Below are 121,896 nucleotides of genomic sequence, written 5' to 3' on the forward strand. Positions count from 1 at the left end.
TCACTATTTGTAATGACATCAATAGGAACCCTCAATTCTGGTTCCCTTCCCTGCTACTATTCCTACAGCCCACATGTCATTTACACCAGCACTACCAAATCACTTCAAAAAGGAATGTGGGAATGGCTGTACAAACCACCTGAGTACCAAACCCATTTGTTTGTAATGAGGCAATGCAAGATGTCAGGTATTATATAATAAGTATAGCCATTCTTTTCTTTTGCACAGTGGTCACTGGTAGCTACTATTCCCTTTAACACTTCATAGAAAGTGTTAAACTGTTACATTTAGTATAGGAATATAAACAAATACCGCAACATGCTCTAGTGCTGATCTTTTGTGTGCACTGCTCCCCTTACAAGCTGCGGGAATGTTCCGTGTGAAAGGACTTCAAAGTCAGGCGACTGGGTAGCTAAAGCTTATTCAAAACCGGCTTTATCTGAGGACTTCAAGTGTCATAAATTGACAGAGCCTTGCAGTGTGCTCCATGCTTCTTTTTAGCATGCACACATTAATTTTTCTCCCACATTCTGAAAAATCCAAACATTTTTTAGCTTTGAATACACTTGAAAATATAATTTAAAGATGAAGATTAAATACCTGCCTTTTTTTTTTTTTTTTTCCTAAATAAAGTGAAACTGTACCTTATTTTTATCTTAAATTACCTTTAAATCTCCTTGGATTTACCACTTACATTGAGGTAAGTCTTAACCAAAAGAGTCTCGCTATCTCAAATTTCTCTAACATACAGCAAAAGTATGTTCAATATGAACAAGATCAGAATCAGGGTGTGATATGCAAGTAATCCTTGCAAAATGACTGAATGAAACCCCCCCAACAGTATAAATCACCTTTTCTGCCTGCTAAGAACTGCAGTACCCTCTGGTTTTGGATCTCTTACAAATCTACTAAAAATACTGCAAGACTCAAGTGGTCCTGCAAAATGCTGCTTTAGTATGTGAAGCAAATAACAGCTAAAATAATAATTTGTAAAGTCTTCTTAAGATGATTACAATGTATATTTCAAAAGCATTAGATCTTTTCTGGATCAGTGTGAATACATATTAGTCAATGGCTTGTTAGAGTGGCTGAAGTTTTGTTGCTTAGATTTTTAATAGCATATTATTTTTAAGGAAGGAAGAAGGCTTTTTTTTCCAGTATTGCCAAAGATGCCTGATTGCAAAATTCAATCAATCCTAAAATTAAAATTAGGAGGCCAGATCAGCATGAAAGCAATTGTGTTATAAGTCAGCGTTAAGATGTTATTGATAGAAAAGCTAATGCAATACATTTTCCTCTGTCACACATTTCTGGCCCAAAGCAATTTGCCAACTAGCTAACCACCTCAGCATAAACACTGGGGAGCCCCTGCTGGGTCCTGGAAATCCCGCTTGTCTGCAAGTGCACAATATACAAGGCAAATCTCCATAAAGCCCAGTGCCACAGTTGAATACAAACACTCCTCAGGTCCTGCTGTGACTTGGCATACCCTGCTGGACAGCTGGAAACTGAGAGGAAAAGAGCTGCTGCCAATAATGGGTTACAAGGGATTGTCAGTGCAAAGTTTCCTGGAAACAGGCAGCAACTGACATAATTATTTTGCTGGAGGATATTGATGTGATATATCAGATGACACATGGTTGCATTTGATACATATTTGACAGGATATATGGTAAAACGTAGTGCCTTTTTGATACGATCATCTGTGTGGTTGGGCAAAGAATTCAACCCTGAAAAACCAAACAGAATTTGTCCCAACCTTACATTTTGCCTAACATAATTCTGGAAATCAGATATTGCCTTAAATGTCATTTTATTGCGTCTATCAAAAAGATTTAGCATACTGAGGCTCATGAATGTGTATCTAACACCTTTACAGCTGCAGTTTACTGTAGATAGATTGCATACAGTCACTTTAATTATTATTAATTTTTATTTTTTTTCATGGAACCACTTACAATGAAGTGCTACCGGTAATGATTTTAAAAGAAACCAAAACCCACAAAACTTGCTCTTTTTATGTATCTTGAATATGCAGCATGGTTCTTATTGGCATTGCAGTGTAAAGAATGCTTGAAAGACAATTCAGAGATACAAATGAAACAGCTAAATTAGAGATTGGCATACTCAATCATCCTTAGTCTGATGTAATATGATTTTTAACGTAAAGAGGCTACATTTTCTAACCCTGAACGAAAGCCCGACGTTCTCCATGTGCTAGGAGAAATTAATGCAGTAAAAACAGGTACGCTTATCCTGTAAAGAAGCTTATTAATCAGGCTGCTAGTGCTGCAAAATTTGGCATACGGTAAACAATACCTTTTTTGTTGTTGTTGTTGTTAGAATAATGATGTACAGTTTACTCTTTTATAATGTGCAGCACTTGGGGACCTCATCCATTTACCAAAATAATACCAAATTAGTACTGCAAATATTGAAATCAGACCTTTAAGACTAACCAGTGGCCTAATTTTCTCTTCAATCTGCTCTTAATCTCGATTCATCAATAACACTGCCTTATTATAGGTCTTTGACAGCGAGCTACGGCTTTTGATAAATTATACATCTCAAGCCAGATTTAAAATTTGAAGCTCAAGTGCTAATTATCTGTACAGGCCTAGTTAATAACGAGATTTCTTGTTAAGTATCTGATCACAGCATGGGCATCATTTGTCAAGAACCTCAAGTCTACCTTGGAGACTAGCTCTTCGAATTCTCCCTTGCCTACCATATGTAAAATTGGGATCTTTGTTTCTATAATAACCTTTTATTAGGAAGCTGACATAATGATTAAGTTCGCTATAGACACATACAATGAGTTAGACAATTACCCTTGCTGCTTTAAACTACTCAGGCTCCTAGCAAGACAAAATAATTAATACTGAATTTTAATTTGATGTGTTCCACATTTAAACCTCAATTTGCAAAGTACACCTGGAAGGCTGCCGCTGTTTCCTTGCAGTTTGTGCTGATGAAATAAAGGCTCCTGCAGTTTGAATGTAAAAGCACAGAAGGCATGATGCACCACAATCACTTCTCAGTGGAGCAAAGAATTTTCAAGCATTAATGGGAAAGGTAATTACCTAGGTCTAACTTTATAGCCTTTTCTCTAATGAAACTATAATCTCCCAGGCCTACATGGTTTAAGCATTTACATGATTTTAACGATTTCACTGCCATAACAGTTGTCACACGTGGTAATTTAAAAACTCAGTGCCTTAAAACAAAGATGCTAATTATATTTCTATATTTTTATTATTGAAATAAAACTGGACTGTACGAAGTGACAGAACCATAATAAAAACAACCATGCACTGCATTGCCTAGGTGGAAGGAGTGGAGGGGCATATTTGTTTGCAGGAAAAAAGGTGCCCGAGAGCTTTCACAACTGTACTTGTTAATGACACAGAGCAGTTTAATTCCCCTGAGCTTTGGCTTTAGTCACTCCTACTTCAGTCAAAACTCCCACTGTGCCAACTTGTGTAGTCATTCCCTTATTAAAATAAAAATGGTTCTCAACCATAATCACCAAGATGTATCGCATGCATACAGTATTGCCATTGTAAACTGGAGTCCTGGAGCCCTTCCAGTGGTCTCCCATAACTGCTACCACAGTCCTGACAGCAAAACCTCTGCCATAGCTGGCAAACACTTTGTCCCACGTACAGATGAATTTGAGCCTTAAACGTGGGCAAATGGGCTTATTGCCTCAAGAACTGGACAGACCAGCCATTTGCAGGGTGTATCCATGCAGCACGGTTCCAGCTTTTCAGAGCAGTGCCTCACATGTCTGCTGGGGTGTGATGGGGCTCCCACCCAGCTCACATCATCTACTATTCCCAACTTTTACAGCATCCTCACTGCATTTCTCTACTAGCCTCTGCTTTCACCATACTAGGTAGCTTGGCTACCACCTCACCACTCTGTCATACTTGCAGGCTGCCAGTGGTGTAACACCATTAGTAAAATTGACTTTCCTAATGACCTCAGCTCCAGGGCTGGGACTCCAGCAAGCACTCTGGCCTCTACTCAGCTCTAGAAGGGCCGAATGTTTTCCTCCGGCTTTGGCTTTTGTCTATACTTGAGAACCTCACATGTCTAAATGATCTGAAGTAATTGCTGCTACAGTTTCCAGGATAATCTAATTTGATGTTCAACATCATGGCACAACTTTTTTTTTTCCCAAAACATGCTTACATCCACTAGCTGTAAGCCTCAGATGCAAAGTTTGGATCCATACCAAAATGTGAACTTTCCAAAAAGGCAGGTGTGCTCATGCCTAATGCATATACCTTCTGATAATCATCCGCTTATAAGTGACTCAAAATGATGCATTTAAGCAGCATAATCAGAAGCCACTTTACTGATAGGAAGATGAGCCTCAGTCTCATTTAAAGTGTCAGCAGGGATCCAGAATTTCAGTTTGGTGGAAAATTCAGACATCTCAGGGTTTTTTTTTTAATTCTTTACAAGAATGAAAAGCTAGGAAATTGATAATAAAGAAATAATTTTTAAAAAATTATTATTATTTTTTCTGTCAGAGTCACTCCTACCGGTCAATAAAAGTCAAGAATGTAGATAGTAGCTTTTGTGTCAAAATCCAGTGAAAGACATTGTAAAAGGACATCTGGTAGAACAGCCTTAGAGAGGTAAACTCTGAAAATTTCCTGGGGAGCAATGTGCCTGAAGGATAAAGCCATGGACAGCTTAATATGGTGACCAAACATGGATTTCTACTTTGTTCCCTGTAACTGGTGTTTCTTTCTGCACTGTGTGAAGAGTTACAGCTGGCTACTAAATGAGTGACAGACACTCTATTATTAACACCTCTCCCCACTCAAAGGGGAAAAGGAATAAAGGAGAGCATCTTACCAAATTAGAGGAGAAAAGTAAAATGAATGAAATAATAAATAATATGTACCAGTGTATACAAAACTGATATTGAATCCAACCCTGCTGTTAGCAGTTAGTCACCATCACTGCTGATGGCTGTGGCAGAAGTGCCAGACTGGACTCAGCAGCAAGTGGGAACCAGGTTCAAGACTGGGATTAAAGGAAGACTGTACAGAGCCCTCTTTAGGTGCTGGCCATTGAAGAAGAAAAGGAGAATCTCATTCTTGTGATCCCTCAGCTTTATACCAAATATGGGAATGGAATGGAATGGAATGGAATGGAATGGAATGGAATGGAATGGAATGGAATGGAATGGAATGGGAAACCTCGTTGGTCAGTTTAGGGTCACGTATCCTGTCCCCACAGGCATGGCCTTTTACTCTGCACCACCAGTGTGGAACACAAGATTTAGCAGTGACCTTGGCCTGCACACCAACCTGTGGTGCTAACTAAAACCATTGAGCATTATCACTACCAGAAGCAGAAACTGTCTGTGAAAACATGCTTTTAATTTCAGAAAATGCAGTTACTTAGAAGAGGCTGATCTGAAAAGTAAAATCACTGGACAGAATTAGTTCTGTTCTCAGATCAGGACACATTGATATGAGAAAGACCTGACAGGACCATTGGATGAAACCATATCAGTCCTTTTATCCTGGGGAAGAACATACTTTCAGTCAGCCTTACATCAAAGCAAGAAGCTAAGGAGCTATCAGGCTGAGTTGGGGCAATACTGGGAGTTTGTGGGTTGGTTGATTTGTTTTGTTGTTTGTTGGTGGGGTTTTTGGTGTTTGTTGGTTTGGGGTTTTTTGGTGTATTTTGTTTTGTTTTCTTTAGGAAAAGTAAGGATTAAAGTCACCTTCTCTGCCTCAGCTGAAGGAGGGCATTGCAGACCAGAGGGACATCATGGGACACAACAACATGTGATGATGACAGGTAAAATCTTTTATCAAAACGCTATCAAAACTTTTCAGTGTCTGTAGGTGAGCATTTACCATTGCATATAGATTCAGAAAGTTAATTTCCCAATATTTGAGAATTATTTAAAAAAAAAAAAAGGGATTTAAAATCTAAAGTTCCTCTCCAATCCACTGACAAGGAAAAACCCTTTTGTAACAGTTCCATGATGGCTTTTCCAGCATACCCTACACCTGCTTTTGCTTTGTGTGCTTCAGCAACAGGTTAGACAGACTAACAAGAGATATGGTCTGGGTAAGGATGTCAGTTGCCTGTGTTTTTGTTGGCACTCTTCCATTAAGGAAGATTATTTGCTCTTCTTTGACTGGTGAGCAAGATACTTGTGGTTACCTTGCATTTACAAGAGGAAAAGGATACATTGAGAAAGGTGGGGTAAATGAAGATGTGATGTCTTGTTGCCAGTGAAATTCTGTGGTGTCCCGGTACAAGTTCCAAGGCAGCCAGGAGGTACTTTATTACTGCAAGAAAGCATATGTGGATCTGCTCCAAAGCAGCCATGTCCCTGTGCTACAGGCTGTAGCAGCATGCCCTCCACTGTTTTAGCAGGCATGTATGCAGACAGACATATTTAACTAACTTACCCACTGCTATGCACTCTACTCTCATACCCCACTTCAGGTGTGTCCAGCAAGACCTGGAGAAAGATTGCTGTGTCCACAGAGCTTCCCAAAACACAGTACACCACCACTCTGCATTTTGTGTCACTTGGTCTGTTAATAGCACAAAGTAGGTGTCTCTGGAAAGCAAGATAATTGAAAGACTCTCACATGGTGCAAGAGTAAGAGCAACAAACTCCTACATTTTCCTAACTAACTTCTTCAAACCAGAAAGCAATCATGAGCCAAGCTGGTCACCAGAAGACAAGTCTTCCAGCTCCTAAACTGGTCTATAATCTTTCAAGGGGGAAGACCTGTTAGTCTCATCTCTCTGTGAATGATTACACTAGGATGCTGGATAGGGAGGGAGAAGCCTTGGCCCCCAGCACTGGAAAGTAAGATGCTTTATTGGTTTCATCAGATGAGATTTTATATTGTTGAGGGCTGCTGCTTTTTTTCTTTTCTTTATTTTTTTTTTTCCATTTGAAACCTAGTAATGGGCAGATGTTAGAAAAGAGGAAATACGAAGTTGCATTATTAAGATGGTAAGCAGTGACAGGAATCTTCCTTAGCTATTCCAGTATAACCATTTACTAACAACGTTGCCTAATTAGCAGCCGCCACTTACCCCAGGGAGGGGAAGCTCTGAAAGCTGCTGCTCTCCCGCTCCTCCTCTTCAGGATGACAAACAAAAGCAGCCAAAGCATCTGCTCTGAGCCACTGGTTTCTTTAAAGCAGTGAAGCTTACTAATTCCTAGTTTATGTATAATATAATCGGTGTTATACAATAGAGATGTATATAATTTCCTCCCTAGTCTGTAGAACATCTTGAATATCATTTCTACTGAATACCTGAAGTAGGAGATTCCTGCCTTTTGGAGATACTTTGGAAAACTTACGCATCATGGTATAAAAAATATGAATATTTGTTAGTAGATTCCTGACTGTGTTTTTTCTATAGGTTTTATAGAAAGAAAAAATATATCACTCTATTAATATTGGAGTTGAGAATGGGTTATTCAGATAAGGACATTTCTAATGAAAGTTTCTTGTTAGTTTTAGAAGGGGCTTCTTTCAGGTTTCCCTTTACATTTAAAAATGAACAAATTTCTTCTCAGCAACAGATCTTGGTGAACTGAAAGTCAAATCCAGCATTTTCTGGTTTGTATAAATGATGTGATACTCAGGGTCAAGATGTTAGATGTAAACCAATACTGGGATAAAGCAAACTTTAACTATATATATTAAAAAAAAAAATTCCAACACCATACATCAATATATAAAATTCACAAATGTTCACTAATGCACACAAGCAACACAAATCAAACATCCTTTTTTTTTTTTTTTTTCTTTAGACATGCATTGGGTTTTTCAAGACATAATATTACTGTGCAATAAAAAAGCCCAAATAACTTATCAAAAATACTGCCAATGGGAAAAAAAAAAAAAGCCACGATTGCCACTTTGCTGGTGGTCTTAGCAGATAAAGGAGAATTGCCACTATACATCATCCTTAAAAGAAAGACAATACTAAAGGGGAAGCTGCCAGAAGGTGCCATTTTCAGATGTCAAGATAAGGGATGGACGTCTGAATTAATGCAAGACTTGTTGCATGTTGTCTGTAAGGGGCAACCTGGTGCCCTGCTAACACAGACAACAATGTTTGTGCTTGGACACATTGATAGGGTGCGTAAAAGAAATTTAATAAAACAAATGATAGTCTTCAGAGTATTTTTGGAAGCGACTGCTATGAGCTCTTGATGGTTCTTTAAGCAGTCGTTTAGAAGCTGTATAGAGAAACAATGCAGAGATTGGATGCTGGAGGGGGAAGTCCACTGGACAAATCCCTTAACCCCAAGGGCATAAATTGAAAGGCCACCTTTGACCTTCCTGGGACAAGCGCTTCTACGAAAGAATCACTCGTGTCAGTGTTGTGAAAAGACTGTGTAAGGACCTGTATTTCAGATACTGAGGATGGGAATGTTGATGCCATTATGCAGGACAAGATTAGTGGGCACTGCAGGAAGCAGTGACATTAGCAGTAATGCTAAGAACTACAGTGATTGCAGGGATGGGTTAAGTGTTTCACTGGCAAAACAAGTGCTAACCAGGGCTGGGACAGGTTCTGGCACATAAGAAAGAACAGTTTTTTGTTGTTGTTGTTGGGTTTTGTTGGGTTTTTTTGGTGATTTGGTTTTTTTTTGTGTGTTTCACATAATTGTGATAAACATCAAGATTACAAGAAATGGTTGTCTACAAAGCTAGATGTACTTTGGGGAGCAATAAAAGGACCATTGGGGAAGCTGTGATGCAGACTCAGGTTTGCCTAGCATGTTATGACTTTCTGAACCTTTCTGTGTGTGGCTTGGGCTTGCTGGAATTAAATACATCAGCCAAGCATGTCATCTGTGCCTAAAGGTAGATTTGCACCTCTTATGGACTCCTGAAGGTGGATGGAAATTAATTTATTTCATTTTGACAGAAAATATGCTTGGCTGAGTGTCTGAGAAATTGGAATTAGCATTTTTCTGGACACTGACTTGTCAAAAAATTACTTTCCAGCAACCTAAAGATTCTTAAATGCATCATTCTTAAGCTGAATAGTGTGTCTCTATTGCTTTGCTTTCCTATGTCTCTACCTCTTTACATTTTCAAGCTGTTGGGCATTCTTTCACTGCCGGAGTTGTATTTTTGGCACAATCATGAACTTGCTGCCAAATCATCATCTTGTGCTGGAGCCTTCTCATGACAGAGCTACCAGAACATGAAGACTCATTAAGTTCTCTGTGTATCTCTTCTCAGACAGGTGAAGAGTCCAGAGCAGAGGCATCTTTGAACAGGATGCCTTGGTACCCTGTAGCTGCGAGCTGCTAAATTTTCACCAGTCTTGTACAAAGTCAGAGTAATACCTGAGTTACATTCCTACTGACTTACACTCTTCACCAATGAAAGAAGGTGAGATGTCTTGCTAACTGCTGCTGTAATTAATCTTCAAGAGGGTAGAAGGTACAGCATTAAATTGGAGCTCAGGTTAGAGATTAAGTCAGATGAACAAGTTCAATGTCTTTACTATCTTACCACTTATTCCACAAGCTGTCTAAGTACATCAAGAGATTTAATTAATTCTGAGGTTTCCTGATCAGTTGCAGAAAAAAAGACAAAACACAATGTATGGCAAAAGAGCTCTACTCAAACTGACCTGCTATGTGGTATCAGAATTATCAGTGCACTCTGTGTGCACACTGCAGATGACAAACTGTGTCTGCATCAGCCTGTGCTGAAATTCAGACCTATATTGAAAGTTCTGTATTCAGAAGGGCATTTGGAAGAAGCCGAGAAGACCTTAGCTGATGAATTTGTCAAAGAAAAAATTGTCACTGTTAAATTTTAAATACAATAGGAGTCACAAAATTACTCTCCCAGCATGTACAAGCTCTCTTTACAGATTAGCAAAGATTTCTGTGCTGACCACTGACCTCCCCTGTATAAACTCTGCTCAGGACAAGACCTACAGCTCAAGGCCCTGTGAAAGAATGAGTGTGGCAGTTTAGTGAAGCCTGAAACTCCCACGGTGGGAAAGGAGAACCTTGTCCCCTCCATGGCATCTAACTAGAGAGATTGTCTTGCCCCGTTCCAAGCCAAGAGCTTAGCAGAGAGCAGTGCCACACAGGGTCTGTATCCATCCTGCCCCAGATGCAGCTGCTTGAACACCACAAGAGTGGCTGGATCAGGCCTGGTATGGGGGAGCAGGTTCAGGTTCTGGTTTAATTACCTGCACTTTTGACTTCTGCTAAAGAATGGAAACATGTTTTTGAAAGGTGTCACATTTATAGAGAAATCATGGTGTGCTAGGGAGTTCAAGTGAGGTATTGTTTATTTATTTTTTTTCCTCTTCATAGCAGCTTGGCTTTGTATCTCAACTAATTTAGGTAGGAAACTTGTTTTTATTCCATTAGCTTGCAGCATGAATGTCACCAGCCATAGCTGATAGCAGTGACCGCTGCCAGAAAGCCATCAACACTTTTATGTTTGTAGATTCACAGTGCTCCTTATTATGCCTGCAAAACACATAGCAGCAGATCTGAACAATTTATTCTAGAGCAGAAGCTACTTAATGCTCCACTATGTTGCAAATACAAAAGTGGGGGGAAAAAAACAACAAACTAGTCTCAGACCTGTGATGGTGTTTTCACCAGTGGAAGTGTTTTCTGATGAGCGATTGGCACATTAGAGACATACCATGTTCACCTGGGGAGGAGCACACCTGTTCACTCAACCTGTGTGCGTGATAAGGCATGATAATCATGCATCAGTTCTTCTGGGGAACTCCATCTTTGCACCCAGACTGCTGAGAGATCATGCCATCCATAATGCTTACATGAGTAAGCAGGACCCTGTGTGTTGAATACTGTTGGAGCTCGTTACTTTTTTCACATGCTCAGTTTGGCAAGGAGAAGTTGACAAGACTGTGACCTAAATTTTCATTGATTTTTTTAATTTTTTTTTTTTTTTTTAATTTCAGAAGAGCTTTAACAATATGCAGTAGCTGAGAATTTGGCCACTTTGCTACATCGTGTTTGTTTTTTTAAGACCAGGCAGGCTATTGTTTTTTCTTTAGAGGTTGATAACTTCAGTCCTCTGAAGAAGCTGTTGACTACCATTAGTACTGGGTTCATTTGTTCTCTGCTGGACACTGTCAGCCAGCAGGGGTTTAGGCTGTTGTGCAGCTCCCAGCTCAATTATTTCTCAGGGCTCTTTGTTTAATATAATGGGGTCAAATTCAGACTGTAGGTGGCTGATGATTTCTGGTCCAATTTACAATAGCCTGTCTGCAAGCCCACCTTGAATCCAGTTAATCTCTTTTGTGAAATAAAATGAAAACTCTGCAAAGTGTTCAGTGTTTTGGTCAATTATTTAGTTTTTAAAATCTGAGCTGATTAGTAAATTTTCCTATTTAGAGTTCCTCTGACATATTTATGCAGCTGAGCTGATGGAGGACTTATTTTTATTTCCAATATTATAATGAACTGCAGTAGGAAGTCTTTCTGCTGGAAGATGAAATGAAGGAATGAAAGTTTACAACTAATCAAACATTTCTGACCACTTTAAGACCGTGATTTGGTCTTTAGGAGGCCACAGTACTCTGGTTTGTTGGTGTATAGGCACTGTAGACAACCAGTTAGATTTTTAGAGCAGATATTAAGTTGCCACCTTGGTGGGCTTACAGAAACTGCTCCAGCTCAGACCAAGTCTTTTGGGCTAAAGGACACAACTACTGGAATATCATGGTGAGGAACAGCCAAGATGCTTACTCTGGGAATCATGTAGAAAGCTCCAGGGATTTGAGGACCTTTGTAGACTGAACTGCTCAATTTATTTTCATGTTTTATTGGATGGTTGAAACAAAAGGCATTTATCTCACACTATCTAAACAAAGTAGCAATGAGGCTACTTCTGAGAATCATGGAATCATAGAAGGGTTTGGTTTGGAAGGGACCTAAATGTAGTCTAGTTACAACCCTCCCGCCACAGGCAGGGACACCTCTTTTTAGACTTCTGGATTAAGGCTCTAATCCATACCATAACTCAGTGCAAAGAAGTCGGGGGAACAGTTGACATTTTGTGATTTTGACAATGAGCCAAACAGATGGGACATTAGGAAAGCCTTAGCAATGGTGATCCAGATTATGGGGTACACTCCCATATCAGGCTATTTCTACTAGGAGATAAAGCAATTCAGTTGGACCTGATATAATGTGTTACAAATTGTAGTTTACCTGAAACAACACCATCTAAACACAGAGATAATTTACGACATACTTAGTGATAGGCATAACTACCTGCTTGCAAAGGAGGAGCAGGAAGGCTTTGTGTTTTTATGGCATGTAGCATCTTTTCTTCTTAAACAAGTGGTTTTTTTTCCTAAGGCAGTCAAAGCAGTATAGACAACATTGGACCACAGCAGCATCTTTGTTTAATCTGAATTGTGTAACATAGTACTCTTTAGATTGCATTCACTTCAATCCATGTATGTTTCTATGATGCATATCCAGACCTGAGCACTTGCTATTTATCGTGGGTGAGGAGAAAGGGACTGACATTTTGCTTATGTTGCAGTTATCTGGGTTTACTTGCTTACAAATAGAGTAGCTTCATTTTAGCAATTTTATCAGAAACTTCCCCACTTAGAGATGCTTTTCAAATATTTCAAACAAACAAAACAGAACAACACAAAAAAAACATTTACCAGAGCAAGGGACTTAAACTTGAAGTATAGAATTCTAAATATGTTTGATTTTGTGATAAAGTAAGGTCATTCCACAGTTGGTGGAAAAGGACAGAAAAAAAATTCTTTTACTTCCCTTTGCAAGTAAAGACATGAGTGTTAATTCTTTTCTTGGGAGATAAACCTTCTTTGTGGCAGTAATGGATGCAGCTTGCAAACAGGAAGGGAGGTAAATAGAAAAAACAAAAACAAAGCATGAAGTGTACTATTCAGAAGGAAAACTAAAATAAATATTTTTATCTTTGAAAGTTATCTCACTATTAAGTAAGATACCAAAAATTATCTGTAGTCCTGGGACATTTTATCTTCAGTTCTTTCTCACAAAAATGGAACAAACAGTTGAAACTGACTAAAAGACTGTAAAGATGTGAACAGATTCTTTAAGCTGCCAGAGGGCAGCAAGCTTGTGAAAACACTAGAGAGTTTTCTAGGCATTTATATCTTACATGTCTTCATTTCTTGTCTTTATTCTTATGCCTTATTTTTAGTTCTGCTTTGAGCATTTGTATTTGAGTTAAACTCCAAAAGCTTTCAGAACTTTGGGGGAAAAAAAAAACCACAAAACAAAACAATAAATATTTCTGTTTGTTTTCTCCTTTTTTTTTCCTTCTTTTTTTTTTCAGATGAGCATGATGTGGTTGTCCTTTCATGATCCTGCATGCCCTATTGCCAATACAAAAGAATACAGTTTTAAGAAAAGAACTGAGAATTGTGAAGGTAAAAATCCTGAAAAGTCAAATGTGGGACTATCAGTTCGCTTAAAGTTTTGATGAAGTGTCTCTCATAACTGTTAGTTATGAGAGCATTGGCAGAAGAATAAGATGAAGAAACTGGATAAAATATAGAAATTTAGCTGAGCTAGACAGAAAAGTTATTGGAAAGCTGGTATTGGTTCAATGGCTGATCAAATCTAAAGAGTTGAAAATTTTTTTTCATAGTTAGCTTGACATAGAAGAGATGTCTTAATGAACTCTGCAGCTGATGCAAATTTGGAAGGCACTGGTGGCTTGGAACAGATCGGGAATATTATATAGGAAGAACTTAGGGGGAAAAAGTTTGAAATGTAACAAAACTAAATGCAGCATTAGAAAGAACTCTATCTGTAATCTGAAATGTTATTTGAAACAGGCAAAGTGAAAGTCACCCTTTAATCAGACAGCACCTACAACTCCAAGCCATCAATACAATAGACCTGGTGAAGATCTGGGGCTCCCTCTAGGTTTCTGCATGCTATTGCATTTCAGAGCATACATGTGCTCCAAGGTGTACAATGCTTGTCTAGCCTAGTAATAGTAAAGCTGAGAAGCATATATGGTACTGGCTTTGCATATAGCAAAAAAATAAAAATAGAGAGAAAAAATATTCCATTTAAAATGCCGTTAAAAATTACCACTTTTGGTAATTTAGGGGCTTTTTGCCTTCTATTTTTATTTTACCTCTTTTTTTTTTTTTTTAAACAATATAGAATAAGGGCCATCTAACTCACCAGAAATCTGGTTTTAAATAACATTCCACCAAAAGAAAGCATTGGGGAACACATATGCTTTTAGAGTGGGTCATTTACAGTGACATAATTATTTGTGATAACAGGTATCTGGCTTCAAAGCCCTCTCCAGTGATGTTTTCGCCATTTAACAGTTTGTCTAAATTGCAATAGCAGCTTTTCCTTGAATTCATCTTCATCTCCTATCAGAAATCTATATTCCAGGGCACTTGTGGAGGTGGTAGACTGCACAAGGTGCAGCTTAGTAAAACCCTCATGCCACTTAACTGCTGGGTATCCCCTCAGAGGATAAGCTTAAAAAGCTTAGAAAGATGATATATCTGTTGTTTGTTTTTTTAATTGCCAGTCACTAAAAACAAAAGCTGCTGTCCATCTAAAGTACTTTGTATTCGTGAGATACCCTTCAGGTACTTGGTGGAGATAAACTTCTCAGCTGTCAGAAAGTCAAAAAAACTGCGGCACCTTTTGGCACAAAAGATCATCCTCTTAAGGATACTTAATGGCTGGGTACTAGTCCCTTGTGTGAATGTATCCAAGTAATTATAGCTTAAAGTTATATTAATCACGCCTAATACAGAGGGACTGTTCCTCCTGCTGTGTCCCTCACTGCTCCCAGATGAGAACTATCCCAACAATTTGGGATTAGCAAAAACTTGTTATACTATTAGCTTCGTGACTTTATTAACATCTTCGATTATAGAACAGATGGGTGAATTTTAATCATTCTACAATGGAAGATTAAATAGCTTAAATTTTATCAATCATACTTAAGACTTTGCTTAATAAAATAACAATTTGTGTTGGGTCATCAGTAGGTTTGAACCCAGGGCTTTCAGATTAGTAGCCAAGACTTTTAAAAGACCATTAAAAGAGTAAACCCATTAGCTGCTTGCAATTGTACACTTTTATCTATGTATGCTGGGCATTAAAATATATGATTCACGCTGTGCCAGTGGATTACACATTGAATTTTGAGATTAAGAATTCCTAGGTGCCTTTTGTGTCTCTTAGAAGGTGTTGTAGGCAATGAAAAATGGGTCAGCTGGTGACAGTGTACAGTTGTATTTTTACATGACGCTTGTGTAAGAGTTTAAGTATCAAACGACTTTATAAAAAGGTCAATTTGGTTAACTTTGATTCAGAGGCATAAGAGCCAAACATGAATATTTGGTGCAGTGAGATCCAGAGGAAAAAATAGTTATTGAATCCAAATCTTGTCATTATGAGCAGAAATTAATTGTAAGAATAAAGTAAAAACCATTGGGATTTCTTGCAGTATATTTTTTGTCATCTATTTCAGGTAAACTGGTTCACTGTAAACAAAAGTTTGTGGAGGAATTTTTTTCCTCTACATAATTTTTGCTGTGCTTCCTAAAACTTAGGTGATCTCAGATACTCTCTATGACTTCCCCTGGTGTCAACAGTGCTTTGTACTGACACAGAACGCTAACTGCAGCTTATTAAGACCCTTCATCTGCCACTTTATTAGTCACCTTATCAGAGGCAATGCACCAAACTTTACTGAAAGTGGCAAATGGCACCACTGACTGGAGATAAGACACATTATTCTCTGCATATGTAATGAAAGATCTACTAGAGAGTGGCTCAACAAATCTCATGTGAAAACTGGGTCTTTGATCTTAACTGTAAATTTGAAAGCAGTATGTTTGCAATGCCAAGCTTCAGCAAGCTTTGATTTCATGACTGCCTGCAGAGAAGTGATTTGTTCGCTTTGGTAAATAATGTTGGACTAAAAGAAAATGCATGACTGTTGCTTGACACAGCACAGACCTGCAATTCCATGACTGAAGGTGAAACATGGTAAATGAAAGATCAGCCACTGATGCAGATTTTGAGACTATCACCTCCAAAAGCAAAAAATCCAAGAACACACTGATGAATGTGATTCGCTCCACTTTGCTGGCAAAAGAAACTACTAATTCCACATCAAAAAATTCTTCCTGTGGTGTCATTTGGCTTCCTTGGGGGAGTCTAGAAGCAGGTCGAGCTCTAGACAGCTTGGGAAAACTCTCAATAAAAGGTACAACTGCACAGTAGCTCTATACTGGTACACTGAGTGCTGGAATTCAGCAAAGTTTGCAAGTTTGCACATCAGTCTTCCTCAAAATTTTGCATACATACCTACGATTAAAGTTTTATTTGGAGATGTCATTTCACTTTACTGCAAATCAATACATCAGCTCTTCTGTAAGTGCTCTCAGTTGCTCCCTGAAGAGAGAGAAACTTAGCAGTAGTATATATATTTCCTACTCACTACACTGTTAAAATCCTCGGAGAACTGATACATTGATTAGCACAATTCAGAAGTGCATCTTTGACTTGATCAATATATTTGTGTGTTGCAGACTGGCTAATGGCAAGTGTCAGAGTGCCCACCTGTTCAAAATAATTGCAGGATACAAACATTAACCTATTGAAAGAGTGTATTTATTGGGCACAGAGAAAAATTTATGATCTACAACTCTACAGCCTGTGCAATAACACTGACTGCCAAGTTAGAGAAGAGATAGTTCAGCTACATTAAAACAGCAGGTAAATCTGGTGTCTGGGGTTTGCTCCAGGTATTTAAAGAACTGAGCAGAGCATAATGACAGAACAGATGTACCACTTCAAGCCAGTATGGTACATGAGTAGCCTCGGAGGAGCATTGGAACACAAAATGAAAAAAAGATACAACTCTGATCAAAAATATATATCCAAAGATTTGGAAAATACACATGCCTGTTTATAGAGAGCCTTCAAAGTTTGCTATTAATGTGCCATAACTGTAATTCACATCACTCCCTCAGGACAGGGTACTTTTTATGCTCCTGTAAATTATTTTATTTCTTAAAACAGCTTTTCCAGGAGAACTGAAACACTTTGCCTGTTGCTTTTAAGTCCTCTGATACTTCTGAATGGCCATGTTTTTCTTTTTAATCTCATTAAATGGAGGAGGAGCTCACCTTTTTTGTGTGAAACCAGTAGATGTGGTCTCTCTTGAGATTGTTAGGTTGCTTGTTGACATGCAGTTATTAAATATTTCCCAGTAAAGCACCTAACTGCCACAGCAAGGTTATTTTAAGATGAGCTGCTTTTTTTCCATTCCCCCTAGTCCTGTCACTACCTGACACCCTAAAAAGTCCCTCCCCAGCTTTCTTGTAGGCCCACTTAAGATACTGGAAGGCACAATTAGGTCTCCTCAGAGCCTTTTCTTCTCCAGACTGAATAGCCCCAACTCCCTCAGTCTGTCTTCATAGGAGAGGTGCTCCAGCCCTCTAATCATCCCTGTGGCCCTCCTCTGGACACACTCCAGGACCTCCAGATCCTTCCTGTAATGGGGGCTCCAGAATTGGATGCAGTATTCCAGGTAGGGTCTCACCAGAGCGGAGTAGAGTGGGAGAATTATCTCCTGTGACCTGCTGGCTATGCTTCTCTTGATGCAGCCCAGGATGTGATTGGCTTTCTGGGCTGCAAGTGCACACTGGTGGCTCACGTTGAGATTCTCATCCTTTTCTTCAGGGCTGTTCTCAAGCCAGTCCCTGCCCAGCCTGTATTGGTTCCTGGGATTGCCCTGACCCAGATGCAGGACCTTGCACTAGTTCTTGTTGAACCTCATGAGGCTGTCATGGGCTCACCTCTCCAGCCTGTCAAGGTCCCTCTGGATGGCTTCCCTTCCCTCCAACATGTCTGCTGTACCACACAGCTTGGTGTCGTCACCAAACTTGCTGAGGGTGCACTCAATGTCACTGTCCATGTTGCCAACAAAGATGTTAAACAAGACTGGTCCCACTACTAATCCCTGAGGGACTCCACTTGTCACTGGCCTCCACTTGGACATGGACCCATTGACAGCCACTCTTTGGGTGTGGCCATAAAGCCAGTTCTTTATCCATGGAATGGTCCATCCATCAGACCCATTCTGCACCAGCCTGGAGACCAGGTGCAGGACAGTGCCAAAGGCTTTGCTCAGGTCCAGGTAAATTACGTCAGTTGCTTGTGCTTCATCTATTAATGTTGTGACCTTGTCATAGAAGGCCTCCAGGTTTGTCAAGCAGGATTTGCCCTTGATGAAGCCATGCTGATTGTGCCCAGTCACCTCTTTGTTATTCTTCTGCCTCAGTAGTGCCTCCAGGAGGATCTGCCCCATTACCAGGCACAGAGGTGAGATTGACTGGCCTATAGTTCCCTGGGTCATCCCTCTTTCCCTTCTTGAAAATGGGGGTTATATTTTCCCTTTTCCAGTCAGTGGGGACCTCCCTGGACTGCCATGACTTTTGGAATATGACGGAGAGTGGCCTAGGAACCTCATCTGCCAGTTCCCTCAGCACCCATGGGTGTATCCTATTGGGTCGCATGGACTTGAACACTTTCAGGTTTTTCAGATGGTCACGAACCTGATCTTCACTGGCAATGGGCAATTCTTTCTTCCAGTCCCTGCCATTATCTTCCATTATTATGGGGGTGTGGCTGGAGCCCTTGCCAGTGAAGACCAAGGTAAAGAAGTCATTGAGAACCTCAGCCTTCTCCACATCACTTGCCAGCAGCTCACCTGTTTCCTTTTTGAGGGGGCCCACACCTTCCCTAGTCTTCTTTTTACCATTAATAGACCTATAGAAGTTTTTACTGTTCCCCTGGATCTCCTTGGTTAGATTTAATTCTAACTGAGCTTTAGCTGTTCTAACCAGGCCTCTTGCTGCTCGGGCAGCTTCCTTTTATGCCCCCATTCTAGCTGTCCTTTATTTCACTCCTTGTAGAGTTTATTTTTGTGTGCCAGCATGTCCAGGAGCTCCTTGCTCATCCACGCAGGTCTGTTAACATTCTTTCCTGCTTTCCTCCTTGTGGGTAGAGAAGGTGATCCTTGAACACTGACCAGCTGTCCTGAGCCCCTCTTCCCTCTAGGGCTTTGTCCCATGATACTTTGGCCAGCAGATCCCTGAAGCGATCAAAATCTGCATGCTTAAAATCCAGGGTTGCAAGCTTGGGATACACCCTCCTAGTTGCCCTGGGGCTATTAAATTCTATTGCTTCATGGTCACTGCAGCCAAGGTTATCCCTGAGCCTCACACTGGTGACCAGCCCTTCCCTATTGGTGAGAACAAAGTCCAGCATAACACCTTTTCTCGTTGGTTCCTCTACCATTTGGAGGAGGAAGTTGTCATCTGTGCATTCCAGGAACATCCTGGAATCCTGGTACCTAGCTGTGGTACCTTGCCTTACTTGGAAGAGACAAGAGATGGCCAAACATGTCCTGTTGTATGGAGATGGAAAAGAAGTAACTTCTAGCAAGAGAAAGCCTGTGTGGGATCAATCTACCCTAGATATTTTGTACAGTTTTAGAGTTGAGTCATGAAACTGCAGCTACCAAAGGTGAATCACTATGGCCAGGGAAACACAAATTGCAGAGAAAAATCACCTGAAGGAAGTGATGGATCAGGTGCTGGTGCCCTGAGTGAGTGTCCTAACTTCCCTCAAAAGGATCTTAACTCTGAAATGTAAAGCTGTTTACATTTGCCAGCTTAATTTGTGTTGCTGCGAGAGGATCTCTTTCCTTGATGGAGCGGGTAAACTAGTATCTTTTTCCAGTTTAAGACAAAGTGTTTCTGTAAGCCTGTCTCAGAGATCATAATGTTGTGGCTTTCTCCTGGCCCAGTCAGATAGATCACCTTATCAGTGTAGAGCAGGAAGACTAGGACTTGCATATCAATCTTTGGTTTTAGTGTGATTAGGAGTTAGGGGCTGTAATGAGCTTGTCACATACTTTTGTACACATGCCAAATACGAGTATTTGAGAACATTCTCTGAAACCTCATGCACAAAGGTTTTGTACTAGTTCCATGAAGATGGAGGTAAAACCATTTGAAGGAACCCTCTTAGTTATAGGTTAAGAGCTGCCACCTGAATTCAGACCCAGCACCTTGATTTGTTCCTTTATATAATACCAAATGGGTAACAATAGCCCTAAAAGCTCCTGTAAGAGAAGTTAGTGAGGTGGCTGTTGCTTCTATTAAAGTCTGAAAACAGTAATTAAGAAGTGTAATACTGGGGCTTTTCTTGCTCAGTTTCTGCAGTGCTGAGTTTGCAGAAGAGAGAGTGCACTTCTCAGGTATCTGGTAAGTGTTTTTAGGTGTTTCTAACACATCTGGTAGAGTCTGAAAATGCTTTCATTATTAAGGGCTGGAGCTTTTGGGGTTTTTACTGTCTACTAGTAATCTGATACTCTATTATTTTTGTTTCCTATGGTCACACTGAGGTTAGCTGTATAAACAAAACTTTCCTCACCCTCATGTGTCATTTAAGAGAATGCCAAAGCATGAGCTACTGTTGCTGTAGCGTAAGAAATAAATCATAATTGTAGGGCTACTGTTAACAGTGCTCCTGCAATCCATAAATGTATGGAAGAGTAAGATAAATTTTGAACAGTGGTTAAAGAGGAACACTGAACTGATAAAGGAGCAAAGTGATTTCCTTACCCTGTAGTTTTGGTTTTTACTTGAGAAATATTTTAATTACTAGTGTTAATCTATCTCTGTTTCTGCTAGCTGTAGGCCAATGTATTCATTATTAAGCAAGAGCCATCCTTTTTGGAGTGCTGTGGCAAGAGACCATGCATCAAGAACCCTTTGGGACTTGGTCTCAGTGCAACACCTGTCTCTCTCAGTAAAAAGGAGAGCTCCAGGTTTTGAGGCAGCCTTTAATTAAGTGTAAAAATTTTTCAGGTGGTGATAAGTATTCTGGACTTTACTGCTGAGCTAGATCAACCCTCTCATATGTGCTGAAAAGACTTGTGAAATGTTCAGCTTTTGGCTTCAGGCTGTCCATAGTAGCACATCTAATACAGAAACTGTAATACTGACTTTAGTATACGATTGTTCACATGAAATTCAATGCTTGTGTTTGGTTGCTTTGCTTTGCAGTAACAAATACAATTTCAGATTGGAACTGTGCTGTCCAGGTGGATGTAGAATCTGTCATGCATCTTCTATATCTTAATGGTTGTTATAAACTTATAAAGACCCCCCTTTAATTACGGAGGCTCTGAGGTGAGAAGGTGGACTTTAGGCATGACCTTTAATTAGAATAGGCCACCTTTTTATCAGCTAGGAGGAGATGTCTGTTCAGTTTATGGCATGCACTCCCTTCCTTTGATTGCTGTTCTCTGGTTCCTTCTACAGTGTAGTCTGTGCAAACAGGCATCTGCTAGTGCTTGATGAAGACACTGGCAGGGCTGGCTTGGTAGGCAGTGAAGTACCCTGGGACATCCAGCTTAGAATCCAGGCTTGAACAAAGCAAGATGCCAAACACCAATACACCCATTCTGTTGGTGTCTATAGGCGATACTTGGCCAAGGAGAATGTAGTCCAGAGGCACTGCCTCTGTAGCCTGAGGGAAGAAAGTGTACTTGCAACCTCCTTTGAAGTGCACAGGTAGGTATATCCTGCTTGGTGTGCACTGGGCAAAGAGCCTATAATATTTGATGAAACTCTTATGCAAGCCTCTATATTCTTCATGTTTAGAGATTGTGTTGCAGTACCTAGCTGCTTATAAATACCTGAAGTTAGTGTTTATGAAATTGGAAGTGGATGATGTACTCTAAATCTGACCCTTTTCCAGCCTGTACCATGTAACAGAATCATCCATTATATTACATGGCACTGCCTTTTCTTACATGCCTTTCACACAACCCCCAGATTTGATTGCATAGATGGTTCCTGAGAACAAAACAACTATCAGGTGTGGGTTTTATTCTGCTCACTGTGTGAATTCATCCCAGTCTGCTTGAGGTCCACCTCCCAAACTGAGTAAGGAAATCATTGCCACAGGGATTTTATAGAGTTAGAAACATATTACTGGCAACTTATTCATATTCAAATCGGACCCTTTTGGAACATGCCCTATGTAACAGATTCTTTTGTTACATTATCTTACATTATTTTTACACAGAACCCCCACACACAGGATGAGTGTATCCCAAGAACTGGGACAAGTGCTTTAAGGAAGAAATCATTGCAACAGGGGTTTTACAGAGTTACAACTTTCTCTTAATGTATTCAGTGTGGAAATTGCTTTTATGCTGTGCACACAGGCAAGCTGAAAATGAACAAGTAAATCTCAATTTTGGACACTTCTGAAACATTTTTTTTTCTTGGGAATGCAGAGCACTCTAAGCAAACTTTTGGAAAGACTGAGACTGTGCTTAAAGCACTGTTTAAGCTGCAGGATACCTCTGAAGCACAGGTTCATAAGCTTTATTTTCATCCATTTATACATGGAAGTACAAAGAAAACAAAGTGATTTCCTGAGAATGCACTACATATATAGCAAAAAAAGGCACTCACTTTTAAACTTGAGGAGGTGTTCAAGAGGGGAATGGATGTGGCACTTGATGCCATGGTTTAGTAGTCATGAGGTGTTGGGTGACAGGTGGGACTTGATGATCTTTGAGGTCTTTTCCAACCTTATTGATTCTATGATTCTGCCCTTTGACAGATCTTTTGACTCCAACTGCATGTGTATCTAACACATTTGGAATCTGCATGGTTGCCAAATTGGAAAATATGAGAAATTATGATCAGCAATTTGTGTTTTCTTGTGGAATTTTTTTTCCTGAATGAGTTACTCAACACTTACACTGTTCAAACTGAGATATGCAATATGCCATATGCAACTGTCTTAATTGTGAGACCATTCTCTTCAACATATGTTTAGAAAATTGAATTCAGACTTCGTAGTGAGCAAGATACCCTCTGAATGTTGTCTACTGTGCAGTTCTGCCCTATGCCAAGATAAATATGTATGTACAAGATTAAAATTATTTTCTTTGTTTTTAAGATAAATTCAAAAGGTGTTTCATAGCTTCTCTCTGTAATGTTACCCTCCAAAATGCTCTGGGTGGGAGCTGAAGGAAAACAGAAATACAGGAACTGCAAAATGTCCGATTCAGTAACCTATATCTGACAGTAGCCAATAATAGATGCTCAAGTGAAAATTGAAAGAAAAAGGACAGAAGTAATTCTATCTAACAAATTAAGCAGCATAGGGACTGCTGTTTGTGCCAGATGTTTCTCTGATTAAAACATCAAACACTGTAAGATTCAAAAGAAAAATTTGGTGCAGTCAATGAGACTCTCTCTCTAATGTGCACAGAAATAGATACATCATGTACAAATAGTTTCTCTCTCCTGATTTCCAGATTTTTAGCTTGAGCCCACAACTGACACACACCCAGACTAAATAGGAGGCATGTGGTCTCAGTCAGGCTTCTAGACCTGAAGGGAACCACAATGGTTAAAAGTTCAGTGTGCCAAGGTGTCATAAAGCAGGAAGGACTCTTTCCCCTTTCCACTCAACAGCATTTACGGGACACAAGGGCTGATGCTCTCTGGGCCCAGCCAGGTCTGGAAATGCTGGAAACTTAAAATCAAGGGGGCTACTGAAGGTCTGTGCCCTCGCTCACCAATCACCTACTCTGCCAGGGCTAATAGGAACTTTTAACATGGATACTCTTTTTCAAAGATGTAGAACAAAGGAAGCATGAGGATTCTGTTTCACAGATGAGAGCTGATTTGTTAAAAAGATCTTAATGGTTAAATCGTGTTTAGAAAACTTCCATCCCCATTCCCACTTCATCTGCTGGCTTTCTTTCCATCTGCCTTTGCTATTTCCTTTATTTATAGCCATGACAAACTGCAATCATGTCCACAAGCAGTGGGCAGAGGATGTTGAGAAGTCCAGAGAAGGGCAACAAAGTTGGTAAGGGGTTTGGAATACAAGCCCTATGAGGAGAGACTGAGGGAGCTGGGGTTGCTTAGCCTGGAGAAGAGGAGACTCAGGGGTGACCTTATTGCTCTCTACAACTACCTGAAGGGAAGTTGTAGACAGGCAGATGTTGGTCTCTTCTCCCAGGCAGCCAGTACCAGAACAAGAGGACACAGTCTCAGGCTGCGCCAGGGGAGGTTTAGGTTGGATGTTAGGAAAAAGTTCTATACAGAGAGAGTGATTACCCATTGGAATGGGCTGCCCAGGGAGGTGGTGGAGTCACTATCATTGGAGGTGTTCAGGAGGAGACTTGATGGGGTGCTTGGTGCCATGGTTTAGTTGTTTGGGTAGGTTGGATTGGTTGATGGGTTGGACACGATGATCTTGAAGGTCTCTTCTAACCTGTATTATTATTATTATTATATTCCAGCATAGAGAAAAGTCACTTTGAGGAAACCATTCACTCAAAGGAATACCACCCTATAGAGAAGCTGGGTCAGATGCTGCTGTCAATGAGCACCTGGAGGAGCCATGAGACAGTGGTGAGTCCAGGCTCTGCAGATGCTTTTTTGTTTAGTCACACAGCCTTGATGGAAGGGCTTGATTCTGTCCTCAGTGATTTGCCAAAGGGTGATTACATTCCATGGGGAATCTTATTTTTTTCAGACAAAGATCCTTTTTAGGTCTGCTCCCTATTTTATTTTTTTAATATTTTTTTTCACGAGGCCATTCTCGGTCTAAACTGTACAAGTGTAAAGTAAAACTGTTTAGCACATGCCTGATAGGAAATGTCCTCTTGGATAACATTGGTCAGAAATACTAGGTGGCAGTGCTGTTCATGCAGGCAAGATTCCAGGCTGGTGCTAGCTGTTGCTGGGAATTTTCCTCTCTGCTGTATTTCAAAGTTACATTTCATGCAGTGGAACAGTTTGGTTGCAACACCACTACGATTTCTCCCTAGCATGAGAGAAACAACTAGAATTCTGGCTTGCAATCTGTCTCACTAATGTTTAAGCTGGTGTTCACAGCCCTAAGGGCTTGTAGGCAATTTAATTACATTCATTTCATAATTTCAAGTGATGGTATTTTGTAAACATTTTTAATGTATCATCATTAATATGCTAAGGAAAGAAATCTATTTCTGGGAGAAAGAAGGAAATAAATCTTCACTATCGCTTTGGTCCACTAGTTTACATTTAGAATAGAACACCTTCTCTGAAAAGCTGCTGGAGACATATGCTCCCATTATTATCTCACAGTGATTTATCACTAACTCTAAAATAAACATTATATCCAAGTTATCTGCTTGCTACTGCCCTTACTCTACCATTTCAGAATATCTTAAAGCAGCAGCATAGGAACATTGATACAGGTGTGTTGAGTTTGGGCACTTTTTTGCCTGCACTCAATTTTTATATTGTTGCTACACTTACTTTTTTTTTTTTTTATTTTTAATTTTATTAACTAAGAGAGGGGGGAAAAAGATCAAAACCAAAACAAAACCAAAACTGCCAGCTGAAATCTGAGGTAGAGAAGGCAAAATCCCCCAAATAAACTAACACTGAAATATCTGTATTAGAAATATGAGTCAAAAAAATTTCATGTTCTAGCTGAAAGGGAAAACTCACTGAAGCATAAGGTATGCTATACCCTTACAGATGAAAGGATATTTTCACCTACGTGTTTGTGGCTGGGTAAGTGCAGCCCTCAGCAGCTTGAAACAGGGACTGACCATGATCTAAGCTGTAATTCTTCTGCCAGCTGCCCAGAATCTCTCTGTGAAATAGGACATCTGTTCTCCACTTTCCAAGGTACTTTTGCAAATAACAAGTAGTACCATTTCCATCAGAGTTGAGAAGAAAGTGTTTTATTCTAGCTGGAAGGTCAAGGTGACCCAAGGCATAAGACAAGTGGAACCTGTAGTCTTCTGCCATAGCACATGGTACCGGCCTCTTGGTTAACAAATCACAGGCTGCACCTGCTTCAGAGGAACAACTGCATAAATTGTGGGTATTTACTTATATTTGAGATGAGTTCACTGTCCTTCTCAGTACCAGGGATCCTATTATGTCAGACCTGTGTAAACAAATTAAAATTAACAGTTCCAAAACAACTTGCTTTGAGCTCTGGTTAAGAGAGTATAACAAAGAATAGGCTGAGGTTGGGGCAGGTTACACAATCACGTGACTACATTTTAAGCTCCAAAGATGATTAGAATCCACTTCCTTACTTCCTGAAGGCTGGCCTTATTTATTTTGATTTTTGAATGTTTGAGCTATGTTGCAGATCTTCTAGTTCTCGAACTCTATACTGAATTAGAGCTCAGTTAAGGAGTTTGGCCCCAAGATGCATCATTGCCCTAGCTTGAAAGATGAAGAGGAGGAAAGAGGCCACTACTCCGCTTGTCATTACTGTACTATTTCCTTTTTTTCCTGTTGCTACTGCTGCAGTAAAATTTGTTTATAGCTATGTGAAGGAAGCAGAAGTATTTCTTCTTTCTCACTAAGAATTTCACCCAGTAATTTTCCATTTAAGCCTTGTAGTTAAATGTCTTGGATGGTGGATTAATCCTGAACAGTGAAGATACTTGTCTCCCTTTTGGAAAGGCTGTTTTAGACTCAGAAATATTTGTCATTGCAGGAAAATACTAAATCCTGCTCCTGTTTCATTCTGTGCTTCCTGTTCATTCTGAGGTTGTGCAGTGGCAAAGCTGTGCAGAATTGCTGGGCCAATTAATTACAAGAATAATAAATAAAGAAGCCCTTTAATTGAACACTTGTTTCAGGATTATTAGAATAGCACATCTTGGTTTTAAAGCATTGAGAAAAATTGCTTTTTTACACTGTGTTTATAAACTTGAGAGATGCAAATTCAAAACCTGAAGAATTGCCTATAGATATTTGCCAAATACTGTATAACTAATGCTATGTGGTCCTAGAGCAATGCTGTGTTTTACTCTGTGGAAGTGAGCATTCATTGCATATTTATTTGCCTAAAATGTTTTATATTTTTCAACATAATCTCTCTACTTACTTTATCTGGTAGATTTTTATTAAAACATATAGCTTTGCAGCACAGAATACCACAGCAGGTTTTCCTGGCAAAAATGCATGTAGACTACTAGAAGACAGGAGGTGAGGTTAAAAATAGTTAGCATGTGGCAGTGCAAGATGAGGATCTGAGACTTAAGGATCCACTCTAATTATTCTCTAGACTAGTGTGCTTCTGTCATCTTCACCAATTCAAAATAACACTTGGAAAAAAACAAGTGACCCTCACTATCATACATAATGTGGCAGCTTAATTGGCAAGAAGAGGGTGAAAAGTAGGCTAGGAAAACCCTTTGAGACTGATGGAGCATATTTCAGTGGCTTCATCAAGGTAATGTTCCCCAGGTGATTGGAGGCAGCAAATATTTCATCAGGAGAAATATAAAGGTGCTTCAACTGGAGAACTCCGAACAAATTATTACAAACACTTTTTTTTTTTTTTTTTTCAAAGAGCCCCCATAGACTACATATCTGGAGGAAAAGTAGTAAAATATGATTAATTTTTAGTACCCATAAATTATTATGTTAGTACCCCTAAAAATAACTTGCATTTGCAGTGAGGTTTATCTCAAATAGGTTTTCAGTTGTAATACATTTGCTTTCATCAAAGGAGGTGAGCAGCCAATATGTATTCTGGTGCAGTTTGGCACCAGAACAGGAATAATAGAGAGGGTACCCTTAATTTTATGGTCCACAAGGCCTATCTAGATCCATCAGGCTCGTAAAAGCACGCATTGATTCAATATGCAATTTAAAGTTAGATTTTATAAAGACCTCTTTAAGTGGAAGCAATGTAACTACTGTAAGAAGAAATTCAGATAAAAATACTGTAAATGAGAGGGGTTTGGTGTTTTGGGTTTTTTTTTTTGGTATGACTTTCTATGTAGCATAGTAAACTACAAAGGAAGGACAAGTATCCTGATTCTGTTAATTTTAAACAGAATTTAAATATTTAGCAAATTTAAATAAATAGTCAAAACTTTAAATAGCTATTTTAAATAAAATTCATAGCCCCATTATTGGAAGAGGTGTGTGTCCCCACCTCAATATGTTTATGTTTTCTTATTAACCTTTTCTGTCAAAAAGATGACATTATATAGTTCTGCTTTTTTAGCATTGGTAACATGAATCAGGGCAACGAGCACAAGCTAGTGTTCTGACCTAACCAAATGCACAGGGAGAATGGAAAGCAGTTTCTCCTCTTGTTACCTGTGCACGTAATGAAGCTTGTTACCACCAAGGGCCCTGTGCTTATATAAGCAGTCTAGGTCTAAATTAACTTGGGTACAGCTTTAAATGACTTAATCATATTTGAATGGTAATGTGCTAGACAGTTGTTAATTCCCAGTTAAAATAAATCCTGATCAACAGTAACTAAAAATATTTGAGGTTAATGATGCTAGGTCCAGTCTTTTGGACTGTGTATTCTCATCCTGAGATCAAACATCCTCATTTACACCTTAAGCAGAGGGAATTGATTAGCTAAGTGGGTATGGTCAGAATATTATTTTTGTTTTAAACCAGGTCTACAGTAGATGTGAGCATGCATATTGTCTTTGCTGCTGGGAAATGAAGAATTTGATTTCACATCCAGGAAAGAAATTAAATGGGAGTTTTGTCTGATAGTGAAGTACAGATATTTATGATCACTGTGCTTAGTACTGAGATACAATGAAGGGTATCATATTTATACTTTACTGTTACTTTCTTCAATGCCTACAGCTTTGAACTGAAAGAAAAGCACAAAGGGATATTTCAATTACACAAGTCTGTCAGCCTACACAGAGAACACAACAGTTCTTAAACTGACTGCTGTGCTCTATGTTAATTAGTTATCACCAGAGAATGAAGGGCTCCATTTGCAGGCAGGTGCATATGAGGTGATGTTGAAGGAATAGATACACACGGATTCTCAAATCTAACCATCTTATTGGCAATCTGTTACTGACCTGGAATTTAGTTAAACATCTTGAAGACGTACAGCATAGCTTGTAGAGGAGGCACTGGCTCTTAGGTAATTGGCAGCAGTGCTAGCTCATTAGAATAGCCTCTCATCCGACATGCCAAATGTGCCTTGTGTTGAGCTGTTCAATAATCAACAACCAATCGTTCCTCTTTTCACATCACTCAGCATGACAAATCAGTGATATTAACCACATGGGTTAAGGCCAGTGCCAGTCATTGTTTACATCTCAGGTTAGCCAATTCTCTTCCAGTCAATACAATGTCTCTAAAAATACAATACAAATAGACTGGTGGTATAGTCTTCATAAAAATCACATGACTTCCTCACATTTTAAAAAAGAAAGCAATAAATTATGGATGTGCAATACAAGTGGTGGTATGAAACTGGCTATATTTAACTTGGAAAGTATAGAGACAGCATTGCTGAAAGGAACTGCTTGCTGTACTTGTGGGAGATACCAAGAGGTTCAGAGGAACATGTGATACCAAGCCCACACTGAGCAAGTCCTTTAGCTTTTCTCATGCTGAATCAGGTTGTCAGTAGTGCATTCATGCTGATAATGCCCAAGCCCTTCTTCTAAGTGGAGGGAGTTAAATGAGAAGCCTGGGGTAGCCTTTTTTGCATCCATTACTTCCCATTGGTCAGCGCTGGATTACAGCTGCTGTTGCACATCTGTTATTCAGTTTAGTTATTTTTTTCTCAACCTTGCAGCCTTCCCTAGTTTTTACCAAGGTGAATAATGTAGTTGTATGTTCATTTTCTCAGCTCAGTGCTGACCTGTGCTCAAAGACAAATAAGGAAAGCAATGTAATACAATCTTCAGATAGTGTGATTTGCTGCCTTACTGTGCCACCATTAACCATGAGAGCAAGCACCTGCCCACTCTTATCCACAGCATATTCCTGGTCATCCCTCAGTTCTGACATAGGACAGCACTGTGCTTTTCACTCCTTCATATTTTCATCAAAAGCATCTCACAGAAATGCGGCAATGAAACAGTCTAATATTTACTTGAGGACAATGAAATCCCATGCCCTTGTTATCACTAGTTTTGTAAGCAATAGTGATGAGAATCCACAAAGTACTGCAACTGGCACAAATTTAAAAGCTGATAATATGCCTGTATATGTTAAGCATACCAAATCCTGCTGATTCTGACAGTTTGGAAAGAGATGCAGGCTAAGTGGAGCAGAGTGATGGGCTGTGAAGGTAGCTGAAAGAGTATGAATCATAATTTTAAAGAGGGAAGCTGGAGAAAAGCATAAGTAGCCAGTAGTATTAATTTCTTGAGTTCACTGTTCCTAAACAACATGTAAGATCTGACAAAGACATCTTTCTCTTGTTCTGCACATAATGTTTGTTTGTCACATAACGTGATCTGCCAAGCTGCAAATCTTGTCCCTGAAGCTAAGGACATAGGGATTGAAGCTGAAAGGTTACTAGCTTTCCACTTTCAGCGAAAGTACTGAGCTGGTTACCTCCCAAAATGAGCACCTGCCATATTTTTATTTTTTTTCTCCAGCTTTGCTTTTACTGATAAAGGAGGAACACATGAGCAATGGAGGGCTCCTCCTCTTGTGCTTACACATGAGGTCTGTCTGCATGTTGAGCAGTAGCATGGGTTACCTAGTGGGTATTTCTCACTGCAGCTCTTTCTCTCTCCCTATTTCTCCTTCCCCTCCCTTCTCCCCCTCATATATAAACATAGTCCTTTGACTTCAAATGTTTTAATAACATTGTGTTTGGTCTGAATTTTCACTTCATTTCATCTTTCATTGCTGATACCCAGCGGTTTTATTACACTGCTATTGGTTACTCTCTGTTGTATAGAAGGGGGTAAAAATCAATATACCACATTTAAGCATACATTTCTGTAGTACAGCTACTAGAGAAATTAAAAGGCAGAACAAGGGATACTCAAAAGATTCAGTAAATATGCATAGTGGTGGTTATTAAAAGAGTTATTTATCCACACTCACACCGGCCTATCCAGGCATAGCTGGGCACCCTTGTGCAGTACACACTGCACCACTGGGGGAAAATACAATGTAGAGGAAAGCTATTTGCTTATGATGGGAATCACATAATAAATACATGGTCAGGGTAGCTATTACTGTGCCTTGGTGAGCCTGGGCATTTAAATGTCTAGCCATTTTTCTTTTTTTAATGGCTCATTTTATATACAGTATATCATTGCACCACTGACCTTTTCTCTTCTGACTTGTGCTGATGACATCATGAAAATGACAAGATTACCAGGAGCGATGGAAATAGGTGCTTATCATTGTACAAATTAGCAAAGAGCTGGCAGCAACAGGAACAACATGATAGGCTACTACGCCTGCTGTGGTGCAGATGAGTAGACCGCATCCCAGCCATCTAAAATCACCAATGAGAATTCAGTGGCAGACAAAATCTTCTGTTTGCCCAGGAACTTTCCTCAGTATGGGAGCACCCAGATGAAAATGTGTGATTACCAACTATTAAAACATGTAGTTAAAGATGTTTAAACCTCAATATTTAGCATTTTTGATAAATATATATATAGCATGCTTGCTATAAATATCTCCTATTTCAAATTTAAAGCTTAGTCATATTTTCTGGGCTGCCTTTCAGTAATTCATTACAGCCTCTCCACTAATTTTAATTCCTGTATTCACTTTTGCAATTATAGTAAGGACTGACATGCTTTAACTATATTTCATGGTGTTTTTCAATTTCTCATAAGAATATAGTATTCTTGTACTATCATTTGAGATGCATTGATATTCCTGAAATTATGATCTTGAGTCCATAAAGCAATATTATCAGCCTGCAGCAAAGCTACAGTAGTCACACTTATGCTTAAAGTAAGCATGGACTTAGAATCTTACTGAACTGAGGTCTTGGAAATATAAATTATGCATGCTGATTTACTAGGATAACCCTGCAGAGTGAGTAAAAGAGTTAAGTGGATATCAGCTAGGTAAGAGATATGGAAGATCACATAGACATTAGTATTTATGTAATCACACTCTGACTATGATGGGAATGAAAAGGATATTTTGTGCTATTACTTAGGTGATCTGTCAGCCCAACACACCTCCTGGCACTACCTTCCCCCTCCTGGCCCAGCCCAAATAAGAAAAACAAAACTGCATGCTGTTTTCTGTTTACAAGTTTGGTTTTGTGTGCATTATCAGAAGTTGCAGATCATGCTGAAATAGACTGCAGTGAGTCATTGCAGGGCCACTCAGGTGCAGCAGGTATTGGCACATATTTTCATTGTAGGTGAAAAGGGCGACTTCACTTTTCTTAATAATGTTGTGATGTTTTTTTGTGGTGGTTTTCTTGTACCTGCTGAGAATGTTGGCTTTCTTATCATTCATCAATAGGTAAATGTTTCTGCAAGAAAAGTATTTGCTTTTATGATCAAGAATATAATAGTTTTTGTTACCTTGAGACCTAGCTTGAGGGAGGTAGTGAAGGCACAGTTCAGTAGTGGGGGGTGGGTGGGGAATAGCCCTAGGAATGTGCTTCAATAATCATCATGACTTTAAGGGGAATAAATTATTTAGAATCATATTGTGCTTTGTCAGGATTTCCTGTAGCATTCTTTTGTCCTGTGTTCCCATCACTCATGTGGTGTTAGACTGAATGAGCTGTACTGGATATCCTGGTGCTCTATACCTTTATCATCAGAAAAACATGGCATCTGTTTCCCTAACTGCAGGCATTCTGGTGTTTTATCTATATGTGCATAACTGGAAGCTGTACTAGATCCTTTTGCTCCTGTGGTTTGTTAACTCCAGTAGCAGGTAGCTTTGGCAGGAATTCACATCTATAATGGTATCTGTGACCGTCTCTCAGTGAAGCGGATGTGCTCGTTTCTATCGATGATTCTTTTACCCTAATTGAATTTCTGGAGCACACTAATGTCAAAATTGACTCCAACTACAAACGTGGTGATGGCCTTCATACCACTGTGCCATGTCATGGTTTTCCTACTGCTTTTAGATCTCCCTGCTGATAGCAAAAGAAACCTATAGGCTCCCTGCCTGGGTTGGCACCTCCCTAGGAAGTGGCTCCATGGAGCTGCTTATGTTAATTGGCATATACAAGGAGGGACAGAGCAAGGGATTTTTGGAGAGGCACCAGCTTTAATATAGGCAGGCTCATCTTTCTGTGCAGTCAGTGAAAAGGAAAAGGTCTCCTCCATATTCAGTTTCTGTTTCTCAGACTATTAAGCCTGGAGCCTCAATTCCTCATGATTTTTCAATTTTAGCTGGCAGCTAAAAATTAGCTAGCTACACCTATGAAAACAACCATGAATATCAGCAGTCTTATTGAAAACAGGACTAGTAAGACCAAATAGGGAAATTCCAAGAATCATTGGAATGCTGTTTTTAAATGCAAGGTAACCCCCAAATTCCCCAATATCAGTAACTTTCAGAAAGTATGTCCAAATCCCTAGTTCAGTCCCAGCTTTCTGAACTCAGTCAAAATTTTAATGCAGATTGCCCCTTCATTCTATATCTGACAGGATATGATTCAGTTTCAGGTCTTCATCTGTCTGCAGAAAAGTGAGGGTGTGAGTCTCTCCCCATGACACCCTGTACAGGCAAGGATAGCACTAGGCTTTTGGGAATCCCTCACAAGCAGGACCTTGTAAAGAACCTATAGCATTGTCAGCACTTAACACCAGATAATAATCCTGGAGCCAGACACTCCCATCACAGGCCACAACTCACTTCTGTTGATTTCAAATACAATGCTGCTTTTACCTCCACTCCATTTAGGAAAGAGTGTGGTTGGGTCACCCTCACTATGTGCATCATTTGAATAATACAAGGAAAGTAACATACTGGAGGAAACTCTTGTAGAGTGGCAGTGCTGTTTTATACTAATTCCTAGAATGGTGCACATAAAAGAAAAAAAAAAATCCCTCTTTTTGAAAATGAGAAAATAATCCCAATTAAATGATGGGGGCATTGTTGCTGCCTTAATTATGGGTGGGATATAATAAACTTTCCTCTTACTAGCTTTCATTAACAGCAAGTAACCAACAGTTAAGTCTTAACCTCATTAAATGTATTTAAAATAAACACTTTCAGTGAAGATGATTGTCTCTAGGAAATCTAGTTTGATCAGGTTCCTTCACCACATTCAGAGGAAGGAGAAAAATGTATATGGAGTTAGCAACAGATACCAGGCCACCACAGAAGTCAGTGAAGCTATTGAGGAAAGTAGATTTTAGGACTTTGCGCTTGTCTTACTCTTGGAGTAATCTGAACTACTTGAGACTGAGGAGAAGAAAGGATTAGAAGAGACTTGTATATATTTTACATATATGCTAAAAAAAACCCAACTTTTCCTTTCCTTTTTTTTCATTAATCCAGCAGCTGAACCTCGGGTTACAGACAGACATTAGGTATGGCTGCTTGTAGCAGGACCCAGATGCCAAACTAGCAAAGGTAAGTAATGTTTCCCATAGCAGCATCTGGCTTTTTGGCAGAGTCAAAACACTTGGGTACTGATGACTCTGATTTACTTCATAGTCTTTCAAACCAATGAATTGTAGTAGCCCTGGATAAAACTTTTCTTCCTTAGCATATTATTTCATATAGCATTTTTCACCACCAGATAATCAAAAATTTAACTGCTGAGGCCTTTAATACCAAAAAATCTTTTAATGTTGGAAAAAAGCAGGACCTTAAATGCTCAATTTCATGTTTTCTTGTTTGGATTTTTGTTTGTTTTGTTTTGTTTGGGTTGCAGATCATCCACTGATCATGACTGTATAGAAAGGCTTGGGAAATATGTGATGCAAGCATGCCCTGCCTGCAAATGAGAGTAGAGCTCAAAGTGCATGCATACTCTTGCATGTCCTTAATGGATTTAAACTACTAGTATGTCAAAGTAAAATGCATTATACTGGTGTATAATGAAGCTATCTCTTAAAGCAAGTTACAGTAAAGAAGGGAATCACTATGTTTTCATTCCACACCTTTCACGAAAGGCTTTTACAATGATATTAAATATTAACTCTGTATAGGTTTAATCCCAAGATGCAGCAGCAGCCTTAAGGTTAATAGTCCTTTTAATTAAAGGATAAGTCAGTTATTGAACACAGAAGCTAATCACAAAAGGATTACCACTGAAAATGAACATAGTCTGTGCAATTAGTCTGATAATTAAGACTTAAGTACTGGACAGAGATCAAAGTGCTTGTAATCTGCAATAAAGTTCCTAGAGTTGTAAGGATTTTCAAAATGTTAGTTTGTGCTTTATTGCACCTTCCATTTATTGTGTACCCATGATAGCAGCAAACACATTTTCCCAATGGATATCAGCATGTATAACTGCAACAGCTGTTACTACATAAGCCTGGTGTTTCTCACAATATGATTACTCTGTCAACGACTACCATAAAAGGTGGCATCTGTATTCATCAAAAAGAGTTATCAATAAATGTAAAGCTGTACAACAATTAGAGATCTCCAAGGAAGAACAAATCCAACCAAAAGAATGTCATCTACACTATTTAATTACTAAGATTGTTAATCAATAACATGCTTTCATAACTTTTAATTAATTTTTTATTTCAACTGGATGTTTAGAGAATCTAATTCTTTATTTTTGTTTCATTTAACAGTTTTACTACTAAAGTACTGGTGACATCTGTGAACAACAATCCTCAGGAGGACACTTCATGTCTGTAATTGCATTTTGTCACCTACAGAGGGTGTTAAGAATCTTGTTACAAATAAAGGAAATAGTTAGGAGCTGTCTCATTGTAGCCATTATTATAGTGCAAATTACCAGGTAGAGCAATCCAGAAGCTGTCAGGAAAGGTTAGTAAGAAAGAGTGTCAGGAAATCAACCATTCAGCAATTCATCATGGCCTAAGACTAGCTCTAAAATGAAAGCTTTTAAAAAACATTGTTTTATGAAGTAAGGGACATTATCTTCTTTTTTTGCAGCAGTGAATAAAGATAACAAGGAGAGTGGTTCCCTTATGAAATCTATAAAGATATAATGATGAAAAATGTCGATTATTTTATTGCAGAAATTTGCAGGCAAGGTAAAAATGAGAGAGAGGTTGTAGCACTTGAAGGAGGCCATTGCTGTATATTACCTTTGTTTTTAATTTTTGAACATGCAGTCTGACTTTTGTAGTCCTTATTCAAGTAAAACATGACAGCCTTTCAAGGTCACTAGCCTGATCCATAAATGTCATGAAACGTAAAAGTTGCTTTTCAATGAATTTTTTATAAATGCACTCTTGATACTGATTGCAATGCAGATTACCTTTGCTCTGTTAAGAGATATTGGAAGAGTTTGTTGTCATTTCCCTCAGTAGCAAATGAACATTACCTGCTACTCCCTTTGATTTTTCAAATTTGGCTAGTCAGTAAGGACCTTCTGATGCTGACTATTGATTATGATTCTCCACTACTATAATGCCAATGATGTGTTCATGGTTACAGACTGCTGTTGTTATGAGGCACTGTCTGAGGAATGCCATAGTTGTTTTGGGTTTTATGGGATCACATTCATAATTATGAAGAACTAGACACAAAACTGGGTTTTCCATAAAGCAGTTAAAATTACACTCTCAAGGAGAGAGTTAAAAACAAAACCCCCAAAAAACCCACCCAAAAAAACAACCTGAAAAAAACCCTCCTCCAAATCACCAAACAACTGAAGAATTGAAATGTCAAGAAAGAAAGGTTTTTACAGGCCAGTAGCATTTTCCTGGCTGAGTGAAGTGGAAGAGGGAGTTACATCATGGGAGAGGAGAGTTACCATAGCACATGCAAAGAAGAAATTGATTATACAACCCTTCTCCTACATACATGTACTACATATTCAAATTACTAGGCAAGCCTGTCAGCATCAGAGGTATAATAAAGGTGGGGTTTATTTCATTATGTTGCTAAAGAGTCTGAGAAAGAAAATAGATGTAGTCAAGAAATCCCTGTGCATGTGTAGTTGTCTTTTGGTTCCAGGAACAGATAGTCATCAAACCACTCATCCTGCTACAGAACCTAAGTAAGACTGAAGGGGGAAAAGAGAGAATTCTGGATCATGTGATGATCCTTATGATTACATAGGAAAAAATCATATTTACCTAATTCAATCAATGATAATAAAGACAAAATAAAGTATGAGGGAAGCAGCTACAGATAAGAGTCATATGAAAATACTGAAGAGAGAAGTCTTTAGCTGAATTGGGGGAGAAAGAAATTAAAAGTCAATGATCAGTGAAATATTTTAATATTAATTACTGTTTATGCTCTCTCTCTTCTAATTCTGTTGGTGTTGTAACCATGATAACTTTATGCCTAGTGTAAAGTATAAACATAAAAATCTGAATTTTCAATGACTAGAATTTTCTAAACAAATTTTATAAACAACTGAATTATTTTTTCTCAACCCCTACATACCGCCACCAAAGGTGAATAAGATACTTAAAGCATGAAGACAGCAATCTTTCATAATTTAACTATCATGTGTTCTTGTATTTGAGAATCTATTTGCTTATATTTGGTACTGTATAAAAAAACTAGCAGCTGCTTGGCAGTTTGTTAGTACTCCTAAAAAATAATAATAAAAAAGAATCCCAGCATCTAGCTATTTTTTAAAAACATCTGTAAAGCTATATAAACCTTAAAAAGTCTTTGTTTCACAATTAGTAGAAAAATTAATCAAATCCCCAAAGCAAAAGATGAGATCGACCACCTGAATTGCATAAGTTAAATGAATTTGTTATTTATCTAAATGAATTTGTTATTTATCTGCTGATAAATGATTTAAAAGTACTCCTAAACTAATATATGCATAAAGACACATGTATCTTGATACTCTGGAATATCTGTAGGCTGCTTTCTGGAGTTTTCTGAATTTACAGTCATGTGTTAAAAAAGCATTATTTTATACTTTGTTTATAATCTTGTCTTATCCTTTCTGTGAAACAAGAAGGGTATCAACTTGGAGATGTTAGACATCAATCCACTTTCTACTGACACAAATTGCAACATTGTCCCTTAATTCAGTGGTGGAGGACTGGGCTCTTTTGATATTTGGGCCAAATCTTAGTGTCACTAAAGTTGATGGCAACACATATGTTGACAGCTATGGGAGTGGAAGTTTAGACAAAATACTAGTATTTATTTATTAGCCACACTTAACTTTTCCTTTTATTGAGAGAGAGAAAAGAGACAAAGGCACAGTGTAAAGTTGCTGTTCAAAGGCCTGGTTACTTGCCAGCATCCACACATCTCTAAATTAGCTTTGCAATGCATTACTTAAGCAGAAATCCTGGCAGTAAAGAAGGTGACCAAGAAATCTGTCCTTGTGTTCCATATGAAAATGTCACAAGAACTACCAGTAGCAAAGAACTGAATTTGAGTTAATAAATAAATGTTAAAAACAGTTGTCTCAGATTAAGGGCATCCCATAAATTTAAGTGGAAAATCTGTGAAGATAATAAATAGAAATAGTAACATGCAGAAGACTGTGTAAGATGGCAAGTGGAAGCATACTGTTCTTTACTCAAATCTCTGAAAGCTCTTGGTGCCCTGTGTAAAATCATGTAATAGAATAATGCAATAATCGATTTTTATTTTAATTAAGTGGCAGAAAGTTTAATTGCAATCACAAACTCACATCAAGTTTGTATTGATGAGAAAGGGCTGTGTTAACGTTACTGAGAGCTAGTCCTCATTTGCTATGTTTGTGATATTTTCTGAAGACTTGTCAGAATGAAGATTCACTTCTCAGACATAAAAATACTTTTATGAACAGATAATAGCATCAATCACTTTTAGTATTTGGATGTCAGACATGCTGCTAACTATTCCTTCAATAAGGAATTTTTAAAATTACTCCTCAGAATATATATACATGTATTTTAATTCACAGGAGAACAGATTAAGAGAATGCTCCTTCTATGACATGTTGGAGAAGAATCTTTCTTGTTGCAATGCTAAACATTCTCAATTCATCAGTTAAATGCAGATTCAGGGCGCCGTCTCATATTTCCTTGTCAAATAAATTATGTCTTACATCAAAGACCACACAGATTCCTGCTTAACAAAACAGGGGTATATCGGAACCTATCATAAATGTGAAATATGAAAGAGAACAAAATGAGACAGCCAATAAAATGTAAGATTTGTTAGTCAGATAGTATATACCTTAGAAACAGTGTTACCAGTACTCAGAATTTGTGATTAAAGAAATATTAATGTCACTGATTTTTCCCCACAGATTGAAGCTTTCTTATAACACAAACCAGGAAATGAAGAGAGGAAAGTAGCAGATTACATGGTGTTGAAAAGTATACATTTGTATTTTTGCAGACACACACATATTTTACATATATGTGTGTGTGTGTGTATATGTAAAGATATTTCTCTTTTTCTATTAAACACTAAACTGGAAGAAGTATGTATATTGTCAAAGGACAAAGTTTGGAAATATGAAATTATCGAGGGTAGTCAAATGTAAAACCCTGTGTAGAAATGGCCTATGACTTTCATAATAACTTCCTGGGCAATAAAAGGGTAGCTGAAATACATGTCAATAAGGTAAAAATAACATGGTAAAATGAAGTGTATGGAGATACCATCTCTGCCACCTAAGAAGGAGATCTCAGATTGGATTAGTTTACAAAACCATGAACTTGATTTTCTTTCACAAGGCGAACATTGATAAGAATAATCCTGAAAGAGAATTCAAAGAAAACAAAGAAGTGATTAGACCTCTGATATGCCCTTCTCTTGGATACTGCTTATTGTTTTGGTCAAATAGAAAGTTACAGCAGAACTAGGAAAAATTCAAGGAAGTACAACAGGATGATCAGACACAGAAAATAATAACTAAATGGATTTGGATTTCTTACATTTTTAAAAGCTGCCTTAAAAGATGGCTGAAAGAGATGCAATAGTAATCAGTGATATTGTGAAGAAAGGAAAGCTTGTTCATATTGCTCATAATGGGAAGCCTAGGCAGCATGCACTGAAATACAGAGGTGATGCATTTTAAACAGACAATTAGACAATTTTACAAAGTATAAATTCACTGCTGACTAGGAAATACAACAACCCAGATGCAATCTCCTGGGACAAACCACATGACAAATCACACAATGCATGCCAGGCATCTGCTGCAAACAACTGTCAGAGACAGACCAGTCAGATGGGTGAACCTTTGGTCTGACCCAGGATGGAAACATAAGTTTTACTGACAATCTTGATCTCCAAGGAAATGACTGCTCAGGGAATACAGCCTGGAGCTCTAATCAACATAAAAATACATTAATAATGTGCACTTTCCTTCCAGAATGAATGTTCCTCATTTTGTTTCCATTTATTAGGAGCTCAGCATACTGAAACAGCTTTTGCAGATGCAGACTCAAATTCTGACTGAACAAGAGAATGAGCTAGGAGGTAAGAATTCTAAGGTACATAACTAATCAGTTAATTCTTTCATACTGCCTTTAAACACATTAGCATATGCCTTGTTTTCTGATCCAAAATGAAGTTTTATGGTTCACTCAGACAAGCTAGTAGACATCCTGAAAAATTCTTTTAGTCTTGGTATGGATAGACACTCACCAACTCATTCTCTAGGAGCTCAATTTTATCAGCAATGATCATAAGCTGCTATTCATTCTGCAGCAACCCTCCATTGATCTGTTATCACCTGGCCTCCTGGATAAAACAGGCAGTAGAAATCCACCTCACGATCCAGCCCTCTTCATTCTTGGTGAGGTAAACTTTTTCTTCAGACTGACATTAAGCTTGATATTAAATCTTCAGATGAAGATGAATCTGTCATGTGGAAATAGTTCCAGTGTTTAAGTACCCTTTATTTGCAATCTATGCTACTTTCTCTTTTCCCAGTAATTTGATCTTTCTATGCTTGTGTCACTAGCTTAACCATTTTATGAGACATCTCCATCTGTAAATAATTATGAACCATCATCAAACTATCTCTCTTAGTGGTTATGGACTAAATAGATTGAGTGTATTCCAACTAGCTATAGAAATGTAGGTTCTCACTTCTCACAGTTTCTTTTTTTTTCTCATAGGTTTTCTGAAATGTCAACATACTTTCAAAGGCTAGGTACAACCCACAGTCAACATCCTACCTCAAAAGTAGACTTGATTACACATGTATCGCTATTATTACTGTCGTCCACATTTTCCTCATATTTCCATCTAAATCTAGGTTACTTTGATATTCTGAGGCATCTTTTCCAGCTGCATTTCAGCCATGACATCCAAATCTTTATAGCACTTACTTTCCAAGACATAGTTCTATGTCCTTCTAATATCTGGTGAGTTACCCACAGCTCTTTATTATTTGTTTAATTTCCTGTTACTCCTTATACCCAAGTAAATATTTATATGAAAAAAACCAAACCACAACTTCCTGCAAATTACAATAAACCAGTATGTGAATATATCTCATATTTGCCCTTAATTGTTGAAATTTAGTCACAATTTCTGCCTTCACCGCTACAACAGTATATTCCAGTTGAGAAGGAGGTTTGATACAAGGAATATATGATGAAATGGAAATAATACTTCATTTCTTAATTATGCTGTGAACTTTTTCTTCATTTGACAGTTTTCCTCCCAAAAGGAATATTCATCATATGGCATACTATGGCTAGGTAGATGAGCAAACACCATATACTTTGTTTGTTTGTGAATATATGTATATGGATTGTAATAATGATAATGGAGGTGGGAATATAATGGAGATGGGCATTCTTTACATTAATCAAAACTGTTTGGGCTCATGTGCATGCAATTTTGCAGACTGTAGGACTCTTGGCAACCTGAGTTTACTATAAGGTTCAGGTAAGAAATAGGTGTTAAATTCCCCCCCCCCCAACCCCCCGATATCAGATCAAGCATCAGTGATAATGATTTTACTACCTTTGCATAATGCCATTAAATTAATAGCAATAACATCATGCCTCATATTCACAAGAATGAATGAATGAATGAAATTGGCTAAATTGTTCAGCAGTGTGGTACATCAGCCAGGTATTTTTAGTCATATCAAAGTAGAAAATTTTTGCTCAAAAAGGCAGCAATGCATGCTGCTACATGGTGGAGATGAAAGTCTTGGGTATATGGGTATGTAACTTCCAATTTAGTTTATGGTATAATGCACATGTACAATTTTAGGAGCTGTCTGCTGTTCAGTCAGCTGCATCTGGTTATGGGGAGAGGGGAGACACCATGCTCTTTCACAGAGGCTTCATTTCTGTCCTTTTGCTTTATCTTTGATCTGGAGTTACAATCTTTCTGCTAGGAGCAAGAAATGTTTTTCTTCTTTGGGGAAAAACATGACTGAAATCATAACAACCTTATTGTGACTTAGTGAAAGATCATCTCATCAGTTCCAAGTGAGGTTAAACTGATGAAGCAGAATATACATAAAAAGAACTTTTCTCCAGCTGTATAAAACATTACCTCTTATAATATCATCTCCCATATTCAGCAGCTACCAGTAAAGTTCTGAAAGCATTTTACAAGAGGAAGCTATTTTATATGCTCACAATTGGTCAGGAAAGATGAAAAGCTGAAAGCCATGGCAAGACTCTCGCCCATGCTGACAGCACTGCATTTTGCCTATCACTCCTGTGAAGATGAACATCCCCTATCTACGAGGCTGCTTGAGACTTTAGAGGTAGTACACAGTGTCACGGGGGAGACTAACACTTGGGAGGAAAATTTTCTTTATTTTTAAACCAGACTGGTAATTCCTAGCTAGCTTTTATCAATACTTATTTCTGAAGCAGCACAAACCCCTCTGCTAACAGTGGGGTGGTTAAGCAGGCATGCACTGTCCCAGGAGCAGCAGCTGGAGCAGCTGCCGCCTGTGTGGCGCAGGGCCAGGCCTGGGACAAGGGCATGGTATGCTAAGGCCAGGCCCAGGCTTCGAGACTCTCACATAGCTTTAACAAGGGGAATGTACTGGAGACACACCTACCCGTAACGGCCACAATTTTCACTGTCCCATAGCCTCACACAAAATGATCTTCTTGAAGGAGGAATCTCAGTCTCCACTGATCTTTCCCTATATAAACTCTCACAAATCCTGTACTTTGATATCCTCTAAAAAAGTTAAATTATCATCCAAATCAAAGTAGACCCTTAACATGTTTTTGAGTGATCCTGATACCAACATAAATACAGATGCTTTTAAAATCTGTTTTGTATTTGGGGTCTGTCCTGAGGAAAAAAAAGGGTACGGCTGCTGCACTGGCTCTTTTGGTTTTGCTCTAAGGTCAGTAAGCCCCTCTTTCTACCTATCATCTAATTGCAAAAAACTCAGCATTTTAAGCAGTATGAAATCTGTGACATTTTATCTGTGGTAACCAGAGATGTTAATATGTTCAAGAAACTCTGTCACCTGTGGATTCACTGTAGATCACTACCTGCAAAGTCTGAGAGGACAGCAAGCCACAAAACTAATAATAATTAGGACTCCTAGCTGAGGTGAAAAGCTATTGCCTCATGGAACTATTTTCCAATCATCCTCTTTCCAGCTGAGCTGGACTAGTGACACTATAAACTGGCAATTAAAAGGCTCGAGTTTAAAAATACCTTCAGTTTCCCAGGTTCCACAATGGCAAAGGTTAAGTGGATTATGTGGAGATAATTCACTCAGCTCCAGGGGGAGGGTGCTGATTGCCTGGGCTGTAACCCCCCTCTCCTCTCCTCACTTGCTCAAGCAATGATTGTTACAGTAGTGTCAACTTTGCCAATATGAAACAAGGGGGTGAGAAAAGGCCTGGAAAACTTTCCCAAGGGACATTAATGGGCATGGACTGATACTTGCAAATTTTCCTCTGATATAGCCTTGAAAACTGAGCCTAGAAATGATCACTACTCCTTGGCCTAACACCTTGATGCTGCTAAATATTGATTATTTAAGCAAGTCTTCCAATAAATACACCCTGTTTGTTAAAGGGAAAAGAAATATGAATAAGATTTCTGGCCTTGCATAAACATTTACTCTCTGATGTGCTCCAAATGAATTAAAATCACCAGTTACACTTCTAGTTGTGTGGCAACACCTACACAGTGTTTCCAATTAACTTTGTACGTTTTTAATCAGTGACAAATGCATTTTTGTAAATTAAATTTGCCTTTTATTGCAGCACCTATAAAATGTCTTGCAGCATTCCGGAACTTTGTGAAGGTTTTACTTGCTACTGACATAATGCAGCTGTCGGACCTACAACAAAGGCTAAGGTTTATGAGCAACTTGAATTAGGATGTAGGTTAAGCAATTAAAGTTCAAGGAGGGGGAGGGGAAGATAGCTTTCCAAAATTTGCACTTGCCAAAGTGAAAAAAGCACAGCAAAAATGTGCTGCATACTGGGACCAACAAAGTGGCTAAAAAGGCTGTAGTAAGTTTTAAAGTCACTATTCTGAGAGAGTTATCTATGTGAAAAGGTCATGCAGATTTCACTAATAGATCTGCACTGCTATTTGTTTTCTTTCTTAATCAAACTCAAATGCATCTTGTTAAAGGGCTGAGTGATTAGATCATAAATCTGGATGTCCTTGAAGATGATGAAGAAAATGCTTATCTGCAAAGCAATCATCTTACTGCCAGTTCTATCATTTGCACGTTTTTACAGGTGCTGGAAAAATGGTTTAATTTTAAATCATTTGCGTGAATTCCAAAGGACGATAAAAATGCTCATAGGATTTACAGTTAAAAGAGCAAATTGGTTACTGGTGAAAGGGAAAAAAACAAACCACCACTACATCTAATCTTTTGTATCTCAATTCAGGATATTAAACCAACATGCAGAATAAACAAAAAAAATAATATTTCATCTTATTGAAACTCAGCACTTGGTACATTCACGTCTGCTTCCTCTTACATGATACAATGCTCCTAAATGTAACATATCTGAAATAGGCTGTTTTAATGGAACTTGAGTATAGATTTGCCCCTACAGAAAACAGAGACAGTCCAAATAAGGTTATTAACTCTAGTTTTGGTATATTAACGTATGGGAATCCTCACTCTGTGGGATCCGGACCAATACATTTTGTCTTTCTTGTTTATTCTGTTTTGGTTTGGTTTGGTTGGGTTTGGGTTTGGGTTTGTTTTTGGGGGGGTTTTGGTTGGCTGTGTTTGGTTTGGTTTTTGTTTTGTCTTGTTTTTCCTTATACCTAGATTTTTTTTGTTGTCAAATATTTATTCAATACTTTGGAAGCGTTGTAATCTTGATTAGGATACTGCTGCTTCTTTGTGCGTTTGGGTCTTGCAGCTGATTTGTTACTATGTCTGAACCCAAATTGTGGACATGACTATGGCTAACACCAGCAGTATATGTTGCTATTGCAGTGCTAGAAGGAAGTTGGGAAATGAATGCCTCTGGAATTTTATTAAAATAATGGATGCGGAAAATAAGTATCTTTGATTTATAGACTTTCTTACAAAACAAATGAGATACGGAGCAATATCCTGAAGTGGGTAAACATATTTTGCAATTTCTTAGCTGACTGCATGACCTGTTTCCACTTTAACTTAAATCCCATCTAGTTTGATTCAACTGAGCTATTTTGATTTCTGGAAACTTTCGATCCATAGAAGTTAAGAGTTACAAGAAATGCCTATCTGGCAGTGATGCTAGTGCCAAAAATCTCTTTCATGAAAGTTAGCTCAGTGTGTGCTATCTGATGACAGTGGAAGTGTTGCATTATTTACTGCATAGAATGTCTGACCTGCAAAGATTTATGTGTTTGTTTAACTTTGTTCTGTTTGGTTAATTTCTTCTAGTCACTGAAGATCCTCATATGTATAGAGTGAAACATCAATCAGTTTTATTTTCAACATATTTTTAGAATTACTTGCTAGATTGTTCATTAGTTGAATAGACATCATGGTAGAAGCTTGTACTTTTCATAGGTCTAGGTCTTCCAAGTTGTATTCTTCCCACAGTTCATGGTGAGCAGAAGGAGTAACAGCATCATTGAATTACACACATCTAACTTTACTTCACACCATTTTCTTTAACTGACATTTATAAACATTATTTTTATTTGTTTTGTTGTAGATCCTGCAAGCTTTTGCTCATAAATGTAAACACTAACTTAAAATTGAGTTCAGCAAGCCAGTTTTGAACTCCATGCCGAGATGATTAAAAGAAATAGTACAAAATCTTCTCCTGGGAAAGATCAAATGGTTACTAACATGAAAGCAGCATAAAACTGTAGTGTTTAGCCCAGAGCAGAGGAGGGGAATTGGGTGTTTAGCTACAATTAACACCTTCTACTTACATTCTCCAATATTTCAAATGGATTGTTTTCTATTATGGTAGTTGTTCTGAAATCTGAAACCACTTTGATTAAAAAAAAAAAAAAAAAAAAAAAAAAGAAAAGAAAAAAAAATTATCAACTAATAAGGCTAAATTCAAGGCTTCACTTTTCAGACAACTGTTCTGTAATCTTCAGATGTCTGCAGTCAGCCATAAAACCATCAAATGTTAACTACATACATAAATACATTATTTCTGTGGGCATATGCGATTGCAAAGAAAATCAAACATCTCCCACTTTCTAAGGAACTCGTATTGAACTTTTGCTTGGCCAAGCACTCTATTAGCTTATCTGTTGCTTGACATGATTAGCAGCTTTACCCAGAATAAATGTCTTAAAGATTCTTGGTGCTATTTCTTCATTTCTCCGTTATTTCAGTCAATGTTGCTTAAAAATATCTCAGGTGGCTAGCTGGAACATTTTAAATGAAGCTATTGTAGCTATTGCTTTTTTCAGTGTGTCTTGATAGATGAAGTGCCCAAAGAAACAGAAAAGCTGACAAGCTTCCTCACCTTTCAGAGGCATTGCTCACTACTTTTGGTGTGTGGCATCCTTCAGTCTGAAATACAGATTATTTTCTCTCCCTCTCTTCTGTCACATATTAATCTTTGACAGGGCATTCAATCCCTGAGTGCAGTCCTGCAGAAGTACTTGTTGTTTCCCCTAAACAATAAATATGTTGCTACTTTGTATTAGCTGATCTAAAGTAAGATATTTCCTGGCTTTATGAACTTTGATTTACATGTTGCTACTACTACGCTCCTTTGGCATTTATAAATTCATATCCTGTGTAGGTTCATATCCTGCCTTTCTAATGCATTGCAGGCTGTTAACATATGTCTTAAACTGGAAGAGATAAATGCCGGTAAGTACATCAGTAAAATGTCAGGTTCAGGTGTAAAGAAAATATAATCTGTGTATTCCAAGATAACAAGCCAGTGGAGTTTATTTTGAAATTCTTCCCTGTCCACAGAAGTGCCTCAAAATCATCACCTCTCCTTCTGTCCTCTCCCACTGTGCTGTACAAGGAAACTGAAAAGTGTGAACAGAGTGCAGATGTATCCTACCGAGTTTACTGTTCACCACTGACCTACCTCTGCACAAAATACCTGGTGACTCTGACAAATTTACGCATAAATTTATACACCAAGCAACAAAACATTATGAATGTTTTCTCTGTGTTAAGACAAGAAGGCCCTGAATATCAGGAGTTTTGGGGAGATACAGTGGGTATGGAGATCAGATAGCAGTGTACTTACTGATTTAAGTGGCCTGTGGTAGTGCATCATCAAGTATTTCAGCATGTAAGAGGAGATATTGTGTATCTTCTCTATATGGTGGATAGTAAAACCAAGGTTATAAATTAGCTCCTTTCTTCTCTTGCTGTGATCTATGATATATGTAGATCTGTTCCCAAATTTTCTTGTTTTGTTCCTAAAGAAAGGCTGTTTTGACCTATAAACTTATTTGAAGTAACTTTTATTTCTGCAGATAAGGTTATTGCTTTCTAACTTGCTCTTGCATGCCCAAGGGGTGTAACACATATGGCAAGTAACAATAAAATACTGATCTGACTGTATAACTTTATGTAGGGCATGTGTGACTAAAACATGAGCAATAAAATTTTCTTTCCTGCTCAGACAGAATTGTATGCGCCTGTCATATTTTATTGGTTGTTAAATGGCACATACACTTACGGATCACAACCAAAAGCAAGCGAGTTACAGTATCTTTGCCTATTTGTCATTTTCAATTAAAATATTGTGGCAGATTTCTCTGTACTTGGGCAAATTAAGTTATACAAAAGTAAACAATCATGTTGCTGATGAATATGTGTGCACTTAAAGTATGTAGAAATTTTAACCATTCAGTATTAGTGGCAAAAAATGTTTCTGATTTAACTAAGTAGTGACACACACACAGAGTGATCAGAAAGCAGCATGGCAGACCAAAACATTTTAAAAGATAAGTAGTCACCTTTTCAGAATGCAGAAAAAAAAAAATAGCTTAGACAACAAACAACTCCAACTCATTTTAGCTACACTGGTAAATATCATGTAGCTAATAAACATCCAGTGACCAGAGCTATCTGAAAGATAAGGACTCAGTATTTAATTTACTGAAATAGAATAGTGAGCCACTCAGCCTTCTGATTTCTAAAACTGTTGGTTCTTTCCCTGCACGTTAAACAATTCTGCTAAATTATAAAAATTGAACATATTTTTCCAAAGTAACTTGAAAAATGGAATGTGTTAAATGAATGTGAAAGGATGCTCCCAATTACGTTTCAAAGAATCCAGTGATAAAAACTAGTGACAGTGATTTTGAATATGAATTATGAAAATTAACGCATATTAATTATATCACATGCTGCAAACCAAACTGCATTGCTGTTTTCAGAATTTTTTTGTTCAAGCACATTTACTTAATTAGCCTAAGAATTAGAAGGTTTTGGAAGAGTGGTAAACAGAAGACATGATCCAGTTACACTGGTAATCCATCCTCTGCTCTTTCTTCAGTGGTGGCTAACATGGTACATTTTTAACAAAATAAAGCCTTACACCGTTTGCTCAGCCTGTATGTCAGTACAGCCCACTGAATAAGCCACTTAGGCACAGTAACATTGACCTCTATCAAAGAAACTTTTGGTCAGGAAAGATATGAAACTTTGGTTTCTTGCTTTGCAGGTTCTTTGAGTAATGCCTAGATCTCAACCAAATATGTAGCTGAAATGTCCATGTTGATCTGGATACTGAAGAGTTGTTTTCCATTTTTTTAATGCCACCCAAGGTAAGAAGATTTAATTTTGTCATAATCTTGCAACAATTGCTCAGTAAAGGCTACAGGAGTGACTGTGACATGCATGCACAGTGTGGACAGATCAAATGGATTTTGGTGACTAAGTATAATTTATTTATACAGTGCTATGAATGCTTCATACTGCATGTCTTTGCTTCTGGGTTATATAGGCTGACAGTAAAATGCTTCCTCAGGCACTTTCTCCAACAGATTGATGTGTGGTACCATAATGATTGGGAACTCACACAGACTCTGAGATCTCTCAATTCTTCTTTTCATGCAAGACCACCAGCAAAACTCTTGATCTCTTCTCTGCCTGTAATATGAAGTCTCCATAACTGCCATTTTTTCCTCAATTTTACTGCTGCTTTAAATTTATTAGAAAGAATGTGATAGAAGTCAGGCTCATAGTTAGATTTCTTTGGTTTAGATGTCTGAGATGATCCTGGGCAGGAACTGAGCTGCTCGATTTGTTGTCTATTTGAATGAATCTAAGGTTTGTAGTGAGACAAAGTATGTTCCATTAGAGGGGCTGATAGGGTTGAAGGAAAAAAAATTTCATGTGTACAGCCTCCTCCTCAAGTCTAAGATATTGCTAGGGTGATGTTGGTTGGGCATATACATTGGTTTAGCTCTCAAATTCCTTGCTACTGTTTTTCCTGTTGTGAGAAAATATGGGAGAATAGTCTTAAATGCAAGGTGATAAAAGATTTAGTGTGACAACAATATAAGTAAAATGTCAAAGAACCACTTCTGTTGTTTAACAGAGGTTTTCTATACTGCTTTCCCCCAGCAAAAGGGTTTGGTGGGGTGTTTTTCCGTTTGGTTTTGGTTTGTGTTTTTTGGGGGGGTTTGGTTTTGGTTGTGGGTTGGGTTTTGGTTTGGGTTTTGTGGTTTGGTTGTTTTTTGGTTTTGTTGTGTTTTTTTTTTGGGGGGGGGTATTTTGTTTGTTTGGTTGGTTTGGTTTGTTGGTTTTTTGTTTTGTTTTATCTTGCTTGTTTGTTTTTTAATCTAGAGCCTTGGAGGTAAGCTATACGGCTTTATATGTGACTTTCATGTTTTCAACTGCTGTGAAGTTCCATTTTTGTGCCAGATTTGAGGATTGAATGAAAATGTTAAAATGTCTGTTGGGGACTGATTTTATAATTCTGACACTTTTCAACACTCTCTGAAAGTCAGCTGCAACAAATGGTCACTTTGAAATGCATCCCAACATATTTCAAAATCTTAGGTTTTGAGTAACTACACTTTTTATATTTGAACTGTGTTTTCCCACAGAAACGTGGTTCAAGATGCCAACTTAGAAATAAATTTTGCTAAATATTTTTTTGCAGCATGCTTTCAGCTTCCAAGATGTGATGGCCGTGAGTAGTCAGGTCTCAGAGCTTATTCTAAATACCATTAATGTGTGCCATGTATTGTTCACAAAACAGTGAATACAATGCTACTTATTTAGCTGGGGGATATACAGGAGTTTATTTTGAAGAATGTATGAATATTTTAATGCATTCAAGGATCAGTCCTGCCCTGAGATATTTTTCGTTGCTTCCTGCTGACTGCACTAGCAGTTTTGTCTGGGTGTTTGCAGACAGAACTTGGCTGATGGAGGATGTGAAGTGTATCAGTGTACAAAACCTCCAAGGTTTGTGCAGCTTAATCGCTGGTGCTCCCTCTGCTGGTAGTGAAAGATACAATTACAATCACAGTCATGGATTTGTAACTTGCCTGATACAATTGTCTAATAGCCATAAAACTGAGCTCTGTTCCATCTGATATGTTAGTGTCAGAGATGTTAGTGTCTGACATGTACTTTCAATCGTGATTCTTTCTATAAAATACCATATCAGCTCATGTTAAAAAAAAAAAAAAAAAAATTAAAAATTAAAGCAACAATTAGATCAAAGTCATCCAGGAGACATTATTCCCAAAACTCTGTATGGCAAATATCCTGTTCCAAACAGAAATTGTCCGAGGGTACCATAAGTGAAACAATAAGCAGCTTACTCAGAAGATGTATGTGCAAAGCATTTATATGTTTTCCCATCAAAGACTATTCCACAACTCCTATGAAATCTTTGTTTAACACCATGTGAGTGACAGGTCTGCTTATTTTCATAATATGAATACAGTAAAGAGCTGAAGCATTGAATCACAGTTTGTTGACAATTCTCTGAACTACAAATTCTTGGCTAAGGCAAATGCTATATTATTTTAGCATGTGCGTCCAAAGGAAGAATCTGAGCCTGAACTTAATGTTCAGCACACAGCTGGTAACTTTACACATGTAGGAAAGCATATTGCACTACAAGCTTGGAACATTCAGATACAAGGAAGGTATGTCTCCCACTCATCATTCTCAAAACCCAAAAAGATAAATACCAATAGTGAAATGCCTTTAGGTCACAAGAAATGTGTTTCTGCTCTTACTTCATTATTTTATGGATAAGGGAGCTTTTGAGAAAACTTAACAGCACAGCTAAAACTAAAGACTTGAGTTTACTTAAGACATTTAAGTGAAATAGTGTTCTTGGTTTCACGTCAGTTCATATTGCGAAACCACTTCAACTTAGTTGATAGTCTCTGTTTAAGATGAGCATTAAGATGAGCTTCTGGAACTAAATTTTAATAGATCTACATGACTACATTACTTTTACTTCAAGAAATATTTATGGCTGTGATCTGTCAAGGATACACTTGGAAGTGGTGACATGACAATACAGCTGGTGACTGCACAGTTGCATGCAGGTACATAAGAAGCCAGGCTTAGATAAGTGATCTAGCTACTAACAATAAAATACAATTTTCTGACAAATATAAAGAAAGACTTTACAAGAACTTGTAATTGTCACACTAGTAGTCCAGCACAAAACCATCAGCAACAGCAACAATGTTTTTGAGAGGAAGGCTATGAAAGCTCTAGTATACTTCCAGTTTCTTGACTTTTTCTCCTACAAGAAAGAACTATTTTAACCTGTTTCCAACACAATTTCCACGTGGGCAGTGATCCTCAAAGGAAACACCTCATTTTCACAGTCATAGAAGAATGGCAAATATTAAAGAAACAGTAAGTATTACAGAGATCAATCTTTGAGTATAATACATGCTTCACATGTTTTTCCAGGATAAAGGATTTATCAACAATTCATGACCGCCACCGCTGTATCAGCTATAAAGTAAAATAATAAAATCTTGAAGACTGTCAGTTTTCTACACAGTATTTATTTATTTATGTGTGGAATTGAGCACAATCTTGCTCAGTCTGATTTCTTGTGTAATACAAAGAAAGATAGAATGCTATGAATGTGATATTTTCTCTGCTGCACTCTGGACTAAGGCACTGCTTTACTGCAATTCCTGTTAGGGTAAAGTTCATACTTGTGTCAGTCTCACCAAGAAAGAAATTTTCACAGTGAATCCAAGACACCAGGGGGAAAAGCGCCCCAAAGCTCTTCACGTCATGCAGATTTGCACACTTGAATCTTCTGGGTACCTTTTGTAAATTAATCAAATCGGCTTATTTTCCTCATCACACTAATCAGAACACTTCATGGTAGGAGACTACCTTTATCTCTTATCTCTGGAGACACCTGGTCACATCTTAAGGGGGGTGTGAGGGAGAAGGGGCGTAATTTTTTCTCCTGTGAAGGTAAAGGTGAATTATTTTAATATTGGAGACAAGGTTTTCAAGAGGCTGTAGGGAAATCCCACACTTCCATGAAAGCTGAATTTCTTGGATTCTTAACCCTTACTCATGTTAAATTAACATTTTACACTGTCCTCGAAGAGCAAGATTTCATTTTACAATATGAATTGCCCTATTCTAGGACTGGAAGGTACAGTACAGTTTTCACTCCAAGAATGATGTTTCTGAAGATGAATCCTTAAGGCTGAAAATGTTCCAGTTATAATCCCATTGAGTAATGCTTCCTGAGTGAAGTCATGGTGTTACTTCTGGGAATAATTCAGCCCTGGAATTTGGTTATTTTACTATTTTCAATCAGATGAACCAATTTCTTTAACACACTTTTACTGTGCCTGTTGTTTACTTGTTTCCAACCTTTTAGTGTTCCATTATTTCTGGCATTTACTAAATGCCTGTTTGTGCTTAAAAACGAATTATATCTTTACTCTCTGTCCAGAAAGGTTGTGAAATCTCCTTCTCTGAAAACTTTCAAGACCTATTTGGACATGCTCCTGTGTGACCTGCCCTAGGTGATCCTGTTTTGCACGGGGTGGACTTGATGATCTCTGGAGTTCCCTTCCAACCCCTAACATTCTGTGATTGCTTGATCATGAAAACATATAAGAAAAATAAGGTTAAAGACTCAAGGACATAGATTCCTCCAGAAATAAACAAATCATTGCACACATTTGAAAAGGGAAGGCTGGCTCTGTTCTACCTCCTGCAGAAAGGCTAGCTTTTACTGTCAGTTCTTCTCACAGCTTGCTGGGCAGGTAAAGCCACCACCTTGTACCTGCTCCATCATGACAGATCTTCCCACACACCCCCATGCCTCTCTGTGCTTAGATATCCTGCACAGCCTCCCATATGGTCATGGCCTCCTATGCTAAGCAGCACTCTTACTGCACACTCCTCTGTGGAGAAAACAATGGAGGCTCATTTCTCAAAATGGAAAAAAACTTGAGATCCCTCTTGGCAGGCACTTGGGCAAAATTTAGTAATTGCTTTAGAAACCTAGTAGTTAAACGCAAGATGGTTCTGTTGTATGTCACAGAGTTTAGTGACCAGCTTTTTCCATGCTGCATAGGTGCATTTGGTGAAGATTTTTAAACACCAGCAGCTTCTGCTAAGCATTAACAATGCAAAGCATAACAAATATAAAAGCAGTTCTTCAGTGTTCTTAGGCTTTCCTCCTGAGTTATGTGGGTATGGTATAATCAAAGGGGGTAAGCTGCCAGTTTAATACACCAATATAACTTCCACTTAAGAACTCTGACAGAAGCTGTGATATGTTATACAGCTGCTCATTTTTCTTAAGCATTGTTTCTTCTGAGAAAGATGGATTTGCTTTACTGTACTTCTCTCAGCTAATGCTATAATTTGGGTTTCTGTTTCTTGGAAGAGCCTTCTGCAAGAAAACTGAAACTAAATATCTTTATAAAACTGTTTCTTATTATTACCACAAGGTAAAAAAATACTAGGTAGCATGGAAGATTCTTTGATATTAGACTTGCTAGTGTAGTTCCACTAGTAGTTAAAGTATAATTTAGCATTATCTCATTTTTCTTATTTGATGCTTGGTTGGCTTTTATTTATGTCCTACTAGTCTAATGGGGTTTGTATGATTCAAAGAATGCTTTACTGATAAACAGAGAAATTAATTATGTGATATTCTTAAGTGGTTATGGACAGCCAAAGGAGGTCTTTCGCATAATTTGCCTAGCAACTACATGCACTGTCCTGTAACAGAAAGAATCACAGGGGTTTTCCATTGTTTCCAATTTGCAGTAGAGTCTGTTGTTTTGAGTTTACAAATTAAATTAACAGTTCTTTCCTTTTAATATAGTACATCACTGAACTCCTAGTCAGCCCCCCAGTCTGACTATTTTCTCAAGTATAAATTATCCTTTAAAAAAATTCTGGAAAAGGACAGAGAAATAGAAAGAAATTTTCAGCATCACAGAGTAGCCATAACTCCTTGAAATTCAATGTTGTAGGTGAGAGGGAGCTCACTACAATTAAAAAACAAACAAAACCCCGCACTAAAATCTGTTATTCAGGAATAAGATTAGTATGTCTTATAACCACTCCTTGTCTGTGAATGCATTAGAAGCTGGTTAAAGAAAAATAAGTAGTCTATTGTTAAACTTGATGGAGAGTACAAACTGATGGGGAACACTCCTCTATAACACTGTATAGGATATTTAAAAATATAAATTCTAATAAAGGCAGTGAAGACACTATAATGTTATGGTAGGTTCTAATAACATAAATATGTAAACATTCATGTGGTTTTTCTATTCACCCTGCAGCACATACAAAAATAACTTTCTAAATTAAAATCAAAATCTCACTTAGGAATTCTACTTTTTTTGAAAACTATTAAGCATACTCATGAGTCACATCCATAGCTGGCTCGTAGCACAGAGCTGTAATGTAAAGAAAGTTCCCTCCACTCTTTAGGGATTGCTTCTCCCTTGAAGGCCAGATAAAATCATTCTGATAACACCTGAAGGATCAGTAGAGGATAGCACTTCAATTACAGGCAAGAACTTGGGCCAAAAAGGAGCTCTCTTAATTCTCACACTGCTCATTACCTTTGGCTTTCTGCCTTAACAACTGGCATATACTGTATCAGGTGTATAAATGTTCAGCGTGGATCTTAACATGTTCTCCACACTTAGACTCACTTAGCAATGCTCTCTGCACCTCTTTCTCTGCTGCCTTTCAGCATGTGAAATCTTTATGTTATTATGAATTACAAGCCTTTGCATTGCACCCTCTCTGCAGAGGTGTGAGTGGCCATACTAGAGGCAAGGAAACAAAATTCCGTGCCCAAAATCAGGATTTCTGAGCTGCAGTTGTCTTGATTTTTATAGTCTGAATGTTTTAACAGAAGTTATGCAGCTGAAACAAATGCCAGTAAATGCTTTCCAATGCACTCTTCATATGAGCTTATAGAAATTATCTGTGTCAATTGCCAGTGAAAAAATATTTCTATTGATACAGTGCAAAAATCCGAAGTCGAGAGGATAAACGCAACATTCTGGTTTTGCATCTGGCTTATATTAGTCAGTAGTATATAGTGTGACAGTACAATAGAAGTAAAGAGCGTATGGAGGGATTCTGATACTCAATTACTACATCTGCCTCTCTACATTATCATAATTAGAGTGTTTAGATGCAATTTATCTCCCTTTCCATTGGAAAGATTCATGCTTTCTCCTATGAACTGGGCATCAGCCCAACCGCAATGGGTTGTCCATAGGGGAATGCCTTCACTTTGACACCTGCTATTAGCCATCATCAGCCCAGCAAGCTCTATTTTGATCATTTATATGTTTGCATTCTTTAGCCAAACAGGAAAGGAATCAGCATATGTTTCCATGATAGCAAAACAGGAGAGGAAACTGAGAGAGAGAAAAAGAAAGGTATGCCCACTTTTCCATGGCTGATAGATTTTACAGTGCAGACACATGAAAATTTAGCAAAGCCAGGCTCAGCTGACATTTTAATTAAATATAAATAAAGAAGAAGGATGCTGCTGGGGTTAAGGCCATTGGCCAAGGCATGACAGATCTAGTTGGTCACTAGCAACTGCAACAGTCTGACAGTGGGAAGATCAACTTCTGTGTACTCCAGATTTACAAAATAGCTTGTGTGTTTGGATTTCATGTTCCTTAGGGTAGGGATTGGCTTTTATTACATTTTTCCCATCATCCAGTGCCCCAAGGCTCTGATCTTAGTGAAGTCATCTGGTTATTATCATAATACAAACAGACCCCTTCTACATCTCTGCTCTCTGGCCTAGGTCTTATCCCCAAAAGGTGCACATAAAAAGGAATTGAGGAAAAATACCTATATGAAGCATAGAAAATGTTCTTTCCAGGAAAAAATCTTAAGCAAAAAATTAGCTATTTCTGTTATGTTAGAACTAAATCTCATTTCTAATTAAGGAATAACAGGGAAAACTGGAGCTGAAGCAACTCCCTTTGCTGTTATCCAACTCCCAGGCATTCATGGCAAAATCAAAAAGCACTAAGGTGATCAGAAGATATATATAGCTGAGTTTCATCACTGTCATCTAAAACCAAAAATTGGGGCAGGGAGTACTGTTGCAGTACATATGCTGTCTTATCCGGTAGCTTCTTTTGGAGATGGTTGTTAAAACCATGCTTAGAAGGAAGGCACAAGGATACCTAATTTTCCATTCTTCCACCAGGAAGAATAACAGAATGGTCTGCACTCTGCTAGTCTCATCTTACTGGGGTGTGTAGGTGGGTGTGATGCCGGCAGCACGAGTAGGCATTCTCACGTGAGCTTTTATCTAAAATCTAACCTGCACGGGCTGCAAGGACATATCCAGTCGCAGATGTTGGATACAAAAGAAGTCTAGTTTTAATCAGGAGATCTGGGGTCTGTTAGTTGCTCAGTTATATATTTCCTGTATTGCTCTAGGCAAGGCATTCAGGGCCTGATCCAGCCTCCATTTAATTCCACAGTAATCTTTTTCTCTGGCAGAACCATGAGCTGGATTAGACTCCTAGCCTATCACTTTCCCAGGCTCTCCATATTCCTCAATGGTACAATAATACCTGCTCACTTCATAACTGTCTGATATGGCTTAAACCATTTATTTACCTCTAAAGTGAATTGTTACCTAGTCACAGCATGAACATGCAATTGAATTAAATTCTTGATTCAGCAAACCCCTCAAACCTCTAATGAGTTTTAATCAAGTAAACACATACTGGAGAATTTTACGTTCTGTGTTATTAAGGGCATTCAATATGTAGCCTTAAATATGCACAAAGGTAAATAACTTCAGTGGAATTCCTTAGAGGCCTAACATTAAGCATATGCCAAAATACCTTGCTCAAGGCTGTATTATCTGTCATTATCCATAGGCTTGTGCTTAAACTTAAGCATCTGTTTAAGGCTATTGTTCAATTCATCCCTAAAAGCAGAATACCCACAGGCTTTGTAGCATAGTATACACAAACATTTGAGCTTGGAGAACACTAAAAATAAGCTACATTTGATTATATGAAATGTCACAAATTATTACTCTTCTATATCAAATATATCTAAACAAACAACAAATTTAAGACTGTGTAGCCCATGCTAATTTCCAGAAATCTTACTATATAACTCTTTGCTTTTACATAACACTGATACAGATGTGTATTTTGAAGTAATTATGTTGGTGGTCCCTTCATGATTTCTGAACATCTAACAGTTAGCTAAGCAAGCACACGTGACTGATTAAAAGAAGAAAGGGAACTATTTTTACAGGGACCATTAAACTTTAACAGCCATCTGGCAGGGAATGATTAGAGAAGATCAAAATTAAGGCAGTCAACACAAATACTGTGTGGATACCTCAGGGAATTAATGTGGATAGAAGATGGTGGACTTGTGGCTATGTTAAGAGACAGAGAAGGAAGTGGTGAACACATCCCTTATGGCTGCCACCCTAATGGTCCCATTCATAGCAACAGAAGCAGAGAAAGAAGAAATCAGAAACACCTGGGAATAATCAGACAATTGCTGTTATAAAAAAGGAAGTTAAAGCATTATACAAGAGCCACACCATTCTTGTTCACCAACAAGTCAGGAAGGAAATTTTTATAGTGGAGGTGTGTGGAAGTTGGCAAGTAGTTAATATTCAAATTAGCCTACTATCTTTACAAAGGCATTTTAAATAGGGTCTGTAATAAATCTTTTAATTGAATGACCTTATGGAACATGGACCTGTGGTTGATCTAAGTGAACACTGGATGTCACTATTTATACACATTATTAGTCATTTTAGAGGCATTAAAAACATAAACCAGCCTTGAATCGAAACAATCCAGCCATAGCTTTGTCAAGTTAGCTATCTGTAATTGCTAGTGTTCCTGAAATAGCAGTTTCAACGAGCCAAAGCTTCCAAGCTGCCTAAATAAACACAGGTCAGTTTTTACAACTACTCCACTGCTTGCCCTGTCTGTGCTGCCATTAGGTGCTCCCTGACAAGAATACCATGTCTGACTTCATATTTTATGGGAAAGATATGAGATTTGTATAGACTAGGCTGCTCACTCCAATGTCTCACAGATGACTCTTACCAGGCAGACAGATTATCATCTTATAACTGTTGTGACCAGTAAGGAACAATCAAAATACAGCTCACTCGAAACCTCAGCAGCCCCCACATCAGGCAGCTCCTAGTCTGCCTGCACTGGGGCAGAACCTTCTTTTCACCCCTCAAGAGCTGCTGGGTTGAAAAACCCCTGGTCCATCAAATGCCTGCCCTGAGGTTTTTTCATTCCATGGCACTAATAACATACAGTTCTGCCACTCTACTCCCCTACTCTGTGGCACAGGTGATGTCCAAGGAATACAGTTGTTATGAGAGAATACTTTTTAGGAGCCAAAGGAAGGGGGGTGGAGGTGGGGGGTGGGAATGACTCTTTTTTTTTTTTTTTTTTTCCCTCCAAGTCCAAGCAGTATGGAAAACAAATCAGTGCTAACAGCCCAGAAGGTTAGATTACCCACCAAAAAGACTAAGGACAAAGGACAGGTGAGAGGAGGTAAAAATTAGAAACAATTGATACAGTAATATACTGTAGTACAGTAATATTCTTTGTTTCTTGAGCTCAATATAGTATTTTGAAGTTTGACTTTTCAGTAGCATAGGAGAAGCACATTAAGTATGCTTCAAAGCCTATGAAATCTTGCCAACTGTACCTGATTTCAGAAACTCATGCTAAACAACAGCAAAAATGATCTGAAATGTACACCTTCCTACTCTGAAATGTTCAGTCAGTACAGATATTTGGTAATTTTAGACCTTGATTTTTCCAGTATATTTATGCATCTGCTTGTCAATGTGCACCCTTGAAAATACTAGGACCTTTTAAAAAATTGACTCTTCTGCACAGTCTTAAATGCAATATTCTTGCAGGAAGGTGTAAGATATGTATTAAAATAGGCTTGGGTGCTTTTCTAGTAAAGGAAACAACTGAAAATACCTCTCATGATTTCCAAAAACAGATGTCTATGCAGGACATGTGAACATGTTCTTTTCTAGTGCAAGTGTACCACTGTAAAAACATTAAGGGTGTCAAGGGTGTTGCATTTTTGGGTTTCTTTTCCACAAATCCTGGATGAATGGTGAAAAAACTAAAAGTCAGGAATCTTGCTTGGAAATACTTGGCTAGAAATTATTTGCCATGAACCTTACTTTATTCCAAATATTTGTTTTGGATAAATATTCTGGATAAAATATTATTTTGCTTAGTTACAATATTGCATTTTATACCTGAGCATAGTGGTCTGTCTGGGTGAGGCACGTGGACAGGTTTTGCTCTTTCCTAAACCATTTGTAGTCATATGTAGTACAGAGTAGTTCTGCTAACAGATGTAATCTATTCAGTGGGGCAAAACAGAAGTCAGGTGCAGCTATAATACATTAATATGTCACTAATGCTATATATCTAATATATTGTTATATTTATGGATCTTATATAGAGCATTATATATAATATAAAGATTTATAAGCAGTATTAATTTTGCTGTACATATATGCCACTTGATAATTGGGTGGGGGCAGAATACACCTTATCCACAAATCTCTTCAGAATCTGGAAAGACAAAAGCTATGGTGCAAAAAGGCAATGTTCCATCATTCACTCCTCAGAACATACCACAGGCACAAAGCAGTCAAGGGCCACCTGAAAGAGCAGAGCATCTCTGGTAAACTTATGCATTTTGTGCTTCAGCTTTGATGCAGAAACCTGTTAGGACTGTTCAGAGCATATAACAGCCTGTGGCTCTCTCCTGTTAACAAGGTGCAGAGCATTCATTCTCCACATGCAAAATTCCAAGCACTGAGCCAAACTGAAAGCTAAATACAGTAGACATTTGTTGATTTTTTTTTATAATGCCCACAAGCGTCTACAGATGTGATCCCATGTAATGAAGCATGTGGCCTTAAGCTGGAATTATTTGCAAACAGCAGGATCTCCTGGCAAAAGCAATGGCACTTGCTGTGTTATGAAAGCTGTCCCTCTAAAACCATGTTTGGTTAGCACCTATGCCCTGTTGAAATTGGCATAGATAATTCCGAGTGGGAACAATGCCAGCACGACAGACGGGAGTGAAAGTAGGCATGCCAGAGAACCAGTATGTTCATCAAATCTGACTATTAGGGACAGAGTCCTTTCCAAGAATTTAGAAATGCCAGGCTGTCCAGAGTTTCTGTACTTTGGGTACAGAATATAAAAATATATGATCTCTTCTGTAACCGTGGGCAAAATTAACTACAGTAATTTAAAAATAACTCATCTGAGACACACAAAGCATGACAGTAGTCAGCTGAATTAGAACAACTTTTCCTCTGGATTCAGACTGGCACCAGGTTTTAGAGGGCAAAACCTCTGCACCAGAGTCAAAATGATTCCACAAGTTTTCTTCTAGGTGGTTCAGACTGAAGAGCTTTCAGATAGTAATGAATATTCTTCACCTATGCAGTGTCTTTCCGGCAGCGATCCCAAAGTAATTTGCAAGTGTATGAGAATTTAAACTCATAGTTGGAACGTACACAATTTACAATTAAGCGAATGAATCTTGCGTGTATTAATGGGCTATAGTGCCATCTCCTCTCCCACCAGGGATTACAAATTAGGACTGTACTCTCTGCAGGTAGGGCAGAGAAAGACAAAATCCTTCTGCCACAAACCTGGCAGATACATGTGTACCCTGCTTCTGCTCTTTACATGGCACATACAGGCACAACAAATCAGTTAACTCCAAACGAGTAATTTCAACTCCAAATAGGAATTGGTAATTCCTGTATTTTCGGAGACCCAAACAGCTGCCTTTCCTATTTCTCTTTTCAGATTGTGAACAGATGAAATATATGAAAAGACTTGCTTAGGATCATTTGCATGATTCTGAGAAACAGGAAGAACAAAAATAGCTTAGGTATTATTGTTTGAAAACTAAGACTCTGGTGTTGCAATTCCTCCTGCACAAAAAGCCTGTACTTTCAGAAGAGCCCTCTAACAAAATATCCCTCCACTTTGGGTTTCCTCAACTTCAGGAACCAGAATTTATGGATACGTTTGGAAACACTGGCTCTAATATGGCTGAAGTCTTGACTGTGTTGTTGCCCTGATTTATGTTTTATCAGAAACTGTGTATCATATGAAAAGTGTTACAAATGGGTTGCTGACCTTGTATTCTAACCACTGCAGCTCATAGTGTCAGCTTACAGATGAACTTTGTTTTCTGTTAAAAAGTTGTTTAAAACTCTTAGTAGGAATAAAAAGCATTGCTGAATTTAATTGCATTTAATCCAGTGATACTCTATAAACTAGAAATCTGTGTGTTTATCCAGTTAACTGACTGCCTTTTTCAGGCATCAGCTGTTTGTTTTTTTTGCAACACAGCCTTGGGAAATGTGTGAGTTATCGGAGTAAAGCACCTTAGTTAAGGGAATGTATGTTCTAAAGTAATACGTGAAGAGACATTTCATCCTAGAGGTTATGAATTGTCTGTGTATTTTGATTAAACATTACTAGATTGTTTTATTATTGCTTTTCCCCAAAAGTCAATTAAAAAAACCTGTGTAGATAATAATGATTTTTTAAAAAACGCAATTTCACCCTGAATGGGGAAATCCTGACATGTAGTGTAATAGATGTGAGGCTTAAAGTAAAACTATTAATGAACCTCACATTTCCTTTCATTTTGACTTATGTTGCAGATCAGAGAGTCAGATAACTTAGAGGTCGGAAGGGACCTCAAAAGATCATCTAGTCCAAGCCTCCTGCCAGGGCAGGATCACCTAGAGTAGATCACACAGGAACACATCCAGGTGGGTTTTGAATGTCTCCAGAGAAGGACACTCCATATAAAGAAATATTACATTAAAATATGTAATCAGATTTTTCTTTTTTAGACAATGTATCATTTTTGCTGCCTTATAAAAATGAATTTTAAAAATACAAGATGATTTTCCATCTTGTGGCATGCTGGGTTTTACAAAAGGGTGGCTGTATTTTTACATATTTATACTGTTGTACTGCATCCTGAAGCCAAGCAGCAGAACTCGAATGCTAGACAACAGGGCTTGTTATTCTGAGACAGAGCAGCCATACTGGTCTTTGAGTTTTGATCTTGCTTTCCACTTGAATCCAGTACCCAGGATGACAGGAACACTTATTTTCTATGCTGGATTTTTGCTGTAGCAGAATGGTTTTCCTCTTGACAACATCCCATTTCATGTAGAAAGGCTACGAGAGTAGCAAACCCTACATATATAATAATTTTTCCATTTAAAGCAGATCTTAAAGACAAAAAAAATGACACAACAAGGTTTGTCATGATTTTCTATTCAAGTTGTTATCAGTGGTCTCAACATTATTAGCACACTTTTGGAACCCTCTTCAGAATGAACATGGTATGATGTTTGTGGTTAATGCCATCCATTTTTAGGACTTAATGTTAAAATAAACAACGGACTGTTGAGCAGAATGTTCTACAGCCTAAATTAGCCCTACTTTGTTAATAGCCTTCAGCTCTCAACTAAAAGATGTTGAGACGAAAAGAATACTAATTTTAGCAAAAATAGCTTAGATAACTACTCTGGGGGACAAAGATTACTCAAGAAATAGATTCTCACCCCTGCAAAGGTGAAGTTTACAATGAGAAGAAAAAAACTTTATCATCTGCCTTCTCATAAAGCATCCCTTCCAATCCAGCAGGCTTAGTAATTAAATCTCCCATTACTTATGTCAAGATTTGCCAGCTACTAATAATCAGTCAGGTAATCAGGTATTAAGAGTGTGTTACCAAAAGAATTTCTACTTAAAGCAGAGCTGTCTGTTAATGGTTTTGTTGCTTCTTCATTAATCTAAATTGGTTTAAATGTTCTGAATTAATAATTAATTCTGCTTTATGTACCTTCTTTCCACCAGCCATTGCTCCAGTTATCTGACAGGACCTATGGAGTCCCAAATGGGAAAATTCAACCAAACTGTTGTGAATGGAAAAGGTAGGAATGGAAGATACTCTCCAGACTGAAACATAGCCCAGGCAATGTAAAACACTGAAAACCCCTGCCTTTGTAAATCAATATCAATCAATGCCTTGCAAAGTACATCATAAATCTGGAAGTTCTAGAGAGCTAACTCTGAGGTAATAACACTGCTTTATGTTTTAAAACATTTCACAAACATTAGGACAAGCTCCAGAGGTCTTTGATCCAATTTCATCCAAATTCCAACAATTAAGAGTTATTGGAACATAGTACATCTCTTCAAAACAGATTTTTAAAGAAGACTAGTGTGAGTGTGTCACATGTTTTGAGTTAATCCTCTGGTGGGAGATAAAATTTAACCTGGAGGAATAGGTTTTAATCTAGAAGGAGAACATTTTATTTAGGCTTTGGACAATGCGATTTCTCCTGATTAGCCAAGATTTCTGTTTCAGCAAATACAGAAAATATATAAATCTTTCATAAGTTATTAATAATAGAATTTGAATTCTGACAGGCTCTTATGCAAAGCACTGTGGACACACTCATTTAGTCACCACTGTACAGGATTTTACTTGTCCAAATTCACCTGTATCTGGAAGAAAACCAACAGCAGACATGCCAGTTCACAGGTACTCTGCCCATTTTCCTTATTACTTCCTTTCTGGATGACAAACTGAACCAATGCAAGGTTTGACAGAAATCACTGGGAAAATGCCATTTGTATACAATGGCTGTTATGCTGATACTCATATGTTGTAACAGAGTCTAGTATGTGTGGGTACCAATTCATTTCAGGGTTGCAAAGTGAAACTGTATGTCATTGTAGGGTTACCAATCCATTACATGGTCTACTTAGGAAATCGGCTGCTTGTAAGGGAAGATGAAACAGACTGTTGCTTGGTTTAGCAGAAGTCTTCATAAGTATTCAGATTTCTCAAGAAATCTGAGATGATCGTTCTCCTTTCTGGGAAAGCAGAAGGCCACACAAGCGAGCCACAGCTAGTGGTCACTTGCTGTTCTTACTGCCTTGACATAAAACTGGCTAAGCAGCAGGGAGCTGTGGGAAAGAAGTGGACAAGCTCCTCAAGCACCATGCACTGCTCAAACAGCTGCACTATTGTCTTGGCCAAAGGCAAAATGAAGAGGAAACCTATACTGGCAGCCTCTGCTACTGCCCACATGCAAAGCTGGTCCTGTCTGAGACAGCTGGAAAACTAGGAATCTAAAAGATTTGGAGTGGTTAAGATTCCAGGCAGAACAGACATTCAGAAATGTGGTAAGCAATAAAAAATTACACTGTTCTTTAGTGCACTGCTGCACTTCCCTGGGGACCTAGCAGCAGGTCAACCAGATAGGAAGCAGTGTGAGATTACCAGAAGTCTTTTTATATGAAGACCTAGTTGAAATAAACTGAACATGGCCCCCAGAGATCAGTAACTGCTCTTCTAACTCCTCCTTTATATGCAACAGCTGAGTTGCATATAAAATAGAGTATCAGTTGTTATGACTTCAACAATAAACAAGTGTTTAATGGTGGTTTTGACATTGTTCAGATCAAAACCGCTTGTGAATGTATTTTTTGCAAAACATTCCAGGGTGGAAGTCACAACAGAAGAGGGCACTTTCTTCATAAATGATAGAGGGTTTCCATTTAATACTTTTTGAATCCATGTGGCTTTTCACTGTGCGTACATGGAAGTGTAATGTCCTCTTTCTTATCTGTTCAGGAGAGCTGCGGGAAGACATTTCCTGCCTGCAGGTCCAGATCACTAGGTTCCCAAGAAGAAAGCACAAATCTAACTGCACTATGCTTCCTTCCATGAACAAGTGAACTTTATTGCAAATAGCCTGTTTGCTGCTACACTTCCTAAGGGAAGCACAGTAATTAATGCATGCTGAACTTTGAATGTTAGTGTACAGCAACAAGTGAAAAGTTCTGGTTAACCATGAAAGGATTTTGTCATTGATATGTATTTCTTACTCAGTGTTTGCCTATGGAAGAACCACTTAACAGGCACTGCAGGTCTGCCCAGTCACCTCAGTTGTCAAACAATGGGTGTACATAGTGAAAAAACCCACAAACCAAACAAAAACCAACAAACAAAAAACACAAAACCCCAGGCAACTTACAACCTTTTGCTAGCCTTTACTGACTCCTTTTTAAATGCTGTTACTAAAACTCTGGATGCAGACTGGAACCAAACCCAGCTTGCTGCTTGGTTTGAAGCAGGGGGCAGAAAGCTGGGAAATTGAAACTGTACTACTGCTATTTCTCACCGTAGGACCCACAACTGAGCACAACTCCACTGTACTCAAGGATCACAAGACACTACATTGTAGGTTATAAAAGCAACACTATTGTTCAACTAGCATGCAGCTGTTGAAGGTGCCTGCTGATCCCGTTTGTTAGTGGGCGTTCCAAGTTGCTGACAGGGAGCACCTCTCAGCTGTGTGGCACCTGTAGTTTAATTCAGTGACATCAATAGTCCATGGGAGCTTGCAGGCCAGCAGCTGACTCCCAAGAAACTGTTGTTTCCATCCCTAAACATATCTTCCTGCTTGTCCTTTCAGAGACAATTTGTAATCAACAATTGTATTTTTTATGGCACGGATTGCATCAAATAAAAATTTTGCAACAACTAAAGTGTTTCTCAGTGTTTTACCTAAAATGTGGATTTTTCTACATTTTTTCTAGTCTGCACTAATGTTACTAACAGTGGTAATGATTCCCCCTATCGCATGAAAAACATCCAAGAACACATTAAGTGATTAAAGCTGGACGCTCAGCTCAGTAATGATAATCCTGTTTCGATTAAGCCTTACTAAAAAGGATTTATTTTTTTTTTGTCACTTGGGTGCAAACCCGCTCTTCCTGCAGTACACTTATTGAATACTTGAGGTTTTCTCAGACGCTTCCTTTTCTGTTAATCTGGCCCCACTGGGCCGTGAGGAATTCCAGGTACGTTTCCGCAGCTTGTGGAAGTCCCGCAAACCGACACCAGCAGCCCCAGATACTGAGGTTCCGCGACACGGAGATCTGCTCCCGGGCTGCGGAGGCCTGCCCGCGCCCGGCTGCTCCCTGCAAATGACGCGAGGCACCACGCACGCTACCCTCCCCATAACCACTCTGAGGCGTATACGCCCTCATCCCCCTCCCCGCTTCAGCAGGCCCTCAGGGTGCCAGCCCGCGCCGCCTCCAAGCGCGCGGCCACGGCGGCGGCAATGCCACCGGGCTGGGTGTAATGCAGTGCGCAGCTCCAGCCTTGACAGTCACACGAACTGCCGAGCTCACAGACGAGCTCGCCTCGCCCCTCCCTCCCAGCTACAGCCCCACGGAGACGCGATCTCGGCGCGACTGCAGCTATGCTGACGCGGGGCGGAACGCGACGCGTTCTGCGACCCTCGACTGCCAATCGAGTCGGTACAAAGTGACCTTGGCGCCGCATCCCGCCCCTTTCCGCCGCGCTGCATCCGGGCGCTCGCCCGCGGCCTTGCTGCGCCTGCGCAGAGACGTCCCAGCCCGTCGACTCTGAGGTGCAGCAGCGGAGCGGGTGAGTTGGTGGTGCCGTGTCATCCGTTCCCATCGCTGTCCTGCAACCCCTTTACTGTCTCACTTTCCCTCTTTCTGCAGAGACACCGAACTTTGCCCCCGGGACGCCGTCCGCTAAGATGTTCGCTTGCGCCAAATTCGCCACCTCGCCCTCCCTGGTGAGTGGAGGTGCTAGGGCCCGCCCGGGGCTGCCTCCTTGCCGGCCGCGGTCCAGGCTGCGGCGGGGGCAGCGACGGTCGCAGGGCGCCTGGGGATTGGGCGGGTCCCGGACCCCCAAGGCAGGTCCCTAGGATGACCCCGTTCCGAGAGTTGCCTGAGGGCGAAGGGTTAAAGGGGGGGAGGGGGGACAGCAGTGGCTGGGCCCAATTCTCCTTCCCGCCTCCTTGAGTGGGCCGAGGCCCTTGCCAAGGTGAGGGGCCTTCTAATACCAGCAATAAACAGGGAGGACAGCGCAGCGAAAAGCTTTTAGGCCTGGCGCACTCTGTGACTTGCTGTAGGTCAAACACCAGCCTAAGGCCAGGATTTTTTGCCCTTGCGGAGACAGGAGACTGCCCTGCGGGAAAACGTCCTCTACGCTGCAGAACGTTTCGTTTTGCATGGTACAGGCACAGGGTGCTCCTGCAGGAAGGGCTTTGTGCAAGAGCCGATATGACCTTAGACTGCTAGAAGCCCAAGGACACATGCAGGCCTCTTGTGAAAGAGGATTCATTCATTTACATCTTACTAGATTTAAAAGCCTGTGTTATTTATGTGGTTTAAACAACTTTGGAATTTATTTTGATGGCTTTTGTTTTTCATTTTAAAATGTGTTATCACTGCCTGCTGGTCTGGCTTTTTCTATTGCAGTTTAGCTCCATTTTCTATCAGTATAGTGCATATATGTGGTCAATGAATGATGGAAATATCTGAAGTAACATTCAAATACAGTGCTGTGAAATCGCATGGTACTACTTGCTTCTGCATTGTTTATTGCATATCCAGTTCTGCAAAGATTGCCATGGCTTAGTAGATAACAACCTTACAGTCTTAAAGAATACTGCATGGGAACAGCTGTGATCAAATGTTTCCTTTTTTTATAGCTTTTTTCCTCCTCTTGCAGATCCGTGTTGGATCAAGTGTCTTGTACAGACCAATTTCAGCATCTGTGTTGTCTAGGCCAGAGATCAAGAATGGAGAGGTACCTTATAAACAAAATTCTGTATCTTCCTAAATTACCTGGTGAGCCTAAATGTCCTCAACCTAGAGTTCACTTCTACTAACTCAAATTCCTGTAGTGTGAAACATGCTTTAAATCAAATACCTAATAATACTTGTTGTCTTGCCCCTTCCCCTGAGAAGGCTTTCACATTTAAAGTTGATTGCTTTCAGGTGGAACAGGTAACATTCTGAAGTCTTTAGCTTTTAGTTATAGTCTCATCACTTTGAAGAAGAACTAGACATTGGGTATTATACAAGTTTTAAAACTGCAGCATAACACAATTAGAGAATATTATATGTGTCTGAATATAATGCTTTTTCATGTTTTGTTTTCTTAGGGCAACTCAACACTTAATGGGGCCCAAAATACTGTCTCCCAACTAGCACTTAGAGAATTCCAGACTAGTGCTATTAGCAGGGACATTGACACTGCTGCCAAATTTATTGGTGCTGGTGCTGCCACAGTAGGTGTGGCTGGTTCTGGTGCTGGTATTGGAACAGTCTTCGGTAGTCTAATCATCGGTTATGCCAGGTAATCAATTTCTCTCTTGCAAAGCTCTCAAATTGCATGCAGGTGTATCTTGAGACAACACCCTACAGCTAGGTTGTAGTAAGGATGATAGTACTGTAATAAATTCTGTTAATAATTACTATTAATAAGCACGTCTGAATAGAACAATTTGAAACAAATACATTCATTAGGATGGTTGTATTGTTAGATTCTTAACTTAGTACACAATACCTGGAGAAGAAACATGGAAGAGGGGAAATTTGTTAGACTTGGTCAGTGTTTCAGTCACTGAAGTCAAAACATTTCAGCAGCATTCAGTTCCAGAACTGAATCAAAAATCTAGCCTGAATAATTTTCTATTTGAGGGAAGAAGTCCTAAACAAAACTGTGTGTGAAAACTAGTAGGAAGTAAAATGAGTTTAAATACTTTAGACTTCATGGTCAGGATTACTGTTTATAAATGCTTAATTCTGTTTTCAAACACAATGAGCCTTACATCTCAAAATATGCAATTAATTTGTTGCATGAGCAATCATTAATTCTAGAAATCGAAGAGGGTGAGGGCAGGGATTTTATACAAGGAATGGACTTCTTCCAGATAGGTTTACAGCATTTCTGTAGTGGGAATTGTTTGCAAGCTATTGTGGAAGAGCAGAAGTGATACAGGCATTAAAAAAGCTTTCCTGAAGGTTTTATGCTCTTCGTTACTCTTTCAACAAGTTAAGACTTAATTAAGTCTTAAGAAAGATTTCTTAGGTTCTGCTGAAGACAATGAAGTTCACTTTCCACTTGAAACATTAGTGCAAAACTAATGCCACATTTTTGAGTTTGGCATGAACATGTCAATAAGAAGTGTTTGAACATTACTTCATAATATTATGTTGAAGGGGTTTTTATTTCCTACATATTTCTTTGAGGGATAATTCATTGCCTTTTTTGCAATGAATGGCTGTGTATTACCTTTTTTCTGTTCTAGTTGGTTTCGGTTCCTCTATTGTCTGAGAGCTACTTGAAATGTTCTATACAGCAGCTTATGTGGAATGTAGTTCTAATGCCACAGATGTGAAATAAATTCATAAAGCATAGTGATGATAGTTCCAGCATCAGAGAATGTAGAGATGTCAAAATCATTTATTAATGTAGTCACAAAAACTGCTCATTTGGAAAAGCCATATACAATCTGCATAACTTCAAACCAGTCTTGATTGACAAGTCATTTGTTGTCAGTGAAATCCTTGATAAAGATTACTTTGGCTTGCATTTATTGGATTTTGCTGTTCTAGAATCTGTAGTGAGGAAGCATGAGCTTCTGAATCTGTTAAATGCATTGAACTGTATGAAAAGCATCTTAATTGTAAAGAAAGTTCTTACACCTTCACTTTCTTTTAGAAATCCTTCCCTGAAGCAGCAGCTGTTCTCATATGCTATCCTGGGATTCGCCTTGTCTGAAGCTATGGGTCTCTTCTGTCTGATGGTTGCTTTCTTGATCCTATTTGCCATGTGAAAGGAGATTGGCCTGTAATACTGGCATTGGAATGTAACTGCATTTTATGGGACTCCCAAAATGTTGGTGTCATGGAAATTGATGCTGTTTCCAAAGTCATTTCATTAAAGATAACAACTTTAACTGTCAGCCTGTTGCCTGCATTTATTACCTTTCTCACTAGAATATCTGCAAGTGAGCATCTTGTCATTCAGTCACCATGGGTTTCTCCTGATCATGACATATTGCACAGGACCCTTCAAACAGTGACTTCCAAATCAAGCATTTTATTTATTTATGGGCATGTCGTTTGTTTGTTAATGTGGCATATCTTTGAAAGATGGAAGGACTGCACAGATTAAATGAGAATGGCTGTACTACTGGCCTTGTTCCTTTGGTTGTTTCAGACCTTCTGTGCACAGTTTGTTTTTTCTCTCAGGTCAGCTGGCACAAGAAGATGCTCTGGTACTTAATATGAGCTAACCACAAATTACATACAGTGATAGGGAAGTCTTTGTATCCTTTTCAGTTAAGACTATAAATTTTGATACCATAGTAAAAATTTTCTACTTGGTGCTCAGCTGAACTAAAACTAGTCATTAGTTTAAATTGGTCCAAGGCATTTAGTTGTGGCACATTGAGACTATACTCTTACTGTATTTTTGACATCACCTAATTAAAAGAACTTCCAGCTTCCTAATTCTGTAAAGTTAACCTTGCTTTATTTCTCATTCTTTTAAAAGCAGTAGGATTAGAGCATTTTTATTAACAAAATACCTGCAGTATCAAGCTTTGCTTCTTGCATTATCTGTCTTTTAACAATCTCAATGCATTTATGGTGGTGTTTACATCTAAAGCAACATTCTGTATGCTATTAGTGGGGGCAGGATGATAGCATCTCAAACTTTATTTGCATCTGATCATTTGACAAATACAAGCTGAACTTCAGAAAAATACAAGCAAACTTGTTACAGGCTTTGTCAATTTGCTGTTACTTGGTTAATAACAATTAACCTAGGAAGCTTTTTACTGCAAGCTGCCTGTCCCTAGGGAAATGGAGACATGACTAGTGGCTCAGACCTCTGCAAGGTGCAGGTAAGGTCTCCGTTTTCATCAGAATTCAAATACCAAATTGGTGTTTGAAGCATAGTTCAGTGGTGGACTTGGCAGTGTTAGGTTACCACTTGGACTTCATCTTATGGGTCTTCTCCAACCTAAATTATATGATTCTGAGCCTAACTTGGACTAGCAGAAGTTGCTTTCCATATGTTGCTGGAGAAAATAGTCACTTCAAATAGTTTCCAAGTTACTGTATAAATGCAGAGAACATGCATATGTGAGGTTTAGGAGTGTCAAATGTGCAGCATCTTTAAATATCCAGCTCTAGTACAGTATTAGTGCCTTACATGATTAGGTGGGGATGTTTTGAGGATTGAGAGATAGGCAGGAGCTAAAGCGCATTGCAGCTACCTTCCATGTGGTCTATGCTCACACAGTGTTTATTTTATGAAGTTACTATTCTCCTTTCTTGTAAGCTATTTTGTTGCCATACAGTGTTTGCCATGAATGAAACTTACATAATTACTACTAGAACTCTTAAGCTAAAGCTCATCTGTATACTGCTGCCCTGATAGGTGATGAAATTCATTCTGCTCTTTCAGTAATGTAGAGATTTCGGCAGGTATCTGAGGTAGCGATCTGTATTTTGTAATATTGGAGACCAGTATAGTGGGCTAGCTTAATTCAGTCTTCAGATTTCTGTATCACTGGGATTTGGCCAAACAAAGATCTTCAAATGTGTCTTTATAAAGTCAAGTTCCAGCTCTGTTAATTGTCTTTATCAATTTGCTTGCATTTATTTGGTTCCGATGAGCTGCAATTGTTTGGTGTAGAAGGAAGATCTGACTACAATATTGCTCCATAACCTCAGTAAGAAAGCCACCTGAGTCAACCTGAGTTACTTGAATCATGATGTCCAGGTTTACATCCTATCTTTTCCCACGTGGCTCACCCTGTTAACATGTACAAAGGTATGATCAGCCTTGTCTGAAAGGCAGCAGACATAGATGAGAAGCCTGTATTTTAGTAGTAGCATCTTCCGAAGCTTATTACCTTTTGACTCAGACTGAACATGGGCCAAACCCAAGCAAAACTGCTATTTGGTTGTGCCACTGTTGAATCAGATTATGATGTCCTGGTTTGAGTTAGGACAAATTCTATTTGGCGATTTAGTTTTCACCTCAGTCTTTTCTAAGTAACTGCACTTTCTGAAATTAATAGCATGTTTTCACAGACAGAATCTGTTTCTAGTAGTGACAATACTCTGTTTCTAGTTAGTACCAAGGATTGGTGTGCAGGCCAAGGTCACTGCTAAATCTTGCGTTACATTGCGGGGTGCAGAGTAAGAGGCTATGCCTGTGGGAATGCGCTGACATTTCAAGTGACCCAAAACTAACCAGCAAGGAAGTCCATTCCAGGTTTGTCAGATTTGGTGTAAACCTGAAGGATCGTGAGAGTCAGACTCTTTTTCTCTTCTTCAATAGCTGGCATCCAAGGAGGACTGTCCATTCTGCTTTTGATCCCAATCTGTAAGTTCCTGAATCTGGTTCCTGTCTGCCACTGAGTACACTTTGAGACTTCTGCCGTAGTGATGGGGATGACTAAGGACTGTTTATGTATAGATAGACTAATCAAGGACTTTGAAAGCATAGCAACAAACCTTTATGCAGCAAATTATCCTTATAGAAAAGAGGCTTCAATTCAGTGAGGGGCAGATTTTCACATCTGAATGATCACAGGGCACATTGACTCCTCTTTTCCTCTTATTTTTCCTGTTCTGAAAGTCAGAGCTTACTTTCAATGGTTACTTGAACAATTTTAACAGCTCAGTCATTTTGAGTGGTCTTCCAAAGACAATACTCTTCAGTTTTCCCCAAATGGTCACGAAAGAGACAACTATAAATTTCATAGGTTGGAGAAATATATAAAACATTGCATGAGGTGATACTTTCCTGAAACCTTTTTCACAATTTCTTCTGACATGGATTGTTCTGGCCTCAGAGATTGTGAACATACAAAAATTCATATTGCAGGTTCTCCAGATCCAAAGACTGTTCATGTTTTAGTCTTGAAGATAAGCTAGTTGAAGCAGAGATCTTAACTCTTTGAATAACTGTTCCACCTGCTATCATAGATCAGATATCATCATACCTCTGACAGTTATGTGCACACAACGTTATCCTAATGTATGATGAAGAAAATGTTTGTGTTACCAATTATGCTCTTAGGCTATTGCTGCAGGTAAATGATTCATCCTTTTCCATCCTGCTGGTTTTGTTGTATTCCCTGTTTATGGTTTTTGCACCAATTTCAGACCAAAGAAAGACAAATAACTTGCACTTTTGTGTTCAGATTCAGGATGGATGCTGCCATTTGGGTGATGGTAAAGCTAAACTGCTGAAATAGTAATTTCCAATACAGCTCTTGGTTGCTCTGTGAGGAAAGATATTCCTCCCTTTTTCTACTCACATTTGAGCCTTTTGCAACTTACATGCAGTAAAGAACCAATCCCACCTTTAAGAAAACTAGTACGTACTGGTTTTTATTGCACTCTATCACAAAGACCTTTGCAAAAGTGCAGTACCCTGTCCACCAAAACAATTTACAAGAAATAAAACATACCATAGTATCTCATCCAAGTTCAGGGAAACTTATTATTTCCAGTAAATTACTTTTTGTATACTTTTTAAGAAATATTTTTTTGTTATTCCTAAATTTCATACTGTCAGGTCTTGGGCTCATGATACACAGGCACATAAAACTTCATCTGTCATTCGGAGCACATAGTAGCTAAACTGTATGCTTGCCTTTTTTGTTTGTTTGTTTTTTTCTTTAGTCCCAAAGGCTTCTAGTTCCTTCCAATCAAAATTTAGAATTTAGGTGCTTCCCTTCACTGTAGAGTGATGCAGCATTTTTGATACAATGTTAAATAAGGTGAATGTTTAGCAAAACCATAGCTTCAGGCATAGGCTTAGCTTGTGCCACAAGAATTGGTGCTTAGAGAGATGGGGAATACAGCCAGTAGACGGTTTTGGAGGGTGGCTTATTTCGAAGTTTAGATGTCATGCACATCAAGTGCTGTCACCGAGCAAAGCCTTGCAGTGGTTTACTTTCTATTTGCATTGTGCTCCGTTTTCCTCACAGCAGCTGCTAGCTGTCGTGCAGAAGCCGCAGCAGAGGATCAGTGCCTCATCCTCTGACCTCCGCATCCGGCACGGCTGCACAAATCCTTCCTCAACAGCAGCTTTAGCCAACACGCTGGATCGCGCACAGGCACATCTTAGGTTGGCCCTCGCGGCTGGTGTTGCCCAGATGTGGCCAGCGAAAGCCTTCAGCCAGTCACACCCACTGGGGGCCCTTGGCAGGGACAAAGTTATATTCCAGCTCTGAGTGCTGGGTAGCAGTGTAAGGGGGTACGTAGATACGGCGGTGACAGCGAGCAGCAGAATCCGCGCGTTTGCCGGCGTAGAGCTGCCGTTACGTTAGCGGCGGGCGGACCAAGCAGCTCCTGTTCAATTGCAGCCGAGGCTGCCGCACCCGGGTACTGGCTGCTTCCGGGCGCCTCAGCCGCCCCGTCGGCAGCGTTCAATCAGCGGCGCGCGCCATTCTCTGCCCCCCGCCCTCCCGACCACGTGACCCATACCTCCCCGCTGCCCACGGAGATGTCGGCTGAGGCATCGCGAGAAGTGACGGAAGCCTGTGGGGGACCCGGCCTTTAATGTGCGGTTGGGCCCGCGTTCCAGGGGTGAGTTTGTAAACACGAGCGCGGCGCGGCCCGGGGGTGGTGGTGGCGGCGGCGGCTCCTCCTGCCCCGCTGCGGCGGCGGGCGAGCGCACCGAAGGCAGAAGGGAGGGAGTGGCCCCGCTCGACAGTAGGCGGGGGATACTCGGGAGGCAGTAACATGGCGCCGCCGCTCCTCTCCACGGCAGCCCCCTCCCCCACCGCGGCCTGCGGCTCCAGCCGCCCCTAGAGCCGGGGCGGGGCGGCCCGGCCGGCGCGGTGGAGACCGTTACCTGCCCGGAGGTAGAGTTCTGGCGGGCGCCCCGAGGGAGCGGAGAGGGACGGGGAGGGTGAAGGGGGCTGCAGCTCCTTGCACCCCGCATCCGGAAGCGAGCTGCCCCACTGGGGTATCGCCGGTACCTGCCCCTCGCCCGGCTCGCGGCGAAGGCTGAAAGGCAGGGGTGGAGGGTGGGAGGAAGGAGGCAGGCAGGCCTGGCCTTTCTCTTCAGCTCCAAGGAGGCCTTTCCCTGCATCCATCTTCTGCTCTGAAGGGATATATTAGTCCGTACCCGGTACTGGTGTGGAGGGTGTGTGGAGGGTGTGGAGGGGCATTACGGTGTGTGGGTGTGTTGTGGGGGAGGATAAGAACAGCTATTCTGCGCCGGAGGAGGTGTTGGCCTGTCTAGGTTTTGGCCACGGACGTGGACCTTCTGAGTCGGTTGCCCCACTGACTTGGCCTGTTGCTGTGTGTTGTACTTATCGAATCGTCTTAATAAAAGAACTCTGAAGCTTTCTTGTAAAAGCTTCACGCATCACAGACCCTGAAGCAGTGATGGCTGCACAGTGTTGTAGGCACAAATGTTTTATGCTACAGTATAATTCGATGTTTGGAGTTAAGTGATACATCTGCTGCCATGTTGTTTCCACAGCCTTGTTCATTCTGCAATGTTTTTCGTTCCTATTCTTGGAGTGAGAACCATGAGTGTTTCCATGGCCCATCCATGCACTCTGTGTCGCTCATCTGCTTTTCAGTATGCTGCCTTCACCTAGAGATGTTTTTCTTCAAATAGTGATGCTATCACCTCTTTCCTCCTACTAGAATGAGAATTCTCAATAAAGCTGGAAATCCTGAATCGTATGCTACTTTCCAAATAGCGACCCTTAATAGGACCAGAGCGTATTTTCTTTACCACCTTTAAAAGTGATAGTTTTGCTTTCTTCCTGTCATGTTTTACTTGTGGCAGTGAATGTCAAGTCCCAAGCTCTTGCTGAGGGCAAAGCTAGGTAGTGTTATTAAAAGCAAATGTCCCTGAAGATCCTAATACTGCTAGGTAAAAGTTAGAGGCTAACCTGATAAGCTGATAGGATGAGGAGGACCCTTTCTTGTACATCTATTCTTCTGTCAATGTTCCAGATGTGATTTCTTCAACCTTCTGCTGAAACATGTTACTGTTAATGGGTATCCAGTTGCAGACATAATTTCAGAGGAGCAAACTATAGTCAAGTTAGATGTTAACTTGAATTCTCTTAGTGTTAATAATTTTGAATTCCACAATCAAAATTGGAGAGTTGTCTTATTAAAAAAATGATAACTTTGTCAGGGACTGCTTGCTATATAACGCATCAATAGAAAATGTTTAATAATAAAAAACCCTTAATGTGTATGTGGAATGGAGCAGCTTTTTAAAAAATCCATGACAAGCTTATGTTTTAATGCTGATAGTGCGTGCTAAAACTTAATCAACTAATCAAGCCTTTGATCTTCACAACGCAGTTGATATTTCTGTCCTGATTTGAATTCTAGAAATATGAATGTGTTTATCTTTTTCCAGAAGTTTCTAGACTGTGCAGGATCTAACATAAGGTACTTTCAGGTCTTAAATCTGATTGCACATAATTTTAAACATATTTTTGGTTTCCATGATACTTCTTTTCTGTGACAAAGTATTGAACAGCCTGAAATGTGGTGTTCTTATGAATCATTTTAATTACATTTTGGGTGCATCTTGTGCATAAAATCCCTTTTCTGTCATCAGCTATTACTTCTTTTCCTTCCACTATTAATTATTGTATGAATTTTTAGCTCCAAGAAGCTTTACTAACTTTAAAAAAATTATTATTTCTAGTGTAATTTTTTAAAAATAGTTTCTTCAAATAATCTTGGGTTTCTGTATAGATGTAGTACATTAACTGTTTTCAATAGAGCAAACATGATTCAACACTATACTGGTACAATGAGTAGATTTCAAGTTATCGTTGTCCTCCTGCTTAACTGAACTATTTTTGTTTCAAATCAATAACATGTACTCTAAGGAGGGATTGGATATAGTTAGTGATAGAAATATGAGCCCATATTTAATAATTATGCAATAAATATATTTTTTTCAAGTTTCTAGCTTTGTTCTTTGTCAGTTTCAGTTTAGCCTGAGAACTTTTTCATTAGTTTCAGTTCAGATAGGAATTTCTCTTCAGTAAGTTATTCCACACACTATAACATGTTTCCCTTGCTAGGTAAATGCCAGTGGTAATTATTGTTGCTTACAGGAAAGGAAAAGATTGTCCTGTTTAATGAGCAATGACAGTTCTGTAATGGGATATTTGTGATATATTTAAAGATTTTTTAAAAAAATAACTTCTTAATTGTTGTATTCAATTTTATACTATCTGAAAAAAAATTAAAAGTAACTTTTTGTTAGGCCTTTAAAAGAATTGTTAATATAATGTAGCAAAAGGAGACTGGATTTCTGATTTTTGTTAGGTTGATGACCAACATTAAGATGCTCAAGCCTAGGCAAATGAGCTGGGAGAAGGTAAGTCCCAGTGTCATTCTAAGCAAACTCTGAAAATAATAGTGAACTATTAACCCTTGCATATTTCTTCTCTGAGGATCATTGTCTTTTTACTTGAATCTACAAGAGCTGTATTTGCATTGCATGAATTTCCAGTAAGTCAAAGAAAGATCAAGGTGCCTCTGAAAAATACTTGAGCTTAGAGGCTTGATTTAGGAGCTGCCATATTCAGCCAACAGGCAATGTTAGACCTGAGGACCTTTCTTCATTCCATTAGTGCTCTCTGTTTACCAGAAATACATCTTTATGTAGAAAAAGCCTGCTCCTTCAGCAAAGATGAAGGAACTTAATTGCTTTGTTTCTAGCTATGTGACTGTCTGTCCAGCTGGCTTTCTTGTTCTACTTTGAACTTGTGAAGTCAATTGTCCTCACTTCTTACATCTTTTCTTCTTGTCCATATGCTCTCCCCTTTATAGAATCTTAGACAAACCATGGAAGGAATGGAAATAACTTTGGGCATCAGTTACAAGCAGTTAACTAATACAATAGGCAACAAGTGGCCAACATTTGACTTTAAAGGAAAACATTCTGAACATTACGCTATAGGCATTACATCCTTCCTTATTCTTCCCCAGAACTCTTTGAAAGAGATCACATGTCTTCTTGGAAATAGCGTAGGTATTCTATTAAGCAGTGGGCTATGAAAAAGGAGCTCCTATTTTCCTGTTCACCAGTTTTTGAGATTTAAATATTCTGGACTAAGATTTTTAGTTTTCTTGCAGAATCTACTGAGCTACTTCCTGGTACTCTGAGCTTCTTTAAGAGGAGGAATAGTTTATTTGTTTCAATATTTTCCCATCATCCTCTTCATTATTCAATTTAATTTTTTAGGAATTCTAAATTCTACAGTTACACAAATACAGTCAGAACCCTTTTGAAAGTGGGTAGTAGTGGTCAGGTATTAATTACACTCCTTGTGCTTGACCTTTCTTCTTTTGCTTTACAGGAAACTGAAAAAAATAGTTGTTCTTGTCCTGGCAGGTAAGTGAAGCAATGATTTCTTTTTTCCCCTTTAAAGATACAAAATTTGATTGTATTTACTTCATATGAAGTGATGTATTTTATCTACTACCTTCTGATTTTTACTGAAAGCCAAACTTGCAAATCTGCCTCTAGAGAAAATGTTGGAGATAGTCTCAGAATGTGGGAGATGATTAAAATTTATGCTGTGCAATGCTGTATACATACATGTATTGAAAGTATAAGAAGTGTCCTGTTCATTTTGATTTACATTGACTTGTTTGGTTGCATGACAAAACTATCTTAATTTTTAAGCGTTAAAAATTACTAATTTAATTTATTTATTTTTATGTTTTCTTCCTCTCATCTAAAGAGCATGTCTGGTAAAATTCTTTTACAGAGCTAAGCAAAGCACTAAACTCACCTCTTCAGGTAGCCATTAAGAGAATGTTCTTTACCATGGCTAATACATTTAGTCCACTGTACTTTGAAAAAGTATGTAAGTCAAGTAGAACTCTCACAGTTGATAAAGATGTTGAAAAATTCTAACCTTTTCCTTTTGTGCTTCAGGTTCCTGTTATACAATTAAGCTTTAAAGTAAAATACTGAAAATCTTACACTACCTAAACCAATTACACACTAGGATGGGATCTACAGAAAAGCTCACCAAGTGTTAATAATTCTGTAGACGGTAAGGGTTTATGTCATGCAGTAAGAATGGACACAATCTCAGATCAAATGTAAAGAATAAAAGGAAATGTTGAATAGACATGATTGATCTTGAGGGAATACAACATCCGTAGGAAGTACATCACTGATACTGTAACTTCAGCAGTTTCTAATGTATAGACCTCAAGGAAAACTTAATGCTGACCAGCTACTGTAATTGTGATTTGTATCAGTGGCCTAATACATTTTTTGTCTTAACATCAATTATTTTTTTTCAAATTGGAATGTACAGTGGTCAGTCTAGCTGCAAAACTTGGGTTTGCATTACATATAAGCACTAGCAGATAGATTAGCTACTAGTGTAGCTGGCAGACTGTGAGATTGTCCTCTATGGGCTGTCCAATGTAGAGGAGTGACACACTTGTTAGAATGTGCATCATTTCTTGCTTGCTGGCGAATAAAGAAATGATGACTTTGGAAAGTTTTATGGCTTAGTTGTTAATTTTGTTTTGCTTTTTTTGTGTGTGTATGTTTATGGTTGTCTTTGTCTTATCTGTGTTCATTTCAAGCTGTTTACTTGCATGCTCTTTTGTGCCAACCCTGACAGTTACAGAAGGGCAGCCTCTGTATTGCTGTAGTGCTTAGAATAAGTAATTACAGGGCAAAGGCTGCACAGCCCATGAGCAGGTTGGTGCATAGAGGTGTTTTGGTATACAACATGCTTTATGTTGGTAAAGTTTCTGAAAGCTTTACCTACAAGTGTGATAAATCTTTAGAGGGTATGCATGAATAAGGGTTTTTCTCAGTAAATTTGGAGAGGTTTTTGCAAGGATTGTCAATATTTGTACACTTTAGGCAGCTATTTAAATAAATGCTTAATAAAAAAAAAAATCTTCTTATGAGGTGTCACTTGTGTTTTCCATCCTTCTGTAAGCAGAGACATTAAGATAAAACAGAAGAATCTTTGTGAGTGAAATAAGCTAACAAGACATTGGTTAAGTCTGTGTATGATTATATTCTTTTACAAATTGACTACAGGAAAGTATTTTAGAAGCAAGCCTCAGAGTATGCCTTAATGGCTTCCAGAAAGGGTACCAAAATGTTTAATTAAAATCTTACAAAATATGCAAATAATTGCTGAGCTGTTTTGTAGCACGTTAATGTGCTACAAACACATTTTCATATTAAAAAGACATCTTTGGCTTTTAAATAAGCATGCTGTCCTAAATATTACTAATTTGCATGCAAACCCATTTTTGTTCCTCTGTATTATATATAAATGCGTATATATCCTTATTTGTATATTTTACGGCTTGCTTTTCAAAGTGCTAAAAGAGGCTTACGCCATTTTAAATAGGTGTGATGTGAAAATATTTTACTTCTGCATTGAAAATATAGTGCAGATTTAAGTACCAAAGTTGATTATACTGCCAGGGTTATTTCATGTTTTTCCCATGTTCAGTCTGATACTATTTCTCAGTGTAACTCAAAAGGATTCCCTATATAGGTTTCCTTCTGCTATTGAATGGAGTTTGGGGTTGGAAAGCTTATAGGGGAAGGTTTCAATTCAGTGGACTATAGTAAGAATCATATCACTGACTCTTCAGTTTCTCTGAAGATCTAAGTTTGGCTGGAGTTTCACATTCAGATTGGATTGCTTTGTCTCTAGCAATCATGTTAGCAGTTTACATCCTTTATTCCTCATTTAGCTGGATGAGTAACATTTTTGTCAAGATGGTGTTTTAAGTTGCTACTTTGGTTTTCAGAGGAAGAATATTTTATACATTTTTCTTTTTTGTTCTTTTGGAGCACTCAGTCTTCACTAGCCTTTTGAAATAAGAGAGGCTATCACAAACTTCTTTTCCGAAAATGTGTATTCTGTGTGTTAATCTTGCTATTCCTGTCAGGTAGCAAACAGTTCCAGAGGAAAAGAAAAAACAAAGAATATAGAATTGGTTGGGTGGTTTGTTGTAGCAGCAGCAGGTTTCGTTGTTGGTCTGTAGACTTAACTATGGTAAGTCTTCTAAGCTGTCAGAAGATTACCCAAGTTTGGATTGTCTTTTGCTGTTGTTTACCTCTGTTTCTAGCTGAAATCTTTATGATGCACTTCAAACTTCAGAGTTTTCTTGGATTATTCACAATTTCATGCACTCAAAACTTAGAATATCTTCAAGAATGGAGATTTCACAGCCCCACTGGGCAACGTGTACCAGTGTTCAATGTCCTTCACTGTGCAATTTAAAAAAAAATAATCTTCCTCCCCTATACTTCCTCTTAACTTTCTTAGTGTGGTTCATGAGTGTTACATCTTATCCTTTTGTTGTATGCCTCCCAGAGTCTGGATCTGTCTTCTATAACAATATGTTAGATAGCGTGAGACAACAAGTAGATCTTTCCTTAGCCTTCATGCGGAACTAATTTTGCTTCCCGATATTCCTCTTGTATGTAACAGTCCAGCTTTTTAATTATTTTGGCAGGATCCCTGCTGATTTATCTCCAATTTGTCATCTGTCTTAAGGGGCTCAATACTGGACACCGGGCTCCAGCTGTAGCCCCATGAGTGCCAGATAAAGGAGCATAATCACATGCCTTCATCTGGTTGCTATGATCTTACTAATTGAACCCAGTAGGCTCTTAGCCTTCAATGCTGCAAGCAATGTGATGCTGAATTGTGTTCAGTTTGTTGTCCACCAGGAGTTACAAGTTCTGCCCCAGAGCTGTTTGACAGCCAGCTGGCTCTCAGCCTGCGCTGTTGCATGGAGTTATTTTGCTCTAGGTGCAAGTTTCGCATTTGTCTTTGTAATAGGTAAATACAGTCCTTAGCAATTTGGCCACGCTAACGAATATGAGCCCTATGTTTTCCCATCTTGTCAGATCCAGTTTCTGTTTAGATTTATAACATCTAAGGTCTTGCTGGAATGCATGAGTGAACTTCTTCTCTAAGTGCAAAGATTTCAGTGCTTCAGGATGTTTCCCCCCCCGCCAAATGTTAGCTGGAATCCCTTTAACAAGGCATTGCCTCACAAAATCCCTTGTGGCATGCAGTCAAACAATGTTAGAAAGATCAGGAAGTTAGTTTATCTCCATTTTTTTTCCAGTAAACTTGCCAAGAAGACAACATTTTCTACTTTTTTCCTTTTTTTTTTTTTTTACAAGGATTGAATTCCAGTTTATAAATCAGACACTCAAAATTCACAGACTTCGCAAACCAAAACATGGATGCAGACTTCGTATGCAAATATGTGTTTTAGTAAAACTCCTTTAAAAGAGAAAATGTGCAGACTTGAAAATTTGGTCTTTACAGCTTATGACCTATGTTGGAATAGATATCATAGTTGATACTATGTACTTGTCTAAGACTGATCACAAGCTATAGTAACAGAGTGGGGAAAAAATGCCCTATATGCACATTTGTTTATGAGAATATTCATCGTCTGGGTAGTGTCATCCCCCTGTCCCCAGTCCCTTCTTACACCTTCAGACATTTCCGATACAGATATAACTCTTTTGCTCATAATCTGTGTGCATATTATAGTCATGTATGATACAGCATGTATGTGGTACCTCATGACCAAGATTTAACAAAGCAAATTCCCTTTGACGTGTAAAGGAGGCTGATTCTGTTAGGTTTAAACCTGCATTAAAATTAAACTAACATCTGACTGTTCTATTGCTGAACAAGGATATTAAGCTCATGAGAGACCTTTTTAGAAGGATGTAATCCTAAAGCTTCATTTATAAAGGCCTTATTTCTTACCCTGAATACTTAGTGAGGAGCGTTCTGGTTTGCCCATAACCACCTTAGTACTCTTACTGGTGACAGTACCAAGTTCAGAGTTTGAACAATTCAAGAAATACTTACCCCTTCAGAAACTCTAGACAGGTTATGAACTCTTTGGAAAGAAAAGTAGAGCAGTTTCCATCCCTGATTTGCTTCGGCATCCTTTCTGTAGGACATAAATGTTTCCCTGGGTTGTCAGTGCCAAAGACTCTAAAGTTCCTGGCAGCCGTTCATCTCTCCTTGGCTTGTGATCTCAACTCAGTATCCTCACTCTGTTGAGTGTATATATATAGAAATGACACTTTGGAGTCTCATCCACTCATGTTTTGCTTCTTTGTCATTCAATGTCCATGACGAAGGACACTGGGATCTCCTTCTCCTTGAAGTAATGTTCCAAAAATCTATACAGTAGATTTTTACTGTACAGGCACAGACGAAAAACGTCCGGTAATGTGTTCCTTACAGATCTCTGAGGTACTAAATCCTAAATTACTTGCTTGTACTTACTTAATCCATCTTGTGCCTCGTGCTAAATAGTGTACCAGAAATACGCATTCTTAGGATGGTTAGAGAGTTTCAGAAGCCTTGCAGCTTTTTATGACCAGTCTATTGAGGAGAGATGGATTTGTTCTGCTTATAATATTTAATCATAAAGACATCTTTATTCATCTTTATTTGCTTCATCAAGCTAAGCAGTGTTCAGAACTAACATTGTTAGATCTCCATACAAACACTCATATTTAAAGATGAATTTATTTCCTCCAGGGTAAAGCCACAGATGGGCTGAGAGTGCTTGTCATCTCCTGGCTAATTAGCTAATTTGGTACATTCATCCTCCATCTTCCTCTACCATTTCCCCCCCCCAGGTTACTTAACCTTAAAATGAGGTAAGAGTTACTCATCACTGTTGGGTTTAGTGATGTGACAACAATACCTTGATTTTATACATTCATTGTACCAGAACTTTTTTTGTCTTTGATGTTGTAGCATCCACACACTAGTTTTGTGCATTGTCCAGTGCATGTCAGCTCAATTCTGTCCGTGTTCCTCTTTCTCTTCCTGAAGTGGAGTGATGCTACCTTGTGACACCTGTTCTGTGCTTGCAGGATGAGAAAGTAGAAACATCTCTTTACATCTGAGAGACAGCTTGAGAGGATTAAACTGCTTCTTTGAAAAAATGTTGTGTTTCATGGATGAATAGTGGTCATTATATCATTTATCTTTAAAAAAATCATCTATTATTACATGTTTAACATGCACAGTATTTATTATTTTCTTTCAATTACAGTTCATTGCCATGAAAAGGAGGATATGATAGTTTGCCCTATGAAACAGATTTATATGTGAAATCTGGCAGGTATGTGTATTAATATATGTGATGAGTATACCAAACAGTCCAAAATATAATTAGTCTCTATTCATATTTTTTTAGCCTGTTGGTAATTTAGTTATATAGGTGAAACATAACAAAATCATGCACTTCAGTAAAATTTTTAACAGTTTGCGTAAAGGACCATCTACTAGCTTATCTTTAAGGATGCACTTAAAAGATGATTAAAAGACAAGGGAATCAACTACTTTTTCCCATACTGTTGACACTGTATCCTTGACTACTTGGTATTGCCTATTTGCTTTGCTCTTTTTTTTAATTATGGGAATTGAATCTTCATTACAGTGTATTTTTATTTCACTGGCTAATTGTCTTACTATGTTTTCAGATACTTTTTACAATTAGAAAGACTACATATGAGTATTTGCCTTTCAGGTGGAGGTGTATGTTCAAAATCTAATGTCTCTGCTTTGTTTCTTATACCTTCCTGACAGAACTTGGAATCCAGAATCTACTTGTATCCTGGATATTTAGATTCTTAGTGTAGCCAGAAGGCAGAAATTCTTGCCCCATAGACTGTTAAAATATTCTGAGGATGTTGATGTATTGATTTTTTTTTTTGCAATATTTGTATAATTTATTCCACTTTCACTTTAAATACAGGTAGCTCAACGACCTGTGGAATATGAGTGATGACAAACCCTTTTTATGCACTGCCCCTGGATGTGGCCAGGTAATGGTCTGACTTGAAGTTGCTAACATTGATCCAATAAAAATAAACCAGTGAAATGTATTTCTAGGGATCAGAGAAAAGGAGATTTATGATAATTGGTAGGAAGTGTCTGTGTTTTGCTGAAAAGTGGATGACAGCAAGAATTTCTCGCATTCTGTGTGTTTATTCCAAAAATGTTATCCATAGAAGAAAATTGCTTATCAAATTGCCCTGTCAGCTGAAAACAATTTCATGTGTTAGCCCTGATTTATTTTCTTTCATAAAAAAAGGCAAGAAACATCCTAATTAGTATCAAGTAACCTGTATTTTTCAGAATATTAGTGTTCATGGGGAGCTCATTATGAAGCTTGCTTGTCACTGATATTCTCAACTGTAGTCGCTGCAAATACTTAATCCCATCATTTTGTATTTATGTATAGGAAGGTGCTAACGGTATTCATGCCACAAAATGTGTTTCAATGCTTATTGTAGTTTGAATACGTTCTATAAAATAGCATTAGTAGATACAGAGCTGAATGTGAGCAGAAAAGTAAAAACATGGAGTGTTTTAGCAGATCGTTGCTTAAAAGGAAGCTGTCTTAACATTTTGGTGACCTGAAAATAAATGAATTTGCATTAACTGCTGCGTGAGATGGACCTCTCTGCATCCTTTATAGAAGTGGTTTTTAAAACAAGCTGTATTTTTTCATTATATAAGTACAATTGGATTTATTTTGATTTTGAGTTCAAAATATTTCATTTGCATTCTGAAAACTTTTTTTATGGTTAATGATAGCATTAGTGTTAAATTAGTGGAGCCTTCTGTATTTTAAAGTGGGAAAGGACTAAGATTTATTATGTCTGATATGTTCAGAGGCATTAAAAATAACAGAAGAGAACTGCCTTCTAAGCTACATGTTCATCCTCATCCTATTTGAATCTCATTTCAATGTAATCTCTGTCAGAAGATGCATCATGGGACCACAGCAGTTCTTGCTTCCACTGAAGGAGGAGAGAGAAGTTCATGTCCCTGAATGTGGTCAAGGCTTCTCCAGATGACAGCTTGTACTGTAGATTAAAGAGAGGGAGTCAGGTTCTGGAGATCCTATTCCCTCTGAAGGAGGCTGTCCATCACATAGTGAGGACAGAAGATGTATTTAAGTCTCTTAGTGTGATAAAACAAGAAAGTTTCTGACTTCTGATGTATCTAGAGATAAGGCACAGGAGCTATGGAGAGCTGGATATTTGGAACCCTGGAGAACAGTGTTCTAAAGAAAAAAAATGAGCCTGGCCTGTATCACTCTGTCTTTCAGTGATCCTTCATTTTTAATTTCCCTCTCTGCTGCACATACACATATCCTTCCTTACAGAAATATTCTGGATGGCTGTGCTCTGAGGTCAACTAAGCTTCCTGTATTGTTTTCTGAGAGATGACACTTTACGTGTGTCTGTTACAGAATATGTGTTGAGTGACTTATTGAGGAATAATCAGAAACATATATTGGGAGTCAGATGTTCACAAAGTATGAATTTGAATATTCTGTAAAACATACTATTTTTAGTAAAAGAAACATTGGGAAATATTTTCTTAAACTACCTCAATTGAAACACAAACTTTACCCACAATTAGAGGTGCATAGCAAAGTTCAAGTTAGCTATTCTTGCTTGTGAGAATGTGTGTTTTACAGCACCTAGTTAGTATGCTTACCTCTTTTATTTGTAGAATGTACCTCAAATTTTTGGGGAGGGATGCACAAAACTGGTATACTTCTGAAAACTTGAGAGATTTTTAAAATGCTGCTTAGTTCATTCACAGCTTTTCAGTTGTCTGATGTTGTTCTAGTGTTTCCCATTCTATCTGCCTCTTACCGTATGTAGTAAATAATCAGTGGCAGGAGCTATACTTTACGCTACTAAATACTGCAAAGTCTGTGTTTGTGATTACAGATCAATTCTCATTATTGTGGTAATACATACAATAGAGAAATCAAATAGTGGTAATCAATTACTAAATATTGTCAAGATCCATTAGTATAGCAAATGGCTGTTTGAAAATGCTTGATGAAGTCTGCAGCACTCTGAAATTTTATCTTAGACTTTTGATGAATGCAGGTATTTATAATACCATTTCCCTGATATAATTACTATTTAGTTACTGTGAACATCATTTGAGTTTTATAATGTGGCTGCTGGGTACTGTTTACTAAGGAACAAGACATATCTGCCTGGGAGGATTGTTAGTGTAGTAATGATAGTTTTATATGTTGTATGAATGACTTTCTGTAGAGTTGCACTTTCTTTGTTTACACTCAAAATTACAACTATTTCTTTAAACTTTCTGCTGCAGCGTTTTACCAATGAGGATCATTTGGCTGTCCATAAACATAAACATGAGATGACACTGAAATTTGGTCCGGCTCGTAATGATAGTGTCATTGTGGCTGGTTAGTATATACTTTTATAATTAGTTTACTCATTTTCCTGCTGGAATGAACATACATTTAATGTTTTTTTCTGAAGAGAATGCATAGAATTAAGTTAAGAGAATATGAAACATTTTCTTCACTAGTTGTTTGCAGTGTATGCTTAGGCAATACTTTTTTGCATAATTAGCATTTGTCAGAATTTGCAGCCAGTATTACTCTCCATAAGTAAATTTTATTTGGATCAGATACATAATTAAATATTTTCCAATTATCCATATTTTAATAATTAACTGATTGAATACACATTTAGTAAGAACATACACTAATTAAGGCAAACTGTATTTAACTTTTAATTATTCATTGATTATTACTTGTGTCTTACACTTTAAAATATGGAGTGGTTTTTACATGCTGTGGTGACCTGAGAAGATTGAATTGGTGATTCTTGCTCTTTAAGTGGGATAGCAGAAGAAAGAGGGGAAAAAATTAGCTTAAATTAGAACGGTGTTTACTGTATTTTCACCTCTGAATTCATAGTGATCCATCACTATTTTGTTTGCCCAGGATCAGAAGTAATCATTGATGGATAATTGATTACATTGTAAATTCTAAAGTTCTTGAATGGAGACAGGTCATGCTAATTATTCTAAAGTTATAGCCACCTTGTTTTGTGTTTGGGGTTTTGCTTGTTTGTTTTCCCAGTGGTGGAACAGTATAACTGAACTTCACAAAGGCTTTCAGACATTTTCTGATTTTTTTTTTATTTTTTTTTTCCCCCTTGGAAGTGGCTAATTTGTTGGGACAAGCAGACAGAAAAAATGGAGTTACACATTTTAAAATTCTAGGTGCAGTCCTTGGCAATTAAACCATAGGAAAGAGAACCTTTTGAATAGTCAGATGTTTCAGGATGAAGCTATGGCAGTGTCTTTCTCTTTGTAGCCGTGCCAGCTTTTTTAGTAAGGGTGCACATAATACCACTTTACGGTATTTTAGATGTGGAAAATGTGGTTAGTTTTGAGCTGGTAATCCTAGTAAAATAAGGGGAATTTACCCAGTACCAAGAACAGTATAGAAAGACTTTTGTGAAACCTGTTTGTTGCAGCAGTCACCCAGATACCAGAAGTCTTGTGATTACAGCTTGAGTATACAGGCATCATGGGAGTCAATACAGTCTTGTGTACAGTATCACACTTTACTCCTTCTAGAAGTTCCAGGCACTGGAAAGTAATCACTACTGTTTTCACAGTATGAGAACAAAGCAGCAAACTTTGTGACCTGTGCACTTTTTCTCTTTTTATTTTTTCCCCCTTCAATTAAAGCCTTCATGTAGGCCTTATCTTTATCTGAAAATAAAGTCTGCTTGCTCACAAGTGATCTGCTGCTCTGGTCTAGGCACTTGAGAATAGCTCCCTCTGGTTTCTGGACGCAGCAGAAATGCTTTACACTCACAAAACTCAAGGGCTTACTGGTTTGCAAACGTCAGTTGCTTGTCTCCAGCAGGTGGAGTATGCCTTCTGGTTTCTGCCTTGCAAGGCAAAAGAAAGTTCTTAACCATGTCTTTTTTGTTAGATTTTTTTTTTTTTTAATTTTTTTTTATTTTTCCTGGAAAATATTTACTGTAAGTAGGTTCGTAAATGGTATTTTAAAAATAAAACTGGGGGGGGTTTATACACTTCATTTCAGATCAGACACCAACACCAACTCGATTCTTGAAGAACTGTGAGGAAGTGGGCTTATTCAATGAATTAGCAAGTCCTTTTGAGAATGAGTTTAAGAAGGCTTCTGAAGATGACATTAAAAAAGTATGTTCAAATTTTTTATTTTCCTCAGAGTTTCTACCTTTTTTTGTACCAGAAATTCCATTTAAAAAATAAAGCTTCTAAGTTTATGTATTGCCTTCTAAACTATACCACTAGTCATTTGCCAACTGCTTATATATTGTGCATAGAAAAAAATGCAAATTATAAGATTGCTCTTCTGAAAGTTACTTTACCTAATTAATTTTGTGTATTTAGCACAGACAATGGGACACATTGACTGTCTTAATTCTTCAGGATGCAGTCCATATTTGTTGAAGTTAATCAATGGCTTTGATTGACATTTCATTAGGAAGAAATTGTCTGAAAAGTAAAGCTTTTTCAGAAATAAAGCCAGATCATGTGAAAAGAATAGTGCGTGAACACATTATTTTGATCAGTTTTAAAATACTGATGTAATTCTGAGAATTAATAGTCATGATAATGAGAATTAAAGAGTCACTACATTTGAAGAAGTGTCAGTAATTTGGTATAATTGTTATCTATGTGTTGAAATTGCTTTTCCCTAGAAACTAGTGATCTACTTATTGTAAAGTACAGATTATAATACAAGAAAAATTTGGACTGTATTAGTTTAGCAACCTCATGGTGTTGGGTGGGTTTTTTTTTATATTCCCTTACATTTAAATGTGGTTTCTTCTATTTATTTTAGTACTTTCCAGGTATCTGCATTTTTTTTCAGTAAAGGTTTTTGTAGGTAGTTATGAATAGTATTATTATCCATTCCAGATGATGCCTCATCCTTGCTTTGTTACTGCAACTACACCAATAATTTTATTTTTTTTTTAATTAATGTGTGCTAACTGTTCTTAAAACACTACATATGGTAATACTGCTTTACTCATACTGTATTTTCTGTGTAATTCACCACTTCCTTGCAGGAGGTTATAGGTACCGCAAAGTATCTTTAACATTTTGACAATTTCTTTATACTAAATTTCCAAGCTGCCCACTGTGTTATGCAAAGAAACAAAGTTCTGCCATATCTATGCCTGATTAATCCACATAAGCAATCATGGCAGTGAGTGGTAAAATTTACTATAATAGCACATTTCTAGGAGGTTGGTGGTTTAGGGTTTTTTTCTGTGCTCTTTCATGTTCACATGTATGAAAAGAGATTCTACTTCTAACAGTCTTCCCTGCCCAATAGTGATATATTCCTTAGGAAAACCAGGAAATGAATTGAAAAAAAGCATCTGGAAAAACATAAATTGGACATTAACACTGGAGGAAGTTCTTCCTTAAGTATTTGGATAGCAGGATAGACAGGAGTATAGGCTTTCAAATCTAATTTCTTTGTGGCATTTCAGATCTCCTAGGGAGTTTTAACTGTGTAGTAATATAAAACCTGCTTTTTCAATAATTACTTGCTGCAATAAGATTGAAATTAATTGTTCACTGTAGATTTCTTAATTTGGAAATGTAGTTAGGATTTTGTGCTCCGTGGCGTATAATTTAACAACTTATAGAAGGATAATACTTCTGTTTAACTGTAATTTTTAAGTTTAGCAGTCCTATATCATTTGTAATTATCCTGTGACTCTTGGGAAAAGAAAATTTTAATAGCGTTTTTAGTTCTCAAGAAGAAAATACTTAGTCTGACATTGGTGTCGAAAGACCAAGCGTTACTGAAGATTGATGTTTGTGGAAGAGTAACCTTGCCTGGTGATGCACCTACATCAAGATTTTCCAAACATCAGCACCTCTCTGTTGTTTTAAAGCTTCTATTTCTCTTTAGTTGTTTACACTTGCTTATTTTAATATTTTTAGAGATTGAGGCATTTTGTTTCATACTGTTGCTCTTAGATGCCTCTAGATCTGTCTCCTCTTGCAACACCAATTATAAGGAATAAAATTGAAGAGCCTTCCGTTGTGGAGACAACTCATCAAGATAGTCCTTTACCTCATCCTGAGTCTACAACCAATGATGAAAAGGTAAGAACTGTTTTGTTAGTTTGTTGTACACAATAATAGCCACACTGCTTAGCTGGGTGAAAGGAAATTTTTGCCATATTCATTTGGATATATATTTCATTTATTTGATTCTTTAGTTAGCTTTGTTCATCACAGTTATTTCTTTGCCTTGCTATAAAGCTATAAAGGAAATAAAATTTAATATTCATGCTATGTTTGAAAAGGCATCATTCATAAAAAAGCAGTGTGAGTTCAATTTCTTTGATTTATTTTTTTAAAATAATGGCAGCTGTTTGCAACGTGTCATGTGTACATTTTTCTGTTTATCCTGTGTTTAACTGTAAATTGTTCTGCAGAACAGCAGGGGATGTTCTGGAAAAACATATAGGGATGAATGGGCTCTCACTCAAAGCTAAAGCACCAGATAATTTGTTTTAAATTTTATACTCCTTAAGTTATAGCAGTGTATGTTTAAAAATGGTCATCTCAGGCACTTGCTAGTTAAGTGTTTACTTGAATGCTGTTTACTGAAAGACTGAGGTATTGTCTGTCACTGAAGGAAATTGCAATCAAATCAGTTTTAGTTTTAGTTTGCTGTAAAGAAGAAATACAAAGTTAATTGTAATGGTAACTTCAATATGTGACTTGAAGTGTTTGGATCCTGTGGAGTTTGCTTGAAGAACCTTGTGTAGAGTGTACATTCAGTACTGTGTCCAGTTCTGGGCTCCTCAGTTTGAGAAGAACATTGGGATACTTGAGGCTGGTTAGAGATCTCAAGCACAAACCCTATGAGGAGAAGTTGAGGGAGCTGGAGTTGTTCAGCCTGGAGAAGAGGAGGCTCAGGGGAGACCTTATTGCTGTCTACAACTACCTGAAAGGAGGTCATAGACAGGTGGGTGTTGGTCTCTTCTCCCAGGCAACCAGTGACAGAACAAGAGGACACAGTCTCAAGATGTGATGGGAAGCTTAGGGCCAAGGTGTGGATGAAGTTCTTCACAGAAAAAATGATTGGCCATTGGGGAGGTGGTGGAGTCACCATCCCTGGAGGTGTTCAAAAAAAGATTTGCTGCAGCACTTGGAGCCATGGTTTAGTTGCCAGGTTGTGTTAGGTAATAGGTTGGACTTGGGGATCTCTGAGGTCTTTTCCAACCTGGTTGATTCTATGATTCTGTGAACATGAAATGAAGTAAAATCAGTGAAATTAGTTATTTCTGTTCTTATTTCAATAAATAAAAATGTTAGGAGCAGAACATAATGAAGCATTATGGTTGCTCTACTCAGCCTTTAATATGTATTTTCAGTGGGCAGTTGGCATTTGAGAGAATTAGCTACTTTATTCCCAAAATTCAGCAGGGCTTTTTAGGGTCATAGGTTAACTTACGTTGGATGGGACCTCAAGATTTTGTGGTCAGACTTTCCTCCCAAAGCAGTGATTAGGTCTGAGTTCAGATCAAGTTACTTGGGGCTTTACGCAGTTTGGTTGTGAAACCTCCAAGGAGGAAGGCTACATAGCCTCTCAGTGCAACCTGTTCCAGTGCCAGGCTGTTGTTGTTGCAAATACACTTCTTTTTGTATCCAGTATGAACCTCTCATGTTTCAGCTTGTCCCGCTTACCCTGCCAAAAAGCACCAGCATGAGAAGAGACTTAAGAGTGTCTTTACAAAGCTTCACTAAGTTTTGTTAGCCAGCAAGGATAAGTAATCATAGGTAATCATGTAGTCTCAAAAACCAGTAAAAGGGATACATGAACAGCTGCTTAAATAAAGCAAATCATAGTCCAAATCTTAAAACTTGATTTTCTATAGTCATCTTTATTTCAGAGGTTAGTTTGGTTTTTTCACTGCTGATGCATATTCCCAGCACTCTTAATTTTGGCAGGGTATTAATATCTTTATACAGTAGTGGTTCAGTATTAATTAGCATAATTAGAAGTGAAAATTACATCTCAGTGCAAATATACCTCTTGAAAACACTTCTTAAATAAAATAATGATCCTCTTCTGTAAAATATTTTCTAATTCAACAGTTTTTTAGTTTCAAGAGTAACAGAATTAGAGGGGTTCTTTCAGTAAGTTTCTAATGCCTTTGAATAGGCTTAAACTTCTTTTTGTAAAAGTGAGTGAAGTTATGATCACTTTGGCTTAATCTCATGGTTGCAAATTCACAGAATTGCAGAATGACAGAATGTCAGGGGTTGGAAGGGACCTTCAGAGATCACTGAGTCCAACCCCTCTGCCAAAGCAGGATCACCTAGGACAGAATGCATGAGAATGCATCCAGGCAGGTTTTGAAAGTCTCTGAGAAGGAGACTCCACAACCTCTCTGGATAGCCTGTTCCAGTGCTTTGTCACCCTCACCATAAAGAAGTCTTCTTGTGTTGAGGTAGAACTTCCTGTGTTCTAGCTTGTGCCCATTGTTCTTTGTCCTATCACTGGCCACGACAAAAAGGAGAATGGCACCTTTATCTTGACACGCACCCCTCAGATATTTATAGTTGTTAAGATCTCCTCTCTACTTCCTCTTATCAAGACTAAACAGCCTCAGTTCTCTCAGTCTTTCTTCATAGGAGAGATGTTCATCCTTGTAGCTCTCCATTGGACTTTCTCCAGCACATCCCTGTATGTCTTGAACTGGGGAACCCAAAACTGGGCACAGTATTGCAGGTATGGTCTCATCAGGGCAGAGTAGAAGGGTAGGAGAACCTCCCTATACCTGCTGAGCACAACTGGCTACAAGGGCACATTGTTCTCCCATGGATAACTTCATGTCTGCTAGGACTATAAGGTCTTTCTCTATGGAGCTGCTTTCCAGCAGGATGTCCACTAGTCTGTACTTGTGCCTGGTGTTATTCCTCCCCATATCTATTCTCCCTTCTCTGTTATTCTTCATGTATGTTACTATTCTATATATTATTCAGCAGAACATATTTAAAAACTTTTATTTCAGGCAGAATTTTTACTTAATTAGTGCAGTGCTTTGGTGACCAAAATCAAGGGATAAGGGCTTAATTTTTTTTTTCTTTTTACTGAAATATAAAACTCTTTATGTCTTCTTGTTTAAAGCTGGAATAATGGACTGAAAATTAAATGTACACCATAAAATGTTTCCCTTATTCAGACTGTGGGTAGACATGATAGTGCTGATACTGCCGTGGATATCTTGGGGAAAAAAAATCTTAATACCTGATTAAAAAAAATAAATTCTAAGTGGTAGTATTTTAGCATAAGTAGGTCCAGGCTTTGCCATGAAACTAAAATTACTGTTGGAACAATTTCTCTTTGAAGGTTTACATCATTCATCCAAATGGTTTGGGGCTTTTTAAGTATTTTGAGTTGTATAACTAACTCTACTTTCATCATGTTGCAGAAGTTTTGCAGTGTTCCATCAAACTGTTCATTTGACAGTTGGAATGAATAGTCAGTAATTGTATTTTGCAAACTGATCCATCTTTGTTTTTCCTCAGGAGGTGTCGCTGCAGCAGACTGCACAGCCTACATCAACAATAGTTCGTCCAGCGTCGCTACAGGTTCCTAATGTTCTACTTACGAGTTCTGACTCAAGTGTTATTATTCAGCAGGCAATACCATCACCAACATCTAGTACTGTTATTACCCAGGCTCCATCCTCTAACAGACCAATAGTGTAAGTTTTATCAGTTTTAGTAACATATTCTCTTACAGAAATTGAAATATTTCATCCTGTTTACTTTCAGTTACTGTTTCTGCAGTTAATGTACAAACTTCAGGTGCTTTGGTGTAATACGGTGCTTTACTACATATGAAACATACAACTATCACTACATGTGAAATACAATTCCATCACCAAGTACATATTTTTGATCTTGGAATAAATAGCACATTGCAACTGCAAACAAACAAAGCAATTTAAAACAATATGTAAAGTTGTTCTTTTCTCTGGATAAGTTTTCTTTTATATAGTTCATTCCTTTTTCAGTCCGGTTCCAGGTCCTTTTCCTCTGCTGTTACATCTTCCTAATGGACAAACCATGCCTGTTGCTATTCCTGCATCTATCACAAATTCTAATGTGCATGTCCCTGCTGCAGTTCCAGTAAGTAAGCATGATGCTATATTAATTTCAAAGAAGAGCAGATTTGCATAAGTGCAGCATAGAGCTTAGTTTTAAGCAGCTTGATAGCTGTTTTGGCTTCAGAGGGTAGTGCTGTCATATGCTCTCTATTATGATAACATACTCAGGTTTTCTTCATTTTTATACTTTATCTGGTCAGCTTGTTAGACCTGTCACCATGGTGCCTAGTATCCCAGGAATCCCAGGGCCTTCCTCCCCACAGCCAGTGCAGTCTGAGGCTAAATTGGTAAGTGAAAAACTCCATTATTCCTCAAGAAGAGTAACTTGAGAAACTAATTACATTCTATTGTTCTTTAAAACTACTTTAGTTTTCTTTTGTTAATCTAGTTTCTGCGAGTACAAATTTTATAAAGACAGAACAGTAACAGCTGCATTTATTTTACAGTTATTTCAAATTCTGGCCTATGTTATTTCTGTTATTAATGGTTGTTTTGATCTTAATTTTAATCATTCTTTTAAATGAACTAAATGCCTTTCTTTTATTAGAGGACAGGAAATGTTAGTTGGAAGAAAGACAAGATTAGTAGCATCTTTACAGTGAACATCATCTTCAGAGAATCAGAATATATATTCTCCCAAAGAATATGATGTTTCTTTTCAAAACCTAGGACAGGAAAAAAAAAAATTAAGTGTTTTCCAAATCTCAGCTGTGTATAGTCCATTTGCCAAGAGCTTTGTAATTATTTGTGTAACTGACATTGTTACGCAGTTGCTGCGTGTGGAGGTTGTTTCTGTTGCACTGGGGCAGTTTGGGCATTATTTTGGAAAACGGCTAGTGAATGACTCAGAGGGAAGTTTATTTTGTTTGTGTTTGAGTTAATTGAAAAATATTTTGCAGCATTAGATATTTGTGTCTTGCTTCAACTGTCTTGTTTGTTTCAACTATTTTAAAGCTATTTACAATGTATTAAACAGTAATTAACCCATTTACGTATTTACAACATGCCGCTGTAAACAGTGTCTCTCTTGCAAAATAGTGTTCCTCTTCTGAGTCTTACTTCATACTAAAAAAGAATCAGGAACACCTGCTGTAGAGAGGGACAGAAAGGTAGGTTTGTTCTTGTGCATTGTTGTTCCTCTAGGAATGGGAAAAGGCATCCTTTAACACCTGAGGAACTATTTAAATGTAAGCATCTCTGGTGAGATCTTAAATCCAGGAGAGAAGAATGTAAGAAAGTGAAAACAAGAACTTAGTTTTTTCAGAAATTGCACGTTCCTTAGAGTCAGGAAACTCATGCACTGAATTCTGCTTTGTGAATTCAGGAGGAATTGGTTTTTTAGATGGGCAAGGAATGAGATTTCAAAGCATGTTACCAAATGATTTGCTCTTCAGAGTGTTAAAAAGGTAGAAGGAATTACATGTATATGGTGAATGCTGATCTCACATTGGAAGAAGCAATCACTCAGGTGAAACAAAGATCATTGGCTTCAAAATTTAACAATCTCATTAGTCATCTTGTTAGAATTTAGCTAATATATGCACTTCAGTGATTGCTTATCCTTTCTTTTAAGCCTGTAGAAAGGGTAGTTGCAATATTTCATCTTCGTGATTAATGTAAAGCAAGAGCACAATTCAAGAATGTCAGAACTAAGTATATTTCTTATGCCTACTTATTTTTATGTAGCACGCACTTACAAAAATAAAACCTGTAATTTCTTACCACTCTTAAAGTAACTTAATGAGAAGCTTTATGTAGAAAAGCTTACAATAGGAAGACTGACTTGCTATGTCATGTGATACATTGTTGGCAGGTATGTGATGGTTTATTAACTGTGTAGTTTCATGTAATTTTTAAAATTCTAATCTTTGTGATGCCAAATCCTTTTTTTTTTTTCCTGTTGCTCTGGAAAATAATTTTTCTTGACATACCCTAAATTCTGCAAAGATAATCAGGTTTATGTTTCACTTGTGTTCTGGGCTAAGCCAACACAAAACAGTATTTAATTTTACAGCTGCTTGTTTGCCTCTTATTTCATTAATAGTTAACATTTGAAGTTGAAATGTAAGCTAATGCACTGAAATTTCCTAAGTGAACAATCTGTGTTTCATCACAGTGTATCTTTAATCTATTAACAGGATACTGCAATTAGTGGATTTATTGTTACATTTAATTAGTGGAACACTTCCTGTGTCCTTTTGCCTACCGTAGCCACATTTCTCCCTCATGCTGGGAGGCAGTCCTGAATGCTGAAGGAGTCCAGGAAGGCTGGACATACGGCAGAAAAGAAATCTTAAAGGTGCACAAGCGTGTCATCCTCATGTGCCAAAAGATGAGCTGATGGGGAAGGCTAGCCTGGCTGAACAGAGAGATTTGGCTGGAACTCTGGAAAAAAAGGAAAGCTTATGACCTTTAGAAGAAGGACAAGGCAATTCAGGAGAACTACCAAGGGTGTTATGAGGGTATACAGGAAGAAATTGGGACTAAAGCCCAACTAGAATTTATTTTGGCTACTGCTGTGAGGCAGTTAAAAATGTTTGTATAAATACATTAACAACAAAAGGAGACCTAAGGAGAGTCTCCATGCTTTATTGGATGTGGTGGTGAGATGTACAGGTTGAGGTACTAAATGCCTTCTTTTTTCAGTCATTAGTAGTGGGACCAGTTGTTCACTGGGTACCCAGCCCCCTGAGCTGCAAGACGGGTATGAGGAGCCAGAATGAAATCCCCATAACCCAAAGGGAAATGGTTAGTGACCTGCTACACTACATAGACACACAAGTCTGTAGGGCTAGTCAGGATCCACCCATGGGTGCTGAGGGAGCTGGCAGAATTGTGCTCTTAAAGCTGCTTTCCATCATTTGCCAGCAATCTTGGCTAACTGGGGAGGTCCCAGTTGACTGGAGGTTAGCATGTGTGACATCCATCCACAAGAAAGGCTGGAAGGGCGATCTGGGAAACTATAGGCCTGCCTGTCTGACCTCAGTGCTGGGGAAGGTCATGATGCAGATCCTGCTGAGTGCCATCCTATGGCACATACAGGATAACTAGATTGTCAGGTCCAGTCAGCATGGTTTTACAAGAGGCAGGCCTGCTTGACAAATACGATCTATGACAAGGTGACACATATAGTGAATGGGGGAAAGGCTGTGAATGATGTCTACCTGGACTTCAGAGAAACCTTTGACACTGTGTCCCACAGAATTCTCCTGGAGGAACTGGCTGCTTGTGGCTCAGATGGGTGTACTCTTCCCTAGGTGAAAAAATGGATGCATGACCAGGCCCAAAGAGTGGTGGTCAATGGAGTTAGGTCCAGTTGCTGGTTGGTCAGAGGTGGTGTTCCTCAGGGCTCAGTACTGGGTCTAGTTCTTTATCAGTTATATGATGAGGGGATTGAGTGTATCTTTTTTGTAAGTTTGCAGATGACACCATTGAGTGGGAGTGTTAATCTGCTTCAAGGTAGGGAGGCTCTGCAGGGGGGTCTGGACAGGCTAGATTGGTGGGCTGAGGTTAATGGTATGAGATTCAACAAGACCAAGTGCTGGGTCCTGCACCTGGGTTACAACAACCCCATGCAGTGCTACAAGCTTCAGGAAGAGTGTCTGGAAAGCTGCCCGGCAGAAAAGGACCTGAGGATACTGGTTGATAGCCATCTGCACATAAGCCAGCAGTGTACTCAGGTGGCCAAGAAGGCCAACAGCACCCTGGCCTGTATCAGAAATAGCATGACCAGAAGGACTAGGGCAGTGATTATCTGCATGTAGTTGGCACTAATGAGGGTACTGTGTTGTTGAGCCCCTTGCTATGAGAAAGAAATTTTTGTACTAGAGTGTGTCCAAAGAAGGACAAAGAAGCTGGTAGAGGGTCTAGAGCAGAAATCTTATGAGAAGCAGCTGAGGAAGCTGGAGTTGTTTAGTCTGGAGAAGAGGAGGCTGAAGGTAAGATCTTAACACTCCCTACACCTGCCTGAAAGGAGGTTGCAGCAAGGTGGTTGTTAGTCTGTTCTCCCAAGTAACAAGTGATAGAACAAGAGGAAATGGCCTCAAGTTGTGCCAAGGGAGGTTTATGAAGTGTTTCTTCACTGAAAGGGTTGCCAAACATTGGAACATTTCTTTTATTCAAAGACTGTACCTTTCTAATATGGCATTCTGCAATACTGTTTCAAGGTATTCTTCATTGACACATCTGTCTGCTTTAGAGGCAGAGTGAAATTCTCTTTACAGTAGCTTTACCACTTTTAAGATGCAATATCCCCAAATTGTCAGATACATATCTGTCACGTGTAGAAGGCACAATTCCTTATGTTTTTAACTAAATACCTAGCACAAACCAAGGCAGGGACCAGGTGCTTCCCTTCATTTGCAGATTGTGCCTCTTACAGAGGCTCTCTCTGCAGTTCGTTCCTTGCATGACATTTCAAGGAACTAACTTGTTTTATAGTTATGCAATAGGAAAAGCACTTCAAGCTCTGATTTAATGTCTTACCTCAATCATTCATTTCTCTTACCTATTTACAAAAAGCTACTGCTGTGTAGACTTCCTTTTTTTATTGTGAAAAAGTGAAGGAAAGCTAATTTGATACAAATCAAATTAGAGAAAGTAGTGACATTACTTCTGAGTTCTAGGGAGTTAAATAATTTAAATATGGTTTTGGGACCCTTAAGTTCTATATTTTTATTAATGGGGGAACAACACACTTTACTCCTGATGAATACATGTTGTTTTCTTATGAGTTGTATAAATCCATTTGTACATAGGGCATCACATATTTTTGTATAAACCCATGAATGAACTATGGTAAAAAATAGCAACATTTTGATTTCTAAAAGCTAAGGCTTAAAATAACTGGCAGAAGATGTCCAGGATGCCTTCCTGTAACACAGGAAGTTTTTCTTCAGCTATCCTAGAAGTCTTAAAACTCTTTAAAGGTAGTGGAAGTGATAGCTTGCTCAGTAACTTTTTTTGCCCTTGATGTGATATGGACAGCTTTTGGAGACGTCACATTGTAGGCAGGCTCTCTTTAAATGTTTGAAAGTGGTTTTAGATTAGAGTATGCAAGATAAATGCATAATCATCAGAACTGCGTTTTTTGTTTAGTCTGAAGTGTTAACGTCTACAGCATGGCAGTTTTGGTTATTCGTGAGATGTCACTTTCAGAAGTCTGCTATTTCTTTGCTTTAATGCTATTTTCTCTGGTTACCATTAAGCTGCCTGACAAATGATAATGAGGGGGAATAAAGGTTGTAAAACAAAAAATAAAAGCCATGAGAGAAAAAAATTAAGCATGGGCTCTGCAGTGAGCCAAATGCTTATGATTGGTGACATTATCACAAAAGGCTCCTGACTGAAACAGCTTTTAGTGGAATTTTGTTGGAGAGTATACTAAGTACAATCTCTGTGTCTGCTTCAAAAACATACAGCACTGTATGTCAGTGCAATATTGCAGTGTTATGGGATAATTACATGACATTATGTGAAACTTTAATTTTGTCCAATATTGAAATTATCGTAGTAAAGATAGCTGGTCCATTCACAGCTGTGAAAGGCACTGTTACTATAGTTTTGAACATTCTTGGATCTTTTTTCTCCTTTTGCTTATAGAGCTGAAGTGAAATATGGTTAGAGATTTTGTTCTGACACAAGCTGTCTTTTACTGCTGTTATTTTGAAAATATCCTTGTATCTTGTGCTGAGAATGACATTCAATAGGAGTGAAAATGAGTTTCAGATTTCTGTGCCACGCTTAATATAAATTGTCAGTTTTTCTGCCATGACTTCGTATTTGCTGTTATACTACAGAAACTTACTTCTGTGTACTTAAGTAAAACCAAGTGCGCATCAGTTCTGTGGCATTTTAGAAAAGCTTAGAAGTAAACATAAGAGCTATGTTTAAGGAACATAAACAACAACCCGACACAAAAACCCAACAAACCAACTAAAAAAAACCCAAAACCACAACCAAACCAAAATAGTAAGGTAAGGATTCATAATTCGAAACATACCGAATTGCTTCTGATCTTTTTGTGAAGACTTTTTGTGAAGGTCTCTTCCAACCTGATTTGGTTTATTCTTAAAAAAAAAAAAAAAAAAAAAAAAAAAAAAAAAAAAAAAAAAAAAAGCATGGCCAGCAGGTTAAGGGAGATGATTCTTCCCTTCTGTTCTGGTGAGACCCCACCTGGAGCAGAGTTCAGCCTTAAGGTCCCCACCATAACAATTACATCATCTTGTTGAGTGGGTCTATAGGAGTGCCACAAATATGATCAAGGTGTGCACCTTACCTGAGAGCACAAGCTGAGAGAGTTGGGGTTGCTAGCCTGAAGAAGGCTCCAGGAAGACCTCATAGTGGCCTTCCAGTACTTAAAGGTGGCTTACAGGAAAGATAGGGAGGGATTCTTTGTCAGGTCATGTAGTGATAGGATGAGGCATAATGGTTTCAAACTGAAAGATGGTAGATTTAATTTAGATATAAGGAAGAAAATCTTTACTGTCAGGGTGGTGTGACATTGGAAACAGACTGTGGATGCCCTGTCCTGGGAAGAGTTCAAGGCCAGCATGGAAGGCGCTTCAAGCAACCTGCCCTAGTGGAGTGTGTCCCGGCCCATGGGAGGGGGATGGACTACATGACCTTTAAAGGTCTCTTCCAGCCCAAACGATTCTATTCTATAAGTCTATGACTGTAATTGTATGCTTACTGTATTTCAAATACCCCTAGTTGTTAAACCTTCCCCCCCCTTTTTTTCTTGAGTGTACAGCTTGTGGATGTACACTTAATATTGAGACACTTTTGCGTGGGTTGTAGAAGTTTCCAGAGAACTTGAAAATCAGTTTAACACCAATTGTTTCCCTCCATCTCCTTCTACATATATAAAACCTTTTGTCACAATCTGAGAAATACCTTGCGCACAGTGGGCAACCAGTAGGCTTTCTGCAGGAGGCTTCTACTGAGAAATGACAGAGGGCAAGCTTGGCAAATGTTCAGAAACCGACATTAACTTGCTGGAGCCTGGCATGGGACCTTGTGTTCAGCAGAATTCTTCTGACCTGTCTCTCTGCATGCCGAGCTAATCAGCAAACACCTAATGAGCCTACTCTAAAGAAACAGACCCTCTCACAACCTACTTCATTTTCATATGTTCTCTAGGGGTGGAGAGACAAGACTTCATAAGGACTGATGATGCTGCAAAGACCACAATAATGATAATTAACTTGCTGAATTTAGAAGATTATGCTGTTAATTAGTTGCAAAATAAAGATAAGTAATAGAGCAGCAGATGGTAGGATAACACCCAGGAGAAGGAGGGTTATTACTCTGATGAGCTTTTGTGGCAGATATGAAATATGGATCTGAGTTTTTCACAAATCGTTTCTGGAGCATATTATCTTTTTTTCTGTGAGCTCTTGATGGAGTGATCTAGTCCTACCAAATTTTGACAGATGCATTGAGGATTTATTTTCAAGGATATACATGAACAGTAAAACCTTACTAATAAACACTTTAAAAGCTATTTAACTGTTTGAAAATACTAATTTTACTTTGCCTTTCTTAACCGAACCAAAGAAACCTTGGTTATTATCAGATTTCTGCACATAATAATGCTTGTATACACTTATTCTAATGCATGTTTTTTAAAACTGAGATTCTTGTCATATTTAGGGTAATTGTCTCCCTACTCACAGGAAGTACATTATCCATACAATATTTTATTCTAGCAATACCTTCTCAAACATGAAACCTTTTGAATGCATGAGCAGAATAACTCTGTGTGAAAATCTGTAGATATTCCTCGGATTTTCACAGTATTTCTCCATTCATGAGTAATTTTAATCGTAACTCTTTGAATTTCAGCTTTTGAACCCTGTAATATAAATCTAAACCAAATTATTTCCCATGTCCATAGTACATTCCATTTAACCTTGTAATTTTAAAAAGATTACTTACAAAATAATATTTAAATGTTAGTGTTACAGTAAGGGTAGTTAAGGCCTGGTTTGACTGCACTGTCTCTACTGTCTTGATTTTGACTCCTGAAAGTTTGTTGTGTCCTGCTGAACCGCAACTTGTGGTACAAGAAATAATTCTAATATCATTCAGACAGCAAATGAAAATACATTGTGGAATATCAGATGGTAATAGCTTGAAGAAGTTATACTGGGTAAACCATTTAAGGACCAGGACTGGTTAGAATTTTGCAGAGTTGGGGGGAATCATCAACCTTTAAGTTGTTGTAATTAGATCTTAGAGTGTGAATTTAGCACTTTTAGTTAGTTTGAAAACACGTAGGTATTGTCTCCAGCTTTTTTAGCTGAAGACAGGGACTGAATTAGGAAAGTAGAAGTTTATTTATTATTCTTGAGTTTGTTTTAATGCTGTAAAGAAAGTGTTAAAACAACTGTATGAGGGCTTAAGATTTTCAGAGCACTGTACATACTTACTGTTCTTCATAGTGGCTGTGTACAATAAAGTAAGAACTTCAAACCTTTTAGGAAGTTTTTAATGTACAATAGCATGCTGTAACAGTTCCTTTGCATATTTTTATGTAAATTAAAAGCTAATTACATATAACCTGAAGCTTGTTATTGTTTTGTGCATTATTGAGATGTTTCAGCAAAGACCTTGGCTTTTATCTAATGATTACTCATGGGATGGATTTTAGAGGTGAGTATTTGTAAAGACCATGAAAAAGTGGAGTCATAAGAAACTGTTATTAAATGGATAGTGAACACTAGAATTTTTAAAATAGATGTTCTTTTTTTTTAACCTATTTTCCCTCGTGATTGTTCTTTCTAATCTGTGCCTTGTGTAATACCAGCCTCAGGAAGTGTTGGTTCATGGCCTCCTAGTCATCTTTTTGTGGGCAGAGTTGACAAAGAAGGCTTTCTCTTTATTTCTCCATAGAGCTTACTATCCTTCATTCTGAGTGTTTCTTTAAAGCCTTTTTTGTTGCTGTTGTGCAAGAGTTTCTGTTAGTAGGTATATACCTAGATCACTGTTGAAAGCCTACAAAAAGAAAAAACTAATTTAGAGTTGGATCTCTTGTTTAAAAAATGGAAGTAATTTGTGATATAAATAATGACTCTTCAGATTAGCCTGGTAGAATATTTCTTTTGTTGTTCTTCTTCTTTCTTCTTTCAGAGATTGAAAGCAGCCTTGACCCAGCAGCACCCTCAGGTAACAAATGGAGATACTGCCAAGGGACATCCAAGTGGGTTGGTTAGGACTCAGTCAGAGGAACCACGACCACAATCACTACAACAACCTGCAACTTCAACAACTGAAACACCGGTATGACAATAAAGTGTACATCTAGTTCCTGTTCAGTTGTTCATTATGCAAAAAAAGATCTTCTTTCTTTTACTCTTGATTGGTTTAATAGAGGTTAACATGTGCTATGGACTGTTCTTGGGAGTCATAGTTCTGCAGCAGTTCTAACTGTATCAGCTAACGTGCTTACGTTAATATGTTCAAACCATCTTTTCTGGGCTGCCCACCCAGAGATTGAGCTGTGTGATTAAGTGTGCTGTGCCTTCCTGGGTAGGGAAAAGAGGATTCTGAGTTTAGGAATGATGGATGTGCTGTTGCTTGGCATGATAGATGAGAACAGGGGAATGAAGGGCAAGACCTTTGAGTCAGACTGGAAGCAGGAGTGTTGCTGGAGAAAAGATATGTCCCTGGGTGAATCCTGGAGGATTGTTGCTGTTCTGCTTCTAAAAAACTTGCTGGAATGTGTTTTCAAAATGCTTTTTAAAACCTTGAAGAGTTGTTCATAGCATAATACCAATATTATAAAAGCCATATACGTGGCCTGGAACTGGAATGACCTGTATCTGCAGCAGAAGCACTCAGATTCTTAGACTGGCCAGTGAAATCCAAGAATGTATCAAAATGTATTTCCTTGGAACATAAAGAGGAAAAAAGTTACCCATGGTAGCTCTCTTAAGGCTGCTATTCTCTCATACTACCTTAATTTTAAAAGAGTGTTTTCATATCATTACATAGGAGAATTTTCAAGATGAAAAGCTTGCTGTTTGGTTATTTTTTAACAACTTTATGATGAGTATTTTAAAACAAAGCAAAATTTGGAAGTGTTTCATTCCTAAAAGTCTGAGTTGAGTTCTCGGGGGTTTTCAGTTATTATCTATGTAGAATTTATGCCAAATAGCTATGTCAACTAGTACATGTTTGGATTCTGTGCTAGACCTGTGAATATGTAGATAGTTATATTCTGTCTATCCTGTACCTTTAAGGGATTTTAACATTGATGGGTTGAGGTCAGTTGCATGAGGTTTAAAAAGGCCAAGTACTGGGTCCAGCACTTGGGTCATAGCAACTGGAAAGGCTAGAAAGTTGCCTTGTGGAAAAGGACCTGGGGGGTGCTGGTTAACAGCTGTCTGAACATGAGCCAGCAGTGTACTCAGGTGGCCAAGAAGGCCAACAGCATCCTGATCTGTATCATGAATAGTGTGGCCAGCAGGAGTAGGGAAGTGACCACTCCCCTGTACTCAGCACTGGTGAGGTCACACCTCAAATACTGTGTTCAGTTTTGGGCCCCTAACTACATGAAAAACATTGAGTTGCTAGACCATGTCCAGAGAAGGGCAACAAAACTGATGAAGTGTCTAGAGAGCAAGTCTTAAAACAAGCAACAGAGTGAACAGGGATTGTTTAGTCAGGAGAAGAGGGGGCTATGGGGAGACCTCACTGCTCTCTATAATTACTTGAACGGAGATTGTAATGAGGTGGGAGTATGTCCCTTCTCTCTAATATCAGGTGATAGGATGAGAGGAAATGGCCTCTCAGGGGAGAGGGGAGGTTTAGGTTGGGTATTAGTGGTCAGGTATTGGAATAGGCTACCCAAGGAGATGGTGGATTTGTTCAAGAAACATATAGGCATGGTATTTCAGGACGTGGTTTAATGGCCATGGTGGTGTTAGGTCAATGGTTGGACTTGAAGTTCTTAGAGGTCTTTACCAACCAAAACAATTCTATGATAAATTTACTGTTTCCAGGCATCACCAGCTCAGCCTACACCACAAACACCAAATACAGGTGGTCGCCGAAGAAGAGCTGCCAATGAAGACCCTGATGAGAAAAGGAGAAAGTTTCTGGAGCGAAACCGTGCTGCTGCTTCCAGATGCCGACAGAAACGGAAAGTCTGGGTGCAGTCATTGGAGAAAAAAGCAGAGGACCTGAGCTCACTAAATGGCCAGTTACAGGTATACTTTTTATTTCAAGTAAAAATGACACATTTTTCCATTCTTAGACAGAGATCCTGGATCAGTGGAACTTAAACTTCACATGAAACCTAAAATGTAAATGGTTTGGTAACTGGCTCCTCAGGTCAGAATTGAAAATTCAGCACTAATTGCATATAGCAGTAAAATAAGAATTGAAGAAAATACTCAGATTTCAAGATATGTAAACTTTAGGATCATGCTCTTGTCCTTTGTTCCATTTTAAATAACTTTCAGACTGTGATACTAACCAAAGATGACAAGATGTGTTGGAGTAAAGGCTTATTACAAACTAATAGCCTTACCTTAAAAACATCTTGTTCTTAGTGATATGTATCACAGTCTGAGTTAGTTAAGTAAGATTTGGTTTTATTTCCTTTGGTTCTTTTTAACTTCACTTTTTTTCCTTTAAAGTGAATGTAGTGCTCGTGAAAGGTGCCAGATTGACATCACTGGAAACTGAAGGCCTCTTTTGTCCACAGAACAGGTACAGCACAGGCAGTGGCAGTGCAAATTTCACCACGCTGCCCTCCCAGTGTGCGTAAATCCTTTAGTGAGGGTGTACTGTAAGAGGGTAGTCTAGTGTATGTTGCAAGACATTTTTCCACCTCATCTGAGGTTGTCAGTCTTGGAAAGTTGTGATGTGGACACACTTTCCCCCCTGTAGACCAATCCATGACCCTTTTGTTTAATCCTCTAGTACATGTTAAAGCATACTTTCTTAATGTTTTCCAGCAGCACATGAGAATTGGCACAAAGTATTGTTTCAAATTAAAAGTCCTAAAAGCTTTGTTTTGAAAATTGCAGAAAGGAAAAGTTACATCACTTCCTAAACGAAGCATTCGTTTAGAAAATGCAGTGGAAAGTATTTTGGTAATATTAAAGTTTTACTTCTTGTTCTTTCATCAGAGTTGTTCACTGAGCCAAATTCATAGATCTTTTCCTTCCTATTAAAACTCCCTTTTCATGCTGTTTGATAAGGGAAATGTCCCAGTTTAATCAACAGCAAAGTAGGGCACAAAGAACTTACTTTTTCTCATGTAATTGAAATCACAGTGTTATCAGTTGTCTTCATGTTCATGTCTTGAAAAATACTCAGCATCCCAGACTGTTAAGTGTAAGAAATTCCTGCCTAAGCACACAATATGAAATAATTTCCTGTGTCCCAAGAATTATGACACTGTGCACCAGCGTTAGTTAAATTTCTTGCAAATATGTCGTCTCCTCATACCTGTTCACAGTCTTTGGATGCATTCCTTTAATGCCATCACAGTCCTCACTGTAAATCTGTTAGTTAAAAAAATGGTATGTAGCACTATAGCTGAAATTAACCAGGAAACAAGTGAAGGTAGATTTACAGGAAGAAAAACAACAAAGTTTGGCTGTATTTCTTTTTCTTTTCTTTTTTGGTTTGTTTGATTTGTTTTGGTTTTAGTGAAAGTAATTGTTATGATGTTAACTGCTTTGACCTTACACATACCAGTTGTCATAACCAAACACGATATTAAGGAGAGTAGCCAAAAGATTCCCAGTTTTTTGGTAACTAAGTTAGTGAATTCAAGAAAAAGAATTTTCTTACTATCTGCCAAAAGCAAAACGTTTAACTCTGAAGAACAGAATTGAATGTCAGAGAAATAATTAAACTGTACTTTCTGTGAAAACATTTATCAGTCCTGTATTTCGACAATAGTTCTTCACGTGACAGGTTGATACAGGTGATCAGTGAGTGCAGTGGGCAGTAACAATTTGTGATTGCTTACTTTATATTTAACAGCAAATTTAGTAAGTTTGGAGTTTTGCCTTAGTACAGTTTTATAGACTGCTAGTGTTCAGTAGTTCATATTTTGATATCTAAATAACCTGCTCAGCGGAATGTACCAAGATGTGACATTTCCAAAAGCATGATGAGATTGCATTGCTTTTCATTGTCTTCTTTAAATGCAGCTGGTAGTTCTCTTGCAATGTCCATGTCAAAGCTTCTGATGTCATTAACACTGGAAGATTTTGAAGAGGTTTACTTGGTTGATGTATATATTCTGTTCTGTAGTTTTCAGCTTTCTGTAGGTTAACTTACTTCCTTCTTTTAAACGTTTGAAGGTAATTTCCTTTTTAAGGATTATTTCTTTTTTTATTTCATCATGCCAGTCATGTATTTAAGTTAGCTTGGCTGTTCTTATGCTAGGCTCTTCTATGTACGTTTTTTTCTTGCTTTCCAACCTTCTAGATTTTATTTATTGTTTGATTTTTTTTGTGGGTTTTGTTTTCTACTAATGTGTTGACTTGTTTATTGCTCTTCAATTTTGTTTGCCACATTGTAATGCTCTGTGCCTTGCACAATGATACTGCAGGGTGTGGTGGGCTGTATAAACTTAAGGAAGTGTTGGCAGTTTGTCCCCAGTGGCCACTCGGTTGTACTGCAGGATCAGTTCACTGTAGGGCCTGTATTTGGTCCTTGTTGCTTTAATAATCTTAGAGAGCAAGGTATTGGTGGAAGCATGGCCTGTCTTCCTCACGTGGTCATTGCAGGTTTTAAAGCATCATCAATTGAGTGGCTGTTTGTACTAATACTTCAGAAGCTGCTTTAGGAAGGTTAAATTATGAAAGAAGCACTCAGAAGTTAAGGTCCTTTCCCATACAGGAATGTCTTGTTGAAGCTGTTAAAAAAGAAACAGGAAGAGTAGAGTACAGCTCAACCACAAACAATCCCTTATCATTTCCCTGTCTCTGATGATAGTTTTGGTAAATACACTTCATAAATATTATCCTACCCTTGCTTGCTGAGTAAGGGTTAATCTGGTCCCTCTATTACATACACACTTTGGATCCAGGGAGAAATAGGCAGAGAAGAACATGGTGTGCACTTGTGGTACACCTTCAGAAGAATGTAGAAGGGAAAGTATCATCTGGAAAGTGGAGTGCAAGTAAAAATAGATTTGCTTTCCTCCAGAAACCTGCTTTCTAATATTAGCGCATTTTGAAATGTGGGAGCATAAAAATTCTCCAGTGTGGGAAGTGTATTTCATGCTTATTTAAACAAATGTTGCTACCTACTCTTCACTTGGTATCTCATTAATGAGGACTTGTCCAGTGTGAAAACTCTGGAAAGAGTGCTTTTTCTGGAAAGAAGTGGGTTTTTTCATGCCAGGTGTTGAAGTTTTATTCCATGTGTTTCTTGTTAGCCTATTTTTGACATGGTAACCACATGTTAAATGGCTGCACGTTAGCATGTTATGAATAAGAGGGAAGGGCTTGCTGTTGTAACATCCATGATAAGAAACTACAATGTGTGCGAGTTGGCTCTAACAATCCCTGTTTATTATCAGCTACAAGTGTTTTTTTACTGTTGGTATGTAAATGACAACCATGGATTATAATTGTTCACCACCGTTTCTCTGTTCTACTCTCAGGAATGTCTTGTGCACTGCATATAGCACTGTTTAACACAGTTTTGGAGGTAATAGCCATGATAGCTATGTATTCAATAAGAATACTTCAAGTTCTGGAGGTTTTGCTACAGGAATGCTGTTCCTTGTTGGCTTATTTTTTCTTTCCCAAATCTGCTTTAATGTAAGCTAATGTATTTCCTGCTTCTATTAGCCAAATTATTTATAATAGAACTGACATTAGTCTACAAAATACCTTTTATAAAATTTTTCATAAACATTATTATTACTTGAACAGTGACTTCATGCTTATATGTGCTATTTGTGTTTGAAATGCTTCCTTAAAATGTGAGGATGAAGGTAGAACATTTCTGAAAACCTTTTCCTATTTGATCAATTCTTTTGCCAGCACTCCTTTAAACTAGCAGCAGAATGTTGCATATTCTTGGCCATTGCTGGTTCTGTAGATGATCCAGAAGCGTCTCAAAACTACATCAGCACTTTTGGTTTGGTGTTGTGTTTTTTTCTTTTCCCCCATCTATGTCAATTCTGTGCAGCTGTCTGTTTGGTCTCCAGATTTGTGGCTCCTCAGAAAATAACATGGTGAACTAAGACGAGACTAAAAGCTGGAGGCAGAAGTAATGTGCTTTCTTAATAGTCCCAAGATTTCAGGACATGCAATGAGAGCTGGTAGAGAATTGGTAGGGCTTTTGGTTGGGATTCTTTCATTGCCACCTTTTTTGTTTGCATTAACATTCTTCTTCCATTAGAAACCTCCATGAAACCAGTTTTTTGGCTTTCTTTCAGCTCTTGCTATTGTGTTATATTTAAAGTTTCTAAAAGAGATACTTGGCACATTAAAATAACTGAAATGGAATGTAGTCCTTAATTGTTAAACAGGGTCTTGCAGGTTGATGTCTTTTTTTCTTCTAAAAGGAGAGAGAAGACATAAAGAGGAGATTTTCTTTTAAAAAGCTGATGTTTTAGGTACAGTATTTATAGACTATTATTTAGTGTGATGAAACCTAATAAATTCTGTTCTTAAAAATTGTTTTCCTTACTTTGGAATCCTTTTACTTGTAAACCATCTCTGACTGCATTGCTTCATTTCTGGCTTGGAAGTAAATAGGTTGATTTTTCTCATGTTTTGTTTTTTTCTGAATAATTTTTGTTACAATCCAATTCTCCTGTGTTGGCTTTTTCTTCAACTTGCTCTCAAATGCATAAACACATGCATTTACCAATTATGTCATGTGAGTGGTGTGCTGTGATATCATGCAAAGGTTCTTGAAGTAATGTCAAGTATCAACTGGAAAGGATTTCTATTTAAAATAACCCATGAAAAGCATGTAACATGAGACGATATGGATATCACAGTGTTACAGATTAATTGATTTTCTAAATACACAACCATTTTGTTTCTATTTAAAGTAAAAATGGGTCTGTCAGAATGCCATACCATTCCTAATTTGGATTGTCATATATAATGCTGTTAGGTAGCACTTCTCATCTATAGCTATCAAAGTGCTTTACATGGAAGGTAAGTATCACTGTTCTGCATTTTACAAATGGGGAGATTGAATTACAAAGAATTAAAATGACCTTGCTCAAGGTCACCCAATAGTTGGAAAGGCACAACCTGGAAATGAACCCAGTCACTAGATTCTGCAGGTGCTGTCTTATACTTCACTTTAGTGACATAAGCTGACCTTTAAAGATTCTTTAAAGATACACAGCACATTCATGTATGGTTGCGAAAGAGAAAATCAATTTGGAAATCAACAAACATTTACTAAATAAATTTCCAGTTATATGAGATTTTCTTTTTCAAAGTATAAGTGCAAATATAGTCACCAAAAATCATTCTGTGTTGGCTCTGGCAGGCATCTCTTAAAATGTGGGTAGTTAAATGTAGCTTTACTCTGATTAGATTTCATCACAAAGCCTTGCAGAAGAGTCTTACAGTAGCTGGATCATGAGAGACGCTCTATGTAGAGTCTGCATCTGCAGACTGAAAAACACATCTTTCATTTTGCAACAAAACATTTCCTAGTTCAAGAAAATCTTAACTTAGTCATAATATTTACATGTTCTGAGATAAAAGAAATTTATACAGTTTTGCAATATATATGAAATGGAAACTTACTGTACTTTATTTACCCCTAAATGAACAACTGAAAATCCTATAAAACTTAATACTTACCTTCAAAATGGGTGTAGATTGAGCCTGGTAAAGTGCGTAACTTTCTTCTCCTTTAGAATGAAGTCACCCTGCTGAGAAATGAAGTGGCACAGCTGAAACAGCTTCTTCTGGCTCATAAAGATTGCCCTGTAACTGCCATGCAGAAGAAATCTGGCTATCATAGTGAGTAATGTTCCATTACCTATAGCCTTAGGCTGCATCAATGAAATACTGCCGGAGTGAACTGACTGAACATTAAAATTGAGAAATGCAGTTCTAATATTGCATTAAAGATTTATTTTTTATAAAAACCTCAAAGGTTATTAGAAGACAAGCATGAATATGTGATACTTAGAAATATGTTGACATTCTTTCTGTCAAAGTTTTGCATAACATTGAAGGGTTTATGTTTTCATAAATGCATATGATAATTAGGATTTAAGGACTATTGGTTACTACACCTGCTTTGGAAAATATAATTAGAGCATTAAGAGCACATGAAAAAACATTTTTTATACTTTATCTCACCCTGGTACTGTGAAAGGTCCTTGTGGGTTTTGGTTTTTTTTTTCCTTCTTCATAATGAGATTTCAGTAGAGGTAATACAACAGCTGTCCTCATTTACCATAAGATCCAGCATCAGTCAAGCCATTAAAATAATCAGATGCAGGTTCATGGCTGCTACTGTACAATGTCTTCTAGGTTGTTTTGATTTCCACGGCGACTACTTTTCTATAAACAGGGCATTTTTAAAAAGCAGATCTGTAACTGAAGGGAGTACTGAGAGTTTCGGTAGCATTTTTTTCCCTCATAACTATTTTTATGTAAAGCTGCTCATTTGCCCTTTTTTTTTGCTTTTCTTTCCATCCTTCCAGCATTTTAAAGGTTAATTATGCTTTTCTGACTTGTAACTTCCTTTTTGGATGTGATACACAGTGCCTGAACCAGCTGCTGCTGTAGAATAAATGGCCAATTTTGTCCATTGTACACAAATTTGTTACAAATAACTGAGCTGGGAATGCATTAGGCAACATTCATAATATATAACCCACAGCTTTCCTTTTTATGATTTAGTGATATTTCAGGATATTTGTAAATGTGAAGATTGTTTCTGCCATATGTAGCCACTTCATTTTAATTTGCCAGTGTCAGTAATTCAGGAGAATAAAGGAGAATAAAGGAACATTTTGTATTGCATGCAAACAGATCCTCAGGTGCTTGCGATAAAACTTAATGGCCACCATCTTTACTTGTAGTCATTGTAAGCAATTTCATCAGAATGGGCAATATTTTTTAATTTAAAAGATTCAGGAGATTTAGCAACTCTCTATTGTCCATATATATTTAGAATACTGATTTTTGTCAGTTTTGAGTTTATAAATCTTGGTCCTTTGATCTCCAGTCATTTTGACAAGACGGAAAATAGCATCCTGGAGTAAATTGGAACAGTAGAGAAATATGTTTGGGATTTATATTAACAATGATTGCTGCAGGGATGAGGCCATTATGGCTCCCATCTGACAGAACAACATAATTTGATATGGAAGCTACTAGGGGATAACATTATGCATGCAAAGCTTTTGGGGGGAAAAAAAACAAAACAACTAACCCAAACTGTAGGTTTCTTGAATTTTGATGTTTTGGTTACGTGTGATCCTGAGTGGCATGAAAATTACTTAAGTCTTTAACTGGCAAGCTGATTGCATCCTAAAGATTTCTTAGTTGAATTAGCGAATGGCCTGGTTTGTAACAATTATTTACTGCCGTCAGAATAGGGCTGTAATGTTCCTAATTCAGTAAAGAATGCAAAACAAGGAAGAGCTAAACTACTGGGGAAAACCTATTTTGAGGAAAAAAAATAATAGTAAGCAAGGAGATTAGAAGCATAGTTCACCTAGTTTCTTGAAAAGTCTCTTGAAAGTAAAGGTATTAATGCCATCTCTCTGAAAGAATTTTACCACATTATCTCCATCTGAATATTGTTAGGAAAGCATGCTGGCTAAGTGACAGAGCCACAGTAGAATTTATGGGAGGCAGAAATTACTTCAGTTAATATTTTTGTGGAAATGGTGTTCATTGAAAGTATTTTTAAATAAACATACTATGTTCATCAAGTAGTTTAAGTTGAATTGCTTCAAAAAATGTATTGAGTGGTTTAACAGTCTGTCCCTGTGGAGAAAATTGAAGACACCAGATTATAGAGTTCCTGCAGTGCTGAATATCATGTGCTGCTGAGACAGTGCTAGTTTATAACATGTAGACCATGTTTTAACACCTAAAAGTCTACAGTTTAATGGGGGTTTATGTGTGATGTACTTCAATAGGCACAAATAATGCATTGCTTTTCAGGGTATTTTAGGCACTTACTCCCACATAGCTTTTAAGATCTCTTGAATTTCCCAGGCACATTTTTGTCTTAGGCCAAATTTTTCTTCTAAAATGGTTCTGGGGATCTTTTGGGTTTTTTCCTTATTTAAAAAGTGTTGTGCCTGATTCAAAAGAGAGTGTCAGCAGGACAGAGAAACCAGAAATATGGTTATTGCACTTGGAGGGAATATGGATGAATTTCTTCTGCAATGTTTGAGTTTTCAGCCAGTTTAAGCTTTATTTCTCAGAGAAAGGAATGCATCTTTAAACTTGAGGCGGGGAGAGGAAAGTGCCATGCATAGGAGAAATCTAAACGTTGTTCATTTATTTTTCGTTTTGGCTCTTTGTGACCCACTACACTCTTCTATACCAGATTATTCCTAAAAGTCTTCTGCAGTTCTCTTGTATTTTTGTAGGCTTTTTCTGGCCTTGGAGCAGGAAAATGGTGAACATCTCTGACAAGAAAATGCATCAGTGAAATCAGAGTTATGAAAAAATAAACTTTTAAAAAAGGATGCTTTTAGGTATTTTTAAAAAGGGCATTATAATATTCAAGAACCTTTGTCTGAAATGTGTATAAGGAAAGATAAATAGAGGCTGCAGTGCAGATGGTGTTAAACACATTTTTTGTGTGTTATTTGGCTAGTTTTAAAGAAATGGTAGAAGGTGGTTAGCCAGTTTCAGACCTCAAATAATTTGAACCACTCAAATGACTGTTCTTAGAGCCTGTTTTGGACTGGCAACTGTCCTTCAGTGGCTGCCGGGGCCACTGAAGGCCAACTCACTGGAATGAACATTTAATCTAGGCACAAATCAATCTATCTTTAGTACATCCTCAGAAGTTCCCTCTCTGCTTCGGTTGGCATTTTTAAAACCCTTTCTGTAGCTCAGTCTAGCCCACACTCTCCTCTGTTGCTTCTTCTCATGAAACAGTCCATCCAGGAACTTAGGTGGCCTCCAGGAAGTTTGATGTAGGTCTGTACATTTTCAGCCTTCTAATGTACAGCACACGTTAATTCTATAGATCCATTTCTAATTTGGACTGTGCATTTTCATTGGTCTGAGGCAAAGCTGGAGGAGCCATTAAAAAGCTAAAATTCCTAGGCTTTTTTCTACATTAGTAGCTATGTTATGATTCTAGTATGTATCGGTTGTGCTGTTGAAACCATGGTCCTGTGCCTGCCAATTCTCTGCTCAACTAAGAAAAAGATTCATTGGAACTTAAAAATGACATTCCTGTGTTCTTCTAAAAGCCTTTGTTCTTTATTCAGGCTTAAGAAAACTTGCATATTCAGTGAGTAGATTTTCTTGTTCTTTTCTTCAAATGGAGTTTGGTATTTTTCAGGAATTGGCACTATAGTTTTCCATTTTTAATGAAGTTTGCATGTATTCCTTCTTGGTTTTGCATAAGTTCCTATAGGTCTTGTTAGAAGTCTAGCAAAGACAAAATCTTGTTGAACGGTGTTAACTGAACTGGCACTTGTTTATGTGTTGAAGGAGTAGGATGTAGTCATGGTAGTTGGGTTATGGTCAGACTCTATGATCTTAAAGGTCTTTTCCAACCTTAATGATTCTGTGATTCTGCGTTCTTTCTGTTCTTGAATGGGCAAATCCTACTGAGAATCACTCATGTCTTTAGGAAGTATTTTCTTCCTCTTGCTGTGTACAGTTACCATGTGACCTTAGGATATGTGGTAATTGTCTGCAGACTTAGCTCACTATCAGCTGTCAGAAATAGTTGGCCTCATGGAGAAGTACATTATGATACTTTCAAATTATTATGTCCGTGTTTGTGTTGTAGTGGTGTAAGAGAAATTGCTGTATGGTTCGTGCAGACAGTGTTTCTTAAAAAGAAATACAGGGATTTTGCTTGCTTACCCATCCTTTCTGACCTTACTGTTCTTTTCCAGAAGCAGTCAATAATATGAATGTTGTTTTCAGGCTTTAGAGGAGCGTGTGGTTAGTATGCATAGAGTTGCTCAAGATCTTGGTGACTCGATTTGCTAATTTAATGAATTTCCCTACCCGTAGCTAGTATGTCCTATAAACCTCACTACATCATAAACTTAATCTCCTCATCATTTGTTCTTGCCTAGTGCTCCACTTCAGTTGCTGCTGTTAGCCTGGTTTTCAAGGGAGAGGAGAGGCTCTGATAACCACAGTATTGTTCATCTTTCAGTGTGTCATCCATCTCCTCTTCCCCTGGGTAACTTACGAATTTCTATGCCAGTCTCAAGCAAATCTGAAAAGGATTACAAAGAGAAGTCGAGAGAAAATCAAGCGTTGTTCTATTCCTGCGACACACACAATAGTTCATGCTTCTTCTGGCTATGTTTGTATCTTTCTGTGTTATGTTACACAAATCTCTAACAGCCTCTTAAAAGGGACTTCCAGTATTCCATCTGTATGGTGAGCTTAAGTGGATAAAGTCAGTGTATAAAACTGTGGAGTGAAATACTTTTTAAAAACCCCACTAAATAGCACAGAATGATACAAAATAGTTATAATTAAAGTTGCTGTACATAGTTTTACCTTTAAGTGTAAAACAGTAGGCCTATTTTCTTTTTGTTTGGTTGTTTTTTTGTTCTTTAACTCAGCTTTTTGCTTGACAGTGTGAAGTTACAATGGCTTGCCTGACTTTGGCCATTCTGGGAAAAAGGATAATTTTAGCATGTCTAGGACATCTGTGCAGGAAAGGCATTTTAAAAATCATGCTTAGGTTGTAGATTCTAGTTTTGCACAATGAGAATTATTCTTCAATCTGATTACTCTGTCATGACTTCAAGTGCAGTAAATAGCATATGTTAAAAATATAAAGTAAATTCATGTAGCTCCAAGACATCCCATATCATTTTTAATCTATAAGCATTGCTTATTGACATGGACATTCTTCACTAGAATTAGGCATTGTGCCCACTAGTTGATATACTGGGTAGGAAATGGGATGATTTTAATCACCAATGAAGAGGTGAAAAATGTTTGTTTCCTGAGTATGCCATACAGCAGTCCATATTTTTTGCTTACAAAGTAGTATTTCCTTTACCAAATGAATATAAGATTGTTTTGCAATTTGTACTGCATTATACCATAGATTTTAATTATTTAGGCCATGACTGCTGTTACCTGGGATGAGGTGGTGTACATTCAGGGGGAGGAAAAAAATACATTCATTGTTCTTCTTCAGCTGCAGATAAAGATGACAGTTCAGAAGACATATCAGTGCCAAGCAGTCCACACACAGAAGCTATTCAGCACAGTTCTGTCAGCACTTCCAACGGCGTAAGCTCAACTTCCAAGGCAGAAGCGGTGGCCACCTCCGTTCTCACACAGATGGCAGACCAGAGCACAGAGCCCGGCCTCTCCCAGATCGTCATGGCGCCTCCCTCCCAGTCGCAGCCTTCAGGGAGTTGATTAAAAACTTGGATTGCATCGGTTTCTTAGATACACATTTGTGACTTTAAAGGGAAATCAGCAAAAGACCAGTCTCCATCTAGGAGAAATTGTAGCTTAAAATTTCTCATTTTTTAAAATCCATCTTAAATTTGGCTTTAACGATTGGCAGGTGAAGCTGAGACAGAACACCAGTTCTAGTCCCTTTGCAAAAGACTTTTTTTTTTATTCTTAGTTTTACTAGTTCTTTTTTCGTGCTTAACGTGTAAAGTGTGTGTACAGTACAATGTGGTTATTTCATTTTTAATTGGTATTACTTGAACAAACATTGGGGTGAATTACTAAAGGTCATCCCCAAGACTGTGATAGTAATATTATGTGACATTTTTATACCAAAGTTCTGCATAGTCCCTATTGACTTTGTAACATGAGCAAGGTCATAAAGCACTAGGCAAGAGAAAGACAGTAACAGTAAATTTGCTTTTAGTCTTTTTGCCTTTTTGTTGTTTTGCACATTATGAGAGGAAGAACATTGGGAGAAAACATTTTGGTTGGCTTTTTAACTGTTGGGGGGTTTAATTTGTTTAATAGGGCCAGTACAGTATATAAGATACAGTACTCTTATGCACATACCTATCCTAGATGAAGAACATTACTAAATAGATTTGATTTTTTTAAATTTTATTTTATTGTAAATGGATGTCAGGTGTTATGTTTTTTTTTCCCCTCCAACAATTTGATTCTGGGGGAAGGAGAGCTTTATTTCTCCAGTCAGAATAGGATATCTCTAATGACCCTTTGTGGCTAGGCTGAAACCAGTAAGCGTATTGTTAATACAGGGTTATCAAGTCTGGAATAGTTAGTATTCCAAAGTAGGGTTGATATTTTGTGGATTTTTGAGTCACAGACTAAGGAGTTTACTCATGGGTTTGGATGCCAGAAAAGCCTAAAAACCACCTTCAGACAACTCAAACTTGTTTTTTTTTTTGGTCATTGTCTTGTATTTGCAAGCTAACTTGTACTTAATTCTCGTGTAAGCACTGTCATCTTTTAGTAGCAAAAATTTTGATACCTTTCTTGTGGGGAAAAAAAAAAAAAAGGAAAAAAAAAAAAGAAAAAGAATCAGTATCTACCGTATCTTGGAAACAATGTAATTATAATGTGGTGTGTGTGGTGTGTGCGTGAGAATGGTTCAGTAGTTAATGCCAGCAGTCTTTTGCTTGAATGTTTAAAGATGCCTTCAATGTGATGCTGGCGGATAGGTGATTGCAGTTTTAAAGATGTTATTTACTGTGCGAACTTGGATAACTAACATTCCATGATGTAGTTTGTTTCTGATGAGATGATTGTAGGTACACTTTTTCTCATTATCCAGTCATCTGTAGGATATTGAGTTTTTTAAATGTGCCATTATCTATTTTGATTCTGTACTCATGTTCAAAATACAGTACAATATTTTACAATAGATTAAGTTGTTTTTAAAAAAATAAAAGTAGATGTGTGCTTTCAGGTCAGAAAACTTTGTATAATAGCAAAAACAGATGCATAGTAGCAACTGGCAGTAAAGCAGGATTCCATTATGTATATAACAAAGATTTAATGCATTTATAATGGGTTGTGTAGTTCATTTGCTTTTCCTTCTCCACACTATACTATGTGTTTTTAAGTGTCGGTGCCATCAAGTTTCTATTTGATTCAGTTTTAAATCTAACAATGTAATTGATGCACAGGAAAAAACAAAATCATAATTTCTACAATATATATACAACCATGTTATAATTAAAACTGGACAAAGACGTATCTAAGTCATCTATGTATCATTGCAGGGCTTTAAGCATGAAAATAATAGGGATTTTAAATATTTTGTATTTTAAAACTAAGAAAGTTGAGTTGATAACCTCATGCATTTAAAAGTCTTACTTTCCCAGGCTCAAGATAAAAAGCTGTAACAGTTATTGAACGTTTCCAGGATGCTGAAATGCAATGGACCTCTTGTGAGAAGGAAATTAATTGCAAAGGCACAAAATGTGAATTCTGCAAGAAAGCTATACAGTCACTTTTCATTGTAGTTTTGGTGGATTAGATAAGGCCTCATTGATTATACTATAATTTGCTCTCCTAAACACAAAGGCTTTTAAATCATATTTATATAAGTGGAGTTTTTTTATAACAAAACTGTCACGCTTGTAAAATAAGTCTACATAAGTGTATAGGAGACATGTAAACAGTTAATGAATTTAACAGTGGGGCTGGCAAAAGAACCATTAAAATCTGTGTTCAGCAAATAGAGCAAAGTTATTAGTCGTACTACCATGGGTTCCGGTTTGAGACGTATGTCACACTACTTCTGTACTTAGCATTTTGGGTCTTTACATTTGACATGTTTCACAAACTGTACTGTTTTATTTTATGTGCAGTTTGCATGAGTAAATCATCAAAGAGAATAAAATCTATCTTTAAGTTATGTTCCTATTTTAATGAAATTATAATTGTTCTAAAAGGCAGCACTGTCTTCAGACTTATTTCTTCACCCTTGAAATTATCATTTTTCTGGAAGTCATTAATAAGATGTCAAGGTGTGGCTGGTTCCACCCACCACACAAGGTAATGTTATGTAAGGAACGCATATGGTTCTTTAGGAAATAAGACAAAATCCATTGCTCTGCAGTTGAGCTGTAGCAGCTTCTGAGAAACAAGCTTTGTATTGTTGGTTCCAGGAGCCCAAGGTAATCCATAGATAAAGGAGCTCATAAACATAAATGATTTCTGGTTACCCTTAGTTCCACAGGAAAAGCTCTATGTGTAATCAGAATTTCCAGCTAACTTCCAGTTATTTTACCTTATTACACATGAAGCCCAGAAATAACAGCTGTAGTCAGATGAAGTGCCCACAGTCGTGTTGTGAAAGGTTGAGAGAAAAGCCCCTGTCCTTATACTTCATTTTTGGAATATTAAAAATGGTTTGGGCTTATTTATGAATGTTGGAAACAAAAACGGAGTGGCACATTCTGTTCTATCGGCGTTTGGAAAGCTCTTGAGCGAACCCTGAATACCGAGGCTTTAAAGGAAACTGAGGGTGAAGCTGCTGTGTACTTGACATTTACTGAATGTTTTGACCAAACGAAATTAAACTGCGCACAACTTTGAACCCAATGTGAGAATAATGCTGAAGGCTTCTTGTTGCTTATGTTCTTTTTCTGAGTACAGGAGCTATTTATGCTTGTTACTCCAAGGGGAAACCACAAAGGCTGTATAACAGGGCAACTGGGATGGAGGGAAAACTAACCCACTTTTAATGCCTACAGTGTGGAAAGACCTGGTTTACACCTATCTAATCCAAGCAAGCTTTTTCTTTTTAAAATGTTAATAGAGGCTGGGCAAAGAAAGGTATTACCCTGATGGAAGAAGATGACAGAATTGTTGGAT

At 38.1% G+C, this 121,896-nt stretch overlaps 2 protein-coding genes and 1 long non-coding RNA gene across 8 annotated transcripts; all 3 read left to right on the forward strand.

The window, feature by feature from the left end:
• Window positions 1-24,471: 24,471 nt before the first annotated feature.
• On the forward strand, window positions 24,472-35,876 carry LOC137441011 (uncharacterized). The gene is made up of 3 exons (XR_010987291.1): window positions 24,472-24,558; window positions 34,411-34,485; window positions 35,667-35,876. It is a non-coding gene; the product is annotated as an uncharacterized lncRNA (long non-coding RNA).
• A 31,460-nt stretch (window positions 35,877-67,336) lies between these two features.
• On the forward strand, window positions 67,337-70,778 carry ATP5MC3 (ATP synthase membrane subunit c locus 3). Its single transcript, XM_068138534.1, has 5 exons — window positions 67,337-67,444; window positions 67,525-67,601; window positions 68,543-68,620; window positions 68,979-69,172; window positions 70,541-70,778. Exons 2-5 carry the CDS (start codon window positions 67,563-67,565, stop codon window positions 70,653-70,655), a joined length of 426 nt encoding a protein of 141 aa, XP_067994635.1. The 5' UTR covers window positions 67,337-67,444; window positions 67,525-67,562; the 3' UTR covers window positions 70,656-70,778.
• A 4,575-nt stretch (window positions 70,779-75,353) lies between these two features.
• ATF2 (activating transcription factor 2) lies at window positions 75,354-120,934 on the forward strand. Of its 6 annotated transcripts, none has more exons than XM_068138539.1 (15): window positions 75,354-75,438; window positions 79,209-79,243; window positions 79,793-79,913; window positions 84,961-85,029; window positions 85,666-85,735; window positions 88,062-88,158; window positions 89,824-89,942; window positions 91,764-91,892; window positions 95,334-95,512; window positions 95,825-95,939; window positions 96,118-96,204; window positions 105,050-105,199; window positions 106,924-107,130; window positions 112,791-112,896; window positions 118,265-120,934. In XM_068138539.1, the coding sequence occupies exons 5-15, from the start codon at window positions 85,688-85,690 to the stop codon at window positions 118,489-118,491; spliced, it is 1,464 nt and encodes a 487-aa protein (XP_067994640.1). In that variant the 5' UTR covers window positions 75,354-75,438; window positions 79,209-79,243; window positions 79,793-79,913; window positions 84,961-85,029; window positions 85,666-85,687; the 3' UTR covers window positions 118,492-120,934. The 6 variants fall into 6 exon arrangements, with proteins under 6 accessions (XP_067994640.1, XP_067994642.1, XP_067994636.1 ...); XM_068138541.1 differs by lacking the exon at window positions 79,793-79,913 and adding an exon at window positions 84,438-84,559; XM_068138538.1 differs by lacking the exon at window positions 79,793-79,913 and adding an exon at window positions 78,172-78,223 and having other exon boundaries at window positions 75,422-75,438.
• Window positions 120,935-121,896: the final 962 nt, after the last annotated feature.

Source organism: Melanerpes formicivorus, unplaced genomic scaffold (assembly GCF_026170545.1).
Source record: "Melanerpes formicivorus ecotype bairdi unplaced genomic scaffold, bMelFor1.0.p_v2 SCAF_5, whole genome shotgun sequence".
NCBI lineage: Eukaryota > Metazoa > Chordata > Aves > Piciformes > Picidae > Melanerpes > Melanerpes formicivorus.

What these genes read in the sequence shown, in the direction of transcription:
- ATF2 (XM_068138539.1), top strand. Translation starts at nt 85,688, where the DNA reads ATGAGTGATGACAAACCCTTTTTATGCACTGCCCCTGGATGTGGCCAG. An exon ending in CTGAAGATGACATTAAAAAA is followed by an intron (nt 89,943 to 91,763) that starts GTATGTTCAAAT and finishes TGTTGCTCTTAG; the next exon opens with ATGCCTCTAGATCTGTCTCC. An exon ending in CACTAAATGGCCAGTTACAG is followed by an intron (nt 107,131 to 112,790) that starts GTATACTTTTTA and finishes CTTCTCCTTTAG; the next exon opens with AATGAAGTCACCCTGCTGAG.
- ATP5MC3 (XM_068138534.1), top strand. Translation starts at nt 67,563, where the DNA reads ATGTTCGCTTGCGCCAAATTCGCCACCTCGCCCTCCCTG. An exon ending in TCGCCACCTCGCCCTCCCTG is followed by an intron (nt 67,602 to 68,542) that starts GTGAGTGGAGGT and finishes CTCCTCTTGCAG; the next exon opens with ATCCGTGTTGGATCAAGTGT. An exon ending in CAGAGATCAAGAATGGAGAG is followed by an intron (nt 68,621 to 68,978) that starts GTACCTTATAAA and finishes TTGTTTTCTTAG; the next exon opens with GGCAACTCAACACTTAATGG.